The sequence below is a fragment of the Chiroxiphia lanceolata genome, chromosome 1 (assembly GCF_009829145.1).
Source record: "Chiroxiphia lanceolata isolate bChiLan1 chromosome 1, bChiLan1.pri, whole genome shotgun sequence".
Lineage (NCBI taxonomy): Eukaryota > Metazoa > Chordata > Aves > Passeriformes > Pipridae > Chiroxiphia > Chiroxiphia lanceolata.
In genome coordinates this window covers 56,160,401-56,304,579 of record NC_045637.1, presented here as the reverse complement: position 1 = coordinate 56,304,579, position 144,179 = coordinate 56,160,401, and the positions used below count along the sequence as shown (strand labels likewise).

Below are 144,179 nucleotides of genomic sequence, written 5' to 3'. Positions count from 1 at the left end.
TTTAATATGACTAAATATTTATATTTTTAAATAATATTTATTTGATAATTTTATATTTAGTTTCCAACATTCAATTTCAAAGTTTATTGAAAATAAAATACAGTCATTAATACAAATGGGAATAAAATTTTAAAAATCAACAATGTTGTAACCACAAAACTGAATTGCTGAGTTTAAATTGCAGTTACTTGAATTTGAATTTTTATTTTGATTATGGAACCACACAATAATACAAAATAATCACCAAAACTACAAACAAATTGTAGGGGTAGGAAAAAGAACTTTCCAAGAGCAACTGTGTATACTCCAACAAATTTACTATGCTACTCAAATTCTTCCTACACTTCCTTTCATTAAAAAATTGATGAATTGATTTTTAGCTTATGTTCAGCAACATATTTTGTCACAAAATATATGATCAGAAGTGAGGAGTCTCCATATTCAAACATAATAATCAACATCTCTATAGCAGCCATTAATTTTCGTTAATCTATAAGAAACAGTACAAGCCCTCTCACATGAGAAGTCACAAATAATTTTTACAGCATGCTGAATCCTCAAACACAGTAGCATGGGAGACAGAACTCACAAAAATATGTATCATGCTATAGAAATCACAAAATTTGTCAGGAATGCATTAAAGCCAATTTTTCCACGTTTGAAGTTATTGCCTAATACTATGTCAGTTCTTTCAAAACTAATAAATAATATAGATGGAGAAGAATACTTTCAACAGTACTTATTCCATCCAGAAAAAATTCTTACTGTTCCCAAGTAAAGCTCAGTTCTGGTTGTCTAAGCAAAATACAGAAATGAAAGGTCCCAAATATTTTTAATGTAATGTAACTTAGATCCTTGATGTTCCACTTTAGCTATGAAGAAGATATGATGTTCCTGGATAAATGAAAAAAAAAGAAGCAGAGAGAAGGAACAGCCTTGGGGGAAAAAGATTATTAAGTGTTGTCTTAAATGCAAACAGTTGTAGCCTTTAAGCAGCCTTAAGAAATTCCTTGCATACCATGTAACTGTTTTCCTGTTTTACGAGTAACTATAAAATTTATTAATTTTTAAAATGTGATATTGTAGTAGTTTGCAGTTCTTCTTAAAGAACAGGTTTAATATTCCACTTTGGTGGTGGTTTAACTTTGCTTAAATAGAAAATCACTTGTGTAAAAATCCATTCTTTCTTATTTCTTATAGAAAATGAATGTTGGTTGTCCTTTAATATGTACCTCAGGTGTTGAAAGCCATGGATGTATAGTTCATAACACACAAGTAACACTCTTAATGTAATTAAATGTATAAATAATTAATGGCTTTATACCAATTAGCTTGAGATTTCGTGACTGGAGATGACTTCATTATTTATGAATGCAATGGGTATTAAATATTTTTAGGACATAGTAATTTGTTTAAATATTTTTGTATGTTTTTGAAATCTGAGCATTTTAATGATACCTTTTTTTGTGGTGACACATCTGAAGTCATTTAGAAGACATTGAAGAGATTGGTGTGTCTGGGCAGAATTATTAAGTTGGAGTAGGATGGAACAGATTTCATCATGTAGATTTAGCCTGTCATGGGGAGAAATGTCACAGCCCACTCTCCCTTACAGAGCTAGTGCTTTGTGCATACATAACTAAAGTATCAAAACATTTCAACTGTTATAATTGCAGTTGTGAAATGCAGTCCTCTGATGCATGGCCACCTCTCTCAATGGTGGGAAGCAGGACATCTGTGGATATAGGTTCAGAGCAGAATAACAGACCTGAGGATCAGTGACATTAAAAAAACTGAGATGTTATTTTAATTTCAAAATATTTTGTTTAACTTAATCTACCTTGACTTTACACAGGTTTTAAAAATTTCACATTCACCTCCTACTTAATAATGTGACTCATAATATGTAATTATTGTTTTTCTTCAACATCCCACTTTAGGAAAGCCTCATAGCAATCACTGACTTTACATAACAGTCTGGTTTGATTTTGTAATCTCATTACAGGAGACATTCCTTCTTTATGTTCTCTTATCTTCTGTATTTCTTCATGCATAGCACAGTGCCACACTGTGCATTGAAAGGTATTAGGTAAGCTATAATTACATTTCAGAATTTCATTTTTGGCAACAAATGTTTTTGGAGCTACATTTTGTCATGCTTTTAAATATATCTGGATGAAATCCCTGGAAAACACTTGTGACTGAAGCTGATTAAGAACATAATTTTCCAAATGTTGGAATTAAAAGCAAAAAATGAAAAGTGGAAGATAGTCTGTTTCTTTTTATTGCATTCCTAAGTATAAAATCAGCATGTAATATGTAGCAGTTGTCATAATTTTGCCATATCTCTAAGCAGGAGAGATAACAAACAGCAAACAGGAAGTATAACATAGGTATTAGAAATGGTATCTGCATTTTATTGAAGGGCATGAAGACACTGCTGCTGGGCTTAAAAAAATGGTACTTTTTATGTCTATTACATTACAAATAAGGTAATTTGGTCACTAGAAAAAGTGAGTAATGTCAGCCACTAAATTTTATCCTATTTACTCAGTCTTGGAGTCAATCATCCTAACTACAATAATTGCCTTGCATATATCAGCAAATGTAGACTTTATTAATAGTAATTATTAAAAAAAACCAAACCAAAATCCTCATTCACTTTGTATAATAACTTCCTTAACTTTGTGTTATCAGTAGAAGGTGAGCCTAAAGCAAATGTAAAATGCTACTGAAACAAGAAGTTAAGTGTTTTATGTTCACTTCTCAATAATTTGCCATAGTGCAACACAAATGTCACAAGATAAAATATGAAGATGAAACAAAAGCAAACAGGAAAATTCTAATTCTTTATAAACTCATTGTGATCGACCCTTCCACTCTGTATGAACTCCATTCTAAAGCCTTCCCTCTAGCAAAAGCTGTAGTACCTTAAAATAAGGGAGTTTTAGAAATAGCTGGAAAATTAATGGCACATCCTTCTGTTCTCCTGCAACACTGAGAAGGAGCCTGCATTGGGCACACAACTGGAACTTCTGTGATCTCAACCATACCAGTTTCAGCAGCTCTTGCTAGCTGACTTCAACCCACAGCTGACGATTTGGGTTGTCCAAGTCACAGCTTTTGATTCAGATATTATTCCAGAAGGAGAGGTTGGAGGTGTCATTCCCTCCTCATTTTTTTACAACCTTTGCTACCCAGGAAGTGACAGAAAGTTGCTCTCATCAAGCTTTATATTTCATTTATTTTCTCTCTCTATCACTAATTCAAGTATTTTTTGTTGTTTCACTCCCCTTACTCCCCTGGATGTTACAAGTACAAATGAAAGAAAAGAAATCTTCTGATCTCATACTGCTGTGTAAAGTTAGTTGATTCAAACAGGAAGCAGAGAAAAATAACATTACCCAGTACAGTATGAAACATGCTACAAATTAATACAATTATTACAAATCATAGGTGTCTGAGAGTGTAGAACGCATTTAGTAAAATCACAGAACAATTCAGTCAGAAAGGGCTTCCAGAAGTCATCTACTCTGATTCTTTGCTTAAAGCAAATATATTCAGGTTTCTCAGACTTCTGTCCAGCTGAGCTCTGAACATCCCCAATGTTGGAGACAAAACTGTATAGGTCCCTGTTTCAAAATTTGACTTCCCTAAAACTAAAATAAACAAGCAAACTAATAAATAAATTCTTTCTAATACACACTTGGAATTTCCCACATTTCAATTTTTGTCCATGATCTTTTGTCCTATCATTTTGCACTTTGAGAAGAGTTTGCCCTGCTCCTGTCTGTGCCCATAGCTGAAGTAGTTGCTGTCTATAACCATCTCCCAAAACTCTCTGTTTTTCTGACTAAACAGGCACTTCTCTCAGAGTTTCCTTACATGCCACATTCTTCAGCTCTCTGACCAGCTTTGTGGCCCTCCACTGGGCTCATTCCAGTACATAAATGTCTTTTTCCTAGTGGAGAGCCCAAAACTGGAGAGAGTTTCTCCGATAACATTCCCAAATGAAACATTATGTACATTTAATAATTTAATAATTCAAATTCATGGAACTAAAAATAATCTTGAAATGCTTTCACTTTGGATTTGAAAAGTGTAATGTTTCCAGCATTGTAGATGTCAAAGCAATTTCACTGGCTGATTCAGCTTCAATTTTGGCACAATCAGCAGACTGGCATCTTGAGCACTTAGAACTCAACCAGCATATGAAGAAAGAACAGCTTGTTAAGCAAAGAGAGTTCAAGGGCAAACAAGGTCTGGTGAGGCAAGAAACATTTTAAGATTGATACTGAACCTTCATGGATAACACTAGAGTGAGCCGAAAAAGCTAGAAAATGTGCTGAACCATCTCAATTCTAGTCTTTATGTATGCGGAAAAATGTGGAAAATAATTTGTCCTTAGTGGCACTAGAAGACCAATAAGAAACTTATAATTAAAGATATTCCTGGTCTAGCAACACTACATTTTTGATTTAGACACATAAAAACATATATACAGAAAAACTCACATGGCTAAATGTGCAGCCACAATGATCAGAGGGCTGGAGCACTTCTTCCATGAAGACAGGCCAAAAATTGGAATTGTTCAGTCCAGAGAAGACAAGACCTTACTTCAGCCTTTCAATATATAAAGGGAGATTATAAGAAAGCTGAAGAAAGACTTTTTAACAGGGCCTGTACTGACAGGACAAGGGGTAATGGTTTTAAACTAAAAGAGGGTAAATTTAGATTGTACGTAAGGAAAAAATTTTTACGATAAAGGGTGATGAGACACTGAAACACGTGACCCAGAGAAGTTGTGGATGTCCCCTGACTGGAAGCGCATGAGTTCAGCCTGGATGGAGCTTTCAGCAATCTGGTCCAGTAGAAGAGGTCCCTGCCCATGGCAGGAGGGTTGGAACTCAGTGATGTTTAAGGTCCCTTTAAAACCGAACCATTCTATGATTTTATGAAATGTCAGTACGTTGTTTGAATTTAAATCATGGCAGATATAGCAGGGAACAAGTATACTAGGCAAGTATAATAATTAGTGCTAAATATTTATTATATATTACTGTTCATTGTCATAAAAATATCAGGTGTTCTTTGTCCTTGTCACCAGCAGGTTCCTAATCCTGGGTATTTTTAGTTCACCACTAATTAAAAACTTTTTGATAAAGTGCCAATGTCAGTGAAATAATTTGATTTCTTTCCGTGTTGTTTTTATTTAGCTAATCCCTCTAGTGCTACTGGACATAGAAAAGACAGTAGGACAATAATGAGTTTATTAGACATTTAAAAAGGCAAAGAAATCAGTTTTTGCTTGTTTTTTTCTTTTTTTTCTGGATAGCAATGAAAGCCTGGAGTACTCAGTCAAACCAGAGCAGCTAAAGGCAGCAGGCAGCCAAAAAAGAATGGAAGACTTATAACAAAACCCCTGGGATACCTGAATACATGTTGGACATTGCGCAGAAAGGCAAAATATAAACTCTTGTTGTATACCAAGATTTAAACCACTCTGAATCACTGAATCTGAGAAAAATCACCTCCAATGACAACCTCTAAAACTGGCCTGGAATCCTTTGGTTGAATAGCTAGAAAAGATGGGACTTGAAAATGTGCCTTGTTTTATCGGTGATTGTATTAGATAATTTCAATTCCTTTCAAATTATTATTTTCTTCAGTAGGATTGCCCACAAATAAAGTAGTATATACAAGTCAGATGATTAAATATGCTTAACAATCCTAACTATACAAGCAAAGTAAAATAAAGCACACCTTCAAAAGTCATACTGAATTAAAAAAAAAAAATTACACTTGTTTAAATTCCTTCCATAATACTGTTAGTGTGAAATATCTTAACCAAACATTTTGTTACCTATCAAATATGTCAGTGAAAATATATTTCGAAATAGTAATAACATGGCAGGGTAGGGTTTTTTTAATGTACCATTTTTCTTTTCAAGCATAAGAAAAGTGACAAACAAATAATTTTGAACTGTGGGAGCAAAGGGAAGAATAAACTGGATGCTAAACAAAAGGAAACATTATATTATAGTCTTTGTAAAGATTAGATCTGTAGAGTTAGAGATTATGAAATTTTTTGGGTTTGCGGTGAAATAAAAGTGAAATTGTTCAATAAAAAACTGTGTCAGCAAAAGGAGAATGCCTATCCACAAAAAACCCACAACTCAAGCCCAGTAAATTCTATTGTGTATCTACGGATGTACAGATGTAGGTATCCTTTGAGAAGAAAAACCTCATACCTCCTCTATTTCTGATTTTGTTCTACATTTAGGGTAAAATTATCAAGATTTCTTAGAATTAAAAGAGATGTTCCTGGTGGTACACAGGAATATCCAAATCATGAGAGCAGGTGGAACTTTATGGTTTGTCTCTTTTTAGTCTTAGACTTAACATGCAGGTAGCTCCAGACAGTTTTACCTTGTTCAGTGATTACAAAGTGATTTGAAAAAAAGGAAAATGACCCAACAGAAAGGCTATGTAGAAAGTAATCTTTTAAAACATAAAAAGGTTCTGCCTGACTCATAAAGGTCATTTAGATTCAAGTGCTTTAAATAAATGGATTAGCATAAATGGATTAGTTAGCCAAGTTTTGCACACTACTTTGAAGATATATAGGCTTCATACTGGTTCCTAAATAGCCTTCATAAGTCATGTAGAAAATATTGTTCTCTGAGTCTGTTGACTAATGAGATATGATTCCATTCCTGGGTACTGAATAATTTGATTTAGGTATTATGTGAATTGTGTGTCTGTATGTGCCTAACTGTATGTTTGTTTGTATGTTATGACCCTATATTTATATAAATCTTGTGATTTATTCTTAACATCTTTAGTTATTGTTTTCTTCATCTGCTTAAGCTTTCTTACATATAACACTACATAAATATTTAAATTAATAAACACATCTTTAGTAATTGTAAGATTCATTTTTATGATGCTTTCAATTAGCATGAATCAATTGGTTAGCTGGAAACGTCCAATTCCTTGCACATAGTGGAATTGTTTTATATTAGTCAAAGATACTGTACTAATGTAATAACGTAATGAAAAAGGATGAGACACTTCAATAAGATTATAGGTATACTTGTAGAATTCTGATTACCTCAACATCTTCTGCTTAAAAGGAGCAGAGTTCCCAAGTTCCTAAAACTGAGACCAAATGAGGAGTATTTACTACCTCATGTGTTGTGAATTTTCTTAGATGTTCTTGCAAAATTTTTTAGCTTATTTGATCCTCCTCTGTAGTAAAGCTTTTCAATAGCAAGAGCATATTTAGTAGACAATCTTTAAGCAATTCATTCTCTGTGTATCCAATTTTCATTTCATGCTTTGTATGCCATTTACTTTGACCTTGTAAACTAATGGTAATAAATGCCACAGTCCTCTTTGAAAGCATCATATTTCAGGACATACTCTCTCAGAGCATTTCTCAGAACATTACCAGTACATTATGAGACATATTCTTATGCCTCTATTAGCCATAACAGAGAAGGTAGTGAAATTGGACCCTGGGGAACAATTTAACCATTGTCTTGTGCCAAGAAAAACCAGAGTTATAACGGTGAGCTAACACCTCTGATGTCCGTAGAACTTCAGGGTTCATGCTGAAGGGACAAGGTATCTTGGAGACAATAATGTGACACTCTGCGAGAATGCAAATACTGTTACATCAGTGACAATGGCTGAAGATTTATAAGTTATACCTTCATTCTGGTGCCTGAATTGAATTCACTCCTGCATAATACCCCTGTAGATATTTTTTAATCATATATTATGAGTGTGCCTCATTCTGATGATATGCTACAGCGATCAATCATCAGTGTGCTGCTGCTCTGATGAACAGTTGCTTCAGCATGCCATTGAATCTGTCATGCAAATGATGTATTAATAAGGCATACTGATGGTGTGCTCTGCAAAAGATGGCACTGGCTGGAAAACAAAGGGTTCAGGAATATATTCAGTAAGATTGTAAGGTAAAAAGTCAGTCAGCACATAGCATGCTAGGAGCTGCTTTCCCAGTCACATTATAGAATCTTATTTTTCCAAACTATTTGTGGTGTTACTTTTTTGCAAGTCTAACTTGTAAGAAAGAGGCAGGAGAAATCACTTTTGAAAAGTACTATTTCAGTTGAGATAAGACAATCAGTATAGAAACAACTGCTTGCCTTTTATCAAGCATGAGGTTTTAATTTCACTTTACAAAGAACGGGGCACAAGAGAAAGTATAGAAACACATGAATTTTGTTCTGTGATATAGCTAAAGAAAAAGGAGCAGAAAGCTGCTTTGATAGATATGAATTTTACAAACATATTTAGCGTTTTACATGAGTAATAATCACAAGAGCAAATCTGTTACTGTGACACTAAAATTGTTCCCATGATATAAGTAATACCATAAGAAACCTTATAAAGAGTGATCACATCTCCATCCATATCCTTTATTTTAATCTAGATGGAATAGAAGAAAATAGTGCAACAATAAAAGAAATCTGTGATCTTTCTAAGCACTTTGCTAAGTATTAAATTGTGATGACAGTTTGAAGGCCATAGAATTTCTCCATTTTTATCTTCTCTCAGCTTTTTTACTTGAAAAAGTAAATCTTTGAAAAAGAGATATCTTTGAATTCTAAACATTTTGGAATATTTTCCAACAGACCATACTAGTAGAATCATACCTTTAAAGCAATAAACTAAATTTAAAGAAATCATAAATATTCCTCCAAATTTCCTGAAACTTAAATTAGAAGCATTTTATTTGATTTGGTTTAGAACTATGTAGGAATTTTAACTAACCAAAGATTATGTGAAAGAATATTTCATCAGTCTAGATTTTGCAATTCAGTTTTCCAGCAGACAATGAAACAAATGTTAACTTACAAAGGACACAAATCTGGTATTTTGTCAAAAAAGTATTTAGTATTATACAGGTGTAACATATTATGGGTAAAAAGCACTTATTTTGGATTACATATAATACAGGATTGAAAAATGGTGCTAAGATTTGTTCATAATTTTACATCTAATAGTACAAGAATTGTACTATACTATTTAGTTGCAAATACGATAATTTTTTTCCAAGTGCCAGCATTTGGAATGCATTTAGTAACTCATATGTAAAAATAATTGTCATTATTTTCTCTAATGAATATTGCCTGCTAGTGAAAGCTATATGTTTGTTCTAGTACTTACCTTCCTTTTTTCTTATATTTTTTATTGTGTTTCTTGATTAATTTTTCTGCCAATTTGACCATTTATAGAAAAGACAGATGGCTAACGGTCTAACATGAAAAACCTGTGTGTCCAGCTGTTGTTTATAGTTTCAAATTACATCTTTTCAGTGCAGCATCAGAACTAAATATAGACAAAATTAAAAAGATAAAAAAAGTAAACTAAAACAAATCCTTGACCCCAAACACTAACGTGCTAACGTAATGTTTGCAACATGTTTAGATTATTAAAATAATTGTTTTTTTCTGTTGTTGGAATACGCTTTCCTAAAAATATTAAACACACTCTGTCTGGATGCTGAACACATTTTTTTCGAAGTAACTAAGTTTGACTATTTTTAAGTTTCTCTGAAAGAAATCAATATCAAGTTACAACAAAGAAAAGCCTGAAGGAAAAGTTGGCTTTGCCTGACCATAGGCTAGGCAGGTCACTGGTGAATATTTAAAAACAAAAACTACCTTTGCAACGTATGATTCCATGGAAAACTTATTAATTCATAATACTGATCTACAGCCAACTCTTCTAAAGACCTCTCTGCCATTTTACCTTTTTTTTCTGACAAGTAACACTTAAAATATTTTGTTGGCACTATAGCACAAAAACAATACGAAGAAACTAGAATATGCATGACAATTTCTTCCCCATGCAAATATTTACTATTTCCATCAAATCTAATACAGTAAATCAAAAGGAATATTAATTATCAGAGGCAACAGAATACCAGCACTGAGAATAATTTAAAACCTAAAATACAGAGAGAATCTAAAACCAGCTTTATAAGGAAATGGTCTTATACAAATTAAAATGTGAATTTCTTACTTGAAGGATGTAAAAGAATGCTTTGTCAACTTTAAATTTTTGTTCAATTTTTTTTTACTGAGTTTTTAATCAAGGCAATAATTTTCTGGGAATAATTTCACTTTTGACAAATCATTTACTGTCAGAAACATTTCAGTGAAAAATTTCCAGTCAATCAATCAATCAATCAATCACTTCATAAGCTCTCTTCTAAATGCTAGCAACTAATTTTCCCATAATATGGTGTCCGTCAAAAAAGTTTCTGGTTTCTCTCTTTAGATAAAGAGTATTTTTTTTTAAGAAAATTTTCAAGATTAGATGAAGAATCTCTGAAAGAAGATCATTTGTTCATTTTTCACAACTTTCAGACTCCATCTAAGATTTGGATTGTTCTTGTCCCTGTGGCAAGATCCCCATGAAATTTCTGCGTAAAAAAATTCTGCTGTCTGTGATATTTGCCTCTTCACATAATTTCTGGATGGACGCCTATGAATTCCTTCTAATTCCTGAAGGTTTATGTGGTAGTTCTGACAGCACTCTGATTTCCCCATCCCTGAGACAGAATTCCCCAAACTCCCTCTTCAAAAAGATCTGATGTCTTAGTCCCATCTCTCCTTCCTGTACAAGAAAGTAGGAAGAGAGATCAAAAAGTACAAGTGGCAAACATTGCCTTAGTGATGTAATCATTAGCTGAGAATTGAGCTTTTTCTAAAACTGAATTCAGTGTGAATATTTCTATTTTCCTGTAAGCTAATGAAATGGGTACTTGAAGGATCAGAACTAGTGTGTAACCTTGTTCCAACTGCAACAAGAAGTACAAAAAAAATTTTGGAAAAGATCAACAGCTTCTCACCACCAAAAGCATACTCATGTAGGCATTAAATGCTTCTCCAGCTTTCCTACTCACTCTTGAAAGCATTCTGAGTAACTGTTAAGATTTTTTTTTAGGAGTTTTGTGCTCGAGAAAAAGTATAACTATGAAGGAAAAAAAAAGAAAATATTTTTCAATAATATTTTAGGAAGTAATTAAAATATTTGGAATTGTTCAGACCAGTACATAAAGAAAGCAGAGTGAGAACTACAAAATCACTGAATTCTTTGTCTTACAATATTCCAAAATATGGGGAGAAAAATGCCTATTTTCTTAGAGTCAAGATCAAAAATACTTTTAAAAAGGACATTGAAAAGTACGTCTGAAAAAAAAAATAGTGTCATTTTGAAAACTGTTGGCATAAAACTCTTCATATAGCTTAAACTCTGAGACTTGACTATATTTTTTCTTTATTGATATGTTTGGAGGCACAGTGGGTCTGGCTAATATTCTGTAAACAGCTTAGACATCAGGACTGTTTACCTATCAAGACTGTTTACCTGTTTACTTGTCAATGCAAACCACAGCTACCCAAATCAAAGGCATTGCCTAAGTGTTAGAATAGCAGAAACTGGTGGCTGTTACTGAAGTCTGAAGGCTAATTAAAAAATGGCAACAAATCAGGCAAACCCATGGAAACTTTCACTTATGATCAACTTATATTTTCTAACAGAAAATTTGACATTTGAATAATTTCAAAGATTCTCATATTTTGCCACTGATTTTATCCCTAAGATTTATGTTTTTTCATACAGTAGAAAGTATTTTGGGAAAACAAACAAACAAAAAGTAAAAGATAATAACTAAAGAGTTTGGTGCAGAGAATGATTAGAAAGTATAAATCATACACAAAGGTACTGCACAAAACTCCCAGAAATTAGTCAGAGGATACTTCCCATCTTCTCTTTGCAAAACTCAGGCCAACACAGAAAACATGTCATGCCTTCGTTATAAATACTAGTTCTTTAACAGTTAATGTCACACCGAATGGAACAGTTTGCTCCTCATCTTACCCCGTAAATTTAACTAGTATCTATTCAAACACAGTGAAGATAAACCGTTTCCTATACAGTGAAGAAAGATGTACTAATCTTAAGAAATTACATCTCTGAATTCCTTATTTGAAGGATTTGACCTAATCATCCTTTCCTGTGGAACCACCCTGTCTGATTTGTAATGCATATTTAAGACACTTTCTCCAAAGGTAATTGTTCCATTTGATATAAATTAAGATATATACAGCAGATGATGTACTTTCAAATGCAATGGAACGTGATGTCTGTATGTGAGGTGTAATGACACTGGGGTTATGTAGAAGATGCAAGCAATGTGGACACAAGCTGAAAGCTAAATTGAAAGAAAATATTTTGTTTCCAGCAAGTTTGTTGAAGAAGTCCTTGTGTTCAGATTGGCTAGTCTTTTTTATAGGACTTGAGTGGCTGCCATTCAATAGTCATTCTCAGCATATATATGAGTTAAGGATATGTGGAAAACAGATTTTTAAATAGTTTTTTTTTAATATAGATGAGAGCAAAACATATTTGATAGGAGAAACATTTCTTCTTTGAAGGGGAAATAAAGAGACTTTCTCTGCTCATTATTGTTTTAGTGAAATTTCTTATGCACATTAAAATTTTTAGAAGTTTTGATAAATGTAATAGCGACAATACTGAAGAAAGTTTTTAGAATGTCAGTTAACTGTAAAAGTCTCCAAAAAGTCAATCCAGGGTCAAGCAGACTAACCTAGATACTCAGAAAGATTTATTCTTTGAATGAAAGCTTCCAAAATTAGAAAAATATTTTGTTATATTTATGAAGCTAAACAATATTATATGAGTGATCACCATGATACCATTTCAAGAAATCTTCAATTATTTTTTTTCGTGTTCTGTAAACCAAAAAATGTAAATATATGTGGATGAACACTTTTTCTCTATAACTGACAAAACAAGGCAACAATAACTGTTTAAATATTTTTAAAGAACAACACAAATCAACCTCCAATGAGCAAGATTCATATTTATTGAATGACCCCTTTGCAGTATTAAATGAAACTAATCTTTGTATTATCTTAGAATGTGTGTCTTCTGCATTCCTAAGAATATTTTAGATGTTGCTTAAATATAAAGTGGTTTCCATTTTGAGTGCACAAAGGAAGAGAAAAGGTTGCTGGAGACTGCTGATCCTATGGCAAACAATTTGTTTATTAAAATGCTTGTATTTATCTTTTGAAAAATACTTTTCACAGAGAGAATATGAGAGGCATGGATTGCTTGTCTGCAGAAAGAACGTGTATAAATGTAAAGGAATATGTAGGAATTTATTTTAAAGTTGCATTACTCTTTCCTATACAATTATTCTCCTAATTTGAACCTAACTAAAACCAGAATCAGAACCTGATAACTCACACACAGTCTCTTTGTCTCTCTCTCTCTTCATCCCTTCTTCTGTCTGTGTGTTTCCCCCTCCTCACTCTATTTCTCATAATTGGAACATGTTTGGCAATATTATGCTAATTAGTAGGCAGTGAGACACTATAAGATGCCTCCATGATAATCTGTAGTTCACATTTTATACTAAGATTTCTATGAATATTCCCTGCAGTATAAACATATGATTCTATTTATCATACAATAAAATATTAATTAAAAAAAAAAACCCAAATCTCTTTAGCCTCAGTGAAAAATACATTTCCTTTGATTGATCGCTACTGCAAGGTTGGAATTCAGGTTTCATTCTCTCTGTCTGTGCTGATCTCCTTCCTTTTATATTCAGGTGAAGTTCAAACTATTAGCATGACACTGACAGAGATGCTGATACGAGGTGTTTGAAACAAAAGTTTTTGAATTATTAACGAACCTATAAGGACAAAATCAGATGATTCAATGGAAGTTGGGATCTTAAAAAGACCAATAATGGGTACTAAATTTTAATGAAGTTCCTAAGTAACACTGAAATGCACCATTTCATTTGCCGTTAACCTTTTTGATATGCTGCTCTTTGGGCTTTAACATCTTTTATACAGGGTGCCTCTTAATGACAAGGACAGGTGACTGTTCCATTCAAGTGAACATTCTTAACTGGAACATGGCAGAGGAGTTAAAATCAGTGTGGGTTAAATATGAAAGGTTACAGCAGCTTGAGAAGATATCACCATGACAGAAAGGGTGAGGAGCTGTGCAGAAATAGATGGCACTGGGCACCCTGGAAAAAAAAAATCAAAAAAAAAAAAAAAAATCACTGAAACAGAACAAATGCAACTTGAGAGATAATAAAAAGGTCTAAATGTCTTCTGGGAAGAAGTGCTGAGGAGGATCATTCTTAGAGCTTTTCATGCACAAATACACCTTATCCTGACGAGGAAGAGACCACACAATCTAACGTCTCTTGAAGCCTTGACACTGGGCACTAATCTCATGCTGTGATACAGGGCCTAGGATATAGTATTGGTGGACTGTTCTCCTATTGAATGAGTCCAACTTGGTTAAGTTTTTAAAGCAAAACTGTAGGTATTTTTATGAAATTTCATAAATGAAATTATAAAGGATATTTCAACAGTTGGCATAAAAATGAAGAGATTTCACTGACTGAAGTTTTTCTGAACAAAAAACACTTAAAGTTTTACCTGCTCTCAAAGAGATGTTTCATAGTCCTCTGAATCCTGGGAATTTTGTTGAGTCTGTGATCTGGGGAACTTTTGGGATGTTACTTTTCTTCATGGGAAAGGCAAGAAAAAATGATGACAGACTAGTTAGAAAGGTCTTACCTGATACTAACCTTTACTCTTCAAAAATGTATCCATTACAGGACACTTGCTTCTGTTCCTTTAAACTGTAGGCATATATATATATATATATGTGTATATCTACAATCAGTAGCCCCAGAAGCAGCTTATTTTCACTTCCTAATCACTAGATTCAAAAAATAGCATATCATCATGTTAGGTTATCTTGTCCTTCAAAGAAGAACATTTTGTATTCATTCATTTTATATTTGGGTCACCAGCTCCCAAACCTTTTTATCTGTGGTCTTCGGGGAAAACTTGTAATGCTTACACGATTTTTTTAATTCCCTCCAACTTGACAATTGTTATCATCATTCCTTTTTTATTGACCAAGGGGGGTTGTAAGGTTTTTTTCTTGTTTTGATTGTTTTTTGAGTGGTTTTGTGTGTGTGTGCAGGTGTGGGTATTCCCTTTTTCCGTTTTCTTAGATACAGATAAAGAAGAAAGATATATTGAAACGCTCTCTCACTAAACTGCTAAGAAATTATGTTCAATGTTTATTTTCTCTATTTCATTCAATAACTCCAGCTTTTCTGCCTTTGGAGAATAATAAACTTTTGACCTATACTGTTTATACACTTCATAGTCTTGTTGAGGGGTTTGAAAAACTGAGTAACTCGAAAGGAGCAAATAAAATTTTCTACAGTAGGATCTCAGTTTTGACATGGATATAGTTTCTTAATATGAATAAGGAGAAATAAGACTAGCTAGGAAGAGAATCTCTGCTGGAGCTGTGTGGGGTCATTGAAAGTTAAATGACTATGAGATTTGGAAAGAGAAGGAATGATCAAAGTGTGTATTCCCTGAGGTCTTCTCTCCTCTGTGATTCCTTTTTTAATAGTAGATCCCATAGTGCACGTGGAGATGAGAAGCTGTCTACTTTGTATTAGTGTATATATGAATTAGTTTAAAATGTATGGATAAAAATCAATTAAATAATCAACAATTAAAGGATTTTGAAAGTTTTTTTTGTCTTTCAGGAACACTGAATCAAAGGATTTACAATTTCTGACTAGAAAACTGTGTAAGTGATAAAGAAAGGGAATATGCTAAATGAGGAGAGGTTATGAGTACAGAGGTTGAATAGAGGAGGGATTCAATCACAAATATGGATTTATCTTGGCTTATAATTATTACCCACTCTGTTCAAGATATCTCTTGAAAATGATTTTAAAAAATTAATATCAACACTAGTTAAATAGGGGAAATTTGATAGAAAATGTGCAAAATTTTCTCCTGCAGACCAACCACTGTTAACACTTAAGGAAGGTGCTTTTAATCAATAGTCACTTATATAAATATCCGTTGCTGGAATTTACTACAGCACCTAGACACAGGAAATTTTATTACTATATTAAAAGCTGATGCTGTCTAATAACAACATTCGTCTACCTCACATCACTTTTACAAGACATCAATATTTAAATCTTTGCATAGTGTTCCTTCTAATGTATATCATATGATCCTTATCCCTTCAAGATCATAAGAAACCCTTCAATTTCGGTTCAGTGACTATGAGCATGAGAACTTCAAGGTGCTGTTAAGAAACAATGTAGCACTCACAGCTTCCACACATTTGGAAGGGAACTTTTTTGCAAGACTAGAAATCTAAGCAAATATAACAACAAATATAAAAAATCCCTCTCTTAAACATGCCTCTAGTCAAATACAAGCTTTTATATTTTATAAAAATATATTTAATGCTTTATAGATATATCAAATGAATAGTGATTTTCTAATGCTCTTAACAGGAGATCAGAATAGAAATAAATAAAATGTGATTTTTAAGAAGTCCAAGAGATGGTACTCTCTGCTCTCCACATGTACATGCTGCATCTTGAAATTGGAAAGTGAAAGTTATTGATAAAATTACTTACAACACTTCCATTCAGCTTTATCATATTATTATTTTTTATTGCTTGCACCTAGAAAAAACAATAACCTTTCTTGTAACCCTCAGTAATTTAAAATATTTGTTTATTTGTTGAACCAAAAATGTGTCATTGTCGATACAACTATTTCATGTGATCATGTAGGAGGATGGTTATTTGGTAAAAGGATGGACATCTGCAAAAATAATGAAGGAATAAGGCAGTGCAAAAAAATAAGAGCATTTACAGTTTTGGGCTCCTACCTGTATTTACTCTCCCAAACAAGCAGCCTTCTTTGCAAAATCTTTGAATTCCAAAGATTTTACTGGGAAATACAAGAAACCTATTAATCTTCATATTCACTGAAGATTAACATTAATCCCATGCCTCTTACTAAAAACTAAACATGACATTGATGTCTACTAATTCCATATTCAACAAGGGTTTCTCCATGCTCAGCTCATCTGTAAGAACTTCTTCAATATTTATCTCTAAAAAAGGAAATGTCTTTTTTTTCTTACACAGCTTTAGGAGTGCACCAAAACATTCAATAGTTACCTGCTTTGTGTGATAGAATATGAAAACATACAAAATGAGATTACCTAATACTCTTGTTTGAGGAAATTAATTAATGAGCTCTTTATGTCTTTATTTCCTCCTAACCTAATTCTGCCGTATATTTTCTCCAATTTTAATAGAAGTTCAGAAAATAATCCTAAACTGATTTATTGGTGTGTTCCAAGAGCAGAAGTCAGTATTACTAGGGCTTCTAAAGATTTTTGCATTCAAGAGAGACTTGATTGTTTGGCAAAGATAACCTGAAAAAGGACTTGAAAAGCTTGCAGATACATAATGCTGATGTGATGAAAGAGGAAATCTGGTGCAAAGCATACCTACTTTATTGCCTTCCTGGTTACAATATCTTCAAAAGTATGAAGTTTCTACATCTAATGTGAAGTGAAAAGCACAAGAAAATCGATAGTTTGTTAAGAAAATTGTCGGGATGTCAGTTAGTTTCCAGAAGGATAACTTTTTGTGAAAGATTTTGTAAATAACAGCTCTCACTAGTAACTGATGAAATGGAGGTGACTGCTTACAGAACAGTAATGGCAGTATGAGGGTCAAAGGAAGAAATGTGGCAAAATGTACAAATAATACAGTCACTGGCAATCAGAAGAAGAAAAAAGTGGTAAATATACTAATTGTTGCTCAACTTCTCATATTCTTATATTACTTTATAAGCAAATTAAACAATGTGTCAGATTAAATATCAAATATAGGATGTAATAGAATTTCAGTGAGTGATTTAAAACTTGAGATAAAAACAAATTAAAATCAGCAAAGGTTATGAAGTTTTGAGAATGAACAGTAAAGTCACTACTGAAGAGAGAGGTATGTCCTTACCAAGTTCATTATGATTCATAGAAGCATAGATAACTTTGGATTCAAAGGAAACTCTGAAGCAGACCTAGCCAAGCCTTCTGTTGAAAGTAGGGCTAAATTCAAATTGAGATCAAGTTGCTCAGAATCTTGTCCTGATGACTCTTGAAAAACTGTCAATAATGATAGCAGACAGACTGGGAAATTCCAAACCTATAAACATGAATTTTAAGCTAAAACCCCAATATTTTAGCGAGTCTTATGTACTTATATATATTTATATTTTTTGTGAATTGAGGAAGGTTGAGTGCTTAGCCCACATTCACCAATCTGCTATACCTGTAATTCATCTTTAAAAGGGATTAGGTTAGCTTCAGCCTATACTGTGAAATAAAAAGTCTTGTGCCGTACAACTAGGTCTTGTAATGCTCAGAGTTATGCTGACAAGAGCAACTTTAAATGTGTCTGTACCTGGCACAATATACAAAAGAAATAGAAGCCCAGCAGCATACCAGCTGATTGGAGGAAATGCTCTGACTCAGAATGAAATTTCAAAAATAAATTAAAGGAATCAAAGGACAGGAGAAAGTAGTTTACATTTTAAAAGCGAGGAAGACCTGATGAGACAGCAAATATCCACTAGAGAAAATTCATTGCTCAAACATCTCAAAAAAGTAAGACGTAGAGGATAATCTATTGCTAAGGAACACTCCATGTTCTGATTCCAACACAGGTAAAACATTAAAAATAGCAACTGGAGAAAGATACTGGCTATAGAAGAAAACAGAAAAAGAAAGAAATCTAAAAAAAAAAAAACAAAACCGAAATTAGTGAATCAGGTGGTGGGATGAGCCCTGGCTGCCAGACTGCTGTTTCATGGCCCCCAGCTCCCACAGAGCCCCGACACCCTCCTGCAAAGAATCAGGAATGAAAATACAGATAATTTTCAACATGTTTTCAGCCTGTGTATGAACTTACTATAGTAATGTTATCAAAATTAAATAAACACTGAAGAGGAATAAGAAGATTAGAGTTCCTTAATTGTTTTCAATTAATTTTAATTGCTGACATTTTAAGCAGCAATTCAGTTTCCCGAGTTCTCCCCTTCCCCCTCTCTGGATGACATTGTTATTTCTGCTAGTTTTTTATTGCTTTAGGTTCCCTTAGTGCTGTTTGAAAAAGAAGAGCTTTAATAGGTGAAAAGCTTAAAATCCATTTTAGTCAAGTGGCTACATGGAGACAGGATAGCATTTGAAAGCTTAGCAGTTTATTTCGAGGAGAGAAGAGGGATAAAGGGAGGCAGCTCATCAGCAATAGACTGAAATCCACCTTACCAGTGTTGTGTATTTCTGTTATATGCAGCCACTGACACCACATACACATCATGCGCTATACAAAAACAGCCTTTGGAACCATTTGGACTAATAAAAAAAAAGATGTTTTTCTGCCATAAAAAGGGGGTTAGTTGTTTTTCTTCTCTTTGGCTGCTGCTGTTGTTAAAATAGGACAAACATTTTAAGGTAAATCTTATTAGACAAGATGGAAGAAGACCAGCAGCCAGAACTGACAATAAAAGGCATGTGGAGTTTTAGATATCATAATCCATTTATAAATATAGTCGTTTTCAGATGAATATTTCTTAAGATGCCTCTTGCAAACATTTGCAAAACTCCCTGCAGTTGTCAGCTAGATTGGTCCCACATACGTTTCTAAGTAAATGCTGACACCTTGCTCTTTTCTTAAATCCACAAGCCATTAATTACCGACAACTTGCCTTCTGCCTCTGAGGTAGCTTGGTGACTATAAGATCTATTCCAAGTTCAAAGTTAACCATCTTATGCTATGTCAGGGGTTTGCTGCTGCTGCTGCAGTTGTTTGCAAATAAATAATTGAAATGTTCCACCTATCTCATCTGAATCAATGTCTCTGTTTCACTCTACCTGTGCAGCTCCACACCACTGACAGACTTGTTGGTGCCAGTGTTTCCAGCATTATAGTCTGCATAGTCATTTATTATGCACATTAGTCATCATGATCGAAAACTTTGATAATCGGCTTGTTTCCTGTCAAGATATACTGCTAAAAAAAAATCCCTCTGTAGCCCTCATGGTCAAAAATCACTAAATGATCAGTGATGGGTTCACTGAAAATGGCAATGAGTCATATTGATTTTCCTGAAAGGCAGAATTTTCCTGTATTATAAATAAATAATTAAACATTCCCATAACTTAATCCAGCATTTTAATAATTAAAAAATGTAATTCTTCTTCAACCAAATGTCCATATTTATAGAAAATGGTCACATATTGTACTTAGATAAAAGTGCAGCTGGATATTCATGAGGCACCAGTTTTCTATAAATATAGAAATTTGGTAATTATCACTGTTGTGCAGTAGTAATAAGCACAGCTGGAGAATGCTGCTGCAGTTGTTTCTTTGACTACAAAGCTAAATTTCAGACTTGCAGGTCCTCTCTAGTTTTCATCTGCTTCTTTATTCTACATGGAAAAAAACAGGTTAAGGACATCACACTAAATGTGTGCCTGGTTCATACATCTGGCTGTCAATGGTATATTCCAAGGCAGTGGAAACGGAATCAGTATGACTGCTTCTGTGCCTTTGGATCAAGCCATGGGCATTATTCAGAACTGAATCACAGAAGTGTCTAAGCAAAAGTTGAAACTGAAAACAACAGCACTTCTCACCCCTCCGCTGCCTCAAATTTCCTAGTTGTTACAATAAAAAACTGGAATTATCTGTTAAGTCTTGCATGCCTTCTTCCTACCTTTTTTATTGAGCAAATACCAGTGGTGTTTAAACTAATGGGCACTATGGAAGAATCCTAAGTATGCAGTGATAAACGGCTAACCTGAACTAATATTTAGGAGGCTTTAATTACTTTGAAATTATTTAGACCTGTGGGCACCAGGTGGCTAACATTCCTAACTAAATGTGAGACATTCATATACAAACTTCATTTATAACTTGTAGAGTTTGAACTACCTGACTCATTAGAAATTGCAAGGGGTTTTTTTGACCAAAAAAATGTATTTAATTATTTAATTTTTGCATCCTCTCACTTTATACTCCCAGAACTAACATGGAACTTTTGTCTTTGGTCTACTTCCTCCAGCATGTTGCAATGCTCAAGAGGATCAGATAGCCCTCTTTTGGAGTCAATCCTTCATGATCTGATACAGTTACCCCTAATATCAGAATTTACATTATCTATGCATCCCCCTTTAGAAACAAGATGTCCCCAAAAACTGATTGGAAGAGTGACCTTTGTTGCCCTTTGCACTGGCCTTCCAACCTGGTATACTGTGCAGAGGAGAGCTGGGTTTCACACTCTGAAAGCCACTGTACATGTATTTTATCTCACACATTTTTCTGTTTTTATAATAAAAGGGTAATATTTTTTCCTCAAATCTATGCATTTGATAATACACTTTCAGTTTTTCAGTTTTTCATTGATGGAGAAATCATGTAACCACCAAGTCAAACTAACCACTGAACCTCTACTTAATTCCACACAATTTTCAGGAGTTCTGCAAGATTTACAAAGTACCAAGAACCAGACAGAATTGTATACTCCTGACAGAAGGCATCTTGTTTAATTTGTGTTGAGACATTTTTGAAACTTGTTCATAATCTAGCTGTGCTTCAGTTTTTGGCATTCTTTCTTCTAAACTTTTATAGCTGCAAGGTCTATCTGTGAAACACATTTTAGGAACTACATCTTGATAAGTTTTTGGGGTTGCTTGGTTTTTTTTGTTGTTGTTGTTTTGTCTTATTTTGTTTTCAGTTCATGCAGAAGGAGAATATATGATGAAGTAGAAAATAAGAACAAAACAGAAATAGACAAAGTAGGAAATAATGTCAGAACATTAAAAGCCAAGCCAAATAAAAATAAATAAATAAATAAAAACTTTAAACAAAAAACCCCAACTATTTTAACTCACATTAATACTCAGACTCACATACTCACAGTCACCAAGATCTTTGTGCTTTAGCATCCTCTTCAGCATGACCAAGGTGTCTGTACAACAGTAGTTGGTCCCAGGATGACACAGATTCTAAGGAACATGAGAAACTCATCACTGCCTCAGTTTTTCTTAGGTTGATGACTACATGCCCATTTTGCATATGTCTGTTGGAGTCTTCAGAGATTAATCTCTCCATCCTGTTCAACCTCTATGAGCCTTCAGAATTTACTCAGTTATTTGCCTATTGATACGGATGTTCTGAAAATCAACACATAAGTGTGCGTGGCTCTTGATGTTCACCTGACAATCTATGTGCTGTCAGCACATACTATTCTTAGAGGTGTTCTGCTTTTTCTTCCATTGATTCTATAGCAGAAAAATCCTGTTCATTCTCCATTTACACCAATCTTAATGATTTTACTGCAGTTCCATACAAATGAAAGTAGCAGAACCAATTTCCTCTGTTTCTCTTGTGTCAACCAATACATTAAAATCTTTTCTCAACATGTAACATCATGGTTTTTGCAGTTTTTAAGCAAACTGTGCAAATCAGTAAGCACTACTGCCTGGTCAAATGTGGTAGCTGAGGAATAGGCATAAACTTGTAATGGTCCCTGGTTCTCTGATGGATAAACTAGTCATTAGCAAAGAATATGAAGTCTCTAAAGTGCAGTATCTTTATACAGCAATAGGCAGATTGTTTTGAGGAAAACAAAGTCTGTCTGGGATAAAAGGCAAGAACAACATATATGCCTAGAGATGTGAAAGCACTTTCCATTCTCAACTTTCATCTGGGTAGTACAGACAAGGACATATCAGCTGCTGTCCTGGAACAGCAATTCTCAACTCAAGGCTGGGAAAGTTTTTTGAGAACCTTTCAGCACATCCCATACTTGCTAGGTTTCTCATATATGAATTTTTCACTTTTTATTACAGGACCTTTTAGTACAGGGTCTGAACTATAGCCATTCTTAACACTCTTGTGAATATTAATTTCTTTATCTCATCTATGTCCTGACATCTCTCCAGATTTTTAAGGTTTCTTTGAATGACATCATCTTCTCACATAAAATGCTGATGTAGTATTAGAAATTCTTCACAAAAATATGTTGTCATTTCTCAAAATTATTAGCAGAACACGGATATTTTATATTCGCTGCAGTTTCATGTGAAATATGAGTAAAATGGGGGGGGGGGGGCAGGGATAGGAGAACATAAGTGATGGATGACTACTCTCCATTATAGTGCTGGAAAGCAGTTAGTAGTATCTTTCTTACCTGTAGACTTCTACTTTTAATCTATGAATGAAAAATATAAGGATGAATGAGAAACAAAGAGTTAATCACATCTTCTAAAAACTTTTGCGGGATCACATGCAATAACAAGCCCACAAACCCCATTAAAATTGCAAACCTGCATTCCTTCACTGTAAACCTCCCTTTGAGTAAGTGACAAATTGCCTAAGGTGCAGCAAGATGTACTCAAAGATTATAAAAGATTAACAGGTAGATATTTCATATTAATTCCATGCATTGTTAGATATTTTATTGCACTAGCACTCTGAGCAAAGTACTACTAATAGGTACATTACGGTACAAATTTATACAGAGGGAATCTAGTTTTCTAAAACTGTGTCTAGGTTTTAGATAGGTCTTCTGCAGAGATGGTCAAGTAGCAGTTTTTACAGGTATGCTACAAAAGTGTAATTTTAAATGGGTTTGAATGCACTGGTAATCCACTGGAAAATTTTATACAGTTTGAATATTTTAACACTTGTCGGAATTAATAATTAAAATTCATTAATGCTATTGCTAACACCAGGGGGAAAAGTGAAAACTCATATAAATGTTTGTGTTACTTATTTTTCTGTATTTTCTCGCTTATATATCGAACGTAAGAAAAGAATTCTGGTCACTGTCTTTCTTGGTCTGATCTCACATTGCCTTAAGTAATCACTATCTTGTGTGCAAAGAAGTGTGAATATGATCAGAATAGTAGCATTTTACATGCAAACTGAAAAGCTATAAGAAATTACACAGGCTTCAGGCAGTAAAGATTTGGATTCCCTGCCTACATTTCATTGTACACTACTGGCTAGTACAGGGGACCCCTGGTGGTCTAGTGGTTAGGATGCAGCACTCTCACCACTGCAGCCGAGGTTCGATTCCCAGTCAGGGAACTCCTTTGGGCTGTTGGAGCTCGTCAGCCCTGTAAGGCCATCCATCTAGGAGAAGGTCACCCTAAACAAACCTACATCCTGAGGACCTCACTACCACTGTCCAAGCTCGCTCGGCCCCGGCAGATGAACCTTAGGATTAAAGGGTGGATTCAGCTCAGCACACACTGTGTTTCACCTAAAAAATCCACTGCACAGGCTTGAAGGGCAAAGACCTTTCCCAAATCTTCATTTGCGAAGACTGGCCATACTATACTACTGGTTAGTACCCAGTTTTCCAAAGGTAAAAGATGCACAGAAGATTTATAGATGGTTGTTCTGTCAGGCAGTGAATCCCATTCTCCCTCTTGCTCCTCCTGACTTTCTTATCAACTTATTTTTGTTCTTGTTTTTGCTAACATACAGAAGTACAGATCAGCCTACAAGAAGCAGACATAGAGATTGCCAGAAGACATTTATTTTTTTTTCTGGTAAACTTTTGCTAGTAATTATTAAAAAAACCTGTGTCAATGCAAAAAATCACCTAAAATAACTAACTCTTAGTGGTAGAAATCTTGTGGTTCTGAATGTCTTTCTGCACTGACTCATCCCTTGAAAGTTACACCTGCTTTGGGGAATTATTGTTCGGAAAGGCACATTGTGTTACCTCGGAAACAGCTGCGACTGCATGTGTATATTTAGATAGAAGGTATTTCACTTCCTTCACATTTCTGTCTGATATACCATTTACTTTTTATTTAAGCTGTTAATGCAGTCAGTCCTTTGCTATCACATCTACTCTCTTTTACTCTGAAGTCTACCCAGCTGCAGAAGATGGTCCTGTAAGGATGCACCTTTGCTGACACTTGCACATTTCTGTTATATCCAAAATTTCTACAGGAGAAAGAGTAAAAGAATACTATTAACATATTTAGGACCAGAAAGATAAATTCTATACACCATCTTTAGAGGATTCAATATTTCATTAAGACAGGTCAGCTAATAAAATCACACAAGGTGACTTCATTTCCTTTCATTTCACTTCCCAATTGCGAGCAAGAGTATTTGTCTGTAAGACAGATGCTTGGCAGGAATGAGGTATAACTAGGTAAGAAGGAGACTTAAATTATGGAATCTTATTTTTGTTACTGGAATTGAATTGTTGCGTGGCCTTGGGTAAGTCACTTAAATTTTCTATGCCCTGATTCTTAACTTCCCCTGTGCCAATACAGCTCTAATAGTTGGTTAAATGCTACTGAGCTTCAAAAAATACTTTGAATTCTTCACACACACCACACAATATAAATGTGAAATTTTATCACTGTGATTATTATTTTTGTTTTACACTGACCTTTCCCTAATTAGGGGAAAAAATTGCATTACTGATTTAAAGGCAGTATGATTCTGCTGTCAGTGATCCTAATATTATAAGGCATTCTGTTTTCTGTATATGAATGATATGTATTTTGTCAAGCTCTTTTGTAAAAATTAGTGCTTTAAAACAGATAACAAAATAACTGAGAAGATATAACGTATAATTTTCTGCTACTTTTTTATCATGATAGAGCAGAGAAAGCAGTGAAGAAGTAAAAGATTAAGAACAAAAAATAAATATGGTCATACAAATCCGTTTCCATACTGGTCTACACTTGTTTATTTTTGCATATAAAAATAGTAAAACTGTTGATTGAAATTATATTTACTCCTTCAGTAGTAAAATATGAATTTCTCTTTCCTTAATCTCAATTTACCATTTTTTTTTCTATCTAACAAAACCTCTTTTTCTCTTTTCCCCATTTCTCTTCTGGAGTGCTGCACAGAAAAATACTGGAGGTGTCTTCTGAATTTCTTGCTCTTTTCTGTACAGTGATATATATAGAGTAGCATCATAGTCATGATAACCTAGTGATAAAGACTCCTGTGTGCAAATATCATGAGGCTATTCCTGCCAGGGTGAGCTGTCTTTTCCCAATTAACTACTGGAAAAATAGTCTTGAGTGGCATATAGTAGGGGAATGATAACAGGTAGTTTCAGACATTCAGTCAGAAATGAGAGAAACTGGAAAAAGCGAGATAGTGTCAGTAAAGGGAAAAAAAACCCAAAACAGTCAGAGTAACTTAACTAAAATCAGTGATTTTTTAGCTATATGCATTTGCAGTGTTTAAGACACTAACATCTAGAATTTTGTTCTTTACGATATCAAATTTATAAATTTCAGACTCAGAATTTCAGATCTCAAAGAACAAGAGTAAACAAAATGTGGTATTACTTCTGCTATGAGGTAGGAAAAAAGAGTCAATAATAAACCTTAAACTCATAAATAAATGCAATTAAATAAAAAAATAGAGCTTACAGGGGGAAAAAAATCTATAGTAATAGAAACCAGTGTTCACTAGTTGAAGATTGAAAAACATCTTCTTGGACAGGAAAACCTTAACTCAAAGTCACAACACTATGTTCTTTCAACCAACCAAAGACTTCATTATTTCAATATCAGACCAAAAGCTACTAAAATGTACAGAAATATAGTTGAGAATATCAAGGACATTGACACTGTCCTAGATTACAGGAAGAATGTGAGCACTTGTTAGATGAAACCATATAAGTAAGGACACTGAGAACACAAAAACAAATTTCAAATGCTTTCTGCAGGTCACTGTGATGACTTCTTGACATTTAACTTCTGTGTATTACAAAAACAGTGTTGCATTTTTGATCAATGAAACATTTAGGTTTATTTTAACAAACTTCAAAAATTTAAATGAGTTGAATAGATATAATCTTTTATCATGAGAAATAGGATTGATGTATTTTTGTCTTACACGATCTGTTTTTCTCTAATCTTTTCAATTTCAGTGTTAAAGCTAAAATATTAGAAAGGCTACTCCAGGACTTATTTAGAAACATCTAACGGATTGTGATGACAGCATTATTCATGACTATCTCATATCCATATGGTGATGCATAGCATTGTCTTCTAAAGTAGATAATTTTTGTCCTTCTTATATTTTCACACTTATAAAGTAATCTTTCCTCTACATCTGTTTTACTTTCTTTTTTAATGATTTTGTAGGGATTTGTCCATTTTCAGTCATCCATATTGTCTTCTTGTGTGTGTAATTCAGGTAAATTTCATCTTATCAGATAAGTAATACTATATAGAATATTTTGAGTAAGATCCTGACAATATGTTACAAAATGGGAGCAATATTTTCCTATCTGTACTGAGAATTCCTTGCTTGATGCATTCCAGGATACCATTAGCATTTTCACAGCCATGTCACAGTCATCCTATTACTCACCAATTGTATTGGGTCTGGCTGAGTTGGAGTTCATTTCCCCACAGTAGCCCTCACAGTCCTGTGCTTTGCACTGGTAGCTAGAAGGGTGTTGATAACACACCAGTGTTTTGGCTACTTCTGAGCACAGCATCAGCACTGTAACATTCCTTCCTCAACTGAGGGCAAGGTCCTGGGAGGGGACACAAGTAGGCCAGCTGACCCAAACTGACCAAAGGGATATTCCATATCATATGACATCAGCTCAGATACAAAAGCTAAGGCAGGGAGCAGGTAGGCAGGCATTCATTGTCTCCAGTGGCTACCTGCTGAGGAAACCATCACGTGTGCCGAAACCCTGCTTCTCGGGAGTGGCCGACCATCGCTGCTGCTGGGAAGTAGAGAATAAACCCTGCTATCTTTCGCTTCGCTTTTGCATGCTCAAGATTTCTTTTGCTTTTGCTTTAATAAACTGCCTCATCTATACCCACGAGTTGTTTTTCCCCTTACTCTCTCCCCTGTCCAGCTGGGAAGGAGAGTGATGAAGTGGTTGAGTGGGTACTTGACATCGAGCCAAGGTCAACCCACCACACCAATGTATTCAAATTTTCCTTTCTTTTGCTGCACACAATGGATATGGTTTACATTCTCATTAATCATGAAATATATATACTTAGAATTTTTATTATTTAATTTATTTTTTTTCCCATCTCTTCAGTTCACAAGTTCATCCAACTCTTCCACTTACTGATCAGGTCCTCCTGAGTACGGATAATACTTTCCACTTTTTAACACCTGCACATCTCAGGCTACCCATTTACTTCCTGTGTAAAAGTCTCTAATGAAAATATTAAGCATATCTACCCCAAGAAAAATGACTGAGGAAAATCACTGTCTAATCTTGTCCCAGTCTGATCTGTTGCCTAGCTATTAATAATTTCTAATAAATGTAAGTCCATTTGAAATATAACTGAAAGGGAACTGTATGAAGTGTTTTTGTAGGTCTAGATATATTGGAATTGACTTGACTATGATGATTTATTGGATTAAATGCCAGAAAATATCCATACACATGTATTTGCAAAAAGATATATATGGAGTGAATTTAGTGTGCTAGATAATCATTTTGTAACTTTCTTAAAGGTCTACAGAGTTCCATGGATTTGGTAATTTTTTTCTCTGAAATATGTTTCGAGGCCATTATGCAGCACAGAGGCCTATTATGTACATAGATCTGATGTACATACAGTGCTGTATTTTATTCTCTTCATTCAGAGAATATTGCCATCATTCATTCATAGTACTGAACTTTCAGTTTCAAATGATGATTCTTTTAAGGAATAGATTCTTCAGGACAGAGACTAATGGACTATCCTGATTTTTTTAGAATATGAATTCTAAGTTTTGTTTCCATTTTAGATATCCTGGTTTCCGTTACCTACTTCCTTTTTATTGTTGTTCTTTGGGGTATTTTATTATCATAGGTTACCTTTACTTTCTGTATAGCAGTCACAGTAAAAAAAAGAATCTGAGGTAAAAATATTCCTTTGGAAACTGGAATAGACTAACCTTGATCTTTTCTCCTTTCTGAGCATGTCTCACTTTTCTTCTGTTTCCTATCATTGCTGACCCTTTTCTATTTTTATCTCTGTCACTGACAGTTGCAATTTTCTTTAAAAGACTCAGCTTAACTGCATTTTGACTATTTTCACTTTGTTTCTACGCTTCCTTGCAATTTCGTGCTAGGCAAATTTATTATACAGTCTTTTTCCACTCTTTATGCTTGTTTTCCTAATAATCTTTTTGATATATTTGAGGTTGTTTTCTGTTGGTTTTCTTTTCATTCAATAAGTCTTTTACTTCTTCCATATGAGGTATTGTGCCCTCCTGCTTTAAATTAAAGATCATGCTCAAATTTACCCTTTTTACAGAAAATAATTCTTTGCCTGTTCCATTCAAATTCTTGTGTTTCCCATTCAAGCCAATCAACATCATGAGTTAGAAGTAAGAAACTAAAAAGTCAGAGGCTAATTTTTGTCTTATATTTCAATACATCAGATTACTTTCTGTGGCTGACTGTTATAAATATTTTTTCAGATCTAAAAGAAGGTATTTCACTGTTTCATTTCAGTACTTCATAGAGATATCTGCCCTCTCCATGTACAAAAATATCTTATCCCCAAGTTATTATGATAACTATTTCACAATACATGCCTAGAAAGTTGTAGTGTTTCAGAATTTTGTTACTTGTTACTTTCAGAATTTTACTGAGATTATTACACAGAGAACATCTACAATTTCTTACAGGTTAAAGGAAAAGAAAAATATGCAAGAAAAAAGGAAGACATTGGAACTTCGTCAAAAGCTGGATTTAAATTCTAAGTACATACCTGGTTTAATGACTCCTTATGACCTGATTTGAACATAACTGCTAGAGGTTTTGAAAGTTGAGCATGGTAGCATAAGAAATATAAGAAATTTTTCATGACTGACCTTAACTTGAATTATCTTTGCTTAGTCAACTATTTTCTTTTGTTTCTAATGCTATAATAAAAATGCTGAATTAACAGTCCATTAACATCTAAAGCTTTCTTGATCTTGGTCTGTGATGGCTAATACAGCTTTTCTTCACTGGTGTGACTCAAAAAAATGTCCTGAAGGGAACATTTTGAAATCAGATGGAAAGAGAGAAGGTATTTTTCCATGTGTGTTAATTCAGTACTTTTTGGCTTTATTGAGACTGCTGAAAAAGATGTTAAATTAATGGTCAGCAGTTATCTGAAGACTTATACTCTACGACCTAGTTTCAAAACACAATTCATTTGATACAGGCTCCCTGATGTAATGCAATGTCTTTCAAATATCATTGACCAGTAACTCCTTCCCACTCACAACTCAGTTTATATAGGCATGGGGTCTTACTAATTCACTATTAACTTCCTGAGACATGAAGTCCAACATTTTAGTCTACCCTTACCACAGTTTCTTGAAAACTTTTTCTTTTAGAATTCATAGAATACACAGGTAAAAGAAGAAAACATCAGGTAGTGTATTGCTTTTAAGTCTTTTGCCTGCCTTTTATAAAAATAGGAAAAATTCTGACCACATGTAAACACTGGTAGAGAATTTTGTTGTAGGTTGCATCTGGAAGGCAGCACTACCAGAAACACTGATTATAAAACCCATTCCTGCAATCTAATTTTGCAAACTAAGTACTGGGACTACCTGCTATATCTTAACCTTTTAGAGACTGAGAGTTTGTATAACAAAATACATTTATTTAAGGAAGGAAGACTTGAAGGGGAATGAGGAGAAAAAAAATAACAGAAATATGGAAGGAGTATGGTTGCAACTGAAGTCCATAAAATCATGTGACCAGTCATTTATTTTTCAAGCTACCATCATGGCTAACCTCCATAATACCAATGTACTACCACTACTAATTGACCTTTAAATTGTATGCTAATCTTATACTTTATGCATATTTTAGAAATAGGAGTAGCTTACATTTATTTTCTTGCAGACTATAATTTATATTTTTAGTCTTATACATTCAATTACATTTTCTGAAGTGCACTAAGTTTAATAATTCATACTTAAACAGCTCTCTGATGAATACGCTCAATTGTAAACATGATGTCTTGTTTCTTTGTATATGTATGGCCAGTCTTCGTGAACGAAGATTTGGGAAAGGTCTTTACCCTTCGAGCCTGCGCAGTGGATTTTTTAGGTGAGACACAGTGTGCGCTGAGCTGAGCCCACCCTTTAATCCTGAGGTTCATCTGCCGGGGCCGAGCAAGCTTGGACAGTGGCAGTGAGGTCCTCAGGACGTAGGTTTGTTTAGAGTGACCTTCTCTTAGATGGATAGCCTTACAGTGCTGACGAGCTCTAAACTGGTTAAAAGTTACATCCTTTAGTCCAACATCATGTCATCTTGCACACACTCACACTTCTGCCTGTTGGTTGTAAATAATACATCTCTATGTCCTTGGACAATATGTTTGAAAACCATTACATTTGCTCTCTGTCTTGTAATGTAAAGGTCAGTAGGCTCTTATTTATAGAAAAAAATAATAAAAAAAGTAAAAATAATAGAATGTGTCAGGAGCTATTAGAGTTTTGTCCTAAGCCCAGATAACTTGTTATTCTTCTAAACACAAGGTACTCTGATTTCATACTTCAACTCATATTGTCAAAAGATTAGATATTATAAAAGAATAAATAGTAAAAAAAGCAGCTTTATTGACGTATGTTTCTTCAGCCAGCAGGTGGAGTGTGGTGGTTTAACCCTGGCGGAATGCCCACCAAAGGCACTCTTATCACTCCTCTCTGTAACTGGACAGGGGAGAGAAAACACAGCAAAAGGTTCATGAGTTGAGATTAAGGACAGGGATTCACTCACCAATTACTGCTGTGGGCAAAACAGACTTGACTTGGGTATATTGAATTTATTACCAACAAAATCAGAGCAGGATAATGAGAAGTAAAACAAATCTTTAAAACACCTTCTCTGCACCCCTCCTTCCTTCCTGGGCTCTACCTCCTCCCTGCAGTGGTGCAGGGAGACAAGCAATGGGGATCCCTCTCACAGGAGAGATTTCACCATGAACTTCCCCACTGTGAGTCCATTCCACAGGTAACAGTTCTTCACAAACTGCTCCAACTTCAGTCCCTTTCCACAGGATGTAATCCTTCAAGAACACAATGTTTCAAACTGGGTCACTCAGAGGGTCGTAAGTCCTACCAGGAAACCTGCTCTAGTGTGGGCTCCTCTCTCTATGGGTCTGCAGGTCCCTGCCAGGAGTCTGCTCCAGAACAGGCCTCCCGTGGGTTCACAGACTTCTTCTGGGCATCTGCCTGTTCTAGTGTGAGTCTCCTCCATGGGCTGCACATAGATTTCTGCACCCATGTTGTCTTCAATGGGTTGCAAAGGAACAGCCTTCCTCACCATGGTCTTCACCACGGGCTGCAGGGGAATCTCTGTTCCAGCACCTAGAGCACCTTCTAACCTTTCATCTCCACTGTCCTTGGTGTCTGCACAGTTGTTCCTGTCATATATTCTCACTTGCTCTTCTCAGAGCTCAATTATATCTGTGCAATAACTTTTTTCCTTCTTAAATATGTTATCACAGAGGTGTTGCTGCCATCTCTAAATGGCTCAGCCTTGGCCGGCAGCAGGTCTGTCTTGGAGCCAGCTGGCATTGGTCTGCTGGCATTGGACATGGAGGAAGCTTCCGGCAGATTCTCACAAAAGCCACCCCTCAAACCACACCCCTGACCTAAAAACTTGGCCACATAAATCCAATACATGGGGAAAGAAGGCATGGATAATTAGAAACTTTAAAATACTTCATTTTGAACTACCAAAGATTCCCAAGAAAAATTAAGGAGGTTACCTAAAGAATTTAGCTTACACAGTTTTAATGGGAATTTTGCAGATAAAGTTTCATACAATGCTTTGGTTATTTGTAGATAAAAGACTCAATAAAATAAGAAAACATTAAAAGTTGAAAAAAAAGTTGAAACTTATGACCTTCAGTTCTGTTCCTAGGCCTTTAGAGTCCTTTAGCTGTCATTGGTCATGTACCTAAATACCTTTGAAGATCTGAACCTGGTCTCACTCACTGAAAATGATACTGTTCTCTGGGTCAATTCACTGCTGTACTAGGACAAAATAATTGCCATGATATTGCACGAATTCTGAGCTACTGCAAGACAAATAAAACAGCTATTGTAGTTACAAAAAGGTCCTCTTTGAACTCTTTGAACTCACGTCTTCTGTTTCTCTGTTGTTGTTTTTTTTTTTCTTAAATGTGGAAAGAAAACAATAGAACACATGTTCTGTGAGATCCCATTTACTTTAGAAAATAATTTTGCTGTCAGAGTATTGGCATCCTTTTTAATCCACTCAGTAAAAATATGAGCAGTCCAGATTTATTTACCTGAATTTTGATGAATCATCTCACACAGATTACTTTTGGACAGCATGGTCACCTTTACAATGAATAATGTATTAATTTTTTTCCTGTATCAACTGGTTTATATTATTTCCATCCACCATCAAATTAAAGAGATAAAGTGATAGAGCAAAACCTGATTTTCTACTGAGGTTGATGAGAGCTTACCAGAGCTGCCTTCACTTCAGTTTTCTAATAGAGCAGTGATTTTTGTTTTCTAACCTGATGATTCCTTAAACACATGGCAGATTAACTTTAGATATCATTAGGAGGTAGCCTGTTCAAGGCCATTAGCTTCTCCCATACTTTGCTTTGCCAATCAACTTGCTAGTGAGGGTCTTTAATTTCACGTTTCCAAAGAGAGGACAGATTTTTGAATTTACAAAGCCATTGTATTTTCTTATGATTGAATGGAAAACAGGATGAATTAATTATGCTTTCACACATGGATCTTCCATGTCAACAAAGTTTTTGTTTATTAACCTCAGTTAACCCATAAGGTTTTAAAGATACATGTTTTAGTTTAGGAGTAGATCTTAACCAGCTTTTGCTGTGGAAATAAGTTAGCTGAGGAGAAGGTACATTCTCAAAACCTCTCTGGTTACTTGGAAGTATGACTTCTTTCATATTAAAATATCAATCAAGTATTTGTCTTTATCTACTTGTATACTCAATGGAAGGATGTTAAGTTTTCTTTTACCCCAGAACAAAGTTTACTAGTCCTCCAATATATTTGTATGCCTCTGTTTCGCTGTGGATTTGCTAGAACACTTACTTCAGAGGCAGAATAACTAAGCTAATTAATTCAGTCTCTCTTTCTTTGAATCTATATAGAACATAAAATGTACAAAACTAAAGTATGGGAAGCCTTTTAGTGTGCTTTTTTTCCCCCTACAACATTCCATCCCACTGGTATGAATATCATATTGCATTTGTATACCTTTCTAATGCAAAATCATTTTCAGAATTTGTTGTTGTTTCCTGATACTTCCTTGCAATCTCATATGCAGCACTGAGATTACATTGTTGATGTCATTGCCTCTGGAATGGTTTACTCCAGACTTATGCCAGGACTGAAACAAACAAACAAAAACCAAACACCTACTACATAAATGTGGCCGTACTATTTTCATTTTCCAAAATATTGAAAGTTCTCTGTTCCTCTTCAGGCCTTTATACCAGCAGATGACAAAGAGAGATGGATCAACCAGTGTCACAGAGCATATCACCGACAAAGCTGGGCAGATAACTTGATAGTCTGATTCCAAGACCAACAGTGTCTCTTTGGTCTTGGAGTATCATTTTTTTTTTTTTTTTGTAGTAAGAGTAACACTAGTACTGCGGCTCTGTTTATAAGCTTAATCAACATCCGTGACCATAGGTATGAAGTACCACATAGAGAGAATTCACAAGGATAAAATGTTCCTCTAGGAAATACCAGCTAGAGAAAGAGATGAGCAGTGGATATATACAGGAAAGAACGAAGAATGAGACAGCAAGACATTGACATTCAGTGTAGGAAAAAGACTGGGTGTAAAATAAGAGAAAACTGGAAAGTTATAGACACAGTTATAAAAGTATAGGAATTATAGGAGGAAACACAGTTGCTGCTCCCTGGATGGAATGCAGTCAACATGCCCAGCTTCCCGCACACAATACATGATAAGGGGGGATGAAATGGAGAGTGGAGCAGAGTGGAGACACAGCAGCCAGGCTCTGTTGAAATCCCTGCAGAGGAGGGAACTCAGTGGTATTTTCTATCTAATAAGCCACATAGCAGCTTTTAACCTAGGGAGATAAAAGAAGATGTCTTGCTGTTGAACCAGAAACTGGTGAAATCACTCTCTTCAGAGGTAATACTGACACCCATCTCCATCCCATGGTTATCTCAGATGTAATCCTGATGTGCACCTCCAACCCAAAGTTACCTGCCTCCAAGGTACAATCACCCCTCATTGAGCATGATATACAGGTAGAGTCACTCAAGCTCTACCTAAGTAAAAAGAAATATTATAAAAGTAAGTTAAGAATGGGGAGAAGTTAGGGAAGACTCCGTTGTAACTTTTCGGATCAGTTGATCAGTCTGAACCAGTCTTCTCCCCCACGGGGATGCCTGTTGGGTAAGAACCATACTCTATGCATTCTGAATTATTATTTCCAGTTACCTTTTGTTAGGGATTAGAGCTAATCTGTATATTGCTTTGAATAAGTTTTTGCAGTCAGACAGTATCACTCACAATCTTTGAACCTTAACCTGTAACAGTTTTCTATTATATTAACAAACGGTGTTATTCTGTAAACTGTTGTTTGTGAGTCCTTCAAGGGCAGTAGCAGTCCCTGGCAGTGGGTAACATACCCACCTGTGGGGACCTGGAAGGGGGTCGCCCTTATACTATTGGTGTGTGAACAAGGTAGTTGAACTGCTCTCCAATCCAGCGGACTGGAGTGTCCCCGTAACGGGACGCTGACAGACTGATCAAGCACAAGGGTCACAGCCTTCCTGAGGTGCTGACAGACTGATCAAGAACAAAGAGTCTGAGAAAATATCCCTTTCTTGGGACATTCAGCATGGTCTACACATACCGTCAGTCTTATCTATATTGTAGGTGAGGCCAAACTGCCAGACAGACACAGCTTCGGTCTGTATTTGCTTCACCTCTTCATGAATGCAAAATTCACCAGAAGGCAACATGAATCTCGTGGGTTTTGTAGTTAACAAAGGCTAGACCAAAATAAGACAACTGTTAATACAGATTACAACAGATTACAACAACTGGCTAAATTAGACTGACTAGAATGAATGCCAATGAAAGATGCCTCCTGTGCTTCTATCTTGCTTTCAGTTGTAGTCAACTGGATTTTCATACATATTCACTAAAGGTGTTAAATTTTAAAAGCTTGCCCTTTCTGTCTTCTCTGTGTGTATCTACTTGTTCTCAGAAGGACAAGAAGTCTGGGTGTTGGTTACCTGCATTTATTTCCAAGGAACGGTGGCTTTTGAATATTGAAATAACCCTACATTTTACAGTAGCTATTTGAACTAAAAATCCCTTCATGAAAGTGCTTTGTCCATGAGCCAAGCTGTTCTACATCATTAATCTCTGAGTCCCAAAATACCATATTGACCTGTGCTAAACCACAGTTAAAAACATTTGACAAACATATTAATCTCCTTTTCATGATCAGCTGTTACTAAGTATCAATTTTTCCTGTTATTTTATTTTGTTATCATAGAATAACTTACACTGAAAGATAAATCATAGTTCTACCTCAAAGCTTGTTTGTCAAAAAAGAGTAGGAAATTATTAAATCTCTTTCCTAATTCTCAAGTTTTGGCTTTGACACTGGCTTGCTCTCCATTCATCTTCTATATGTAACTACTTCAAAAGATGCTGAATGTGTACCCAAACATTAGCAAAAGCTTTAGTGTCATATATTATCTTTCAGGGGACAGAAGATAGAAGGGGAGAGAAGAGAAAGGGGAAGACAAAAATGCTCCTGTTTTTACTAACCTGTTATAAAAAAAATATTTTTTTTTAATACTACCTGAATCTTCACAATATCCTTGGAGTTAAATACGCCACACTTACTCATGTCTGTAGTTGTGTTTGATATGTCACAAACCACCAGAAACTGAAGGGGAAAAGATACAAACAAGTATCCAGCCAGAAATAATAACTGCATCAACAGGTTGTACGTCTGTGAGAGCTCTCTTCATGTGTTCCTCACACAAAAACCCAGGAAAACTCAATGTTTTGAGGAATAGAAAATTTCTTATTAAGCTTATCACTTAGGTGTCTAATCTCTCCCCTTACTGCTTCTTTCTTTATACTTGAATAAGATGAGACCAGGTCAAGCACTGCAGACCGTCGGAAGACATTGTTCCACAGGATGGAAACATTATCAGCTCAGAGGAAATTGTATTCCAGCAGCATCTGGTAAAACATTATTTTTCACATGATTAGATCATGTATGAAACAATAAAAACACCAGAAAAAGCTTAATACTCTTAATCTCTCTGTCAGTTTGTTGCTACTGCCCCTTTCTATGTTAACAAAATCTCAAGCATCAGCATGACATTTTCCAAAACAAGACGATTATGGTTAATTTGGACAGTCACAGAAATCGGTAAAGCTACAGTTAGTCACACAGTCTGAGGAAAGGTATAATAATTTAATTTTCACATCTTGGAAATTCTGTATGTTAATTTTAAGGAGAAACAGTTGTTTGTGTTTTGTTTTGGTTTTGGTTTTTTTTTCTCCAGAGAGTATTTTACCATATGTACTTCATCAAATGTAAACCTTTTGTAACACTGTCTGTACTTAGTGTGTGCACAGAAATGACCTTTACGTGCAAGAATACTATTTGTTACAGCAAGGTTATGTGGACCATGCTGATACTAAGTAAGTAGCTTATGCCAATAAAAACATCTTATTAAGCTACTTGCATTACCATTAAAAGAAGCAGATTGTGACTTCCTAAAAGGGAAAGTCGGCAGAAGAGACTGTGCAAAAAGAAAGGGTATCCAGTTCAAAGCAACAATCTCTCATCTTGATGCTGTAAGTGATCATTTATTTGTCTCTCCCAACAATGTATAAATCTTGACACCTCTTGAAAACCAGAGGGAGATCTGCCAAGTACTACAATATGATCAAGATTTCACCAAGCATTTTGTAGGTGCATCAATAAACACTTCTTCCTCCATATAATTTCAAGAGTGTGATGATAATAATAAAGGCTGTTTTGATCATTAAGGAAATAGGGCATTGAAATTCAGACTGTCCATTATTGTCAGACTCAAATGGCCTAATGTGTTTTGAATATCTGGCTCAATATCACACTTATTTTAATTTACTAGCAGTCTCAAAGAGATGAAAAGCTATCAGTCTATTGGAAATAGTAAGGTAGAGTAATAATTAAAACACTGCATAGAGGCATTTTGTACTTTTTCTGTTTTACTTTTGTAATTTTTCCTTCTTTTTCTGTGCATCAAGACCATGATATAAATAATAATGATGAAACTGAGTTACAGGTAAAAACCTTGATAATCCTATCTAATGTGATTTCATTAAATGTGTAAAAATTGCTGTAGTAGTGCCAGAAAAGGACTATATATTTTAAAGATGTAAGATGCCATGATTTGAATGGTGTTAATGGCAGCTTAACTATGGTGTTTGTGAGCTTGTGTTGAGAGAAAATGACAGATTAGTTTCATTGCAGTATGATGATCCTATGTTTATCTTTTTCTCCATAGCTTCTTGACATCAAAGAGAGAGAGCACCTCAGGATTTTCTTTTGTGCTATTAACAGTAAAGAAAAAGGTGGGTGGCTGGTATGGTTTTGACCAAAGAAAAACAAACGCAAAAAAAAAAATCAATGAAAAAGGTCAACTCATTCAAACATAAGCATTTCAGCAAGAATGACAATTTTAAAAATAACCAAACCCACAAACAAACAATACCCTTTCTCCCTCCCGCGCCAAAAAAAACCTCCAAACCCCAACAACTTCACAGGTTTCAGGTCGCATGACCTAGGAGTCCAGACATAATCAGACAAGAATATTTGAATAGAATGACCTAGTAAATAGTCTTTTAGCCTTTGTGAAGAGGAGAAAAGATCTAATTCCCTGCTGTGGCCAACTTAGACTCAACATGATTTTGCTTTGCTGTACAATGAAAAGAAATTCTGACACTGGCCAAGATAGTGGTGAGTAGAAGGAGAAAATAAAATCCTTGACCTTTTTTGTACTACCGATTCAGCATTCGGCTTGCTGTTATGCTGAACAATAGGTTTATGACCTCAGTTAATCAATCAAATATTAAACTCTATTTAACTTTACACCATTTCTAGGAATAGGAATTTCAATCTGATACCATTTATTATGACATAACACATGGCTTTAAAAAATCATGGAACGCTTCTAACAGCTTTTAAACTATTTTGGGTCATAATTTGAAACCAATTTCCTTTCATTGTGGGGGCAATTTTAAAAGTTTTGCCTCAGTCTAAACTATATTCTTCTACATCAGACATGGATGAGGATGGAAAAAGTTTTTGAAAGTAGGATTACTTTTTGTAGATACTTTCTGATTAAAAAAAGGTATTTTAAAAGAAATACTGTGGGGGTGGTATATTTAAAAATACATATAATTTTAGGAAATATGTGTTAACATGAGATAAGATTTGTCTCTGTGAGGCACCACTGTGGCTTCAAATGAGATTTTTTTCTGATTTCCAGAAAATTCTTATGCTATTTTCTTCTTTCATTGTGTTTGATTAGATATATAAAGATTCACATAAAGATTTCAAGACAATCTTGTATCATGTAATGCTTAGGTAAATCAAGTTCTTTCAACCAATATATTTCTATATGCAATTCTCTATGGTCTAACATTCGCAGATTTTATGTACCATATGGGAACATTTTTTCTTTCTTTTGTGAGAAAAGATATATTATCATAACAAGGCAAAGTATATATATATCATATTCCCTTAATCTAGAAAATAGATTATACCTGTTGTGTATTGTGAATCTCCTAGTTCAAAGAACAAAAGTTCAGGTAGATACTCATAAAAAAACCTTCAGTAAACAACAAAATGCATTTTTACCTGCACTGAAAATGAGCAGAGGAAGAGTTCTTGGTTTGGAAGGAATGATCCTGGGGTGAAAATATATCTTAGGATGTATCTGGAAAACTTAGATATAGATCTGGCAAACTTAGCGATGTTATAGTAAAGATAGCAACTTGTACAGTTCTAGTTATTTTGTAGACTTTCCTGCTTCTGTTAAATAAATAAAGTGATATTCCTATCTTTCGCAATTAATTTTTAGAGCCACAGACCAATAAATATATACTTGACCCCATATATCACAAATGAGGTGAATACAAGGACGTCTCAAACAATTATTATTCTGCATAGATTTCAAAGTAGAGGGAAAAAATCTACATACAAAAAATTTAAATCAGCTACATGACAGACTGTGATCAAGAATTTAATACTAGATTTGATATAGGTAATTGTGTTTCTCTTTCAACTCTTTAATGATCTTTATAGTCAATGTGATTATATGCTTTATAGTACATTTATTTCCTTTTCAGAATTACAAACTACTACTTTTCTTTGTATCATACAAGAGTATTTGCCCATAAAAAATAAGATGCTGCTATTTTGTATTTCATAACATGTTTTCATCCAAAATCTCTAAAGAAAAAAAGGACAGGAAATATTTATTGATTACTGCCAGCACCTGAAAGGTAAACAGGAAAAAATAATTGAGAAAAGACCCCAACTTTAAAAGAAATTACGATGAATCCTCCTGCTCCCTTTCAAAATAACAAATAAAAGCAGCAGCAAAAAGGAAGGTTTATTTTATTCTCCCTTAATTTTTAGGGAGAAGAACTTTCAGTTTGTAGCATCAAATATCTTGAGTCCTACAGTGGTTTTATTAACCCAGTCATCAGAATTAGTAAGCTTAGAAAGTCTCGTGCTATGTCTTAGTAGGATATTACTTAAAGTAGAGTACACTAAGTTTATTCTTTTGAATCAAAAATGTAAACCAGAATGTCCAGTGTTGCATTCAGTGGATTTCACACTGGTCAAAGCAGAGTAAGGAGTCTTTACCATAAATCTTAATCAAATAGACTAATTTTATGTTGATTTTTTAAAATAAGACTCTTAAAACTGTGCACTTTTCAAAGTGCTTGGAAATATCAATTTAAAATAACCCTATTCAACTGGCATATGGTAGAAGGAAAGAGATGTTTCAATATATAAGATGGGAGTGACTGCAATGTTTGATATACTTTTTAATTAGGATTTATGGCCTCTAGTTAGATACTGAAACTCTTCAGAAAGTTAAATAAATAAATAAGATTGCAAATCTTTTTAAAGGGCCATTCTAATTAAATTGCACAAATAATTTCATTACCTTTCTAGGACAGAGAAAATATTTTTTACATTTTATACTATTTAGTTAGTAGAATATACTTTATGACTTCAGGCTGTGCAATATAAAGAAAGAATTTGGATCAGATTCTGAACAATGAAAGCCTGTAGTCATGGTAACTTATGGAGAGCATTATCTATTACGTGTACTATGCATACCTTATATATATACTGTAGTAACATCTGTCATCAAACATAATGGATTTCCACCTTTCTTTCTTACTGCAACAATACAATCAGTAGGTAAGAATACAGAATGTAACAGCAAGCTTATTCAATTATTTTAGAACTGTGTAACAGAAAACTTATATAGGCAATGAGTTTTCACGGTATCAGAATAAAGAGTATCTTTTCCATAGAAAGTACACCAAAAAGACACCCTAATATAGTTTCCTAGTAGTGGAGGTTTTTGGGCTTTTTAAAGATATAGAAGGTGGAAAAGCAAGGGAATTGGAATATTTACTCTAAACCACATTTAAATCTCCTTTGAGTATTATGTGCTAAAATCAGCATTTTTGACATCTTAATCCAGATGCATGAATTATCTTCTGAAAAACAACAAGGAGATTAATAAAAAACTGTTCCCTTATAAACTTGTTGATTTAATATCTACTTAAATTCTGCAGCATATCTCGTTCTCATTAAACTGTATACACGTTTTGGTTTTTTTTTTTTTAATCTTTTTATTGAAAATCTTACATGTGTGACTAAAAGTCATGGACGATATCTTTCAGTTTCATTACAAAATCTGTCATATATATATATATATATACCTATATATATATATTTAATACAACTAGAAGCAGATCTACTGAATTATGAAACAATGATTGTCTATTAAAATTTAACTCAAATTGAATGTGTTGCAGATGATTAAAATTATTTTTCTTTTTTTGATGGAGCTGAAGGCCACTTCCACATAGTTAATTGATAATGCTGGGCTGCAAAAATTACAAAGCCTTAATGATACTTTCCCATCCCCCAGCCTCATGTCACTCATACATTAGGATTTCAGTACAAGGATCCTTCTTTCAGAAAGAAAGACTTTTAGAGTGAGCATCATTCTCCATGGAGTACCTTCTATTCACAAAGATAGTTCTGCAAACAATTCTGTATACCTCTCAGTAATTGCAGGCAAGTCAAGTAATTTCAAGTTAGGTACAAGCAAAAAAGTTTGCAGGAGCAGACTCTAATTTAGGAACTCATCTACATTTTATCCAAAACAAAAAAATCTGAAGTAATATACCTAAAACCACTATTTAACTTGAATATATGCCTTATTATCTAGTAATAAATCATGAAAGATGAAGTATAAATATTGTCAGAATCATAAAAAAGCTGTCAGATTATTCTAAGAAATCCTACTTCAAAACCATACAGTATTTTAACCAACAGCAGTTGTCCTTCTGTTTTGGCACTCCTGAACCAGAGTAGAAATTATGTGTAGAGAGTTAACACCTTTGGGGAAAAAATACTTATGAGCAGCAGGATATAAAGACAACTTTTGAAATTAATAGTATTACATTGCTTGTCTTATGTTAAGCAATGCAATGTTTTCAAGAAATCGAAAACTCTTTTACTGTGATCCATCAGCAGCAAAAGAGAAGGGAAAGGAGAAAAGCAAGGTGTTTACAGTCTTTGAAGCGTACAGTATGTTTAACCTTGAAAATGAAATCTTGGATTAAAGACACTCCCAGTTACCTCTGTAGTCTTCTGTCAAAAAAATTCCATGTACAAATATTTTATTTAAATGTCCCAGACTTTGTAATGGCTCAGAAGAACAACTGTACATCTTTGTAGCTGCTCTCCTTTCTGAGGGATGAATGGTGGGTGGCATTGCTTTACTGTAATTTTTCCATTTCCATGCTTCATTTCCTACATTTATCTGAGACTGGAGAAAAATCAGCATGTTCTGACAAGTCTAATACCATGAGGCAGTAAAATGGACCTGAATTTAGAGGAGATTGGAGTTCCAAAATAAATATAACACTTTATGTCAAACAATAATAAAAAAGGATAAATTCTCCTGTACAAATCAGAAGAGAGAATAAAAAAATAGCAAATAGATAGCAACATCTTTTCTATACCTACATGGGCATCACAAAACTCTTCAACCATAAGACTACACCTAAATCATTCTCATTTTATGTGGTTTATAAACTACTTTGTAAATTGATGACAAATACTGTGGAATTTCTTAGTACAAACAATAATTTCTCAAAAGCTACCCAGAAAATTACAGAGACTTTTAATTAAATAGCTCTGAGAACAAACACAGAGAAACCCAAAAATAGTATCTCCTAGGCTTTTGTTTGTTTTCATGTCAGTCCTTCTGCTTTTGTTCTAGCAAGCTGCATGCCCACTGAAAAGAAAATCTGCTGAAAAAACTCTGCATATGTAAATACCATATATATGGTTATGTTGTTCTCAATTATATATTTGCAAATTTGTTTCTTCTTATACGGGAGACTCTGTATTCTAGATACAGCAATACTGTGAAGGCATCTACAGTGTGTCCCTAGCTCTTTGATGTGACAGTACGTAACATACTCCTGAAAGTGAGATGCCTCTGTAGGTATTTGAGTGTTGCTATCTATTTGAACGTGGCTGAGCATTTCACTTTATCAAAAATGCCACCAAATGCTCATATTCTGTGTGGTCAGTGCAGTCCCTAGGACAAGTCTAATGAAGATATGTTCCACCAAGGCCAAAAAAAAAAACCAACCGAAAAGTTTAAAAATGGAGAAATATTTACAACTTTCCTCAGTCTGAAAGGTTGAGTTTTCTATTTTAATATTCTTCAGTGCATTTTCAGAGAAAGGTTCCAAGGCTATGAATATAAGCAGTCTGGTCCAGTCCCATACATATCTGCAAGCCTTTTAAAACGAGGGCCCCAGTCACTGAGGTAATCGTAGTTCTGGTCAGAGTTTGAGCTGATGGAATCTAAAGAACTGAGCGACTCTGCCACTGAGCCATTCCCCTCGAACGCGTATGTCTGCAGGGAGTCATAGGGTGGTGCACAGGGATCCACATCAGCTTCTTTTAGTCTTTCCCAGATAAATTCCCTAAAAATTACATTATCTGGGATACTTTTAAAAGTTGGTCTGCTCAAGAACTGAATCTCAGGTGTCACATCCCTTCTGGTCTTGGTGTCTCGCATGATGTTGAGGTTCCTCAAGGCAGCCATGTCAAAAGCCTCTGTGTCCTCTTCTCCACCACCCTCATCATCATACCTGACAATGTTCTCTCTGATATCTCTCTCTTCATCAAAAATGAGGGGCTCTTTTTTCCGTCGCCTCATGGTGACAATCAGCAAGACAAGAACTGGAACAAAAAAGAAAAGTTTTAGCAGTGCTGAAGTTCCCTCATATTTTTACTAGGGGTGGAAGTACTCATTAATTTATATGGCAAAGACTGAAGGAAATAGCAGGCAATTTATGCAGCTAGATATGAAACCTAGCATGTTCTGAAATAGCTTTTAAACCATAAACTTTTTATACATTAAAGAATCTATTTCCCAAATCATTCCAGATTATCATCTTCATCTCTAACACTATATCCTATGCTGTCTGCTAAACATAAATTTTAAGACTGGTTCAGTCTGACTATGACAATCAACCATGAAATAATTACAAAAAAAAAAAAAAGACTTTTTCCTGAACTCTTAATTGTCCAAGTGATAAAAACACGTTCATAAACTAATGAATCAGAATTCGACAACCATAGTTTGGGAAGAGACTGAATTAAAGTATATGTAGCAATGTATAAAATGAGATTGTCTTAGCTCATGGATTAAAAGTACATCTATAATAGATCTCACTTTCCTGAAAAGTGCAAAGTTCAGCACTTGAGGGTTATGAATTACATCTAATGAGAACTGCTAGGGCTGGAGTTTATTGGATGAACCAGTGCTAGAAATGTAAATGGTTATTTAATTTTAATCCTTTAATCTGATGTTTAAAGAAACATCAGAAGTTCTTGGTAAAGAAACATGTGCTGACACACAAAACATGGAACCAATAATATGAATATTGCACCCATCTGTGGGACATGATGGAGCGTGAATCATCTTCCTAGAAAATAATTATACTATATTGTAGCATCTGGATAACATTTGCTGAGTTAATGACACTCCTAGAAAATAGCAGGCATCACTATGAATGTAAAAATAACAGTACATTGAAAAGTGTCATTCCACATTCAATTAATCTCTTCTGTTTTTATGTTTATTTTTAATATTAAGATTATGTTATTATATGCATTCATAAGGTTTTCAATCTTTACCTACAGCACTTTGACATGCCAATTAAATGCTGTAGAAACATCTGGAAAAGCAAAAACTAAAAGGTAATATAGACAAAATTGAGCCTGAGATTCCCTAGGTAGTCTCAAGAGTGGCCTCCATAAATTGCATGATCACACAGAATCACGTAATATGCCAAGGTGGAAGGGACCCACAAGGATCATCGAGTCCAACCCTTAACCCTGCATAGGACCATTCCCATGTGCCCAAGAGTATTGTCAAAGGGCTTCTTGAACTCTGTCAGGCTTGGTACTGTGACCACTTCCCTGGGGAGCCTGTTCCAGTGCCCAAACACCCTCTGCTTGAAGAACCTTTTATCTAATACTGAACTTAAACCTCCCCTGACACAACTTCAGGCCATTCCCCCAGGTCCTGTCACTGGTCACCACAGAGAAGAGATGAGTGTCTGCCCCTCCTCTTCCCCTCAAGAGGAAGTTGTAGACTGTGATGAGGTCTCCCCTCAGTCTTTTCTTTTCTCCAGGTTGAACAGACCAAGTGATCTCAGCTGCTCCTCATATAGCTTCCCCCCAAGGTCCTTCACTGTCTTTGTTGCCCTTCTTTGGACACTCTCTAAGAGTTTAATATCTTTCTTATATTGTGGTCCCCAAAACTGCACACAATATTTAAGGTGAGGTCGCATCAGTGCAGAGCAGAGCTGGACAATCCCCTCCCTCGACTTCGGCTGGTGATGCTTTGCCTGATGCCCCCCAGGACACAGCTGGCCCTCCAGGTTGCCAGAGCACTGCTGACTCACATTCAACTTGTCATTGACCAGGTCCCTTTGCCACAGGTCCCTTTCTGTGGCACTGTTTTCCAGCATCTCATTTCCCAGTCTGTATGAACATCCAGGGTTGCTCCATCCCAGGTGTAGAATGAGGCACTTTCCCCTATTGAACTTCATATGGTTGGTGAGTGCCCAGTCCTCTAATTTGTCGAGGTCTCTCTGCAGGGCCTCTCTGCCATTGAGGGAGTCAACAACTCCTCCCAATTTTGTATCATCTCCAAACTTGCTTAGTATCCCTTCCAGTCCTGTGTCCAAGTCATTTATGAAGATGTTGAACAGCACAGAGTCTAAGACAGAGCCCTGGGGAACCCCACTAGTGGCAGGTCACCAATCTGATGTTATTCCATTCACTACTGCCCTCTACGCTCAACCTGTGAGCCAACTGCTCTACCACCACATGATGTGTTTATCCAGCTGTGTGATGGACATTTTGTCCAGAAGGATCCTGTGAAAGACAGTATTGAAATCTTTACTGAAATCCAAAAAGATTACATCAACAGGCTTCCCTTGATCAACTAGGTGCGTTATCTTGTCATAAAAGAAAATCAGGTTCAATAAGCAGGACTTTCCTCTCATGAATCTGTGCTGTCTGTGACCAATGGCTGTGCTATCTTTTGGGTTTCTTTTAATGATGTAGGACTACCTTTCTTGAAAGCCTTTCTTTTCATGGAGGAATTTTTACAATCAGTACCAATCCAGTCATTTTGAGGAATGATTTAATATTAGGATCACTTAGCTAGAATGAACCAGTCATTTGTACACGTAAAATAGTTGTATCTTGTAAGTGTACAGATATCATGGTACTACTCGGAATTGGTTGAAGTTGGAAATGACTTTCTGTATTATTTTTATTTTCCTTTAGAGCAACACGCCTAAAAATAGAATTGAACAAGGTGGTTTTTTTCCCTAAACTTTTTGACAAATATATCGACAGCAATCTTTTGTTTTTTCAATAGCTACCAGGCGCACACCTAATGATCCATCTACTAAGAGATTTGTTGTGACTATATTACTGCATAATCAGCATCTTTCACTTTTTTTGCCACTGGCATCTACCTGACTCATGCTTTATGTATTTAATTCAGAAGTCAGTAGTTTGGGGTATTTTGCTTTGAACAATATTTACATAAGCAGTTTAATAATATAAGATATTGACCTTTAAAGTGGCATTTATGAAATTTCAAAACATTCTGATATTTGTATAATACAAATTAAACTGTAAATTATACAGCAGAGAACATAAAAGTGTCATCAGAGACAACTGCACTCCACTCTTAATGCTTTTCCTTATTGTAAAAGATATATTTTTAAAGTGCAAGATAAATTAGCTTCCTCACAATACAAATATATATTTAAACCAAGATTTCTATTGACATAACTTATTATTATTTTTAACATTTACTGGCAAAATTATACTACCATATAATTAAACAGCTAATAATTTATTTTACTCAAGTGTAAATACATTTTCACTTCACTGTCCCTCTTAACATACTTTATGCTGAAACTTAAAGACTTGCTAATAAGTGCAAAATACAAAACTTAGTAGGAAAGTCTGCCTAAAGGTACAATAAAAATCAAGATTCAATGAATGTTTTATATAGTATCTTTCTACCTCTCACACTTGCTTGAAGCCAAGAAAAATATGGAGTCTTTCTAAAGGTTAAATATTTTAGCATTTAGATGACTATACAAGATCATTAATTTCTAGCCTTTCCAACAGCTATGAACAGTAAAGTTTAACCTCTAAATGAACAAAGCTTTAGCTGCATTGCAGGAGCTGCAGAAATGAAAACAAGCCCTAAACAATTTTCACTAATATCTAAATCAAATGCAAATGATTTCTAAGTTTATTCATCTCTCATTAAGTCATAGTAGGGGGTTTTTCCAACATGTATGACAAAAGCAGAGATTAGGTCAGTAATTAGTGACTGGTTGAACTTCTAAAAATCTAATTTCATGATTTTTAGAGAAAAAATAATTCAGTGGAAAAGCTTTAGGCACATTGAGGGCACTAATTTGGCTCCATATTGGTACACCAAACTCATGCTAAAGAGATGAAATGACAATACTGATTTCATATGTGATATAACAAATAAACATCAATCGATATTAGAAACAACAAAAGACTTAACAACCAGAATTAGCAAAGATAGATCTCAACTAACCTTTTATTTCTTTTGATTTACCTGAATTGTTAGAAATATTGATTTTGTTTAACAGGTACAATAGCCAAGAAAAAAAAGTAATTTGTCTTTATATTAGCTGTGTCAGTATAAACTTAACTCTAATATTGGTAGTTTCAGTTCACCTAAATCAGTCTTTAACAAACACCTTTGTGTGGCAGTAAACCTACAGTATATGGGAAAACTGTTGTTTAAACATGTTTCAAAATGGCTTTTTGTAGTCTCTTTGCTAACTCATGCTTTCTTCTTCCCAAGACTCCCCACGACAAGTGTTATCCCATGCAGGAATGTCCTTAGAAGATATCCTGAGGTGTTCTCATTGGCCCCTTTTAACCCCTTCCTATTGGTTGTTAACCCCTTGAGACTTGTAATTGGTTACTCTGTGAATCCTCCTAACCCTATAAATGTAACCCCCCCAACAATAAACTCTCTCTTGCTTCCTCTCCACGTCCTGTGTGCTGTCTCTGTGGCTGCCATGGGACCATGTGGGTGGAAGGAGGGGAGAGCACCTCTCCCCTCCAGGCTCAGGACCTGAAGAAATCCCTGGTGCTGGAGTTCCCCCTCCCTATCCACGTTCAGCCATCGGAAACGGTTCCTCAGATGCAAATGGAACTAGAACTGGTGCGCCCCACACCATGTGTGGGGAAAGGGATCCAGACCTTTGAATATAAGAGTGGATTTTTGCTTTGCCATTTTGCAGTGTGCTTTATGGAATTATCATTGAATTTCCATTCTGGCATGATCTGATAAAAAGTCAGGTTTAGGTCACCTGAACATATTTCTCTATTTTAGTGTTAATCCTTCCTTTTGTACTCAAGGCAACTGCAACATAATTGTAAGGAAGCCATAAAAATCGTGAGACAACCTGAGGGAGAAGACGACATGCAGAGCTATACAGTAAGGAATAGAGCTAAATCACAAGTGTTACTATGCTTTGTATACACTACACCCCTAAGCCTGGCATTTACTATAGCAGTAAGCCACATCAGCTGCAAATAGATGTGCACATTAGTTTATGCCTTAGGTGTGCCACGATTCATAAAGTTCATGATTGGAGATCCTCAGCCATCTAAGCAGCACACTAATAAACTATTTAGTTATACCTTGCAGTTGCCACTACAGTCAGATGAGATTTGGGGATTACTGAGGCCAAGACTCAGGAAACCTAAATTTAATTCCCAGTTAACAAGCTTCGTCCGTAACTGTTGTTTAATCAGTTTGGACTGATATTTGCAAAGTGACTGCGACCTTTAAATGCCCACACTCAGTGACCCTAATCAGCTCAGCTCCATAACTTTCAGAAAACAGCTTCTGCATCGCATACTCAACCACATTCTGAATATGTTGCTTTGGGTACCCCCAATTATACATTTATCCTGAGTTATACATTTATCACTTTTACAACTGAAAGACCAAAACCCACACATACTACATAGTCACATTTTGTACAGATTTTACCTGTTTAGAGAATAAGATACTTATGACTAGTACTGTTTCTTCTTGTTTACAAATCACACAGTTACGTGTGCTGATTTAATTCAGCTCTTGTAGGTATTGTGATAATAATAAAAAATTTGTTGTCTTCAACTAAAAAAAATTATTTAAAGCTGTATTTTGAAGACAAATCAACATATAACTTAATTATAAACTCTAGTACCACACCAACAGGAGGCTTTCTTCAGTCTTTATAAGTAAATGGGTGGTAGCAATACATTATATTCAGAAGTATGACAGAAAAAATCATAACAAAGTATTATGCCAATTTAGCTTTCCACTGCTTCCATGCAAAACAAATATTTAACCTCTCAAATACAATTAGGTTATCTACAGGTGAGTATTCTTTTTTTGTATGTGTGATTTTATGTAAGCATTTTATTACAAACACTTGTTTCAAAAGCATTTATTGTGTCTGGAAGATGCTAACTGAAAAACAAATTATCTTGAATTAAATTATCATGTAATTTCCAAAGCAGTCAAAAAATTCCTACTTACTTCTCTAAAAATTGTGTACAGTCCAGAATTAATCAAATTATCTTCATATGCTTTTTACAGAACAAATTGCAAGCATATTTTTTTTAGGATTTCGGTTTAATTTTTTTTTTAATTAATTTTTTTCTGTAACACCAGCCTTATTGCATAATTGCAAAGCTGTTTTGAATAATTAAAAAAGTACTGAAACTTTCTTGTGGAATAAAATTTACAACTAAATGTCTATCAGTCAGCATGAGGATAGAAAAAGATTTTGGTAAAATGTTTGTAACTTTTCAAAATTATCCTAGTTTGAAAAAATAGTCTATACCATGTTATATGCAATTATAATGGTGGCTTAAGTAAAAAGAGTAACTCTAAGAAATCCCACTGAGAGAATCTGAGCCTTTGTTAAGACAAACAGTTATTTATTAGACGAACTCATGTATGGGGCAAGAAAACATCACTTATCAAAGTATATCATACTAACTTTAAGAAAATAAGAGCTAGCTGAGAATTCAAGATACTGGTGGCAGAATGCATGTACTCATTCATTTTATGCAAATATCATGCCTCCTCTGCTTTACAACTGGCACTCACATTAAGATGACACTGATGAATGTGACTGGATTTGCACTGCGTGTTAATCTTGAGTCAGAAAAAGATATCGATCCAGTAGCCTATATCCACTTCTCACTGATAAACTCCTACGAAATAAATGCATCCCTTGGTCCCAGTCCTGGAACTACCTGGCAACAGCTGAAGCCTGTTTTTTATGCTGTGCTAGTGGATCTTCAGGATTTTTCTCAGGAATGAATGCAAAGAGTAAAAGGGAAAAAGTAAATTCCTAGCAGTACTAACATGCAGCTGGTTCCAGAAAACATCTTCCAGGAACAAATGATAGAAGAAGAAAGGCTCTGGGACCAGACAAGCAGCAACACTTGACTGCCGTTTCACTGGGCAGCAGTGATGCTTAGGCACTGGCACGTGGCTGGGAACAAAACAGTATCAAAATGCAGGACTAAAAGGCAGGGTTATCATATAATGCAGCCTCAACTGTGCCTGCACCTTTGAACTGTACCCAAAAGGAAGACTTTAGGTCGGAAGGAGATGATAGCACAGCCCCATTATTCAAACACTGTGTTCAGAGAATTTACTCTCAGTTCTTCTTCAAACACATTGTTTGGTACACTCTAAAAATGACTGGAACAAAAGCTCCCATTTCTTGATTTATTGGTTGTATTTGAACCCATGGTGTACTGAGTAGAACAAGCAGTTATCCACTGGTAACATGCTGTGTCTCCATTCAATGGTCTTCTTTAAGTGAATATTCCTCTATTAAGGAAAGCTTACAACCAAGACAGGCTGTGTAGTATCTACAGTAGTTTCTTATGCAACCTCAGAAAGTCCCTTCTTACATATAAGATATGGTGACATTTTATTTGGGATCAAATGAATTGCCAACTTTTTTCCTTTCGAAAAAAGTTGGACTAAAGTTTAAAATAGGTGTTTTCCACTGATGCAATGTCAGCTGATAGGAGAGATATTTTCATATCTTTTTGAACTCTATCATTTAGCTTCAAGTCCAAATAAAGTTCACATGTGTATATAAATTGCCTAGAAAATCTAGCATTTAAAAATGTTCAGTAAACTTGTGGCAATCAATCCTTTCCATTTCTCCTTAAACCTAAGCCTAACCATGTGTTGAGTGAGATTTAAGTCTTATGGAGTTAGCGGGTTTTTTTCCACACAGATGGAAAACTTTAGAAATGCCACATCCTATATATAGCTACTGAGTAAGGTGGTTGGGTTCATTGCAGAGGTAGTGATTTTTCTACTCGTAAAAAATATGCAACAGGTTTTTATTTTGGAGTCCTATAGAAATATTTTTAGCAGAGGGAACATTTCCTTCTAGTGGTTTACAGTGATGTGAATCAGAGTGCGAAGGAAGAGATACTACACATGGTGGAAATACGGCCATGAACAGAAGTATGGAAAAAAGTTTCTTGATTTGACCTATCCCAATTACTTGGAATAACTGGATAACAGTGAAAAATAAAGCACCACTGGGATTATATCAATTAAGGAGGACCGTGGTCTCTGCCTTTCCTTAGGTTGATATGTACAGCCAGGGAATAGAAAAATCTCTTAATGATAACAACATTTAAAAAAAAAATCTTGTGTGTTGAATCAGTACCATTGTTAACACATGAATTTTCAGACAACAAGCAAAACTGCACTTTTGCTCACTTGATCCTTCATCTTTACTCCTTGATTTAACCCTTTACCTCTCCCATGTAGTCATTCTGTTTAATGAGCAGGCAGTAAATGAGTAATGCTAACTAACTAAACTAGGATGTGGACACTGTCCACTACTTTCCACTGCCTTTTATGTAGTTGCAGTCCACTGCTCAACATAAAATTCAACAGTGCTAGTATTATGGAAGTAATAAAAGACTCATTCTGTAGAAGTCAATTAATTATGTTTCTCATCAGTAAATTACATTTGTTGCATGTCTTTGTTTCCATGCAAATCAATAAATGTTTAAAAACAGTTATGCCTATGCAAAAGGGACACACACTGATACTGGCTATAGGGTGAATATGCTAAACCAAGTGCTTCCATACACTGCATTGAGTATCTCTTAAATACTGCTTTTGATACAAGTGCTGTCTTTTACTATTATTTCTTATATATGTCTGGAGGTTTGACATTGAAACAAAGTATCTGAAACTGAAAGTCCCAATATAAAGGGTTTTTGTGGGTCATGGTACAAAATGCTGTTCTTTCCTAGAACGTTATCTGTGCTTGTTTACCAGAAACCAAGGCGAAGGGACATGTTGAAGCTTATATGCACATATATTTTGCTACTATGGATTGAATGGAAAATAAGGGTAACAGAAAGAAGACGTACCTAGCAGTGTCAAGACACAAGCCAATATTGCTATCAGGGCTCCAGTGCTCAGTCCTGCAGGCAAGATATATGCTTCTGCATTGCATGTCTGGCAATACCATCTGCATCACAATCACAGACCCTGATGGTGAGGGTATTAGTGCTACTAAGTGAAGGTGATCCACTGTCCACTATGAATATTGGCAAGTAGAAAACAGACTGTTCCTGTCTTCGAAATCCATTTCTTTGGTTAATACTGTTGCAGTGTTATCTAGATAAAGGAATAAAAAGACAAAATTGTAAACTATGTGACTTTTCTAAAACACAAGCCTATACAATACTATAGTCTTCACTTAAAAACTTTAATTAACATATTTATATTATTTCAGCAGTTTGTCTTTCATGGTCATATATTTCTGAAGGTGTAGAGGTAGGATCAGCTGAGAAATGATACTTGACTAACCAAAAAAGATTTTCTATTTTCCATGAAAAACTGTTTCAAAATAACAGAGGTCAATTTGGTTTTAGTTAAGCTCACAGTTTCCCACTCTTGATAGACAGCTGAAGATGAAATCATCATAAAAAAGAAAAAAATTATCCTTCAGTGATCAGATTAAATATCTACATACATATTTCAGGTTAATTTACACACATCTGTATGCATATCATATTAATGAAAGCGATGAAAATACTAATAGAACAGGTTCTGAAGATCAGTGAAATATTTTCTGAATGCAAAAAAAAATCCAGTAAGATTGCAAATAGAGGTAATAGCACATGTAGCAAAGATATGCAGTTGTTTTCAGTCTCTTCTAAGAATCAAGATGACTAACACAATCAGCCTAAAATGTACAGTTTGATGCTGCTCTGAGCTGTGTGATTAAAAAGTCCATATATTTAGAAGATATGTACAAAATTCACTGTGTTCAATATGTATTGACAGCTCCTGCAAGGTAAGGAGTTACATCTCCTAGGATGTACCAAAAAGTTCGTTCGTTTGGCCTGTCTATCTATCTGCTTACCTATCTATTTATGGCAAAATACGCAATCACCTCTTCCTATAGCATCATATGAGATATGCATAGAATTAAGTATCATCATTTAATAATATCTAACCATACTAACTATATCTAACATCAAAAGAGGCAACTGCTGCTCTGTCTTGCAACTCCACTGATTTTACTCGCATTGCCGAAATCTATTATTACTTTTTCAAATTATAAATTCTCTGTAAGAGAACTTCCATTAAGTACTTTACAGTACTCGTAATGTCAAATTTCTGAATAGTCTTATTAGAATGCCATTTTATTATTTTAATCATTATTACTGTTAGAGTCTTCAGTTTCTAACTGCAAGCAGCTTATATGAAGAAAATTAAGCATTTCAGTAACTACATGTAAGGTGAGGCAATGAAGACCTGCATAAGAGAACTTTATTAGTTCACATGTTATACTTCGTGAATGTTATTCAGTCTGGCTCTACAAACAGTGTCCTTTACTCCACCACGTCTGTTTTTCTTGTTTTACTAATAGGATGACTTTGTAGCTCTGGTTTAGTACTGATCCATAAAAGAGCAGTGCAAGAGCAATATCGTGTCTATCTAGTTCTATTTGCTTCAGCTAATAGCTAAACTGACTGACACATGCCCAGCTGCTGTACTATGCAGTGCAACTAATGAGGACACTAATTAGAAATACATTCTCAGATATTTTAACTAATTGAAATGTGATGTCAATGGGAGTCTTTGAGGAAACAGTCATAAGAAGTCTGTGCAAATATTGCAGGCAGCACATTACCAAAAGTATTCTTCAAAAGGGGATATACTTACTGAAAAGATGTTTTTCTTAAAAAAAACACAAAACAAACCAAATCACAAAACCTCTCCATTGACTGTGCACTCCTGTTTTACGCCCTGAGTTATATTAATAAAACATGAACTCCTGGACATTTTTCAGTCACTGCCCCAAGGTAAAATCTAATTTAGATAAGGACCCATAAATACAGGGAAAAAAATGTGAAGAGTGACTGATGAAAAAAAAAAAAGGAAGAAAGATTTAAAGATTTGAAGCCACTCTGTTTGGCTCAAGGCTTTAAATGATTCAAAACACATCTTAATTCCCTTGACAAATAGTCTACAGATAAAATTATTTTCCAGGCTGACTGTAGTTTAATTTATGTCCTTACCAGAACAGAAGTTTATGTAGGTCATAATGAGCATGCTGCATTGAAAATGAAAGGTGTTCCTGTTGAATATTTACCGAAATGAAATTTTCTTACCTTTGTTGTCCTGCAGTGTAAAATTGTGGTTATTTGCTGCCTCTGCCGTTAAACTGAAGTAGAACTGATGGCCATTTGGTGGGTCATCTTTATCGATTGCACTAATTTTCTGGATCACCTGTTTTGAAATACATCAGGGTTTCACTGTACATATCCATTGGATAACCCCTCTATTACCTATCAAAGTATCAATACTCCCCTGAGTCCTAATCATCTTCCATTTTGGTTTTCTAATCTCCTAAGCATGTATAAACACTATTAAAATTAAAGTGTGACCTGACTCTATCTGTACCAAATTTATTGGCCAAAGTAATGATCCACAGGGCCTGGGGGAAAGTTAGGTCCTGTCATTCACCAGAGCTACATAGAAGTGAAAGAAGTGTATCTTCTGGATGGTTTTTAATGTAGTTATCTGTGGCTGCAATCAATGTTGTAGACTTTTGCAAGGAAACCATTACGCTTTTGAGCATTTAAATTATATATATATTTATAATATACTGAAAAACAAAAAGGCACATAAAGTATATTCATATTTTCTGGAATTTCATTTTTATCATATTATTTTTTCAATTTCATTTCTTAAAATTCTTACAAAATTTCTAAGACAAGTTTTACCACTGCTTAAAATCCATAAAAAATTAATACTCCAATCTAACAGTTCTGACCAGAGCACAGGGAAAACACATATAAGAGCACACATACTCTGTGTTTCTCATGAACACAATCTAGTAATTGTAGTGTTTTCCATTAAGAATTTAAATTATAATGTGGTTTTGAAATGTACAATAAACACCTGACACAGGAAGGCCAATACACTGGAAGAAGGCACAAAAGTGCAAAGTCTTCCAGGGAATATGTGGGATCTGTGCAGGCACAACATCTACTAGTTTTCTGGGAGAATGAGAGATAATGAGAAAATATATATATTTTGTGAGGTCTTACAAAGTAGAGAGGAAAGGCCAAATATGAGAGACACCAAAGATAAATAACAACATATAGCTTTAGTTGAGTTTAAGACTATTTGGAATATATTTGGGTAACTAAAAACACTAGGAATATATCCCCCTTGCGAAACTGCGTCCTTAAGGTCCCTACTTCCTAAGGGGAATAAAAGTGTATACTCATTTTTGAGGGTAGGCCTTTAGTCTCAAAATAATCTCTGTCCTTTTAATGTTATTCAAAATTAGGTGACTTCAGCAAAATCTGTCAGTTATACCTGTAAAAAAGACAGAGATTTTAAAAGTGCCTTCAACTACTAATTTTTACACCTGCATCTTTCTTGCTATTTGCTTGTACTGTGTACATCAGTCTCATTTTTACTGCCAAAAGCTGATTTTTCTTTATCTTAAAGCTGGCAGACTTTCATAACGATTGGCTGCCTATCTGTAAAAATAAACATTAAACCTATCAAGCCATACCTGACCAGGTTGAGCATTTTCACAGACAGTTGTCTCATAGTCCATGGCAAATTCGGGGGCATTGTCATTGATGTCAAGGATAGTAATGGCTACATAACCTCTCCCAATCTGTGCTGGATTCTCTATAGGAAAAACATCCAACAAAACAATCAAGAAGAGTTCCTTGCAAGTTATTCTTTGGGTAGGTATCCTTTTCATTTGCATTCTTCATTTGTATATACATGTCAAATCAATTATAATCCCTCCATCAAAGACAAAGGAAGCTCTTGGCTTGGTCTTCTGGACCTAGTGGAAATAATGTTTATGTGTTCCTACAACTGCAATTAAACTAAGGTTTTACTCTCAGGGATAAACTGAAAATCTAACTCACTAATCACAGCGTTGAATCACATTGTATGGACAGATAACAGCAAAATTATGTAAAACCATGGCCAAGGCATATAGCCAGCCAGAACATCACTATTTATACTGGGAATAGCATGATTATTATGGGTTAAATATTTTTATTTTGCTGCAATTCAGATGGATCAGGCTATTATGAAGTTTAAACAAGAATTTTATCAGCTATGTGTAACAGAAAAAAAGAGAAGGCTTCATTGCCAAGCAAATCCCAAAACATTTAAAGTGCACAAACAATAAAGTATTTCACTACTGTCATTAACAAGTTTAACACCTTAAATATGAATCATTCATAAACTGATGCACATCTCTAGCTAAAATATGAATACATTCAGGGTCTAATGTCAAAATTTAAACAGTATATGTGTTTTGAGCTAAGCATAAAGGGCATCAGGGAGTGCAATACTTATTTTGCTTCTCTTGTACCAGAAGTGGTGATGACAGCGTTAGAGCAGGGCAAATTAAAAACTGTACAAAACTTCTACTATGTATCTATCTTTTTATAGGGTATTGCAATCACATTTTAGTAAATATTTTAAGTATTTAAAGCAATGCATCCAAATGTAAATCACAAAGTGTTTTTGTCATTTGTTCTTTTTTATTTCACATATGAAATACAACAGAGTAAGCAATTTTGATATCAAGGTCTTCCTCTGCTGATCTAAGTTTATTGAAAACCAAGCAGGACATGAACATAAATTAAAGTAGTGTAAGGTTTTGCTTTTGCTCCTAGACTCTTGCTTGTGTCAGGTATGTCCCTTGTCTAACTTATCGGTTTTGTTACTAGTCAGAAATATTTTTGTTTTCCATTTTGGGCTCCTCGACCCAAATTCTACTGATACTACAAGAGAAATTCATTCAGACACTAAATGATAAATGTAAGCTTTCGGGTTAAGCTTAAATTAAGCTCACTGAAAGCAAGAAGAGAAGATTTTTAAAATAGCAGGCCAGAGAACTTATTATCACAGCCCAACAGAATACTAATAAGGATGAAATTTGAAGAAATAAATTCTTCGAATAAAAAGGGAAAAATATATCGTTCACCACTGAATGTATTCAAAGCTGAACAAGTTTAGATTTAAACTTGGATTAGCAGAATTCTTGTACGCATTTGAAGGGTTTATTCTCTAACACTTCATCTTACACCAGAAAAATACCAAGTCCAAAATAACCTCTGCAGTGCTACTTTAGAGTCAGGAAAATTAAACCACATAAGCATTCACATCCCCTTTCCTTCATACCTTCTAAGAAAGCTGTGGTTAACCAACAGCAATCAGCTCTGAGTGCCCTCACTAAGATTGGGTAACCGCTCCTCTATATTCCATATCACCTTTCCTGTAATGACACTTGGTCTGAGACTGCTGACTTAACATATTTCATCTTCCTTTGTACTTGTTTTTCAGAAGTCAAAAGAATACACAAGGTGTGAAGCAAAAGAAAGAGCAAATACCTAAAGTGTTGTATTTTTCAATTTTTACCATATAGGTTTCTTTTGCATTGAGTAATTGAGCTATTTTTATCTGCCATGGTTTGAAACTGTCAGAATTTCTCTCAATGCAGCTCATCACAACCAAGCATAAAGTTTTACACATAAACAGTCAGTAAAATCTTTCAATTGATACTTACGACTTTCCATGGCCAAAACTGTGATGTTATGAATAGCATTAGTTTCCCTGTCCAAAGATTTAGCAGTTGTAATGACTCCACTGTTGGCATCAATATTGAAATACCTCTCCAGGTCTGTGTTTCGATCTATCGAATACCTAGGTAAAGGATGAAAGAAAACCTTTTATTTATGTTCAATTAGAGCTTTTAAAAATATTTCACTGATTTTTTATTTGAGGGAAAAGTGTTTCTCCTGTGTCCCTAGTTTGACATTGTTCACTCCAGTTTCCCTGGGGCATTGAGGGAAGCAAAGCCATATGCAAAGGTGAGAGTTCCACAGTGACCTGTGCTGACAGTGGCAGGCCCCACTCCCACAGTGTCCTATTAAGTGAGGTGAGATGTATTCCCCTGTCTTTTCTTTCTTCCTCTACTGTAAGGCAAACTCAGGAATTAACGAAATAGCATCCTCCTGAAAGCCAGATAAGGAGAAAGTGAGGTGGAAGTTTGCTACAAGGCTGTACCAGCTGAACACTGATCCCGTGGGAACTGGTAGTCTGAGCACAGAGCTTTCTGTCACCAGCAGAAGAGCCCCTGAGTCACCCAGAGTTGAACGGGCAGAGGGAAAAAAGAAAGATGATGCAGAACAGGGTCAAGGGATTACATGTCATCACTGTCAGCTCCTGATGCTTTACTGTCATTAGACAAACACAGGCTCATGCCCTTAACTCTTTGGTTCAACATATCTTTACTTCCCAATTTGTTTTAGGAAGGGGAAATGAGATCCTTAGCAAACAGAAAATAGCATAAGAGAAAAGGTCAAAAAATGCCTGTGGGTGATGTGCTTACAAACTTTTTGAGAGAAAGGGACAGTTATTAGGCAGATTTAGATTTAAAACTGGAATACTCTCAACATTCGATTTAATATTTGGTCAGATTCTTGCACTCTCATTTAGGTTAAGTATGTACTCCAGAGCACTTCCCTACACTCGAGATGAGTTAAAATGTCTAAATCAGATAAAGTGTGATCATTACAATTACTGTCACACTGATGATATATTAAATTACTGATATAACAGTAACCAAATAATTTGAATGATGTGGCAAGGAAGAATTATGGACGACAGATAAAAAACAGGACTTCCTAGATATAATGATCTCATGAAACTATTTGTTTTGTTCTTTGTTGTAATATACCAGCTTTTTCTTTGTTGTGCTTCTGTCTTTTTAATCTATCCCTCTTGGCAGCATAATCTAAGAGCAGAGACTTGTTACACAATTAGAATTGTTTTACTGTATTTTGTCTCAGTAAAAGAGAGAATAGAGAGAGAAACCATAACAGCAGGTTTTGTGGATCACGGCTTTCCCTCTTTCACTTTTTTTTTTTCTTTCATTTTACATTAACTGCAGGTCGTTTTCACTTAATTTTGTGCCAGCACTGTTGTTTATTTGGTCAGCAGTGCTCTACAGCTGTTTTGTGGCTGGCAAGTTTCCCCGTGAGACTGTGCCTGTCATCTCTGCTATGTAGTCACTCTTGGCAGCCCCATAGCTGGGACTCAATCTCCTGCCAGCCCTTAGATTTTACAATTATTGACACTATCACTATGCAACTTGAAGAGTCAAAGACCTTTCTTAAAAAAATAGTAAAGAAAGGGAAGGAGAAGGAGGAGAATGAGGAGATGGAGAGGTGAGAAAGACAAAAATAGAAAATAAAGGAAGAAAGCAATAAAAAGGAAGGAGGGAGAAAAGGAGGAAGGGAGAGGGAAAGCAAACAAGTTACATAAATTGGATGACAGATTCTTATGAAACAAGAAGAAAAATAATTTTTATGCATCAGAAGCAAGTGGTTTTCCTTAACTTATTTACAAGCATTGTATCCATACTCAAATTCTAAAAAAAATATTTTAAATACTTTTAATCCTTTAATTCCTTGCAGCCATTAATACTTGAAAATCTTTGAGCTTCAGGAGTTTTAAATCCTTTATTTAAGCTAGTTCAAACATCAATAGTTCTCTGGTCCATATGAGATAACCTCTTATTTTTAAAACATTTATTATTTTTCCCAACCCCCAGTATTGTCAAGGTTTTGTATCTGATTTTGTAATTTCAACATTTTCTGAATTATAACAAATCTAATTTTTAATCAGTATGAATATAGTCAAACATTTGGAAGTTGGAATAGTTATTTATAGATTAATAATTTAAACTTCTTAAACAGATCCTGAAAAGTTTTATGCATTAATCCTCCTTAACACATTCCAATTTTAGGTGAATCTGGCTCTGATGTATCATAGCAGATGCAGAACAGCTTTAAATTATGTGGTCTTTCAGAACCTTCAACAATGTATGTAGCAGGTTCACAAGCATATAGAGATAAATCCTCACTACTTTTCTTTTCCCTCCTCTTCAAATGCCAAACAACCTTGAAGTAGAAGAAATCTTCAGGATGTTAGTTACACTGATGATGTAACAATTTTTTATGCTGGAATTGTAAAAATTAACCAGATCAAGGCAAATAAACTCATTTTTATGTTTACGCAGAAGTCAAAAGTATTCTGAGCAGCCTGCATTAATGGAACTATGTTCAATCCTATTCTAAATGACTCTGCTAAATCATACTATACACCAGATGATAACATCAGTGCCAGAAAACAGTGTCACAGCAAAGGAAGAGCTCAGCAAAGATAAATTTCACAAGTAAATACATGCCAAGCATCCATCTAGGAGTTGTTTATACATTATAGAATCACTATTTTCAATATGTTGCAAGTATATAATGAAATAGAGAGAACATTTGCATCATCTCTAGCAGTGAAACATATGCTTTATTTTTGCAACTTAAAATTGCTGCTGTAGAAATTAGAGAGCTATTCTAAAGTCCCAAGTTCATTTTCAATTCATGAAAGTAAAAACTTAACCAAAATAGGTGACACCCAAGCAAGTACTGTACCTGTGAAAGCCTTTCCTATGCATGCCCTAAGAGAACAACAATAACAAATGAAACTAAGTACTAACTTCTAATTGTGTATGCATTTCTCCTCCTCCTGCAGATGTTTAAATTAACAAAATTCCTGAGTCATAACCACTACTCTTGAGACCCTTTGCATGTTCCTTTGAGAATTAATATTATTACTCTGCATAAGAAAAATAACAAGTAGCTCATCAGTGGTTTAACTTAGGTGGTGAGTCTTTATCCTTGAGCTTTGACCTTAGATACAAGAATACATGATCCTGGACATTATATTGTGGAAAACTTGCAGGTTCTTCACACACTGAAGACAAAGAAAGAGGGCCTTGACAGTTCATGCATGTCTAATGATTGTATCTCTTCCCATTCAAATGGAAGGTATTTGACTCCAGCAAAATTAACAAACCCAAAATATTATTGCCTTTAGCCATCCTGACTAGCACAACATGTATCTTGTCCTATCCACTTCTCTAATGTAAAGAGCTTTTACTAATGTTTCCTTCTGTGGGACTTCAGCTCCACTTTACCACGTGGGAGTCTATGTCCTATTACGTTCTTATTTCTAGTGCATGCACAATCATTATTCACACACACGTACGCACACATATACACACATGGGTATCATAATTTTTGACCTTGGTTGATTTAAGAGAACATTACTCCTTAAAGATAATAATAGGTTCTTCCTAACTTTAGGGAAAAATAAATATGAGCAGTATTTTGAGGGTTTTTTCCCTTGGAATCCTGAAACTATATCTCTCTTCTTTGTTTCACAGAGATTTAAATACATATTTTTTTCAAAGGTTCTGTAGTTCAGAATATAAAAGTCCAAACCATGTAAACTCATAGAAAACCTCAATCTCCCTCTCCAAGGGAACAAAACTACTATTGATTCAGCGTAACCAAAGACCCTCCCACCACAAAATGAACAACTTCAACACAAAGGCTAAATAAATAAGACATCTTACCTGACAGGACTATTTGAGGCATCTGGATCATGGGCTGCTACAGTTCCAATGATAGTGCCAACCTTTGCTGCTTCAGACACCACCATGGAGTACAAACGTGAAGTAAACACAGGTGGCTCATCAACATCTTCTACAATTATCTTCACTGTTGTCATGTCACTGAAGGGTCCCAGACTCAGGAAACGAGGATCAATATGCATATTGGCTGCTTCTATCCTCAGGGTATAGCTTGTCTTAGCTTCAAAATCCAGCTCCTATGCAGGTAAAGTTGTTTGGAAATTTTATTATTCAGTGAAGTTGACACAAAACTGTTTCACTTACAACTTTTAGTAAGTACAAAATGAACTTTGCCATTTGTAGATAACCAGCAGTTTCAACTGACAGAGCACAGTTGCTGGCTCATCTTTTAGTTTTCTCAAAACACTATTTGCAGTGTCTCACTAATGAATATTCCCTAATGACTTTAACAGTAAAGATAGTTTACCTTGTGAATGAAATAATTCTCTGAAATAATGCCAAACTTTCTATGACTTCTTTGAGGACCAAATTCTCACCTTTATTTTACCAGTGTGAATGAATACTTTGTTTTGTCTTTTTAATATTTTATCTAAGATCACAGTAAATACTATGTGCCACAGTACTGAGACATAAGAACTCAATATAATATTCACAGGTTACTTACAGGTGAAAGCATCTTGTTCAGAAAACTGTAGGTAAGATTTTTTTGGTTTTGGTGTTTTGAGGGTTTTTTTGCATAGCATTGGGATTAACTAAATAATTGTTACTCCAAGCTCTGTATAAATTTTTGTAGAAAATATGGCAATTACTTAAATGACATTGCTTATATACTTTGTATATAAGCTGATAACACTTTGTACTGAGATGCAACCTGAAGATTGTTCTGTTTTGTTTTGCTTCTTAAGCAAAACGTACATTATTTTTTTACACCTTCCTTCTGCATTAATTTCCTTTAATGAAATTTGTCCTAGTTAGAACAGCTGGGACCAGTTCATCACTGTATGGGTGTAACCCAAAACTGTGCATTTTATATAGCCTTCCATGCCATTTCCCAGAAACTGTTATCAATAGACCATTTATATCATCTGCCCAGAGCAGCCTGACTCCTCAGGCTATAAATTGGGTGTTAAGAGGCCTGCGAGATAGAAGGGTGCCCCCAGTCCTCACACCCATTGTGGAACTCCCCACCCTGAGGGAGGTACTGGGCATTCCTGCCTGAACTGGAGGATATATAATCTTGGAGTCTTGGGACTTTTTTAACCACTCATGGGATCCAGAAGAAGACTGCAGACCACCGCTCTCAACCAGACTGCAGATCACCACTCTCGACTGGACTGCAACCACCACTTTTCAACCAGACTGCAACCACCACTCTTGACCAGACTGCAACAGCACTCTCACCAACAGGTTTTCCCCTCTCCTTTTACTTTGGACTCAGGGGGCCCAACGAACACCATTCTGTTCATGCTCCAGGGTGCTGGGTTATACATTTGGGTTTTGTGGGTTAAAACCAATTGTTTGTCTGTATAATCATACTTATTGCATTATTTTATTAAATTATTATTCTGACCTATAATCTCTCTTTTGAGTTGGGTTCATTTCCCCTGCCGGTTTACCTTTAAACCAGTAAAAAATTACAGTTTCTTTTCAAATAAATACTGCATTAGAATCAAAAATTACCCTAAAACTAGTGAGATATCTGCAATCAGGAGGACAGTCCCATAAAGAAAATAGTTTTAGAGGCAAAAAATCATCTTAGCTCACAAGCAATTACTGAAAGAAAGCATCAAGTTAATATTACAACCATTTACCCCATACCTATAGTCTTAGTTTGTCAGCTTGCACTGACTTGCAATATTCAGCTAACTATTCCTTTTCAATTCTAAGTTTAATCATTAAGAACAGCAGCAAAAGACCCAAACACTTCTAAAGCTGCAGTCTGGTTACTCAACTATAATTCCAAGTCTATAAAACAGATTAAAAATGGTTTTCTGCAGTTCTGCTACTGAATACATCAGAGGGATCTGAGATGTGCTTGTAAATTAATCTGCCAGCATCTGCAAAACATTCCAGTATTCACTCAAAGGAGCAGCAGAGGTGAAACGTACATCTGTTGACCTACAAGGACCTACATTCTCCATCAAGTTACAGTAGGATAAATCCCAAATGAGCATCCTAAAGTCAGAGATTATGCTGATGCTATAATACAGCTGTAAACAGTCTAGATTTAAATATGAAAAATGAACTGCAGCACATCACACTCAGAAAGGCACTGAACTTTTACAAACTCTGTGTGGCAGCAAAAGGCTTCTCTGAATGGGAATACATGTGATCCTCACATTATGCAAGTGCTTACTTCTTGCATTGAATCACATCTGTAGTAACCACAGCTCTCTAAAACAGATATGCGGTAAAAGAAATCTTGTCTGGATACTGGTCACTATACTGGATACAATTAGTATTTATTACTAAAGCATGTTTAATATTTTTTATTTTCACTCTGGTTTTGTATTTAAAGTACAATATTATGCTATGAAACAAACCCCATAGCCATAATGCAAATGTAATGAGATGTTAGGATGATGAAAAATGTCTCAGAAACTATATTCTATAGTGATAACAATTGATAACTGATATGACCAGACAAGCAGCAAGGTTAAAGAGAAGACAACCAAGCACACAAATATCTTAAGACTCCACATTTTCCCATAAAAGCAAACTATTAACTACAGAAATGATAACCTGAAAAATGTCAAAGACAAAAGGCCAATATTTGTTGAATTAAAAAAGAAACCACTCATCCCTCAAAAAACCCCAAACCACCACACCTTTAGCAAACAGTATATTTCAGTAAGAATGTAAAAAGTATGTAGTGGAGAAGGGAAAGCTAATTTATTCTCATTAATCAGTGATATCTGTTGAAATTGAGTGATTGAGATTACAGTGATACGTAATTAAATACATGGAAATACATCCTGAGACTGCAGACAAGATATCTCCTTCTGATATACTAACGTCAACAGCACAGTCATTCTAAGTAAACAAGAATAAGAAAATTCTGTTTTAATAGACAAAGTCATACAGCACAATATAGGTAGCTGGACAAATTATATAACTTCTAATTTTCATAGAATAGCAAAATAATGAAGAAATATTATTTTACTTAATTTTAAGATACTTCTGTGTTTCTATAATGATTAAAGAAGACTAAACTAGAACTTTATTAACTGAAATAATAAAGATGTGGGTTTTACGTGAATGTTTATCATGAGGGTTGACATGCACTTTTAAATCATCATATTTCATTCTTGTAATAAAAAAAGAAAACACTCTTCGTTTGACTGGATTACAGGAGTTTTAGACTAGTAGGGAATACATGAAAAATACAATTTGATTAGAAAAGTATTTCCTCATAGAGAAGGATGCAAAACTATCATGGTGTAGATTCATATTCTAAACAGCCTTCCTTAATAAGAGCAGGTTGAACTTCTCTAACTTAGCTGTATACATCTAAGAAATATGTCCTTAGTGTGATTGTACCAAAATTCTTCCAGGAAAAAAATCAACTGGTCTAGTTATGAATGCCTGTTTTTCACCATTCATTAGTAATGGAGTATCAATAATTGGAAGAAGTAAACATCTGCTCTCAGCAACATGTATCCTGCCCTAGGATTTACTCAGATATCTTCTGGTACAATGCTGCTGACAATATCCAAAAGCTATAAGGATCCTTGTTAACGAAACATGAATAAAGAAATTTAAAAAAATCTAACTTATGTACAAACACAGTGGAGAACAGTTAGTGTTTAGAAAAAGGTAAGTATGGATTGGCAAAGGGATTTTACAATATCTAGTGTTATTGTGTTATGCAGTGGCAGTGATGTTGTTTTACTTCAGCTCTTTGTAGCAGAGCCTGTCTCTTGTGGGGTGTGGCAATGTCTACAAAAGCTACAGTCATCATCCTCAATCTATTTCTACAATATACACAACCTCAGATCCTGTGGTGAATACAGAGGCATCAGGTTTTAAGGCAGAATATACTCTGGAAAACAAACAGAACCCCTAAGGTATGATTAATATGCAAGAGCTCTTGACCTGGTGGAAATGTTTCAACATTTTTACATAATACAATTAAGACATTACACTCTACAAACACTAATGAAAGACTGAGAAAGTGAACTGAAAAGATTTTAATTCTTCTTATCTAATTATCACTGACATCTGTTAACAGGCAGCATTATTTAACTGGCCTTCGGATCATGCCTCTATTATTTCCTGCTATAAAAAAAGGCACAGGATTCCAATAATGGAACACCAGCTTAACTGACTACAAATCACTACATCAGTGCTGAAGGTTAAATGGACGATGTATACTTCAGTCCTTCAGTACAGTGAATAGAGCTTGACAGCTTCATTAATATCTGTGCATTAATATTATCTGATTGGATCTTGTGCAGGATCCATTAATCTTTCCTTTTGTGAACTCTGTTAGTTTTATTAGTTTTTCCTTTTAAGGGGTAAGAATTTTATACTCTCTAAAGAAAATTAAAACAAGTCTTCTATATTACAGAGGTTGAATATGAAGTTATAACTCATGGAAAGCTCATTTTTGTAATTTTCATTTTTATTTAATGGTAACTTTGTAATAAGGTACTTTTTAGGGGTGAAAATCCCATTTTTAAGCTCAGTTGAGGTTTTATATTGAAAACTGCAGTACATCAAACAAATGCACACCATCTCTCAAAGGAACCATGGAAGCCTCATGTTCTTACATTGTAAACTCTGATACAGAATTGAAAGAAAAATTTCCAGCAGGAAAAATGTTAACAGCAATGGAAAGATAGCTTTTCACTCAAAAGCCTATGCACAAACCCTCTCCCCTCCCATTTTATAATTGCCAGTATTGCTTTTAGAATGAACTCAGGTTTTAAAATAATCTCTTAGCAGTCACTGTCTATCAGAAAGTACTTCGTAACACTATTTTCACATTTTTTCCTTTAACATTCAAATTGGTTGGTGATATTGGTGGTTGGGCTGTGCACTGGGGGGAGAAATGAAGGCAAAGTGAGCAAGAACTGTACCATGGGAAATCTTAATGCTTGTCACTTGCTGCAGCAAGACATTACATTCCTCTCTCTACAGAGTCTTCAGGGTTTTTTTTATCTTTTTTTCCTTTTAAGTCCACTGAAATCTCTCCATAGACTTCCAAATGACTTGAATCAGGTATCATAACATTTCAAAAAGTCACATATGATACATAAAATAAAAATATATCTTACAGCCTATTTTATTATTAAATTACCATTGCTACTTTAAGTACCAAGTATTTGATAAAGTTGTAGGTGGATAAAGAGCATCAGGTTTTTTATCTTAAGATGCTTTGCTACTAAGCTATTTCTATTACTGAAGTCTAACCACAGCCTGCAACTTTGCGAATAAAGGGAAATCTGTACTTATATGCCCTTTTTAGTATACTATTCTTAGAAACAGTGCTTTGGAAACCACAAAAATAAGGTTGTGTATGCAGTTTGCTTAGAAAGTGAAACCAAGACTCCATTCATGTGTATTACGATCAGAATTCTGTGAACAGTCAAATTCACTTCAAAATTGTACACACGTAGGTTTGCATGGATACTTCAGAATTTGTTGTATTAAATGACTGAATCATCATTCACTTCCATAAATGTTTCTTCAGTTCTAAGATTGCTACTGCAGAGACAAATCTGACACATTTTTTAAAACTCCAATATATGCAGAAAAATTACACATTTTCTCCAAACAGCCTCACCACTGTGAAATCGAGCTATGCAAATTATGTGAGTCCTTTACTAGCAGAGCACTGATAGCAGAGTGTAAATTACAAACGAAACCACAGGAAGGAATTGATCCTACTCTACAGATGGAGAACTGAGTCACAGTGTGAACCGAGAAAAAATTTTCAAACACTTCTAAGAAATACAAATGCCCGATTCCTTTTCAAAACCTGTACAATACTTCTTTTGGGATATTTTGTTTCTTGATCTTTTTCTGCGAAGGTCACTTAAGATGGATATTTTCCTTAATCAAGCTTGAAGGGAACTTACACATCTAGTTTAGTTTAACTTCTGAATTGGCAGCCCATGGCTTTGACAGGTGCACTGTTCGCTGGGTTCAAAACTGGCTGGCTCGTCAGGCCCAGACAGCGGCAGTGAATGGTGCTACATCCACTTGGTCTCCAGTCACTAGTGGGGGTTCCCCAGGGCTCAGTGTTGTGGCCAATCCTGTTTAATATCTTTATAAATAATTTGGATGAGGAGATCGAATGCACCCACAGTAAGTTCATGGATGACACTAAGTTGGGTGGCAGTGTTGATCGACTGGAGGGTAAGACGACTTTGCAGAGGGACCTGGACAGGGTGGATCAGTGGGCTGAGGTCAACTGTATGAGGTTCAACAAAGCTGTGTCTTGCACTTCGGTCACAACCGCCCCATGCAGCACTACAAGCTTGGGAAAGAATGGCCAGAAAGTGGTCTGGCTTTCCCAAAAATGACCTGGAGTGCTGGTTGACAGCCAGATGGACATGATCCAGCAGTGTCTCCAGGTGATCTAGAAGTGGAGTCACCTGGAGTGGCATCCTGGCTTGTATGAAAAACAGTGTGGCCAGCAGGACCAGGGAAGGGATTGCTGATTGCTCCCTTTTACTCACCACAGGGGTCTGCACCTCAAGTACTGTGTTCAATTTTGGGCATCTCACTATAAGAAAAACATTGAGGTGTTCTCTGGAGCATGTCCAGAGAATGGTAGCGGAGCTGGTGAAGTGTCTCGAAAGTAAGTCATATGAGTACTGGCTAAAGGAGTGGCTGGGGTTGTTCAGCCAGGAGAAAAAGAGCCTCAGAGGAACTTATCGTTCTCTACAACTACCACAAGCTTGTGCCAAGAGAGATTCAGGTTGGACGTCATGAAAAGGCTGAGGCTGGACATCATCATCACTGAAGGGTGGTTAAGCATTGAAACAGGCTGCCCAGGGAGGTTGTAGAGTCACGATCCCTGGAGATGTTCAAGAAACAACTGGATGTGGCACTAGCTGACATGGCTGTGTTTGGTCAAAGGTCGGACTTGATGATCTTTCCCAAGGTTAAGGTCTTTTCCAACCTTAATTATTCTAATGTATGATCTCTATTCCATTCTATTCTATTCTATTCTGTTCTATTCTGTGATTCATTACAGAGACTGCCTACAGTTTGGAGAATAGCCAAACTCTCACATTATTTCCAACATCAGAATTGTAGCACAAAGTTTGAGTAGATGGCATCTTTAGACTGCTCTGTAAAGGATAAAAATAGAATTTTCCTCTGTTTCATCTGACAAGTGAAAACTTTTCATTTATTTATTAGTATTTTTAACAAAAGAGAAAGTGGGTAAATAAAAAAATGGGAAGATTTCCACAGGAACTTGAAACTACTGGGCAACAAATTGTTTGAATACAGTAGGTTACAGGAAAAAAAAACCATTAGCTTTCCCACCACTTTCCCACTCTTCCTTTAAGCTGAAAATATCTCTTATGGGTCACATTCACTTGTTTATACCAAATTCTGAAGAGAAGAAGAAAGACAAGGAAGAAGAAACACAAAGTTTGTCTTCTAGCATTTTTGATATCCTATAGCACCTTGGAAATAGAGTATAGCATCCTAAAAACAACTTGAACCCTTTTATATATTGTCCTAGACACATGCTGGATACATTTTTTTGCATATGAATTCAGTTCATGTATTGCAGAAGAGGGTAGGTTTGGGTTTTTAGTGCAACTAACCAAGTAAATGGTTCAGTAGTGTTTCTGTCATTAGATGATGATCTCACAAAATAAAAATTCTACCCAGACATAACCTGCTGTTATATATGTCATAAATTCACGAAAAAATTAGCCCTTGTCCCAAATATTTTGAAAAAGTTGTATGGGTTTGTTTCTTTGGGAGTTTTATTGTTGTTTTGTTTAGTTTAGAGTGAACTTCAGCAACTTCCTGGAATGTGTGAATTTCACATTTCATTCATTTTATCCTGATTCAAAAATCATAACCAGGACAAAAGGAAGTAAGGTGTGATGACCATGTGAAAAACAATATAGCAGTAAACACTGTACAGTGATACAGCATGCATGCTTCTTCGTTGTGCTGCATAAAATAGTACAATCCTACTCTTTACTCCTTGGAAGGATAAAGATCAAGGGGAAAAACACACAGAGAAAGCATTCCTCCCTTGTCTGATTCCATGTGGTCAAGGGAGTTATTGCAGGAGTACCAGACTATAATCAAAAAGTTACTTTGAACTGAGGTTTAGATCAGTAGATAATATATACTGACACTAGGTAACAACAGTACTAGCATATTGAGGAACCTGGAATCCCCAGTCCTTCCATGGCTATAAAAACTATGAGCAGAACTACCAGTACTATCCAGAAAACAACACTGTAGAAAACAACACTTTTCTCAAAGTGTTGAGAAAAACCCATTCTCAATAGACTGTGCAAGCCAAAGAGATATCTGGATTTAGCAATGCAGAAGAGATATAAATAAGGAAAGAATACTCTCCATATTTCTATGAATATCACTGTTAGAGTAAAATCACTTTTTTTTTTCTGCTGACTTTCGATGTTTTGAAGTCTCTGTGTCATAGGGTGCAGAGAAGAAATGTGTTTATACGTGCATAGAAAACAATGCAAACCAACCCAAAAATTAAACCACCCAAATCTTATTCCAATTTTGTGACCTTTCAAAGTGGTGACCAATTTTGTCACCTTTCAAACCAATACATGTGTAAGTCCATCATACACAAGTAATCTTGAGATATACTTAATCATGTAACATTTTTATCTTTCTAATGTCATGAAGCCTGGTATCTCTCTGTTTAAAACCAAATAATTTTCCTACAATTTTTACTCGTTCTTGGGCATTTTCTTTCATATTCCATCCATTTGGAGCACAAAAAACCTGCTTTGCTCAGTGAATTCTTAAATATCACTTCTCACAATTTTTTTCTTTCTTACAAAAACTCTTTTCTTTTTATTTAATGCTACTTATGTGTTAAAAGAAGTGTTAGTTTTTAGTGAGGAAGTCAACTTTTCAAAAGCGGTTATCCTTCTAAAAGCAGAATGAAAAATCCTCAGTTCATGTGGAACTCGGATAATCAGGTGCCAAACTTTATCCACAACACCCAGCACAAAAATGAATGGAGCAGTGCTTTCAGCTGCTCAGAGTTACTGCTGGTGATTTTCATGCCCAGCCTGCTGAGCTTTATGTACAATTGCAGCAAAAGTATGCAAAGCTAGCGCATCCATTTGCATTTAGAACCAAAGCGTGCCTTTTCAGAAGTCTTTGCCTTGGCATTTTACTGCTTGATGTGTACACAGACATGTCATCTGAGCATATAAATACAAGTTGAAAAGGATGGGCATGCATTTTGAGGCTGAGCTGTTTCTCAATACCTCAGCTAATTTCAGGGCATGAAAAGGAGAGAGGTAATTGCACTCAGAGGAGTACAGAACATCATGTGCTGGACAGTAAAATGTTTAGGCAGATTTCAGGCTACAGACTTAATTTCTTCCCTGATTTCCTACCAACGAGCACACATTATCATCCAGGGATAACCCTTGCCTGACTCCGTAGTGATCTGGCAGGTAAGACTCAGTAGCTGAAGCCCATTTAACCTACATATACTGTTATTAATGGTCTATGTATTTGTTCTCCAGAGAAGAACAAGTTGCCCGGTAGCCACTGTGCTTGAGCTCTTCACTTCTCTCCTAGACAATATTTTCTGCAGGGTTGGCAGGGAGTGTCCTTCAGCCCTGGGCAAGACACTAAGTTGTCTGGAGTCAAAATGCAGAGCTAAGGACATCCAAAGGTTTGGGAGGTGCCTCTCAGCATGAGGACTTGCTTTTGGGTATGGCAGAGTGTACCGAGTCTGGATGCAGTGCAGTTAATTTTCCACACAGCAGCCCCCCACAGTGCTGCACTTTGTATTGGTAGCTGGGAAGGTGTTGACAACACACCAGTGTTTTGGCCACTGCCAAGCAGCGCTGGCACAGCATCAGCACTGTCTCTCCAACATTCTCCACACACACCAGTAGGCTGGGTGTGGGCAAAATCATGGGAGGAGAAACAGTCAGGACAGCTGATCCAAACTGACCAAAGGGATATTCCATGCCATACGCTGTCTGCTCAGATATAAAAGCTAAGGGAAAGAGGAGGGGGGGAGGGAAGGGGTATTCATTATTTACAGCGTTTGCCTTCTGAAGCAACTGATACACGAAGCCCTACTTCCCAGTAAGTGGCTGGACATCACCATAAGGAATAAGATCTTCTGTATTTTTTCCCTTGTTTGGTGTGCATGAGACCTTCACTTTTGCTTTTGTAAACTGCCCTTATCTCGACCCACAATGTTTTTTCCACCTTATTTCTACCCCCCATACCCAAGTGGGGTGTGATAGAGTGACTGGGTGGGCACCTAGCACCCAGCCAAGGTCAATCCACTGCACACAGTAAAGTGAATTAATAATAGCAGGAAAATTGGAGAAAAGTTCTAATGACGGACAGAAAAAAATCTCAATTCTTATGTCAAAATATAGCAGCATCTAGGTTTAAAGATTATTAACAAATTGGATCACTTCATCAGGTCAACAATTTTTAACCTTTTTAATGTAGTTCAATAGCTATTTCACAGAGCATTTCTTAGGACAAATGTTCAGTACTGAAAAGTCCAGTTCAGCTCCCCAGCTAAAGTTATTACAGAAATAATAAATGGCAATTATTTGGTCCACTGTACAGCACTGCAATCAGGATATGTCAGGAACAAACACCATGACTACAAAAGTATACTAAAAATTACAGTGAACTCACCAGTTCTCAAACTAGATCACTGACAACCCTGACTGATTCAGTGTTGGTCACTGTGGCACTGGTAAATGCTCTCCCTCTAGGATAGGCAAATTTCTCTCAAATCTTTGGTCAAAAATCTTAAATGAGCAACTGAAGATGTCATATTGAATTTGGCTGTTGAACAAAGAGACTACTAACTTTTCATCACTTGTATTTCAAACATACAAGTTTGAAATACAAAAGGTAGTATAGTTTGCAAGAAGCCTAAGATGGGTGCTTTCGCCTTAAAAAAGATAATTCACACTACACATATTAGAGCCTGATCTAATATGCATGTTCACAGTGCTGAACATACTCCATTTGTTGTGACGTGTGGATTCTTACTAGCTCTCAACAGCTATTAAGACAGAAAACTAGCCCATTGCTTTGCAACATCATGCAGTTTTAGCTTCTTTCAAAGGAGATATGTTACTGAAGTTTTATTTCTTTTTGGAAAAGAACTGATGCACCAGAGAAGGGGAAAAAAAACCCAATAAAACAAGAAAAAAAACCCCACAACTGATAGACGAAGGTTACAAAAATTAAAGAGTATATTGGGAAGAAAAATCCATTACAGAATTATATCAAGTACAAATGTAAGTCCTTGTTTAGGAACATAATCACATATATTCTAAAATGCCAAGTGATTCCCACATTTTAGGGGTATTAAATTGCTGAGGAATACATCCAGTACAGGTAGCTGGGTTGCAGAGGCAGTTGCAGATTTAGCTCTAGGTGGCTGGAGTCCCAGGCAAGAGGTCGTGAAATGCGGACCCTCTGCAGAACAAAGGTCACAGGGGCCTGTGGCCCAGCAGGGGACAGAACACTCAGAGACATGGCAGGGGCTGAGAACCTCGGACCTTACTGGGCTTAGACTGTGAGGGGATAAAAGCCCGGGGGGTGCCTTTGTTCCCAGTCCCTCCTCGGAGGCACCAGCTCGAGCTGCTATTTTGTTACTGTTATTGCACCAAAATGAAATTATTTTAAGGATCTGGACGCCTGACACACTGCTATAGGAAACATGGGGTCAAGCTAGTAAGGAAACCCAGTCTGACTGTGTGAGCATGGGGTGTATAGCTGTAAATGGGCTTTGGTCCCAACTCAGGTGGTGCAAGTGTGATGGCCTGAGTGGCTCCTGGATGGTGAGACAGGGAATTTTCCTTAAAATTGCTCTACCAGAGTTTGTCCATAGATTTGGTATTGTCATTGCCAAGCAGTCACACATTCAGAGTAGGAAATTATTTAAGAGATTCTTCTACGGTGTTGCATTTTTTTTCCTGTTTACAAAAATTAAATTTTCTTGAATATTTCAACGTTTTTATTTTTTTAGAGGGTAGTCTAAAATGAGTTGCAGGAAGGTAAGAAAGCTGGTTTAATATTTTTATATAAACACAATTTTTCAATTTTAAAAGGTTACTTTTCTAACTGTACATACAGAGAGCTATGAAGAAAAATATTTATTTAAATTTTTCAGTTTTTTAAAAATAATATTTTTAATAATATATGAAGCTGTAAAATAACTATTTTCACTGTTATATAATTTAAAAGTTAGTGGTTCTATTCAGAACCACATCAACCAAAGACAATTAGATAATTATTTTTAAAATTAATTTTGGGATCCTTTTCTTATTTGGAGCTTGCATTTTCACTGTGAAATATATTTCTGTATTTTCTCTTTAATACAAAGACAAATAAGACTAAAGCTTATACTCCCATCCAAATACAGGCGCTTTAAAAAAATCCTCATCAAAACAATACAGCTCTCACAAAACATAAAAAGCACAATATTTTTCAATGTAACTCATTAAACCCCTCCAAATCATACAGTGAAGCCAAGATGAAATATACCAATGGAAAAAACCTTTACAGCAGACAAGACTCTTAAAAAGAAAAACCCATATTCTCATTACCTGCCCTCATCTTGCAGAGATCCAAATAGAATTGGTAGATAGAATCAGACTCACCTTCTGAATTGTTATGATTCCCTCTTGAGTGTCTTTGTCGACAGAAATTTTGAATACTCCCAAACCATCACCATCCACAATCTTATACTCCATTTCAGCATTAGGTCCCACATCTGCATCTGCAGCTTTTATTCTGGCCACCACAGAAGCCACTGGCAAAGACTCTGGGACATTATATTGATATGATCCTGTGAAATTTAAAAATTTAGTGAATTCAGAGTCTTCTGGGGCTGAAGGCAAAACCCAAAAATCTAGCTTTCTTAAATTTACTTTCCTTTAAATCATGTGCCTGAATATTTACTCAGGCTACAAGAATATATGCTTCAGTTTTGAGACTGAATTGCCCTTTTTGCTAGGTTCTCTTTGTGACAGACTCTTCCTTAAGTACTATAGGTATAATTTCTTCATGTGACAAGGGAGGTATAACATAAAGATGCAAAAATGATAATGCAGAGAATGTTTTACTTTGTTTTCCAGAGAAGAGGAAAGTAAACTAATATCAATATAAAATCTTATTATTTTATACCTGTGTATCTTGATTAGGCAGTTTGCAATCTGAACATCACTAGAAACTGATACATATTCATTTCTTTAACAGCAAGTGCATCAACTTGAAAATTGCAGCTTCTTTATTCAAGTACCAAATGATATATATGCTGTCAAAAGGGTATCTGAGTGCAGTCTGTAGCCAATAACACCCTCACCTTCAAAAATAACTCCACTTATTCTCTTATTATTTCAAGCAGTTGGTGGCTTGAAATAGCAGGGAATCTATTACGTACAGATCTATTTTTTCATTTTGGAGGTGAGGTTCGAGTTCATGTGAATATATTCTTCACATTATTTTAATTCTACTTTAAGAATTATGTTTTTTTCATTTAAAAAAAGAACCCTAGACAGAATTCTATGAATAAACTGTGCTCTTCAGTTTTGAGTGTACAACTGTGTGCTCCTTTCTTTGGTTAGGAGGAGACACACCTTGGTCAAAGAAAGCAAATAGAGGGAAGGTGACTTTCCAGCTCTTTTGTGATTAACTCTTTAGGAAACATTGTAAGGATATGAGAAATCCTGCTAAAATGTCAAAGGAATATGAAGGATTAAGGGTCAAATTAAAGAATCCTGAAGTCTAACTGGCAAGAGCTCAATATCGATTAAGATATCTATTTTTTGCTCTTCTTTTTCATAGAGAGGAATGTCCCTGCTGTACACCACTTCTTTTCAACTCGTCCAATCCACATTAGGGAAAGAAAAATTATGTAATAATGATAATAATAATTACTATAACTAGTGGTCAGTGATTCTGAAAGTACTTAACATGGAAACTAAGCACTTTTTGTTTAGAAATAGCAAGGTGTGTAAAGAAAATAACAATGTTTAGGAATAATATTACAAGTTATGTATTTACAAAGCAACTTACTGCGTGGAAAGCGGGGTGGGTTGTCATTAACATCAGTCAGGGTGACAGTTACAGATGTGGTCCCTGATAAGCCACCATTCTGCCCAACCATGTCCTTTGCTTGAATAACTAACAGGTATTGGTCCTTGGCTTCTCTATCCATATTCGGAAGGGCAGTCTTGATAACACCTGCAGTAAGACAAGCTGTCAATGGCTGCACAAGCAAATATGCTACTGTGAAAGCTGAGTTTGCCTTTAGAAGGTAACAACAGATCAATGATAGCAACAAGAGTGGAATGAGCCAATTTTAACACTAATATCACAGCGTTTGACTAGGAGTCGAACTGACATACTACAAGCTTATTTTAAGTAGTCACCAAAACCCACCAGTTTTTATTTAGCACTAGATTCAGTGTGTAATGCTGTGCATAACTGTGTTTTCCAAATAACATCTCCCTCAACTAGACTTCACAATGTCTTGGGTAACACTCCCTTCCTTGGAAGATGTCCTTTTCTATATTTGATTTCCTACTCTTTTAGAGTTAGGAAGAACAGAACATTCTGCATTAATTTTTAACATCCCAAGGTAAAGATTGATTTAATGATGTTTTGAATAGTCATTCACCACATTAACTCTTACTAATACTGATATCATGCCACACTTTGCAGATATATGAAATTGTCTTATTTTTCCATGTATTTGATTTAACAATACCCACTTCTAAATCATTAGCATAATCAAGAGAATTTTTATTTATTAATGGAAATATTGTGATATCTGAAGTAGTTTTTGTTATATCCATTTGATGATCTGCACACGATTTGTAATTAATTGATTTGAAATGAAAACTGGAGGAAAATTCCATGTTTCATCCTTTCAGTTATGCTGATATAGAGCAAAAAATAAATATGCCCTCTCAAAATATGATGATTTTATGAATATTTCATGCTCAGTACACAGTACAGCTGCTAACTCTGATTTCCAGAGAGGCAGCCGTTTACTCCACCAGCACTTAGTGTCAGCAGTGAAGGAAACATAAACAAACTAAATAAAGAAGAGGCACATTGGGACACATATCTCTTCATCTGCTATTTGTTGAATGTTTAGTTAGAGTTTTATTTCTTCCCTTACGAATGCAGGACTTGCCATTAATCACCTCTGTGTTGAAACATTTATGTCACAAGCAGAACTGTCTGGCACTATTTCACCCATTTTACAAGACACGTTAAAATACAATTAATATACAATTTCATAGTGTTATTATTTCTACATTGCTTTTCCTGGCCTGCTTGTTTTTCTATCATAGTTAAATTACCAGGCAATATTAACCAATCATTTGGAAGATTACTGTCAAGAACAAAGGAAATTGGAGTATTACATCAAAGAGAAATGTATGCAAACATTTCAGACTGAATTCATCAAGATTTTGATTTAGCAGAAACTACCATAGTACTGTTCAAGGGCTGACTGCATTCACTGTGGCAACACACATTGTACATACATACATGGAGAGACAGAAACAGAGAGAAAACCACTATAAATCATACTCATTGGAGGGAGAAAGGCAGTGCTATGTATACCTGCTGAGCATGGACCTGTTGCAATACGAAGATAACTTATTTCTGCAAACTTAGATATTGCTAAATTGAGTGTGGCTTTTTGGTCATAGCATTGAGATTCAGGTCTGATTCACATCAAAGACTATTTATAATAAAAAGGGTAAATACTTTTTTTTCTCCTTTGTCTCAATTTGGCTATTTCCAAAATGAAGATTGTAATTCTTCTCCTTGTTGGTGTAAGTGAAGGCTCAGGCACTAAACTGAATTGAGCAGAGCGAGAACCTATTTTCCTGCTTTATGAAATGATACAGCAGAATGGGTAATGTTTACTAAAGCAACAAAGGATTAAAGATTGCATCTTGTCATGACTTAAAAATATTCACAAAATTTCATGAAAATTATAAAAGCAAAATTTCACCAGTAATATATTTTGAAAGTGGCAGCAAAATGTTGTATCAAATAAGGATAGGAAATGCAGTGTTTTCTTCTTCAAATTAATATATAGATTCATTTTCCACAACAAAACTTCAGTTCAAAAAGTAGAATGAAGAGGTAATCGTGCTGTAAATCTGTTATTATGGAAATCTGACTGTGTGACATTTAGATATTTCTAAGACAAACATCTGCAAAAAAATTGTTCACAGAATCACCAAATATGCTGACTCAGAAAAGACCCACAAGGATCATTAAGGCCATCTCTTAGCCCTACACAGGACTATCCCCAAGAGTCACACCATGTGCCTGAGAGTATTGTCCAAATGCTTCTTGAACTCTGTCAGGCTTGGTGCTGTGACCACTTCCCCAGGGAGCCTGTTCCAGTGCCTGACCACCCTCTGGGTGAAGAAAGTCTTTCTAATATCCAAGCCAAACCTCCCCTGAGAAAACTTCAGCCATTCCCTTTGGTCCTGTCACTGGTCATCACAGTTCACAGTATCTTGAAATTTTCATTGATCAGAGAGATGGCAACAGGCAGCAGACCAGGCAGTTGGTAGATTGACAAGATAAGAAATTCCATTCCAGCAAAGTCTGTTTATTACATAGCTCAGACGTATGGTTTTCATAATCTATTCTAAAGAATAAGAGATTAAAAGATCAACACAATCCAAATGTATTCAATTAACCAAGAGGTCATATTAGTAAGTTCCTAGCAAGTTTTAATGCACATTTTCTTTTTTCTAAGCATTTCTGCAAAGAGTTTATGGAAAGTTACCTGTTTTTGGCTCCACAGAGAAGTAAGGTTGTCCTTGCAATATACTGTATACCACTCGAGCACTGTTGCCGTAAGTAGGATCATCCGCATCAGTGGCTGTCACTTGAACCACAGAGGTCCCTGTAAAATGTTCAAAGGACCATTGTACGTGAAAGATCAAAAAATATGAACTTCAGTTACTCAATATGCTGTTCCAATATATATCTGGAACAGTGTGAGGTGGCTTTTTCACAACTGTTCATCATTTCCATGCTGACTCAGCTTGGTGTATAAAGTTCTGTTTGCAAACTAGTATTATCAGCTATTACAGAATTCCATCTTCCCAGATAGTCTCACCCTTTGATTCACAACAATAAAAAAAATCTCACCCAGTAGCTCCCCCTCTCTATCTCTGCCTTTGGTTGATGGAGGATATGTGAGCAATATTTCTGTAATGATGGTGATGCCTGAAATCTGTTTGAGTATGAAATATAGTAATAATTTCCCTTTTAAGAGAAGTCTGAATGCTGAAATTGTAATGAATCATTAGAAATTCAAACATACATACACATACATGTTTTATACATTTTGATAACTGTACACAAAATTAATGTTGGCCTACAAAATTATTTACTGCTTCATAAAGAGATGGATGAAGAGTTTCTGTTTCAGCTCAGAGAAAAACTGGTGAAAAGTCCTTTAAAAAGTACTAATTTCCTTCAATAATATGCAATACTTGAGTATCAGCTGTGGCAATAACCTAGTGCATAAAGATTCCTTAAGCAAGAAATGTCTCTATGTTGACAGGAATAAGAAAGCAAAATGTCTAACTGGCTAGCAAGTAGGGTATATTTTGTGAAAACCTCATTCTGCATCCAGCTTCTATTCATTATGTTCTCCACATCAGTTCCCATTTGTTTTGTTCCATACAACAGCTTCCATGATGTATGCTGAGAGCAGAATAAAACAACACCTAGGAGCCAGGGCCTTGGCCATGGTCACCACCCTTTGATAGCCAGAAAGGATTATTTTTTCTCACTGACAGATTGTTTGGAACATTCAGACCTTCCATTCAACAGCCCAGGGACCCATTTGGAGGTTAGATTGCAAATTAATATTGTAGCAATTTGGCAGATGCTCAGTAAAGGTCTTCAAGACAGGATCAGATTGCTTCACAGACTGGATTTAGACACAAGATTAGAGAGAAGCATTTGTTAAAGACAGTGTTCATTTTCTAAAAGAACACATTTCTGACATGTGAAAATGAGAGTAGCAAGTCTTGAAATCTCTTTTTAAAAACAAACTGCAATAGCAAGTGTCCAGGGTGAACTTAACCTAAGTTGTATTCTGGTCAGTTTTATTTGGATTTTTTCAGGAAATAGTGGGGGAAAGTCTGAAATTCTTCCTATCTGATATAGTATATCCCCCATCCATTTTCCTCAGCTTTTCAGTTCTCAGTTCAGTAGAGCATCATAAATGGATCCTGGGACTAGGCTGAAGGTTTGGAGAGAGGATTAAGTGTAGTTCTTCATAAAATGGAACAGGATGGGACCTACTTGAAAGAATTCTGACCAGAAATGGTCAGTCATAAGATAACTTTATTCACTTAGGTTATGGCCTAGCTAACCCGCATTCCTGATCTCTATTCCTGAAGTATCCATGACAAAGTAGCATGATTGCAATTCTATTTAAATGCAATTTTTCTCTCTTGTGACCTGTCTGATATTTTCGGGCAGTGAAAAGGTTATTCTGAACCTGAAATTTCACATGCAACTATTAAGTAGATGGAAAGTTTAAAAAGAAAATTGGTAGTTAATCCATCAAGTCATTTATCAGTTATGGGACTTAAAATACATCAATTTTCTGTTCACCAGTAACTAAGAGCTTTGATTCAGTGTGTCAAACTGATTTTACAGATTACTCTATAATGTAATTTCATACAGGGACCTATTTTAAACTTGCCAGAGTCTCTCCAGCTTTTGAGAACAAGGGTATCATAATGACTATTTGACATCCTGTGTTCTTTGTGAAAGCCAGGCTTAACCATTTATTTTTTTTTTTTTTTTTCTTTTTTTTCATTTTCACAGACCCCTAAGCCCTGCAATGAAGCTTACAAATCTGCAAATATTGGCAAAGTGCTTATAAACCTCACACAAGTTACATCTTTGCTCCCTGCTCTTGCCGCTTTCAAGGACTCCAGACCAATACAAGATCAAAGAAATTACAAGCTCTGCAATCTCAGCACAGACATTTTGGAAATGCTGCAAGCTTAGAAAGTGCTTGTTTGCTGTAAAAATATATTGATGTAGCAAACAAACCCTCTACATTCCATGAGATGAATAAAGCCATTATCTGAATCTAATTGTCTCTCTTCTAAAACACATGGATCCTTTAGAAAAGGGTGGGTTTTAAGTAGAAATTCTAATGTCAAGTCTTTCTGCTGTAATTCCACTTGAGTGTAATCAGTAACTAAAAACAATGACATTTTTCTAGTCCCTTTATGCTAATCAACTTCTCTTAAATCTCAATGGGTGAAAGATCTTAAAAAACCCAAAGAACAAAAAAACTGCTGTTGTCACTATTTCTTTACTAATTGCACACAAAAAAATTTGAGCTTCTGAGAGGCTGAGTGTCCCATGCTGAGAGGAAGATTTCTGCCCAATATATTTTTTAAAAAGGATATGAAAGATAACAGAAGGTATTCTTACTATGTGAAAAGTCCTATGTGTAGGAAATCAGTTCCAAGGAAACATAATGCACAGAAAGATCTGTATGTGAAGATTTCAAGAGATTTTTCCAGAGGAAGCAGACTGCTCTTGAAGAACAGGAATTCCTTCAGAGGATGATCATTGCAACACACAGTTGTCCTAATCTTTCTACAGTGGATTGATATCAAATTCTAATACTTACTTTCCTTTGAAAAAAAATGACCCAGAAAGCTGTAGGGATACTCATGGACAGTAATTAAACCTATAGTTTGAGGAAAAATGGGTAGTTGCATCATAGTTCCAACTACGTCATCTTAGAAGAGTTTGTGCTCCTGCACTGAAATTGTCTTCCTTTTATTCCTGAAAAATTTGCCGTACCTTTTAACACAGACAGTCAGCTGCCATTTATGCATCCAAGATTAGGACTCACAGGTAACGTGGGGCAGTCAACAAATGACAGCACTCCATCTAACAAAACTAGTGAGCCAGTAAATCTTATTTATGTCAGCATTGTTCAGAGCCCTAGAGTGCAAGTGTAGACAGGACACTAATGCCACCCCACACACTCATTAGTGACTTATTATAAATTGCAACTTCACAACTAGAACTTTAAATATTACTTACAGTTTGTGTATCTGACATGGGGTGAAAAAATAAATAGGGGTTATTTATTTAAAAACTGTCTTTTCCTCTTAGATGTGGATTCCTCTACAGCTATTTTTCTCTACAAGTATGTTTCTACTGAAGCTTGAATAAAAGTTCATTAAAAAGAATTCTACATGTAGCAACTTCAAAAATTTTTTCAGCAATTGTAGCAAATACTGAGGAAAAATCTGTGCTGCTTAAAAGTGTTTCCCGTATTTCTTCCTTTGATACTAGCTAGTAACACACTGAATTCCATGTGGGTGGCACAGATTTCTGATTTTGTTTTCCAGAATGTTTAAGACAATTTTTAACCTACACTTTAATATATATTGATAGATATTACAAAATCACAGTAATCTCAGAATGTGACTTATTATTCTGATATTAGGGTAAAAGGAAGGGAGGATATTTGCAGAGAGGATCTTGAATTTAGAATGTTATTTGTACTTTAATTTACCGAAGTCAAGACTAACAAATGTTCCTGACCTGGTGCAGAGATCAACCTTTCCAGGGATAGTATCAGATAAAGCTAGTTGCTGAAGTTCATTTTGAGTTGGCGATCCTTCAAAGGGATTTCTGAATCTCTGACTGTATTGTTTTAGAAACCTCTGCAGAGTTTTTCAAAAAGCTTGCTAGTACCTTGTGTGTATTTTATCAAACTTTAAAAAGATTTTTTTATAAGAAATGCTTGTATGACTTCTGTTTTAACATTGGTGAGATCATTTATGGGAAAAATGGTTCCTAAAACTAGATGATCTTAACAGATGCATAATTTTGAAACAGCCTAAACCCTTATCAATTGAATTTTAGCCACATTAACAAAGAAAAAATAGACCTTTAAAGGAAGTCAGTTATTAAAGTTAATAACTGATATCAATTAATGATGTGTAATATGTATAACACAAACCAAAGGCGTCACACTTCTACATGGCATCAACTGCTACCAGGAACATTAAACACCTTTACTATAAAGTTATCCATAATTCCTGCTTAATCCTTACATACAAGAATCCAGCTTGGTTCTGCTCAATACCATCTGGTATTTCTGTTCTTCTGCCACTGGCCCTAACCTACCGCTGATGCAGCAACACCTCCACAGCCTTTCCCCTCCAGGAGTGTGAAGGGGGACAGACAGAATCCTCTTCACCTCCTGTTTTCCCTCCCAGAGCCTCATTAGGTCGCCTTCACTCTGGGACAAAGATCAAGTCTGGTCTCAGACAAGCAGCAAGGTCTCCAAATGCACTACATACTTGTATCAAAAATTTAAGCATGACACAATGTTTTTGCTTTCTTTTCCTTTTCTTTGTTATAAAATTCAAATGTTTCTATCCATCTCAATCAGGGATAATAAATGCGGTATGTTTTGCTGGGTAACAAGCAAAGCTGCTGATATGGCTGGAGAGTAGAAAATATTAAACAACCAAAACTATGCTGGGTATTGGAATTTTCATCCCCACTTCTCTTGGCTATAAGTCAAAGACCAGTGTAGTGGTTTGGACTTTGTTTTCCCCCAGAGGATAAGAAAAGTGGTAGACCCCAAGGGGTGGAAACCCCTGGAAGTTTTGAAATTCTGTCCAATGAGTGCTCCTGCAAAAATGTAAACATACCACAACCAAACGGAAGAGAAGAGTTGTAGTTTTGGGGGTTAGAAGAAGTAGCCATGTTGTGAAAAGCCACGAGGAGAGGGCAGGAGCTCTCTGGGGTGGGCCTCTGCCCCCCCCAGCCGCAGCTGGGGGCTACAGAGACTTGGAACAGTGTTAAGCTGGACTATGTGTCTGTAGCTGTGAGCTGGAGGATGTTTTCCACCGTGAGTGAGCAGAGAGAGCAGAAGCGGCGGCAGCGTCCAGAGGTTATGGCTAAAAGCCAACTGATAAGGCCTGAACCAGGGAAGCAGCAGAAACAGCATGCAGCCAAGGAAGACTCAGAGCTGCTCAAGCTGAGGTAGAGAACCGGCAGCAGAGAACAGAACTAAGTTTCTACAGAGAGAAAGCTTGGGGGTAAGGACTGCAAAACTCCCCTAAACCTTGTTGGAGATCCCTCCAAAAACGGAGGGAGATGGACTCTTACTGATTAGAAGTCCTAAATGGGTAAAGGAGCTTAAGAAGCTCGGTCGTCCTGAGAGCTCAGCCAGGACGGAGTGTGGGAGGTTGGCCTTGAGGCCCTCCCTTGCTGCAAGCTACAAAGAAGCTCGCAGCCTGAGACAGGGCACAGAGGCCCTGCAAGGAGCTTGAATCTCCTGGAGATACCAGACCGTCACGAAGACCCCCTGTGCTTCATGATATGACGTGGTGAAACGACCTTGTCTGGGGTGATGAAGACCACAAAAGACCCCTCGGTTGGTTGACGACGGGGCTGCGAAGGGCTTGGATTCCCCCTCGTGTGTGCTGGCAGAGATCCAGTAAAAGCTGCTGCAAGAAACAGAAGAGAGAGAGCCTGTGCCTTAGAAGATGCTGCTGCTTAGTGACTGCTACTCTGAAGAAGTTGCTGCCCTGAGAGACTGAAAGGGATCTGTCCTTCTTTCCCTCCTGGACTTTTATTTGGAGGGGAGAAGAGATCTGATCCATTGTAAATACTTATGTCATAGTAGAGATAGCTAAGGTTGTATATAATGTATTGTAGTATTTATTTGTATAGTCATTGTAATATATTCCCTTTCCCCCATTCTGAGTCTGGTTGTGTTTTGTCTGGAAAAACCCATCTCACATTGGGTTGAGATGTGGGAGGGGATGGAGCTAGGGAATTGGATTTTGGGCTATCTCAAACCATGACAACCAGTATCTCACATTAGCTATTTTTCTGGTGAACATCACAGAAACATACTTTTAACTATAATTTGCAATCTTTTTGTTTAAAATACAATATTGCTGGATTTAAGTAAGAGATACAGTTCAAAAAAAAAACGTTTTATGATTTTCAGACAAGCCATATCTTTAGGGTTTTTGCTATGAATAGATTTACAAACCATCAAGATATTTACCCTATCCAGGATAATCAATATAATTGGGTCTGACCCAAATATAATTTGAACCCAACACAAAGTCATTTCAAATAACAGAACAGATTGACTTCAATTACCCTTAGATAATGTCCTAAAATATTTGTCAAGTAAAATACAGAATCATTATACTTGCATAACCAGCCTGTAGGTTAAAGGTTATAGTTTTCCTAGCTTTATAGTTAATTTGGGTTTATAATCCTGTGATCTCTTTCATTTCCTTTAATATCCAATTAAAAATCCTTGTCATGGATATAATTTTAAGCAAAATAGGAGAGAGATACTTTGTATCTCCTTAATATTTAATGAATGCTCTAGGTGATTAATTAAAAATTATGTTATATGAATAAACTATGAATTGCTATAACTATGTAAGACAAGTGCACCAAAGGCATTTCATGGTAATCCTTAATTCTGTAACAATGCAATATTCAGTAGTTGTGTGATACTAACCATGAAGATGTTTAAAATGTGCAGTTTCAGGAAGGTCATGAACATGAACAAGAAACTGCTCTTAGCTGACACAAATCTCACAGAGTGCACAATCAGAGTTCATAATTTTGCACAACATTTCACCTAATTTGGAAATATATTTGGTGTTGTATGGTCCATATGGGAGATAATTCTTTTCACTCATTTATAAGGCAAAGATCTGACAAAATATGCAAAAGCAGCTCATTTTGAAGAACAGTCCTTACGTTTTCCCGTGCACACAGTGCACTCCTCACAGATAGATTTCCAATATATTTTTGGAACAAATGGAGCATGAGTAGGGATAGAGGCATGGATTTGTATGTGTAGGTAAATCTCATATATCTGTAAGAGTTGTCCATACATCAGTATGCCAACATAAGAAAGGACAGAGGTAACTCATGCAAAAGAGAAATATGGAGATAATTGCTTTTCAGGGCATAAGACAAAAATGAAAAATAATCTAACAACTGCTGCATGCTACATCTTACTTAAATAATCTAATTCTAAAATAAAACGGCAATTTCATTTAAAAAAACAAAGATATATCTTAACACAACATATTTTTGAAGTGCTGACTATTTAGGTTTTACAGTCTTAGATTATCTGACTACCTCTGTTTTTTCAAAGTTCAGAAATAAAAAGTTCTCAGCAAAGTATGATGACTTCAGGTACTTCCTGTTACTCCACAGAAGCTGTGGTGTCTATATCTATCTTTCTTTCAAGGTTGCTATGCCTCTTCAGCCATCCACATAGCGTTTGAACGACAACGAATACCAAGCATCAATGAGAAACAGTGTCAACGCTCACTGCTTAGTAGAATAAATGTATAGGAAACTTATTAGCAATATTTTACTTATCTCCCATTGACTCCTAAGCTGAGTTTCGAATACAAAAACAGTGTTGACTACTAATTGCTGCAGGGCACTAAGGTAGGGAATATTCTTTTTCCCTCTCTAGCTCCAATTTAGATGCATTGTTTAACGTTCAAAAACACAGGAGATCATATTGAGGAAACTACAGAAAAATTTATATGCACAGACTTACTGTAAGACTATCAAATTTTAATACAGTTTAAAATCAGTCAAGCAAAGAAAATCTTTATTTCAATCACCATATAACTGTCTTAAGCTAAAGTGAGCCTTCACATGTACATATTTCCAGTGAATTTTCCAATTAAGTTCTTCCTTTTATTTTCTTCATGCTTGCATTTATAATTTCATGTTAAGGTACAATTTACCTTAACATCTCTAGGCCAAGCCTTAATATGGTTTGAAAGAGTCAGCTTTCAAAGGAACAGTGGCACCTGACAACCAATGAGCATTGGGTCTCTTTAAAGTGGATTTGATGTTGAAATTCTTCCCTAATTCAAACTCAGGAAAAATCAGCATTTCTTATTTTCCAACAGAGGGTCTGAAGTCTCTAAAATCCATTCTTCTCTCACTCCACCGGAACTTTGAAACTATCTCAACACCTGCTGCTTGCATATATTTCCCAGAAAATGGGATTTCAGTGTTAGAAAAAAAATATTCAGTAAGCTATTACTGATATATGCAACACTTTCCAAAAAATAATGCTAAGCACTAGCAGGAATTTGAAGAGTTTGTTAGGAACAGACATTATCTGAACAAAATTATATATTATCACCTCTGAGTACCATAACATAGGTGTGAAACTTATTACTGTTAATGGGAATTATAAAACAAAGCCTCTGGGCACTGGGATGGGAAAGACACCATAAAACGGTTATCTGAATCCTTACATAGCAATTTGAGTTTCACAACATTTTTGAAAGGCTAAATACTTAATCTAGCATGTTATTTCCAGTTAAGTCTTGAAATATCTAACTGTTGCAGGTGCCTCATAGATAATTAAGTAGCTGAGTGTGATACAGTAAAAAATAATGAAACTTTTAAAAAGGCAATAGGAACAAATTTCCCACAACACCAACAGTGTATTTTGCACTTACCCACAGGAGACATCTCAGGAACTCCAGCAGTGTAGGGACCATCCAGAAATTTTGGTTCATTGTCATTGATGTCCTGAATCTTAATGACGAACTCAGACTCTGGTTCCACAGGTTTATTAGTCAGCCTATCTAGTGCTTGTGCTCGGAGCGTATAGTAGGCCTGCTCTTCTCGATCCAGCCTCTTTGTAGCATGAATATCCCCCGTGTTCTCATCAATAATGAAAATGGAACTTGCCCCTTCGCCTGACAAGATGTATTTGATGGAACCATCTCCTTTATCAACATCAGAGTGAAGCTGGTGAAAAATTGATGAGAGATGAGATTAACTTACAAGAGGTTCAGTGGCAATGGAGATATGTAAAAATAATTCTTATGTTGAGCAGTAGTACATGAAACTTCCTTGTTCTTGGAAAGATAAGCTGAATGTTTATCATGCCCAGTCTGTGGAGGGACCATTAGAAACTGTCAATTTGATCTTTTAAGCAAGGAAAATTTCATTCTTTCCTGCAAACAGTCTCATTTCCTTACAACCTTCTCATGCCAGAGTATTATATAGCCACATGCATGCACAGATATGATCATAACTGGGACTTTATTCCTCTCTGAATTTAACTATGTTGTTTGTTTCAGCTTATTATCCTACTGAAGGGTGAGACTTCAAACAAATGTCACTATAAACCTAATGTCAGTGTGTGTTTGCTGCTGTGGTGTGTTTACAGTTTCTTCCTCAGTGTTACTGTGTTGAGCAGGAAATATATCAAATGTTCCTCATAAGGGAGCAGTAGGGAAAGTACTCTTCTTTTTGCTCTTGTGACCAGTGACAGGATTCAAGGAAATGGCATGAAGTGGAGTTGGACGATGTTTAGGTTGGATATCAGGAAAACACTTTCACCCAGAGGGTGGTTGAGCGCAGGAACAGACTCCCCAGGGAAGTGATCACAGCATCAAGCCAGTCTGAGATCAAGAAGCATTTGAACAATGCTCTCAGGCACATGGTGTGACTCTTGGGGATGGTCCTGCGCAGGACCAGGAGTTGGACTCAATGATCCTGATGGGTTCCTTCCAACTCAGCATATTCTATGAATCTACAAAATGAAGTTAAATGCATTGGTTGATAAATTGCTCACTGCTATCTGATGGGCCGGTAACTTCACTTCTTCACTTCCGTATCTTGCTTTTCACTATCTATTTTCAGAAAATGCAGAGTCTGAGAAAGACCAAGGTGTCCTGGTGCTGCCTGAATTACACAGCATTGAAAGCTAGGTGTAGTTTTCCTGGGACTACTTGTAGCAGGAACATAACAAATATACCTCAGTAGGTCAAAACATATCTTCCATTAGAATGGCAAGACCGATTAACAGAAAGAAAATTTCTTCCTCATCACTCAAGCTATTTTAACTTACAGAGCAATATTCCACAGGTTTTCCAGCTCTTTTATATCCACTGAGTTTCACCTTCCTTTTACACAACACAGACTCAAACACTTCTTACATACTTCTCAAACTTCTATCAGCAATGTAATTCATCTGGACACCACGTTAAAGTAGCACACACATATGATATATTTGATAAAATACAAGTGAAAAGAACATCAGTAAAATTTAAAGTACCTTCTTCCTTGTTAAAAGTAGATTAATACCTACACATAGCTGAAGACAATATTAAAAATGTTTGGATTCTTTGTATCTCGTATCTACTTTGTACCTGTCCTAACTCCAGGTCAGTGTTGAACTCCACTGTCATAATCATCACAATTTCTCCCACTAACATTTTTTTTTCTCTCAGTTAGGAGTATCACCAAGATAGTAATCACTTCCAGAATGCATGCAGAAAATTGCTATCTCAGGCATACCTCAGCACAGCTGCAAAACCTTTTCCTATTTCAACAGGGAAGTATTCATGATCAGTTCTGAATTTTTCAGTTGGATAAAAAACTGCTTATTTCTTACACATTATTTCACTTACACTGTTTGGATATCTCATACTATATGCAATTACAGTACTCTCCCTCTCTCTTTTAAGACAGAAATGGAATCTGGAGCTTTGGACTGGATTGGAAAAACAGAACTAGAGTGTCTAGATTAGCTACATTATTTAAAAATACGGCTTATCTTCATACTCCTACTACCTAACTCCAGAGATACCTAAACAAGCCTGAGATTTCTTTAGTGGAGTTCCCCAAGCATTTAAAACCCTATTTCTCTGCACACTCAGGAATAGTCAATACTGACACTGTGAGCAGGTCACGGTAAAATATATCTCACATTCAGGCTCTTTCAATTTCCACAGCACTACATATTCCTCAGCCCTAATGGCTGGGGGTTATTGAACAAACCATACCTCTGTTCATCTGACAAATCTGGCCACTAGGGCCTCAGTGCTTTTTCAAACTCGACTGGAGGAAGTATCCATCTTCCCTACAGAGAAGCAGTGGCTTGTGCAAGTTAAGAATCTGTCTGGTTTGTGTTTGATTTCTCTGAGACATACTTCAGGGTGCATAAGTCTCCGATGTGCTACAGAGGTACTGTGTGGGTTTCCCTACATAGCCATAATCCTACAGTCTAGACTGAAATGCTGAGCATCACATTACTCAAGAACTGAAGCTACCGGATACAAAGATTCCTGCCTTTGTGATCGCCTTAAGTGATTCAATTTTCTCCATATCTCACATACTGCAGGGCAACTGGTCTTTCTGTGCTGGCTGAGACTCTCACATTCTCCCCGTAAAAGTTATTCTACCTTTGTGGCATACTTGAAGATATGCTGGATGAGAGAAAAGCAGATGACACGAGCACACCCAGCAGTTTATCAGGCAGAGCAGTTTTCTGAAGGTTAGAGAAGTACAAAGTAGATCTCTTTAGGGCAGAGAAAGAAAGGCCTTCCATGTCTCAACTTGCTGAGATTAACATAGCACTGCTCATGGGGATGACGATGAGCACACTACAGTGGTCTCATGCTGAGAGTTGCACAGCTTACCTTTCACCTAGTATTAGATCCACCCCCTATCCTGAATAACTAACTAGCAGTGTTTGGAAAAGAAAGAGACCTTCAGGGGAGAGGCCAGAAGTGTAAATCCTTGAAGATGCACTGAGTAAGGCTTTCATATTCCAGGGGGAAAAAAAAATTTGTAGCTTCAGCATTTCCCATTGCTCCCTCAGTGGGCTTGCTGATTAACACCACATTATTCTTTAAGGAGTCTCACTCTGAGGTCCATAAATCTCCTCATGGATTACACTACAGTGGCTGGTGGACCTGGAGTGAAATGCTGACAGAGACCGATTTTTTTTGAATGATGCCTTGGTAAGAAAACTGCTACCGCATGGATTAGTAAAGTGATTAGCAAGGATCTTGTTATTCCCAAGGTTAAGGCTCTGGAAATGCAAAACTTCTTTGAATCTTTATTAAAACTTTGTTCTACTAAACTTTTTAAAACTCTGCTGGCCCATGCTCAAATTAGTAATGCGCCATTCTCTACCTACTTAACCCCAGGAAGGTAATATATCTTGAGATTTAGTTTATCTTTGGCACTATAGTACAGTCAATTCAGCGCAAAGCACTTCTGCATTCTGAAGAGCTTTTTTCAACATTTTTGTATGTATTTTAAGCAAATCTGATATAATTTAAAAGTACAATAAATAGAACAATGCAAAAAAATACTAGTTGAAAAAATTGTGAAGTTTGGTGCAGTTTTCAGATCACCTATATTCAGTTTCACATCATATAATTCTTCCAGTGATCTTCAAAGTCACTACTGTAGAGACATCAATGATTTGCAACTATGAAAAAAAATTCTGATGTACTGTACCATATTTACAGCTCTGCTACTACCAAATGTGATTTCAAACTACCTGTGGTTCCAGCTACTGAACTTAACATCCTAGGAATGAAAGTGCTATTTTCCTTATAAGGTTGGCTTTAAAAAACACTTTGTACATTTTGTTATTGTTGGATATTCTTGTTTTATTCTGTTGTTGTTACTTGGAGGGGGATGTGTCCCCTTTTTTATAGAAGAAATACATTAAAGAATAGGACGTGGGGTTATTTGTTCTTGTTATTGATTTGATGACAATTATAGGAATGATGATAGTCCCCAGGACAGTTGTACTTGACAGGAAGATTCTAGAAAGCATCTATGGTGGTGCCATCTGCTACCTTGTCTATCACTCCTCCCACTTTCTACAGCGACATTCTCGCAGGAGGTAGAACTGCAGTTCAGTCTGTAGCTGCACGTGGGGACTATGACTTTTGAAGTAGAGAGGATCAAGGCAAAAGCAGTTTCAAATTCTTATTTCAAGAAACAAGGAATTCACTTGGTAAATCTCATCTGACCCCATTCTGAATTCTTCCCGACAAATTTTCTTTCAGAGTCAGTTGCAATAGATACTGTAAATAAAACTCCCTTTTTCAGGAAAGAGGAATGATAGAGACAGTTGCATGTTCCAATTCATTTCATCCATTGCCACCTCCACACAATATCCATGATTGTAACTCTCCAGGTTACTTGGCTATCAGTAACCTTATTTACAGTATAAGATTCATGATCCAATTATTATACACTGATCCTGTTGCTTCTTTGTTATATTCCGCATACATTTAACATAAAGATTTTACAAGTTCTGGGGTTGGGTGTTCCCAGCATTACACCATGTACAAGAAGGAGTACATGAGAACAGGAAAAGGAAACAGCATTTTTCTACAAAGAGATGATGTATCTTTTAACAAGATAACTTTGATGTGCTGGGAAAGAGCAGAGAGTGAACAGATCTAACAAGAAGCCTTGTGGAGGCAGAGAGGGACAGTGAGTATAGAAGTGCATCTTTTTTTGTTGTTTTTAGAAGATAATTTATTGAATGCCCTATGTTGTCTCTGAGCTCAACCTAAAAAAGAGGGCACTTAATCTTAGGCCCAACTCCTAAAACTCCTCTCAGTTTTCAGAAATGCTTGTTTGGATATGTGTGAGAGAAGGAAGCAGTCAGCTTCACTCAACAGCAAAGACATTATTATCCTAACATTTTTAATAAACCCAATTTTATTCTCACATTTTTTTGGCACTGTAGCAATATAGCTTAGTATAGGGTCTACTGTAATGGATTTATGTATATGTTGACCTTTAGGGTGAGGATTATTTTAGGAAACCTAAATAAAACATTTCCTTCAAAATTCCTAATACTCAATAGTTTGTGGATATTGTTTATTTGTATGTTAAAATCTGTAGAACCAAAGACGACATCATTTTGTATCACTTGCCAATAAAGTATGCTAATGCAGTATTTCCAATAAAGGACATTAATTTTTATCAGTAAGTAGAGATACTGCACTGCATTATTAAAAGCATTTAAAGTATTAAAAGCAGTTTATCTGCCTACGATTGATCTTTTTTATGTCTGAATGAAAGGTTTGCTGTTTTTCAGATTTTCAGTTCAGACTTCTTTAAGGCAGGTGCAATGTTCATATGCCTCTCTTCTCTGTTTTTCCTTTCCCAAGATCTATCTTAAGTTTTTCCTCCCCCTGTCAGCATGTTAATTGCAAAGTTTATAGATTCTTGGCGAAGAAGAAATGAAATGGAAAACATGAGGAGCAGATGGTTTTTTGACACCAGCAGGATCACAAAGGTAATGGAGAGAAAGAGATGGACAGGGCAAACATTAGATGCTTCAATAAAACCTAACTTCATAGTTCCCTGAGATCATAGGAAATGTGCACTCCTTTGCAGAACTGAAGAGTTTTCTCAAGGAGGAGTTACCTTGCATGCACCTCTACCTTTCTCGCTATGAAAGTAACTAGAAAGGGAGGAGAGGAATGAAAAACGCCTCCTCACGCCTGTGCAGGCACCCATAGTTATTGGTGATATGCAGCTTTATTCCTGCCTTCTCACTAAAAGCAAGGCAGCACTAGGAAGCCAAAAAACCACCAAAAAGAACACCAAGACAGGAACAATATTCCTGTCCATTTTATAACCACCATTTACTATCACAAAACAACCAAGAATTGATTGTGGGAGGAAGACACTCTTGTATTCATGCCGCCTCCCCCCCTTCCTGCTTTCTGGGAAAACTTAAGAAGGTTGTATAGAGATTTAACATGTAATTTCCAGAAGATGAAAAAAACCTGGTGATTTGAAACAAAAATGTAGTTTGGTCATTTCTATTAAATGTTAGTCATTAAAACAGCCAGGTTCTTAAAATTTCTGTTCTTGTATTCATCATTTACTCTGTTCTTGGATTCAGTATTTACTGTGGTTGGACAAAGAAGTTTTGAAATTCTCTTTCCTCTCAGATTGCCACTCTTAGTATGTATTTTGACTTGTAATAACTCACAAAGTACTGGATATTTACAGGGTTGATGGGTTGGTTGTTTAAAATACACCATTATGTTTCTCAACCACCAGGATAAGTAAGGGTTCAATGTTGCTGATTTGGAACAATTGCAATGCAAATAATAACTAATATTAAAAATTCAGCATAGACAATGGAGTTAACATTTAAGTAAAATCCAGTGTGCACAAATACCACATTTCAGCAGTGTCTAAGGGCTTCACGAATACATTAGTTATTAATATGATTGTTGTTTTCAGAGGGAGCCATGAAACCTCCACTCTTGTAAACTGAAACCATATTTCAATATCAACAGCTTAAGACCTCGTTTTAGATTTCTTTTTCAGTCTCAGTACAAAAGTCATGTGGGACAGAAACAGATTTCACAATATTTTATTGATGGCAGTAAAGGTTTGTGATTCATATAATTGTCTTCATACTCAGGCACCAATGAAAGTATTATTCAGCAGGTAATGATTTCTTATAAAAGTCTATTTTCCAAAAACTGTTGAGAAAGTGATAAATGAGCTCCTGGAGGGTGTTTGTTTGCTTTTCATTTTATTAATTTATGTAAACTATAGTAACAGGCTCAGAAGAAATATGCTGGTCTACATTCTGTGCTTTCAGCGTAACAGATAATAGTGAGGACAAGAGATCCAGCCAATACAAATGGCCATACCCAAAACCCCAGCATATTTAATCAGAGTTTGAAAAGAAGGAATATGCTTACAATGCTGCCAGAGTTTCCTTGTCTCAGTAGTGTTGTCAGTATAGTAGGGAACCAGCACAGACATCTGTGTCACAGTGGCACAATTTGCCACACTGACGTACTAGCAATTTTCATGCACTGTTTGTTGCCTCCAGACTTTCTCTTTGTCAGCAAGTGCAGAGATAGTCATGTGGGATACAACAGGTCTCATGCTGTAGACCACAGTATAACCACGTTATATTTATCAAACACAAGCAGTGGCTGACAGGCTTACTAAAAACCCAGTCAGCCTAGACAAGACTTCTGTCTTGATTTAAAATATCCAAAATAGTATCTGGAGTGCTCAAAGATTACCAAAGGCCTAAGAGCTTTCTGAACTGAGGTCCAAGACACTCCTGAGATCTCTTCACATCCAGCACTGACCTCATAGCTGCCTGAACTCGAGACTGTCTCTGAATCACCTTTTGTCTTGCTACAGGTATACTAAAACCCCTACGAATGACCACAAGCCATATCTATCTACCTATTTATCTATATATCTATACATGTATGTATGTATGTATGTATGTATGTATGTATGTGTCTATATATATGTACCCAGGATCACCCAAAATGCAATGGCATAATAACAAGTTACCTATCAAATGACCACATTCACATTCAATGTAAAACCAAGGCATACCCCTTTGGGAGTATACCAGTTGTGTCATCTCACAACTTATCCTCATAGGCCTCCTGCAGGCAAAATATATGACACTGGTAAAATCTGACCTCCAAGACCTTCATATTCAACAGTATATAAAGCCAGTGAGAAACAAAGCTCCATCTACAATCAAGGTATTCATGCAGATGCATGATTAAGAAAGCACAGGATAAGAGATAAAATAATAATAATGATCATCAGGAAAACAAGTTTTAAAAAACCCAAAAGATAAAAATATCCACAAACCAAAATCAACGTGAATGGGAACACAGATAAGTCTGAAGGACCAGGAGAGAACTGGAATGAGAAGCTGACTGATAAAGAACCTCTAATTAATATGGAAATGGACAAAGGAGACAGGGAAAAGGAAGAATGACAAGTTGAGATGGGAGGAAACAGCAAGGAAAAAATAAAAAATAGAATGAAAGAAAATACTGTAGTTCTATGTGGAGCTGATCTCAAGTGATGGGTGTTAGGAGAGAACAGTATTTGACAGTAACTCTGTATAACTTTATCAGCATCTTCTTTCATACTCCACTAAATGCAACAGGAATTAAAAGAGCTGATAACCTGAATCTAGTCAGGTGTCATTTTACTGAGGATGTGTAATACTATTCCAAGTGTACAAAAAAACCCCAAAAAACTACTCTGGAGGGGGTGGGGGGGGGTTGGGGGAAGGGTACAATTTAAATTGTCATTGATTTAAAATCCTGGAACCAGAGGAGCAAACATAACAAACATGACTGATGGGCAGGAAGAGTAGCATAACTATCAGTTTTCTTCGAATAAGTAAGCATCTTACTTTAAAATAGAGAAAAATGCTTATTTACTCTGTTAATGTAGTTTCTGAACGTTTTTTTACGTTACAGAATGCATGTTTCAGTGCCTAAGAAATTGAAATAGTAAGAATTTGTATTAATTTACTCATACTTATTCTCTCCCGTCATCACTTGGAATAAGCAGTTAGGTTTTACTCTTCTCTCCTTCCTCCATGTTGTTTCCCCAGTAAAAGGCTCAGAAGTATTGGTGGAAGAGTTTAGTAAAAGCCCTTATACTTTATACCTTATACTTTAGTTATGCAGCCCTGACGGATCAGTGCTCCAGGAGGATAACAACCTTATCACCTCAGCCATGACATGAATATTAAATTTTGCCAACCTTTTGTAAAAGGGGGTTAAACAGGAAAGAGAACGGTGAAACTCTTTATTCCTTGATGGCTATTGTGCAAACAAAATTGAAAACAGAAGGACTAAAATTCTAAAACTTATGCTTCATAACATTTCAGTTAGTATCTAAGTCCTCAAAGCTTTTAAGTCAAAGACAAAGTTCAGATGAAAAGTTCCTCTAGGAATAAGAGATATTGTCATCTAAAGGCTAGTGAGTTGAATAATGAATAAGAAATACTGGAAACTTGATGTGATAAGAGTAGCTATGTCACATTTTAATGTTTTTTTTTTCCCTTAATAATACTCAATTGTGCCTATGGTGTTCTCTCTCCCTGTGCATACTTATATACTGTAGCTCTTTACATAGACAGTGCCTGTATATATGTATACATTTAAGTCCATGTACGTATACATACATATGCATGCAAAGACACACACACACACACACACATATTTTCTTCCTTAGTCTGTCCTCTTCTTTTCCGATCTCTGCAGATTCTGTACTCACAAATCTGTGCCTTCTCCCCCCTCCCCGGTTTTCATAAGAACATGAAATGCCCTGTGGCGACAGGGAATTGTGCAGCCAGCCCATTAAGTTTAGTGCAGCTACAGGAGGAACTCAGAAGCAGCTGCTGCTGTAGATGGAGCTGAGCGGGCATATGTAGAGGGCTGAGTATTCTTGAGGAGTTTTAATGGGCCATCATCATGACATGTCACTCTCCAAAATGACTATTTGTCATTCAGACTCTTAAAAAGACAGTTTGGCAGCTTTAGGAGGTAAAAACCATCTGTATACTGTGCATCATCATGTACTAATTGCATAGTATTTATTGGGGGGGGGACACAACAATACTGTATTGTAGCACCACCAAGAGCCTACAGGCAACATAACACATCCATTCTAGAAAAAAGAGACCTACTTTTCCCTCACATTCAGGCTTCAAGCTTTTCAGAAATCAACTTCTTAGAATGGGGAAACAGACCACAGTGTTTGTAAACAATATGCACATTGGAATCCTTACAGACCTGTTCAATATTCAGCTTTGGGCCTTTTTCTTTTTTTTTTTTTTTGGGGGGTGATGGTGGTGTGGTTTTGTTTTGTTTCTATTTTCCCCCATACCATTCTTAGTCTATAAGTATTTATTCCTTGGAGTACTCATTCTGAGTATCTCAGTAACAAAACTGCATCACTGACAAATCAAGCCATAGAGTACTGGATTTGCTACCTGACTTACAGAAGCAGAAAAACTGCTTCTGCTTTTACCTGGTAGATTTAATTTTTAAACCAATGACTCAAACCTCATTTATACAAGTGCCTAAACAATTAAATGATGTTAAAACACCACTGGAGTGAAATTCTATTTACAAATTCCTGAATGTTTATTCTTACCAGCTCTACTTGGGTCTTACTTATTCTCTAGGAAAGGGACTAAGTTCCCTTCCATATATACCAACAGTATTTTCACATGATCCATATCTATTCATAATTCACCATGCAACTTGCCATTATATACTAAACCAATGTATTTAGTGGTCCAGTGATTTGATTTATTTGTTGCCAAGAATCACTGAAGCTGTAAGACAAAATTCTCTTTAAGTCACTACACTCTATTTCAGCAGTGTAACAGAACTGTGTGAGGATGCTTTCTCCCTGCACTCCCCATGTATGCCTTCTATGAACGTGTTCAGACTTAAAGAATACAGCACAGCAAATAAATACCGAAGATCCTAGTGTACTTCATAGAAGAATATCTCTGGGCTAGCAGATGTCCACGGACTTGTAAAGTTTATGTATGTGTAGCAGCTTGCAGAAACAGAACCTCCAAGAAACTTCACTCATTCTTTTTCTCAAATTTCTTCCCCACTACACATGAAACAGTCTCTGTTTGCTCAGTATTGATACACATATAGTAAAGAACTGTTTCTTGAGCATACATTTTTCTTGAACGGAACACATATATAGATGCATGATTATATATATTTACAGTAATATATTTTCTCTTCTTATACCACTGTGCATATTTCTATTAATTATTTATTATTTCAGTACTATTCATTTGTTTATTTATTCATTTGTTTAGGACCATTCAATGTATGAATGTACCTTCCCTTATGGCACAGAAAGAAAGGAAAGGGTGGAGATGAAACAAGAAAGGCAGTAACAGTATTTATCTACCTGCAATAATGCAAATGAATGCTTTTACCTTTTTTACCTGATCTCAAAATAGAAATAATAATTTAGAATACAAATATGGTGATTGGAAAGTTATTTCTTCCTCGTTGCTTTTTCTACTTAGTCAAAATAATTTGGGCCTAGGATTTCAACCATGGAAAAAGAGAGCATTTAGAGGATCTATTTTTTCATCTGTAACTCTCTAATCTAATGAATTATCTGTAACAGCACTGAGCAGGAAAAATAATCATGCACACTTCTGGTTTGACTACCATATCAATAATACCAAATCTATAAACAAAATGACATGTACTTACACTGAATGTATTATTTTAGAGTGCAAATTATACCTCCAATATTGTCTCTTCTTTGCCAAACTACTGATCTATAGTTTAGAGTGATTATCCTCTTTCTGTTTCAACTATCCAAAATAGCTTGCAGCATTGCTTCGTTGATAATGATTTTTCTCATAGGAACCTGCTTCCAAAGAACATTAGTACCAAGGAATAGACACCCAGAGGGTGTAAAGCTTTTCTCTTTTCGTTCTGGTTTTATGTTGTATCAATTCCTCACATTTAATTTGCTTTTGAAAGTTTAATGCTACTAAAGATGCACTCATAATCTTACCTTCTGTGTTTGTAGTGCTGAAACCCTGACAGACTAGAAGACAATGGTAAAATACATAACTGTAAAGCAGTTTAAGTAATTACTAATTGTGCCTGTAGAAGCCTATAAAGTACTGCACTACAGAAGAGAGTATGATCTGATAATTTTAGTGATGACATCCTCACTAACCTATAATGTCCTGAAAACAGTTAATTAATATTTATGAACCTGGTGAAACAAAGCAAAATTCCCATGGTGGTCAAAATCTTAACCTTTAACAAAAATGATAATACAGATGTCAGTATAAGATGTTTAGTACTGTGTTTTGCTTCTTAAAAAATGAATTCCTACTGTTTTTGTTTATAAAGTTTTATATGTTTGGAATAATGCAATAGTTGGTGGTGACTTTCCTGAAAGATATACAGTCAACTTGAAATTGACAATTCTTCATATGAACAAACCAGTTATATGTTATAAAATATTTCATACCACCCAGGTATTTCCCAAAGCATTTCCACAAATTTAATCCCATAAGTCTTCCCACTAATATCAATGGAATTACTCTCAGACTTCAAGTGCAACATTAAGATTTTGATAAATGCCCACATCAGACATAGTCAGTACCTTAGAAGGCATGTTGGGAAGAAAGTCACAACTTCTCAGAGCTGACAGTGGGTCAAGGAAATAAGAATAGATAATTTGAACATGAAATTTTACTATAACATTTTAATATGAGTAAATTATTTCATATGAAAAGGGCAGCAATGAATATCTATAGTAAAGCATTACAGTTTCATTGCTAGTATGACAATATAACATGAAATACAGCACGATCAAGTAAAGTGAGGTATTAGATATCTTCCTGTGGAGACTTATCTTGTGCCTTAAAATGATTTCTCTTAAAAAAGAGCAGAAGAATCCCTTGGTTAACCTATTATCTTAAAGCACAAGTTACTGTTGTTACTGAGTTTACATTTCATTTAGAACCTCTTTTTTCAGTCTGGCTTAACTAAACACCCTAACATTTCTGTAGTGCTTTCTATTAACTACTATGAACAATTTCTAACACTGCAATTCAGCACAGGTAAAACACTGAATGACAAATAAGATGTTCTTTTTTCAGCAGGCTATAGGATGATTTCTTTTTTTTCCACTTTTTTCCCCTACTATTATGTATTTCTCTCAAGATAGTTTGCCACATTGATTTTTACCCAAAAGTGTTTCACAAATGCATCCATCCATACATACTAGCTTGTTAATTCACAGCCCATTTTTCAAAATTCACTTCAAAACCTAGGGAAATTTAACCCTGTGCTACATAAAATTACATCTTTGTTTCAGAATTTTCTAAGTTAGGAAGTCGTCCTTATCCATGTACATCACCTAACAGGCATGAAAGCTGGTACTAAACATATGCCTAAGTACCTTTCTAAAATAAAGCCTTAACTCCTGTTCAAAGAGGAAGGTTGCTTTAATGAACTTGTGCATCACACAGACTAATTGTAAGAAGCAACATTGAAATATTAAGTGATTTCACCATATACATTCACGCTGTAGCTGTTCAGTATTCAGAACAAGCTGAAGCAGAGTTAAGTATGGACACTTGAAAGTCTGCTTTAAACTGTTCGGATCATTTAAAATTATCCTTTTGAATAAATACTTTAAAAAGTTTGATTTTTCCTTAACTTTTTTTAAGCATTCAAACTTGCAGGTCTGCCAGGGCTTTCATACCAGGCTGATCTCAAGACAGTAATTCATATTTTTATAGGCATTTTAACTCCATAGGATTAAAGGCTGGGAAATAAATGCTTTTAATGTCCATGTTTTGTGCTGATTATCAGAAAATATTTGAAGGGGAGGATAATGTGTTAGTATTTCAAACCCATAAAAACCCCATGAACAATACTAGGTTAATTGTAAAGCCTTCTAGCCTAGAAGGATTTTAACAGCTTTATCAAAAGGGCAGTGCTCTCCTAGTGCCTTTTTCTACGTTGGTGTGTACAATGTGTGTTTAACAAAGACAATCTCATCAAATTCCTATGCAGTCATTATGCTTTGTTTCCTTAAATTTCAAATTATGTGAGAAGCTATTTATGAGTTAAGATTGAAATTCATTCATTTAAAAAAAAAAAAATAAAAATCCATGGATATGAGATTGCCACGTACAATGCTGATGCCAACCCGAGATGTTTTCATCTGTTCTTCATGTTTTCACCACTACATATTCTTTCTGTGTTTCTTACTCACTGTCATTAAATTTTTGTGCAATTGATAAAAAAATTATTAGAAAACAGTGAAATAGCAGGTGTTATTTTACATTGGTCATGTATACTTGCTAAATCTACATTAAAATTCAAATTGTGCAGACCTGTTTCTCATTCTGAAAGCTATCTGGATTCTATTGAAAATTTCAAAGTCTGCCTTCAGAAACTCATTTCTGAAGGTTCCATACCTCACATATATTGAAAATTTTCAATTTACTTAAAGACCTCCCTGATTATGTGAAACAACATGTCCTTTTGACACAAAAAAGACATTGAAAAGGGTACATAATTCAAACTCTTAGGTGGTTCCCAATGAAATCAGAGCACTCTTATCCAGTGATCATTTTTATGATCATTTGTTCCCCTTCTGAGTGAGCTCTGGTTCAGTAAAAACAGTGCACACAATGGGTTCCTTATGAGAACACGCCCTCCCTCTGAAGCACTGTGGTGAACATGAAGGTACAGGAGTTGTTAGTATTGTGCATTCCGTTAGTTGCAAACAAGATTAATCATCTGAATTTACTTTCATCTACTTCAAATATTTCAATTCAAACGACTGTTACTAATTTGTCTGTCCCACGTCTCGTGTATACACCATCAAATAACTCCTTAAGGGATCTTTTATTATAGTATCTGATTGTTATATTAGAGTATCTGATCCATTTTATAACTAAATCTCAAAATAATGAATTACTCTTGCAGATTAGAGTTTAAATCACTATAATGCTTGCCCCCAGCATTCAAGACTGATCTCTGCTAAGTTTCACTTGACACAGCATGTAAACTTCTCTACCAGATTGTCTGAGCACTCTCAAAGCCTAATTGATCCAATTTGCATGTCTCATCCTGGCAGAATTGTGCATCATTTCTATCCTCTTGGACTAAGTGATCACAATCTAATCACTTTGTATACAAAGCAGATGGAAAGTTTCCAGCTCCTTTACTATCCCCTTGCATACATCCATATTAAAGCAATTATAATTCGACAAGCAATCTGATCTTTCTGTATTTTTGTAGGATTACTGTCTCATTGATAGGCCTTCTGTCACCAGTTGTAACATTCAGAACTTTAAACTCAAGGCATTTTCACTTTTGTCTCACACCTTCTGTGTGGTCCATTAAAATGATCACTTAATTTAACAAACTTCCCTTAGGGAAATTCTATACAGCTTGGTGTAAATCAGTACAGCTCTGTGTACTACAAGGGTACAATTTCTATTAATTGAGGACACTGTATTTTTAAAGGAAGACAAATAATTAATTATATCTCCATTCATAAAGTTCTGAGCCTCTTACATTAACAGACAGTGCCAAAGTTTTTATGTATTATAAATTTCAAATATCACTAAAATCAAACTTTCTGAAGAGAACTGAAAGTTCTGCTCCCTAATCTCACTTAGTTCACAGGTGGAATTTATATCCCCCACCTGCCTCTAGCTTATATAAATCTTTAAAGGACATTGCATTTCTTCAACCATACTCCTTCCATGCATTCCTAACTGATGAATCCATTGTCCCACGGTACCTCTGCTCTTCTGGGAATCTGTAGTTGGCTAATATTGGTTTATTTTTTTTGCTACATACATCACTTTTATCACTTCTTCCACTTTTGTTCTCTCCATTAATCTCTATTCCTATTTGCTCAACAAAATTTATGAGAAAGCGAAAAGATTGTTTGAGGGTTTTTAAAATTTGTTTTCAGTGAAGAATACATGGGAAACTCTAAAGCATGATGTGCACAGAAGTGATCAGTCACTGGTGGTCACTGTTCATGACAGCAAAAGATAAGGAATACCCTTCAGTCTGCTCTGCTCTGCAGCTGCTTCCCAGCGGAAGACGGGAAGATAAAACCAGTGGTTATATAAGAGAATAAAGGAACCAGAATACACTATAAATTCTGTCATTTTCTTCAAAGGTAAAGCATGCCAATTCAGTAATATAACCATGCTTTTATGTCCATATGTACCCAAAAATAGTGGTGCTGGTTGTTCAATAGCAAATCTAGCGAATTCAATGTTAACTGGCAAAGAAAAAAATGAATTAACCAACTAAACAAATTTAATCATATGAAAGGCATTAGGACAGTAAACAGACTTTCTATTAATGTGCTGCACAATTAAAGTAGTAGCATAAAACAAGCAATGCCTTTCTTTAACTTGCATTTCAAGCAGACTCAGTGGACAAGTCATATGTTAAGCTGTTCATACTACAGTCTTGGCTGAGTCTTGTAAAGACAAGCTCTTTCCAGGACATGCCTCTAGTTACATAAGGAAGTAAAACTACTGCTATCTTCAGATTTTGTTCTCATTTTAAAAATGTATGGTCCAATAGCTTACAACCGGGTTTTGCAGGTGTAAGTCAGTGGAACATAAGAAACGCATCTGTGGATAACACTCAGTTTGCTCTCTCAGCTGTCTTCACTCAGCAGGACTAATAGCAATAATAAGTAGAAATAAATTATCACCAGAACAGGCAGGTGTGACTCACACACAGAACTAACTCATCTACTGAGTAACACAGTATAATTTTATGCAGTCACTTTTCAGAGCAAATTTTCTGCTAGTCTGTAAACAATCAGACACTTATTACACCATCGCATTGTTTTTAGTGAAGACACACAATTTCTAAGCCAATGTGAAGGCTCATGGCCCTGAGTGGCCTTTCCCATGAGACAACCTGCTGCTTCTTCTGACAGTTCCACACTTCACCCTGAAGGCATTTAAATAGTGAGACAAAAATTTAACAGCATTTAATGTTTGAGCCCAACCTTACACCAAAACATCAGGGAGGGTCTATTGATTACTGAGACACACAACTTCAGGAATACGAACAGAACAACTCTTACTTTGCCTTCCAAAACATCAATCATAAAGTAATATTATTCTCTGCCAAACATTATCAAACAGTGCCTTAATGTTTTAAAAAAATCTATCTTATTTTTTGCATTACTTCGGTTGCCACCAACAAAACCAAAAATGTGCTTTGAGTTTTAGACTGAATGTAATGTTCATCCTCAGTTGTATTTATATTTTCACCAAATGTAAGTTATTATATGGGGAAAAAAAAATCTGGTTTCACCCCATCGTTCTCAACAATGGCACTTGTATAGATTCTGTTGGAGTTCTATTATCAGTAAAGGTTATTTACAAGTACAAGAGTGTTTGACAGCAGGAAAATTTGCAATATTGTAGATCATTTTGTTCACTGTAATAAACTCAAACCTTCTAACCTTGATGGTTAAGTTGAAGCACCTTTCCCCTTTATCTTGCTAATTATTTTATGAAGTAATTTTCCAAAGAATTTAATCTGATCCACTGTTAGCACATCCAGCTACAGTTCAAAACAGTATTCTGAATTGGTATTTCCAGTTTAAATATAGTACAAAGCAGGCATCAAATGGTCAGAACTAAAAGGTGGGCCATTATCTAATACACAGATGATAACATAATTTCAGAAGCAAAGGTATATTTAATTTTTAGTGTAGTATGTAGACACAGACCCTTACATCTCTAAAGATATCAGAAGGATCTGTCATCAAAGTGGACATCTTAATCTCTCCATCTTCCTCACAGCCTCATTGCTTGCTTGGCATGTATTTTGGAAGCATGACAAAGCACCTGGGGCCCTCAGTCTGTATCATCCCACGTGAAAAGCAGTCATTGACTTCATTTTGTGCTATTAGAAGTAAAATTGGAAAAAAAAAATCTGGAAAGATGATTTTGCCACCAGACCAGCAGAATGGACCACCATCTTCTACCCATCTCTACTTACCAAAATAATAGATGAATGGAAATTGTTGAATGTGATACTGTGACTTACATAGTATGGAGCAATGTCTAATTTTGACAGGACATTGAAATTAATCTGCAGGAAAAAATTCTTGTGCACTCTTCAAACAGATGGCATGAAATATATTTACATGAAATGATGAATGTCAAAATACTGGTCTAAAAAGAAAGGTGTCTATTGAGGTTCTGAAAATCATGTGTCATCATTTCATCCTTTTAACTCCCAAGAAAAATTTGCTTTGTAAGGTGCAAGCTGCCTTCTTTAGTGGTAGACCAGAAAATTCATAATTTTCTTATTTTGAAACAGTCTGGACATGGTCCATTTGCTGCCCTGACAGCTGCACATATTTGCATCGTTCCATCCATCTGCTGAGAGCTCAGACTTGCTTGGACTCCCCCAGATCTGCATGTTGCTTTTTGCTATTGCACGCTTTACCTTGACACAACAATTCTTGGAACCTCTATGTATGGAATGCTATTCTGTCTCGTCCTATGCTGTTTGGCACTATGCTGCTTATGTTTTAGGCTTTTTTGGAACAAATTCCAAATTCTCTAGCCCTCTCAAGTAACATTTTGTAAGAAATATTTACATCTTTCATTTTCTATCCGTTGCTTCCCTGTTCCCATAAAAGAAACATAAACCTAGTTTGGGTTTGCTGCTGTCTTATGTCACAGATTACCTTGCTGCACACGGTATCTTCCTCTTTCGATTACAAATGAGCTTTATTTACCTTTTTGTCCCTTTAAAATGCATCTAGTTAACAAACCTAGTCCCCTGCACATTTCTCAAACTTGGGTGTTACTGGATGTCTGGCCAGCTGCCCTCCTCTTCCATCTGTGCTAACATAACCAAGTCAGTTAGCATTGGTACCTATAATGCCTTCTTTCTAGAACCCATGTGGTGGACTGATGCAACTTAAACCAATGTGTGAGCCATATAGGTGCATATAGTTTCCTTAGCAAAGAGCAAAGGGGTCAAGATGTACACATAAGGTAAGCCTCATCCCAATCCCTGGAAAGGTGATGCAGTGCCTCGTTCTGGACACCATCTCTACCCATGTGGATGACAAGAAGGTGATCAGGAGTAGTCAGCATGGGTTCACTAATGGTAAATTCACACCGGAAAAACTTGATTCCTTCTACAGTGAAACAACTATCTGGATGGATGAGGGGAAAGCAGTGCATATTGTCTACCTTGCTTGACTTCAGCAAGGCTTTTGACACTGTCTCTCACAGCATCCTCAGAGGCAAACTCAGGAAGCATGGACTGGATGAGTGGACAGTGAGGTGGATTGAGAACTGGCTGAACTGCGGATGCCAGAGGGTCATAATCAATGACACAGGGTCTAGTTGGAGGCCTGACACTAGTGGTATCCCACAACGTTCAATACTGAGCCCAGTATTGTTTAACTTATCCATCAATGGCTTGGACGAAAGGGCAGAGGCCTCCTCAGCGAGTTCACTGATGACACAAAGCTGCAGGAGTGGCCGACATGCTGGAGTGCTGTGCAGCCCTCCAGAAGGACCTCGACAGGTTGGAGAGGTGGGCAGATAAGAACAGTCTGAAATTCAACAAAGGCAAGTGCAGTGTCCTGCACCTGGGGAATAATAACCCCATGTACCAGGACAGGCTGGGGACTGACCTGCTGGAAAGCAGCTCTGTGGAGAAGAACCTGGGGGTCCTGGTGGAAAACAAGCTGTCCATGAGCCAGCAGTGTGCCCTTGGGGCCAAAAAGGCCAACGGGATCCTGGACTACATTATGAAAAGCATTGTCAGCAGGCTGAGGGAAGTGATCCTGCCTCTCCACTCAACCCTTGTGAGGCCACTTTTGGAGTCCTGTGTCCAGTTCTGGGCTCCTCAGTGAAGAGAGACATGGAGTTCCTGGAGCATGTCCAACAAAGAGCAACAATGATGATTAAGGGACTGGGGCATCCCTCTTACGAGGAAAAGCTGAGCAGGCTGGGCCTGTTTGCCTCAAGAAGAGTTGACTGAGAGGGGACCTCATAAATGTGTGTAAGTATCCGAAGGGAGGGTGCTAAGAGGATGGAGCCAGGCTCCTCTTTGCGGTGCCAAGCAATGGGACAAGAGGCACCAGGCAGAAACTGGTGCACAGGAAGTTCCACTTGAACACGAGGAACAACTTCTTTATTGTGAGCGTGACTGTGCACTGGAACAGACTGCCCAGAGAGGTTGTGGAGTCTCTTTCACAGGAGATATTACAGAACCATCTGGATGCAATTCTGTGCAATGTGCTCTGGGATGACCATGCTTGAGCAGGAAGGTTGGACCAGATGACCCACTGTGGTCCCTTCCAACCTTACCCATTCTGTGATTGGATTTTTATACCTTAATCTAACTTAATGTTTTCACTGATGGCTTTGGTATGATCTTTTCAGTTTTACATGAACCTCCAGAGTGAAAAAAACACAGTAAAATGCTTCATCCTTCCCTTCTTACACTTCCCTTCTCACACTTACTCTCTGAGATACTTTTTCTTCTCTTTAACTTTTTCAATGTCTATTTTCCTGTACTAAAAGCATTAAGACTAGAATTTTTACATTTTCTTTGAACCTTAAGATAAATCTGAATTGATTAAATGTGTCTGTACAAGCAGTAATTATTCCTCAATGTGAGGTCCTTCCATTGTTTCCTACACATATATACCTATGGTCACATTTATGTATATGCTTCATTACTGCTACTGTTCTAATTCCGGCATGTTTGTTCCTTAAAACCTCATTGGACATGGCTTCATTCAGTTTATCAGTCAGATAAACTGAAACAACTTTTCAAACAACTAATATTTCCTTTGCTTTGGGACTGATACTCACTCAGGATTCAGCATAAAGAGAAAAACAAAAAGCAATACACCTTTAAGATCCTCAGAGTGGTTGTGGACAAGAACTTGCAAAGAAAGAAACAAACATGAATAGTGGAATTGGAATCATACAATGAGAAAGGAAGTAATAGTTGGCTTATTTCCTGTTTAGAAGAAGGTATAATAGAGTGCTTTTGTTCACAGCTCTGTATTGTCAAGAACATACTCAAAAAAGAAAGGGAACAAATAAAATAGCAGTATGGATAAACACAACATTGCAGTGCTGACTGAAAAGGGAAACCTTTTAAAAGTCTCGCTTGGCTAAGCAACAGTTAAATGGTAAAGGGTAAAAGATGGGTGGGGAGGATAACAGTCTACATATGCATGAAATTATGAACATCCAGGAGCAAGTGGAATTATTTAACAGTTTTTAATATAAACACTAGGCAACATTATAGCCCTGCAAGCTAAAAAAGAAACATAAAAATATGCCAAGCACTTTTCCAAATGCCTACTTTGCCCATCTAATGTGTATAAATTGTATAAGAAAGACAAGTTAAGCATTTTGCTAGTTTATGGCATTCCATTTATATACCATGATTATGGAAACTTAAGAAATGACCATCTGCTTTTCCCAGCTGTGTCTGAAAACTTTTCATTGTTACAGGATAACAAGCTAAACTTTGCCTCATACAGCACCTGCCTACCTCGTAAGGAAAATGAATTGCTTCATTGCCTAGTCAGCAGGGTTACGATTTGGTACTTCAGTATGAAATGTTTAAGCAGCTTATCATCCTTACACACATATCCAAGTACCAGATTTTCCATATTTTGGAAACATCTCAAAAGGAAAATAACTTTGTGGGTTCAATTCTTCTCACACATACTCCACGGCAACAGAATTGCATGTCTCTGTAATCTTTAAGGTAATTACTCATGATTTACAGAAACAGGAAAAGTAAATGAGATAATATGACTATGACAGCATTTTGTAGAATTCATGCAGCAAAATCTCCTGATATCACCTGGAAAATAACATTAAATGTATTTCTTTCTGCTCAGAGAGGGACAAAGAATCACCTATGATGTAGGTAGAACATTATGTCAGACCACTCTTAGTTGTTCTTAGCATACACCCTATTCACCCATGTAAAACACCACAAAGCAGGCCTTCAGTGCTTTAAGAATACTATATGACTATTTGAAAGGAAGGCACTATTTTCTCACTGTCAAAATGTGGAATATGTTGATACTTGTTGCAAATCATTCCTCTTTCACTAACCTGTAGAATAAAACAGCCATTAAAATTCAATTTTAAAATGGCCAGATAATCGTATTCCAACATGAATATTCTCAAATGGTCTCCTAGGGTCAATAAAACTGATTTCAAAATTCTGGACTAAATCTTCAGTTACTTTATAAGTAGCACAACTTAATAATCAAAACATATTAAAAAACTTTTGCCTTCTTCTTGAATGTTTAAAATTACATTCTTCTCCCAGGGGAGCACTCTGAAAAAGACAGCTTAAGACTAAGCCAGTAAGGCATATTTTGTATTTTCTGGTACACGAGTAATTGCACATGAAATGCTGTATGCAAAAGAGCTATATTTGTCCTGGTATTCCTATTTATCTAAAAAAAGTAGTTTATTCTTTTCTATGTTTATGACTTGAAGAGCGCTTCTACCATACTATGTGACTTACACCCACATAAATAACAATCTTACTTTTGCAACAGCACAAGACTGTAACACCAGCAAATACTTGTACATGGACAGAACTATTAATGGTAGTAATTTTTTAGTGGAGTCAAAAACATCTGCAAGAATAAATAATAAATATATTCTACAATTTTATGAGCACATTTATCGATTTGGGTGATCAGTTTCATTTCATGATGCATTCTGTTGTCAATGGAGTTTCTTTATTGGCTAAGTTTACACAGCCTGGGAATGCGAAGGTGGTTCCCATTTATAGATTGAGGTAAAGTGATCTATAGTTAGGTGTTCACAGCATTTATTTATATTAACAACCCCTGTCCCTATTTTTAACTGGCTGATTCTCCTTTTCACAGCCTTGAAGTCAGGAGAGACTAAGCACTCTGACATCCCCAAACTTCTGCTCCTGGTATAGGCTGGTATTCATACCATGACCATAGTTTGGACAGCTGGGACAGAATTAGAGTTCTCTCAACAGCATGAACTTCACTTTCTCTTCTAAGAGCTACTTGTCTCTAATTTGCACGACAGTAAGTGTCTCTTCCAGTGCAAAAGTGACAGAGAAGATTCTTGTAGTATAAGGTAGCTAATAGTTATTTTGAAAGAACTGAGCAACCTAGTGTATTAACATCTTCTCTCAGCAGTTCCACCATTAGTACTTAGCTCAGCTACCTCTTCCAAGGAAATGCATAATGCTGAAAGAAAAAGATTATACTGCAGAGATTTTCCAGGACTTATTACCAGTATATTTATGTAAAAGCCAGGTAACTGCATGTGAAGGAACCATTCCCTGATTTTTTCAGAATCTCTAAATATGTTTTCCCGGGTACTTCCTTTAACTGGTTCAAGTTAGCACTGAGGCATTGACATCATGTACACAGGTACTAGTGATTACTTGAAGAAAAAAAAAAAGGAAAAGGAACTTAGGATGTGCAGTATAATATTTAAAAAACAATGTGGAGTAAAGAAGAAATTCAAGAAATTCAGCAGAAGAATTATAACAAGCCAGCAATAGTCCTGGCAGCACTTTTAGATTATGACACATGGAAAATACTTAATACATTGAATGAATGTCTAATGAGTCTGTAGACAGACACTTATGGCTAACATAAGGAGCATAAGAAAGGTAACATGAAAAAGGTAGTGTGACAGCAGGCTACAAGATATGAACCTTTAAAGCTCATGCAGTTCAATATTTTGAAAGCGATTGAAAAATACCCTTTATCTTCACTGGTCTGAAAGGAGATGCAGCCTTGTACTGACACAGATATTGAATAGGTCTGTACTTAGGAATTTCAACTGACTTGTCATCCATAAAGGTTGGCAAGTAAAGGCAGGAAATAACTCTCTATTATTTCTTCATAATGTTTTAAAATGTTGGATGAATCTCATTTTCAGAAAAAATAATATTCTATCTCCATGGTAAAGAACAAGAGTGACCTATTGTTCTCAAACTATTTTCAGATGTTGACTAAGATTAGATTTCTCTGAATTCTGTCATTGCTTTTTACCCTGCTATTGCTTCTTGCCTTACAAGACCACTGCCTCAGAGCAGGGGATGCATTTGCTTGAATTTTGCCTAGCACAATAATTCATGAATGGACTTCCTTAGCAAATACTCAGTTCTTGCAAGCTGTAGTTTTATAGCACTTTATCTCCAATGTTGTTAACACACAACTGTGAGACTAGACGATGGAGGTAAAACTGGATGTTGAATGACAGCCAACAGCAAGAACTAGAGGACCAAGAACAACCTCAGGAGACGAAAAGGAGAAGGAATGTCACAACATCACCAAAAAAATTCAGCTGAAGCAGCATCAGCTTGACTGACATCAAAACTGACATCAAAACGTCTCATGCTCTCATGAAAATAAGGCATTTTCTGATAACCAGCCAAGCATACAGGAGACTTGCATCTACATATTCTTGTAAAATTAGCTTTTACTCTTTCTTTTCTATTTTGTCAGAGACCCATAAAATATAGTTTTCAGTAATGCCCAAAAGATATTCAGAGCAGAGCACTGCAGGTAGAGCCCATTAGTCTACTGAAATACAGAACTGGTATTACAGGATTATATAAATCGCACGTCTGCGCCATTGAATGAAACACTGTGATGAGGGTTACTTCATCTATGGATGTTGTCATCACCTTCACTAACCTTCCTCTTCTGTAATAGCACATGTTAAGGATCAATGTTCTATATTAAGAGATCAAAAAGCTGCATGTTCTGGTTCAGTATGCTACTGTAAGGCTCTCAACTCTATTTTCACTTCTAATAATGAAATTACATACAAACTGTCTTTTAGTGCTTGAGTATGTGAAATTGTCATCATTTTAAATCCCCGGCATAAAACCCTTTTCTGTATCCATGCAGAAGAGGACTTCCTGTAAAGATGGAAAGAAGAAATTACACAATAGCTGGGCAGGCTAATGAAATCAACCAGGAAAAAGCAGTAGATTTTAAGTTATCCTTTTGGATAATTCTTCCTGTGAGCCTTAATCTCACCATTCTCCCCAGAGACACTTTAGCCCTGCATGCTAAGTAGGAAAAATTCAGATTGTCAGTCAGCTCTCAGTTATTCAGGGTAATCCACATAAAGTATAGTATGGAATAATGCAAAGCCCCCAGTAACTACCCAGTGAAGAAAAGTGTGTGCTACTAGTGACTGGATAGAACAAGTTGAGATGGTAAATTCATACCACTGCTGTAAAGCTGAAGCATCTCTTCACCAAGACCTATTCAATCCACAAAGCAAGTAAGCAGGACTTGACTATTTTGTCATTTGTTCATTTGTTTCATTTGCAGCACTTGTGGTATAAAAACATTTGCCAGAAATGGCATGTCCCATTTTACTTAAAAGGTCAACTGTTATCAATTTTCATAGCACAGAAAAGCAAAGAGTTCCTGAGATGGATAAATATCAGAAATACAGCAGATTTGCTTCTTCCCTTTCATAAGCGGCCTTTGGGGAGTATATAAAACAACAGTGCTTCAAAGATTATGATAAAAGTAAAGATAACACAAATAGAAAATGAGAAAAAAAATATAACAAAGAGGAACTTTCTTTCTGAGTTATTTTGTCGTCTTCGTTTTCCACAGAGAGGTCACAAAGACAGATAAAAAATAGTTGGCTTGAGTTCCATTTGTTTGGAATTTTTTTTCCAAAACTACTTGGGGGGGGGGGGGGAAAAAGGAAAAAAAAGTCTGTGCAAAGCTGTAGCTACTCTCAACCAGGACGTGACTTGCAGAGTAGACACGAACAGGATGTTTGTGCAGGATGTTTGGAGGGATAAGACCCCAGGGCTGAAATTGAGCAGAGTCCAGGTTCCTGTGGCTGCCTCCAGAAGCAGCAAGAGGGACAAATCCCTTCAGGGAATTGCACCCAACCCACCTTCTTCTTTGCTGTCTGCAAATGAGGCAGTCCAGCCTCTTTTTACCTACATTTAGCCTTTGTAATACCACCCTATCTCCTCTCCATTTCCCAAAGTGTCAGTAAAACTGCTGTAGAGATGAAAAGCTGCCTGGGCTAATTCTATGCAGAAATCCTCAGCTCTTTCATCACAGATGAAATTCCCTCAGTTTCTCAGCAGCTGATACTCTCGCAGATTGGTCCGAGTTTGACTGAGGGGCCAGCACTTCCACAGCACTCACTAACTTAAAGTGTTTTAGCAAAGGTACTCATTATCCAAGTCAGTCAAAATTCATCAGCAACATCTGAAATTGTCAGGCTACGATTCTGTGAAAAGAACTCTACTGCTGACTATATCGATATGGCTTGATATAAGGTCACAGCACAGACAAATATAGCATGAGAATAATTATGTCGCCCTATTGACACATTCGCCAACACCTTTGAAAAACAAAAAATAAATACAAAAACCCAGTATCCTCTCCTGTCTGTCCTCCTTTCTTCCAAAATGATGAGACTGAAAAAACCCCCACCCACTCTCTATGCCAACAATAACATACAATTCTTATTATTTTTTCTACTTTAAAAAACCTTTTCCCCATCCTGCCTTGAAGTTCTCTTAAAACTTGTAAAACCTGCAAATTCTCTTAAATGACCCAATTTTATAGGAAAAGTTTAAGTTCACTGCATTTTTTCCATGCTTCACTCATTCTGCACTATATATATTATACATATATAATAATACAAATATTAGCTTCTATGCACTTCCATCGACATTTGAAAATTGAATCCAACAAGCTTTTTTATCTTAAAACAATTAGAGTAAAAACAAAAAGGCAGGTAAAATTGTACTGGAAGGCAGTGACTGGAAGCTCTAGGAAACTATACACTCAGTTTACTCATTTAACCTTTTTTCTTGACTTTACAATCTAGAAAATGCAAATTAGAATTTATGTTTTCCTTTCCCATACATTATAAATAATACTACATGCAGGACATCTTACAAGTTCCAAGTGTTATTTTTGAGAATTATCAGTGAGCCTCTCAAAGTTACCTATCAGCTTAATGGGTTTGTGCTCAACCGAAAGTCTGTGTCTTTTATTTCCAGTCCTTCATATGTTAGTGAGATCTCAGGGGAAAAGAAGAGTTCAACTCAGCAAAAAGCTTGAAACTGCATTTTAACTATAACTAAATTTAGAGCCATTGGAAAAGGAGTGTTGGTTTGGATCCAAAAGAAAACAGAGAAGTCAGCCATCAATCAGCATCTCACATGGAGTTCACAGCCTCATTTTAATTTCCTCCGGTTTATTTGTGGCTTCTTTTGATTTTTTTTAACTTTTTAACAAGAAAAATGAAAGTATTGTTGGTTGAGACTTTGTGTCATAATGCTTTTGAGGAGACTTACACTCTTGCAGCAGAACACATTACAAGAAATGAACCCCCCTCAAATACAAAACAAAAACCCCAAACGAAAAACCCCACAACACAACCACTCCAAAACCAAATCAACCAACCAAATAAAAAAACAAACAAAAAACCAAACCAAACAAACAAAACCGGATGTCTGATCGTTATATAACAAAACCCAAAAAAGATATCAACAAAATTTTCAAGTTCTACTTTAACTGCATCCATTTTGCCAATGTGTACCCATAGAAACTTCAATTACAAGACGGCTTTTCAAATATTCAATGTAATAGAATACAATTTTTCCTAAATTTAAATGGAATCATTTAAAACTGCTCTATACTATTACTTTTTTGCCCAATAGATTCTATTAAAGCCATTTATATGGAAAATACAGAATGAGGCATTTCACGAAACATATTACCAAGCAGTAGTAAACATTTTCCAGAAATCAGAAGCCAACTATGCTTCTAGCTCAATTAGCACCACAGTTAACTGCCTCATTTCCTACAGAGAATGTCTGGAAGAGAACAGTGCTTATCCAAACAGGTAAATGGGCTAAACAGTTAAACGCTTTAACCCTTCAAGCAAACATAACATATGCTGTGCTGATGGACAGAAAGAAATTGTATATGGTTCAGTCCACAACGTGATTACATGCCAAGCACCTCCCAAGAGGTGCTCAGAATTACATCCAAGATGATTAAAATTTGTATCATGGAGAGGAAAGACCTACCTTAAAAAGAAAACAAAACAAAAAGCAAAGGTACAAAATTTCTGTCACCTCTGGCTCCTATTAGTGTAAAACTAAAGGAACTCCTCCAAAGGTTTCTGCAGAGTGACATGAGAAACAGGCCCTGCTGCCTTAAGAAAAGAAATACATATGCATATAGGAAAAAAAAATAAAAAATTCTACCAATACATGGATGTCCAGAAGGAAGGCTGCAATATACCTCAGGTATGGATCTGAACCTTGTTAAAAAAACATGAAATCACTGAAAAATTAAGTGAAAGACTTGTCTTACTGAGGTTAAGAGGAATCCTGCTACATTGTTTACAAGGAATAGGATTTTACCCTGCATGATCAGGTAATTAAAGGGTCAGAATGCAGACACCCACGACCACAGAGTTAATGCTGAACATGGAATTAACACTGGTATTTCACAAATCTTGAATGATTTGCTGTGTAACCCTAATATTCTCCAAATATTGCCTTCCAACCAGAATTGTCTAATGCTTTATAAAACTGAATAGTGGTGGGGAGATAATATTCCCTATTGCAGCTCCATTTGCTTGAGCATTTCTGAAGCCTTTTTATCTCACAGCCCTTAAAAGCTGAAAAAAGGTCCCTCCTTCCTGGATGTGCAGTTAGATTGGCACCCTGCAAAGCATTGTAAGGCAGTGCAGAACTGCCTTCCCTGGAAGTAGAGCACTCTGCAGAGCATGAGGCAGAGTCTGGTTGCTGCTTTCACTTCACTTGACAAGAGAAGTGAGTTATGCCAGCTTTTTGCTTCCTCTAGCTTCCTCACCAAGGGGGAAAAAAAACCAAAAAATAAACAAAAAAACCCCAACCTTCCTACCCAAATCTCAGTCTTCTCAGTCCCTACCTAGCTGCAAAGGATTTGAAACAAGAACATCAATATTTTTAAGGGGAGAAGAGGGGGAGGAAGGCAACTGCTGCTCACTTCAGAGTGGTGATACACATATTATGTTGACACAGAAAAGAAAATCACTTCTTCACCTTTTTGCTTCCATGTGTGGGAATGCAGCTTCGGTCATGATTGCACCTCAGGAGCCATACAGTGAAAAGCCTCTCCAGTGAGAGGGTTAGGAACTGGGCACGTCTTATCTTATAAGATGCTCAGCAAGGACTCTGTTTCCAGGAAGATGGGCTTCCTTTTGTAAGTGCAAATTTTTATCTGCTTTTCCTACAAAATGGATTGCTGGTACAAGTGTGAGTTCCTGAGCCAACAATTCATACTGCTGATACAAAAACAGGCTGGGCACAGACGGTTTCAGAAAAAAAAAAAAGGTTTGCATTTCAAAAGATATCTGCTTATGAATGCTAGGACTCTCGTAAAGGACAGGAAAGAGCAGACTGTGAAGCTAAAAATAACGACATACATGCAAATATCATGTACTGTAGCGCTACCACAGCATTTTTGGCCATAATACAGCATTTGACTGAATATGAGAATTACTACAGATCAAAACCAGCCTTCACTCGAATATTTGGAGACACTTCTCTTCTAGGGGAGGAATTCAAATTTGCAAGCCACATTTTCTATTTTATAAGTGGACAAGAATGCCAAAAAGGCCATTTTCAAAAGCAGAAGAGAAGTTCCAACCTGAGAACAAATTTGCCTAAAAGACAAACTCACACAGACAACCAGCAGCTGCATGGCATCAGAATGGAAACTGCTACATAACCTAAAACTTTACCAAAACTTTCAGGACTGCTGTAATTTCAGATCACATTTGTGATTCTAATACATCTTTCTTGAAGGCTCAGTTGTGCAAAGTATCAGTCCCAGTTCAGAAAAGCACCTATACGCAACCATAGCTGCAATCATGAAAGCAATTCACCATTTAACTTGATTATTCAGTTGGCATGATTAAATTCTAAATGCTTATTGTATTAACACAAACATCAAGGTTTTGTCTCAGTAGGATATATTAAGTAAGTTGAAATTCATTGCAGTTGCATATTTGAAGTGGTGAATTTCAGATTACTTCATTTCCTTTTCTGCAGGCATGCTGTTGTGCCAAAAGCTGTCACTCCCTAGTTTTCTATGCATTTGCTATATTTTAACAAGAAACTCTATTTATTGATTCTGATATTACAGAGAAAAATGGGTTTTCCTTTCAGTAAGATGATTACACATAAATGTTACACAGAAACACCAGAGGGGGTTTGTTTTTTGGTTTGTGGTTTTTTTCCCTTCATCATTGCTGAAGGAAGCATATTACCTAGTAGCACAAGGCAGTGAATGAGCTAAGTCCCAGATTCACAGCTGTGCTCATAGAGCTCCATGTGCAGCGACGGGCGCTCAGAATGAACCATTTGGGATGCCCTGATGTAAAGGCTTGCTCTGTACTGGAGCCGTGCCCATCAGAGGTAAAGCCACAAGGCTGTGCTATGTGCAGAGGACAGCAAGGCCTCCAAGGTGCCAATATGCCAGCCAGGCAAAGTCAAAGTAAAGCAGTAGTACAGACATGCCCTCCTTTTTACTCATCATACCCATAGATGCCTGATTCTTTCTCTCTTGCCTTCAGTCGTGCTGATTTTTAGGGAGCAAACAAATTAATATATAACTTCTGTTTTCTGGGACTAGCCGTTAGCTCTTAAAAAAGAATATTCATCATTATGTTCCTCTATTTCTATGTAAAAGAAATAAAATCTAATATAAGTAATAAATATTTTTTTTCCGTCAGTGGTGGTAAAACACTTTCATTACTGTATTCCATTAAAAAGTAGTGCTAATACGTAGAGCTCTTAAAGAAAAATGTGAGAGGAATCTTGCATTCTTATAGGAATGTAGCGTGTTGCTGTTTTGAAGTATTAAACCTTTTTTTTTTTTCAAACTACAAAACTTTGTCCCATCCTGGCTTAAGTCAACCATGCTGACAGAATTAAAATTTTCAGTTTACACCATATAAACACATGAAAAAGCAAGCATCTGGACCCTCCAAAGTTTGTTTAAATCCCCTACCTTTCCTACATAGAGTGGGTCTGTACCCATGTATTCTTCCAGCACAAAGAACTGATTCCACACCCAGCTGCGTTTGGTTCTCGTCCTCCCTGATTGAAAGTAGGGCTTTGACCTGGACCTTGTGAGCTCTGCTTGATTCATCCCAGAAAGACAAAGGAAAAGAGCTAGTATCTGCAGAAAATGGCAGAACTCCACTTTGCCCAACTTCATCTTTTTTTTCCTCCGTGAAAGAGAAAACCTTGACCAAAGTGGGCACAATTCCAGTTGTCTCAGTAGCTCTAGCGTCTGGCAGGGTGTCAGCTGGGAGTCCAAAGATGATAATTTGCAGAGTGGTCGATTGGACGATGTCACCACTGCTGAACAGCCTTCACCAAAGAAATGTTGTAACAGGTACCTATCCAGAAAAAAGATAAGAACCGTCGTCAGAATTTTTTTTTAAAGAATGTAAATAATTCTTCACAGCATTTACATCACCATGAAAAATGTTTATTTATTACTTTTCTCATCATCAATACCAATGAGTTTACGTAAGAAGTCTCAGAGTTTACAGTAAACTCTTTGGATGGCATTACTACTGCTGATACAGATGTATTTATATTCATAAAGTTTTTTCCTGACTGTTCTCTTAATACACCATTTTTTCCCCAAACAAATGCTAAATTTTTTTCTCTTTAAAATAATCAAAGCAAGTGTTGTTCTTTACAGTCATTTTATTTTATTTTTTTCTCCTCTGTCTGCTATGGTTTGCTTTGGTTGTCATTATTATAATATAATTACAAACTGGCTACAGGCAGGAAGTTGTATTAACAGCAGGGACACATCCTAGCTTAACTCTCTCCCATATAACTCAAAAGTAAAATAAAGGCGTATAAGATTAATCAGAAAAATTGACTGATTCTTAGTCACAGCACACCAGACGCTATGATTTGTTCTGATCTGAACCTGACCTGCTAAAAAGCCCTGAGTCTCCCCACTCATTTTTACTACATTCCTAAAACAAATGTCAGACATAGTAAGAAACATGTTACACTAGTTTGTATATTTATATAGAAATATGCTGAGAAAGATCAGAAGATAATGTGATTTTGTGTTTTCAATGAAACCTTGATATAATGATGAATGATTTTTCAGCACTAACAAATACAGTTTTTATCTTTTTGTGCATCTGTTTTTATTTTAAAATTTAATCATTTAATAACTGGTAGAACTAACTAAATATATAAACATATTTTTGAAAGAAACCCCTCAAACTTCTATACTTAAAGGACACTTTTTTCTGCCTTTTACAACTGTGAGCATTCTCTACTCAAGTAAAAATGTATACTTAGCATAATGTTTTTAAAAGTATGAATTCTGTCAGAGTCAAACATAGCTTTGCCTGTTGGGGAAATTGCCAGGTAAACAATGCTGCCTCTGAAACGGGCATCCTCCTTGTCTGAGTGAGCAATGAGGGAGACAAGAAGCATTTATGTAGTGCCAAACATGAGGTGAAAATAAGGGTGAAATTAAAACAGATAACAAGGCATTAATTTGGAGTGAACTGCTACTACTTAGGAAGCCATGGAAGAAAGAAGATTTCATCCTTTCTACATTTAATTAATCTAAAAAGGCTAGACATTAAATCACACACACATTAAACGTTCCAGATAGATTACCATTATATCCCTACCCACTACCATTAAAACTGAGTGAAATGTGATATCTGCTATCTGTTTTCAGCATGTCAGGCTCTTTTAGCTGCTGAACGCCTATGCATCGTGCTGCCAAAGGTACCTAGAGGGCAGAAACATGAAACAAATAAAAAGCTCTTCTGATTACAGACTGTATTTAAAGCCTTTTTATAGTAATCCCTTCTGTGGTACTGCCCTGCACCAGAAAGGCTTTGCTTAGAGGCTGGTGGGATAAACCACAAACCCACTGAGCGTGTTCGCTAAGCAGGAGCAATTTGAAAGCTTCCACATGTGAAAATCCAGTGTCTCCCTACAGGCAAACCAAAGAGAATAGGCAATGTCTTACCTAAAGACCCTAATTTTGAAAACAGGATGCTATAGTTATAAAAGACATCATTCCAACATGGACCAAGACACTTTTCACGGTGGGATTAACACACAGGTGTCATCCTCACTAGCAGAGCCTAGTTTGAAATGATTAATCCCAACTAGTCATAGCTCAGTTTTGATCTGGCCCTTTGGGTAAATCATGACCATATGACAGTAATTACTGAGAGAGTGTTAAGGAGAGTAGCTATGCTTCCTCTGTGATATGTTAACTTCCCACCATTCTGTTCAACTACTGTAAGTGTTGTTTGTAGTAGAGGCTGTTTACACACCCTTGATTTCCCCCCTCTGTGTCTAAGTTACATCATGTTAAAGACATCTGATATTGATAAACTGTCAGTTTATTTCAAAGAGGCAGCAGATTGTTATTTAATGGAGATAAAAATACAAAATGGATTTTCTTAAGAAATGTCAGTAAAACATTTACAATATGTTAGAGTCTTTTCACTAAGCAGTTTGAAATGTCTTGTTCTTGCTCTGAACAGACATTCCAAACCTAGAATTGCTCTAACCTTTATCTCAAACAGTGTTCTCTTATATCCTTTCTTTTACACCTGCAGGAAAGTATGAAAGCCACCATATGGAGTGCCATGGTCCCCAGCCACACGCCACAGCACAGAACTGAAAAACGCACCCAAAATACCAACTGAAAAACAGTCCATATGCTAGACAGCACAATCTGATGAAAAGCAGAATACTCACACCTCCTGGAAAAAAAAATTGTTGTGGTTTACTCATTCTCAAATACTTTCACCACACAGACTCCGAAATTCCAATTATTTTTATTCAGCTGTGTGGCAGCACTTTCTGCTCTGAAACGCTCTTCCCTCCCTTCTTCCTCTTCTTCAGGAAAAGTCTTCCTATTCCTCTTAGAGCCCTTTTTTTAGGTTTTTATTTATAGTTCTTTCAGTACATTGCCTTTTGAGTGTGATACCTCCAAAAGCAGAAGTCTCTGGTATTTAAAAACCTTTTCTGTTTTGGGAATAACTTTTCATTAAATTGCATTTCATTACCTTTCTTACTTATATATATATATATACACATACATGTGTGTATATGTATATATACACACATACATATTTTTACAGATTTTTTTAATTTAAAAAAAATTGAGGTTTTGTCCAAGTGTAACTAACACTTCGACATTACCTGTTCTATGAAGTCTGTAAGTATGAAGTCCACAAGTCTACATTAGCAATGTCACAGCCTTCATAAAACTGAAAACTAAGAGGTACTGTTGGTGATTTCTTCCTCATTAAGGCATAACTTCAGTGTTCAGGGATGCACTTGCAACAGTGGATATGACTAACACTGACAGTGATAGAGGGTGAATTCAGGGCTCTGATTCTAATGCCTTCACTGCCATCTGTGTTTACACATTTGAGTGTCAAGTGAAGGCAAAACTGACCTGCAACTATTTTGTACTTTTTGTTGAAAGATGCTTTTTTATGAAGTGGTATCACTTCTGCACAAGTAAGACTCAGATTACACAGAACTGAGAAATATTTGCACTTTTAATTGATGTCATTAATTACCCTAGGACAAAATTGCACCTTTACACCTTGTTTCTGATCTCCAAAATGCTACTCCCCTCCCCAAATAGGGGCAAAATTCAATCATGTCTCTTCATTCACATGTTCCTAACATTAAAAAGTAATTTAGGCTTTAAAAATAACATTAATTTGTCTACTGGTAGGTTTAAAGCATTAGGCTCTAGCTTTCACATCTGAGCTTGTATTCCCTACTTTCTTTACATATAGTCCTGGCAATCAAAAATATGAAAAATATAAAGGAAAAAAACTGGTGGGTAATTTGAAGACTATGTTATGTGATCTGTATAGTGTACATAGCACGTCTTTGCTGAGCAGTAAAATGCTGTCCATGTGAATCGCTGTAAGAATAAAAACTAAAAAATCCACTGGATATCTAAACTCTCATATTTATGTTCTCAAATAGCAGGCTGATACATAAAACATCAGATGGAAAATATACACATTTGAAAAAATAATAATTTCTTTATTCAATATATAGCATAAAACTTACATTTTCTTCCATCTGCTGTACAAAAAATTAAATTACATTTAAGCCACAGTCTAGTAGGAGAAGTGTTCTGGTGTACACTGCTAATCTGAAAAATGTTATTACTTTACTTCACCAAAACAATCTGCTAGTGTCAAAAAGACACTAAGACACTATTATGCACTGTCTCTGAGGGGCAATCTTGATTTGTTGAAAACATTCAGATCATGAATAAGATCCTCAGCTTTAAGGAATAGTCCCCCTCACTGCAAGCAATTAAGGGTAATTTACACCCACTGAAAATCTCTCTGAATATTTTGCTTCGCTCTATAATTCCTAAAACAACACATCATGACTAGTCTTCCCTGTTTGTGTGCAGCAATGAGCAGCAGTAGATAAGGACAAGTTTTCAGTCTCGGAGATATCCTCTTGGAAGCCCTCTTTCCCCACCGCTGAGATTTCCCCAGCACTGTAGGGCAGTTTGCTGAAGGCTTTTGAGATCATCTTTGCACCACCTAACCTTTGCAGCCAAAATGCAAATTCCTGCAGACTTCTGCTCACACATTGCTACCAGTGTCACAGTGCCAGCTTAATCTATGAACCATATCATTTCCTTGTCAATCTCTTCAACCCAATAGGGAATTTTGCCCTTCAGCGTATTTTGTCCTGATGTCTTTCCAATGCAAAATGCTGCAGGAAGAACTGGAAATCCAAAACCTTTTCCATTACTGAACTCCACCAGTCTGGATTGCATTTCTCTATTTTGAAGTCTTGCTGTCAGCCCAGGGCACTCACTGAAGATGTAACTCAAGAGTTTACCACTCCTACTCTTCCCTCTTCCTTCCCTCTGCCGCATTATCCTCCTCTCATCAAACTGCTTCAATTTTTGATACCATTGCAAAATTTACTGCATAAATCTGGACCTCACTGACTTTGAAAGTGCACCCCAGCCATCACCTGCTTGCTTAAATCTTGCTTTCCTTGGTCAACAATGCACAATTATCCCGCACTTGTTTGTTTTTTCTCTGCTTTAGTCATTCAGTAAAATCAGACCCTGGGTATTCAAATAATTCTGAGGGTGACTGCTGCCACTGGATCTTGAACCATGATGCCTTAAACACAGTGGAATCAGCAGGTGAGCCTCCTGACAGCTGAACTGCCTCGCTGAAATATTTATGTTTTGACATTCAATTTTACAATGTCCTTTGGACAGGGTGTTACATTCAGTGGTAGAGAAAATTCCCCTTTGTTACAAGCCTGTGGTTCCTCCATGTTACACATCCTAAGTATTACAGGAGACTCCTTCACGGGCACAGGAACTATGTGATCCTTGAGATAAAAAGGTTTAGAGAAGATAACGTGTCTAATTATGGTGTCAGTTGCATTGTTTGGTTATCACTTCTTTCAGGGAAAGCAAAAAAACCCAAACAATGATGGTGCCTTGGAGTAAGTGAAGTGGGGACCCTTCGATGAAATAAAGCTCTGCAAGTCAAGGCAGTACAACGAAACCCATTAATTCCCTGTGCCAGATGACATTACATCTACAGACCACAACCTCCTGCCGCTAACTGGCCTAAATATTCACATGGGAGATCTGTAAATGTAGTGCACATCCTGCAGTCTGCATCTGGTTATCAAGCAAAAAACTATCACTGCTCCAAACATATGGCGCTGTTACACTAAACCGGCTCCAATACCCTCTGACTCAGGTGAAAGGACCTGATGAGGCAACAGAAAAACACTAGGCACACTTCATTAATGATATGGCTTAAAAAAATGCACAAAAAAACCCCAGGCAACAGCTTTTGGTCTTTTTTACAGCTCTGCAGTTGATCACAAGATGGAATGTGGCTAGAGTGTTAAATTGTTTGCGTTGTTGGTAGGTGGTTTTTTTCCCCCAAGAAAAATTTACAAAAGAAAGATATTTTTCTAATATCATTTTCTCCCTGTGAAAGTGCTTTGTTGGTTTTTCACCTTGCAACAGTACATTTGAAACATCTAAGTTGCTGAGAAGGATTATGCTAATTTGATCAGTTATTGAAAAGAAACGCCAGCAGTATTTGCGGATCTGGGACCAATCAAGACAAATATTTAAATTTGCACAAGCTCAATTTCTGCAGCCACATTTCAACTGAGGAATTTTACATAATGCCTAGGGATGATTTTCTTGCAGAACCACTGAATTCCCAGAGGAGGCACTCCTGCATTACTGCTTAGAGTTAAACCTGGTTTGACAGGAAGAACCGAAGTAACCATCTATTTTATGCACCCTTCCTCAGCTAGAATTTAATGATTTTTATTGTCACAAGGAAACAATACCCAGCAGTAGCATGAAAAAATGTGTGTGATAAACTAAAGGAAACTGAATGCCTCAAGAAAGGCCTTCACTGAAGAACTGCTGAACACATCAGATACTGAAGGCAATAGCCAAAAAACACACACAGAAACTTACCAGCCAACCCATCACTAAAACTGACTCCCAAGCAGTAAACTCATCTGTAAACCATTTTAAGTTTAAAATATTTTCTATTTCCATCACACATCGGAGTCCATATATGAGTTGAATCCCTTTGAGAAAAGGCTTAGCCAGGTTTATAGCAAAGTAGGAACTTAAGTTGGACTAGAACAACGTAAGGTCTTGCACTAATAATGATCTCCTTCAGTCACTCTCTGATTGCTGAATAAACACAGAAAAATGTGGACACAGCGTGTACACGTACACAGTCATACACAAAAAGGATAGGTGAAAATCTACATGGATGCTATATCCATCCTTCACATCAGATATTTCACAGTTAATCTGCAGTTATACAAACGCTTTACAATTACCCTTTTATATGAAAAGATAAGAATTATTTGCTACTAAATCAATAGCAAATAATCAAGAGTGCTTTGCTATCAAATCAATGAAAGTAGACTTAAGAGAGTTGTGAGACTGTCATCTGACTCTTAGCACAATTCTAATGACCTACATCAGCTTTTAATTACAGTAAAGTCTCCCATTATAAGGCTGAAATGCCCCTTGATTAAAACTGCAATCTTTATTGGCTTTTTGCAAGAAAATAGTCTGTATTACTTAAGTTCGTAATTTCATTCACATCAACTGACATGCACTTATAACATGCAATGGTAGACCAGATTATTATTTTAAACATTTTCCTAGTATTCCAGGTAGTTTTACGTCTTTATTAAGTACTTAAACCCTATATATTGCACATACTTAATATTAAAAGTTGTCAGAGTCAGGTTTTAGCTCCTTTGCTTTTCTTGCCTTGCTGTGGATTTTATTGCAATTGTTTTTTAAATCTCACTTAGCCCTTCTTCACGATTCTAAAAAAAGTGTCTAGATGCCTAGGTAGATGCCCTGGTCGGTACAGACTGTAAAGCTATAACACTGTGTACAGGGACCTTAAACAGGATGACACGTTTGGTCCCTGGATAGTTCTTTGGGTTTGTTTTGTGGGTTTTTTGCTCTTTTTTTTTTCTCCAAAGATGATAATACACACATTGCCCTGAACTAGCTCTAATGAGGCACAATCATATAATGTCTAAACATCCTCACTTCACTTCTGCATCTTTAAAACTTTTATGATATTGCTGAGAGGAAATCAACATGACTTTACAGCTGATCTTTATCTATTGACCTGTTGTACCTTCAGAAGTTATATTCTAAGCAAACTTAATTTAGTTACGCAACTTGCATGCTACTGCCCATCTGAACAGCTCTGCACGTGGTATTATGTAGACCTATCTTTTTCACAAAGAGAGTAAGTACCTAGCTTTTACCAGTAACAATCCCCTGCAAACTTCAAATATAATAACACAGAAACTATCAGTATATGTAATAAGGATAGAAAAGTCAAGTCACACATCAATGCCAATGAGAGACTTTCAGAAACTGGCATGCTTAAGAGTTTGGTTCCTTTATGTATTTATTTATTTATTTGTCCTGCAAAAGCAATTTATTTTCTGCAAAGCTGCACAATCACCTATGTTTTAGCTGAAAAATGGCAAGGCAGTATGTCTTGTTAGAGAGACTATGAAGCATATTCTGCCCTTTCAAGTCTCTGACTTGAGAAGTTATCTATCAGAACACAAGATTTTTCCTTCCAGTCGGAAAAAAATTAAAGTATCAGCATTTCAGTTTCCAGAATCAGAGCACCTCACTAGTCTCCATCTCCCAGCCCTCCCTAAATCCCGGGGAAGACATCGTTTGCAGAATCCTGGCTTGCCCGAACTACCTCATCTTTTGAAAGTATGAGTATAAAAGCTAAATCATATCTCAAAAAGTGTTGTGTTTTTTTTTTTTTTTGCTCCATTAGCAAGCAGAAGTCTGAGGATCCAGATCACAAACCACTTGCTATCGGTGCACACAGCCTATTGTAGGAAAGCAGGACATCAGGACCTGCCCGTGTGTGTGGAGATGTGGATAGACGGGGGGGGACGGGGGGGGGGACGGGGGAGGAACGACGGGGCAGAGGGGGAAGGGTCAGTATCACCCAAGCACTGCAGAGCTAGCCTTACCGGCTGAATACTAATCAAAGAAATAGCTCCCGTAATTTCAACGTTTGCAAACTCTAGAACATCCTTGACATAAAAGGACGAAAGCTCTAGGAAATAACTCAGGAAATTTCCTTGCCTCAGTAATCTTTTGCACTGTAACATCACTGCCGGACTTCAAGGCCAAGCAAGACAGCCGCTTTGGCTTGGCAGAAAGGACTGAGACAGTCAGGACTTTGTGCTGCCTGTATTTTGCAGAAGTCCGTGGTCCTCCCTTCCCCCACCCCACTTCTCCTCTTGTCCGTGAGACTTCTTCAAAGAGTCAAGAGTGATGCTATTGTTCTCTAATTTCTCACACAAGGTGCGCACACGCCTATAGTCCCAGCGCTCTCACTTTCCACGGTCTCCCCGCCACCCCTGGTGCCGGTGGTCCCGCAGCCGGTCCCCGCCGCGCTGCCCGGGCCGCCACCAGCGCGGGAAATGCCAAACTTACCCGCGGCCGCGCCGGCCCCGCGGAGCCGCGGCCCCGCTCCGGGCAGGAGCCGCTCCGGGGCGAGCGGGTGCGGACGAACAGCGCACAGCCCTTTTCCGCAACTGCTCCGACCGCCCTCTGCCTACAGGGGAGGGGAAGGAAGGCAGGGAAAGGCACAGGTGCAGCCGGCACTTACCTGCTCCCTCTCTCCCTCGGCTTCCCGGCGCGGTGAGTATTTTAATCCCAAGGGCCACCGGTTCCTCCGCGGCGAAGTGCTGGCGGGATGCTCCCGGGCCGAAGGGGTCGGGCTGCGGGCGGCGGGGCGCCCGCCTGGCATGAGGGCTGCGCGCCCGCCCGCACACTCGCCCGCACCCGCGGAGGAAGGAGCGCTGCCGCCGCCGCTCCGGTCCTCCTCCTCCTCCACCACGGCACGGCGCGGCGCGGCACGGCCAGCCGCTGGGCACACGGCGGGAGAAGTGGGTGTCTGTGCCAAGCCCAGCTCCGACTGGGTGCGGATCGTGGCTGCGGGAGGAGGAGGAAGAGGAGGGAGGGAGGGAAGGAGCGGGAAGGGAGGGAGAAGGCAGAGGAGGTGGGGATGGTGCTCAGGGCAAGGGATATCACCGCTCGGCGGCCCGAGCCGGCTGCCAGCTCCGTTCGAGGGCGCCCGGAGACGGCACAGGGACTCTGTACCTCCCGAAGACCCAGCGGTGGCTATTGAAGAGGGATCCAGGGAGCAAGCAGCCTGCCCGGCTCCAATCTCCCCCCCCCTCCTCCCGCCTCTCCTCCTCCTCCTCCTTGACAGGATATACAGATGGAGTCCTTTGGATAAAAATCAGGAGCCGGGCTAGGGGGTGGGGCGGGAACCAATCTCTCTCCCGATTTGCATTTGAAACGCGGAGCTGAAGGGAGAGACTTTAAGATTTTTTTTATTATTATTATTTCTCCCCCCGCAACCCACCACGCAATTTGTCCTAGAAGCTGCAATCCACTGAGCTCCCAAGGCGTGAAGACAAAAGTCGCAAAACTAATCCGAACTTGCGGAGTCCCTGCTTTACAGCTTTGCCCTTTCAGCCTCCACAGCCTGACACTTGCGAACCCCACGCTCCCTGGCCCGGCCCGTCCGCCTGGCTGGCGGGGGGCAGCCGGGAGGCACCGGGCCGGACCGGGGTCCCCTCTCCTGGTCTCTTGGCCGCGGGGTGGCTCTCCCGGCGCAAGGGCACGGACCCACCACCGACCTGCTCGGGGGACATAAAACCTCGCACCCCTGCTGCCCTCTGTCTCCCTAGTGCTGTTGTCACGCCTACCAGGCCACTGTTTAAACCGCGGGGTGGTGGGGCGCTGGTGGAGAGCTAGAAGAGGAAGATGAAAAAAAAAAAAAAAGTGGAATAACTAAACCAGGTGCTTTCTTAGAATAAAGGGTGGAGAGAGGGGAGTCTGCGCACCGGCAGCAAGAGAAGGCGCAGTGTCACGCTGGGGCTGGTGGCCGGCAGCAGCCACGCACAGCCCCGCAACTCCGGCGCTGCCGGGGATGCCGCTCTGGGAAATGAGTACCTGCTTTGTTTGGACGTGGTCCGGCTGGGAAAGCGGCAGCACAAACTTTCTGCCTCATTTCAGCAGTGCTGAAGCCGTTTGGGTCTGCAGAACGAAACAGATCTACAACTGAAACGCGATCACCCAGGAGTCAGGACTTTTTTTTTTCCTGGGGGAAAAAAAAAAAAGACAGAGGTTCTAAATGTCGGCGGAGCTGCTGAATTGACATTTTCCACGGACAAAAATATTTTTAACACATACTGTTTTTAGAACAATGGATCGTACCAAGGACAGCTGTAAGAGATGAACCTTGGCCAATGTCTTTTGATTTATATTTACCAGAAAGGCATTCTCAACATGCTGTGAACAAACTAATAACGTGCATATATAATTAATTTTCATTCCTATTATACACTATACTACGAAGTGTGTTGTCAACACTAATAATGTTAGGATAAAGACACTTCATTAAAAAAAAAATTGGTTTGGCTCAAAAAGGATTTTTAAAAAATAATTTTAATTTCTGAATTTATTTGAATACACAAATGCAGCATGCATGACTATTTTAATAAATGTAATATGTAACTGCTCTATGTTACTTGGCCTTTAGGTTCACTTTCAGAGGTGATTTCCAATGTCACCCTTCTAATCAGAGAGAGGCAATCCCAACATCATGGCATTTGTGAACTGAAGAAGTGGTTTAAAGAGAGCAATTAGAAGCAATGTTCATTCTCCAAGTTATGGAGCATCTGAGTGCATGGGTACAACTTAATAAGATGTATTCAGGCAAGAAAATCTTGAAACATGATTGCACACAGTTGCTTAAGATTGTAATTAAGGATTCACCTTTCCTTTGTTCTCCTTTCCCCAATCCCTAATTCATCTTTTACAAGTTAATCTGTCCTTGAACCTTGTCCCCTAAGGATCACTGCAAAGAGTCTTCTTTTGATTATCTTTTTTCTTCATCATGAAATATCGCAAACACCTCTGCTTTGTCTTCTTTCAAATTCTCTTGGAGATGTAACCAGTACTTGGAAAACTTACCTTTTTCTACTTAATTCAGTAGCAATTACTTCAATGGTGAAAACAAAAGAGTTAAAAACAGAAGAAAAGATCTTTTTTGGGGAATAGGGTGATGTAAAAAAGTATCTACAAGGGGTCATGACCTTCATAAACTTTGCCTAACATCTTCAAACTTTTTTTTTTTTCTCTTCAGGTTCAAAATAGGGAATAAATAGTTTTGTGATCACTTTAAATCTTTATAAAGGAAGGACTCTTTCCTATTAATTTTGATTCTGATCCAGATATTAGTAATGGAGAACTGCAGCAGTCAATTATCACCCAATTAAAAAGCTTGTAGACCTTCACACAGTATTTCATGATGTTCTTCCTAACTGAACAAACCTCTCTCAAGGATGTGCTTTATGTTCCAAAAATCTAGTCTCAAGCAAAACCTTTCCTTAAACTGTATGCCAATGAAAACATTTGAACTTATTTTTACTATGGTGAAAATAGGATAGATATTTTTGTCTTTTTTTTTCCTAAATGCTTGTGTTGTCATATCAAAAGAAAATGTATTAAACCCTTTGACTTTCGTGGGAGCAAAACAGTGACTCCAAGCAAAATGTGTGACTAAGCAGACCAATTTAATTTCATTGCACAGGCAGAATGAAATGTAAAGAAGCAATTATTCTTAGTCACTTATGGCAATCTACCATTTTTAGTAACATAAGCAAATGTATATTTTTTTAATACAATTTGTTCTTGACTATCTTGATTGTGGGGTTTTGCCAATGAATCAATCCATTCCAGCGCATTGACTGGATCATTTTGGCAGTAATCCATACCTACAGTGATGTTGTATTTCTTTCTAATATGTTTTGTAGTGCATTTACTCGTCTTGAGAGGTACGGGTGTACTCTTTCCAGAGGAAAGCCTATGTTTTGTACAAACAAACCTCAGGCCATGCTAGGCTTTCTCTTAGCTAGGCTCTGTAAGGTCTGACTGCAGGCATCAAAGGGTGCATTGGTACCCTTTCCCATATTTTGACTTCTGAAAGCGTCAAGGATGCCTCTTCACAGTACAAGTTACGTTGCTGTTCTGTATAGCTGATCCATAGACAGATTTAGGACCATACATACTCTCTCGAAACATACTCTCAAATGCTTCTTAGACAGTGAGAGCTTTGGTAACCACTGCTTATGGAGGATTTTGAGCTGAAGCAGAAAACAAAAAAGTTTCATGGCTGTTTTCAGTCCACCGAGCCTCTGACTCTCTCTCGACATTACCATTTCTGTCTATACATTCATTATATACATTCTGTAAAAGAACAATATCTGGTAACTGCTACCTGGGTCCTGGTAACTCATTGTGTGGGAAGAAACAACTTCCATTATGCACTCAGAAAAAGCTTGCACAGTTCCTTCCATATGAAAATGTATTACTCTCAGAGGCAAAATGCTAACTTTTCTTTAATTTTCTTAAAAAGTTATATGTATGTTAGTCTTTCATGAGGCAAATAGGAGAGCTTACATTTTAGGATTTTTTTTTAAAGAAAACACATCTTAACACCATTAGCACATGATTTCCCAGTACAAGTGCTAATGTTTCTATAAGTTCTAACATAAGTTCCTTCTAACATAAGGACTTCAACCTTATATTATTTACAGGTGGCTACAATTCTGATTCCAATCTGGAACTGAGCATTGTTTTTTCTTTAATCTTCTTTTTTTCTCATTTCTACAAATAGAAGACAAAACAAAAGGCCTGTTGAAATTGAGGACACTCACTGCCTTTAACAAGATACTCAACACAGGAATGTCTCTGCCTTCTCTGTCCTTATGGTCATGGCTTGATTCCCTATTTAAACTGATTTTTGAGACAATTACATTTTTGTCTATATTCCAGGATTTTTTTCTGCCCCACGTGGAAACCTGCCTAATAGGGGACCTACCTAATAGTAACAAGATCAACAACCTGTTCTTTAGAATATATTTTGCAGAATATCCTCTGAAGGTATGGCAGCCAAAAAGACATAATATGAACTAAAGTATAATAAATAATAAATTCAGTTGGGCTATTTATGAGGTCTCTTTGTATATTCACAACCTCCTATTCTGCTTAGGAAGTGTTACCTTATCAATTCAACATTGCCATCATGGTTCCATCTGTTCCTCTTTGGTTCCTCTGTATGTTCCCTTGAGTTTCCACAATCTTTTGATGACATATTTGGTCCACATATACTGGCAAACCTGAGTAACTGATATATTTGTAAGAATGGTATTTTTCAAAAGTAAATCTAGTTAATCTAGGGCAAAGTAACTGTAAAAGTCATAAGAAGTTACTGTTGCCTAAGATAATAAATGTGAATACAGTTAAAAATGGGAGTTTACGTTGCCAGGAAGAACAGAGAAAAGCAACAGAGGGAGTTGTAGGAAAGGAACCTGTAATGTTAAGAAACTGTAAATAGAAAATAGGCTTGTTTAATCACAAGGAAGCTGCAAAATTAAAAGAAAAATATTTTACCGCTGAGTGTAATTTATTAGTCACACAACAGTAAGAACAGCACAAGAATAAATCAACTGAAAAACAACTGCATGGAAAGAATTTTGAAAATATCAAAAGACAATGGTGGCCAATGGCAGGTAGGCTGTCAGAAGACTGAGAAGAGAAATGCAGAATTTCATTAAGGCCACACAGGAATGGGCTATTTGTACAAGCAAGGATAGATAGCTTAAAAAAGCTCTAAGACCAGAATGGAGACTGTGTGGCCAGGCTCCAGATGCTATTCATCACATCGTAAGTGGATGTACCGAGCTGGCCAGCACTGAGATAGGATATAGCATCACAAAGCTAGCAGTATGGTGCAGTGAGCGCCCTGCAAGAAGTATGGATTACCAATAGGGGAATAATAAAAAAAAAAAATCAGCAGCAGCCAAAGAAAGGTGCTGAGAATAAAAGGCTAGGAATAAGAGAGATGATTAAAAGGTAAGCAGAATGATTAAAACCCTCTTTTTTCTGTTTCATTCAAGAATGTTGTTCAAACAAAAATGATTGAAAAGGCAGAGCTGGGGCAGGAGCAGAAGAAAATCCAGTTTCTGAGAAGTACAAGCAAAGTGCCAACTACCTGTAGGTCCTTGTACCTGCACTAACATTGCAATGGTACTAAGTTAAACAGTAGCTCTGTATCAGACCTCACATTTTTGAGCATCTCTTGATGAGCGCAATCATTCAAATTGTAAAAAAAACCACTTGGGTCTCAGATTGATGCTTCATGCCAACGAGATCCTGCTGGTGGAGAAGAAGTATCTTATGATCAGCACTTACTCTCTTTTTTGATGTATGCTGAAAAAATAGATTAGATACATTTCTGTCAGATATTCAGCTAAATTCTGCAGGGCATTCACACTGTGGCACAACTAAGGTCATTTTTTCAGAGGAATTACAACACAGAACGAAAACATTTCTTTCATCCTATGAAAAGCTATACATAGGAAGTCCAGTTGACTTCAGGGAGTTTTGCATGCTTCAGGGGCATTGCTACTGTGTAGCAGTCACCTAGAAATCTGCAGCTAAGTTACTTATGAAAAATGCTAATATATATGCAATTAAACCAGGAACTGCCCATACATATCAGGATGGATCTCTTCAAGTCAGACTCTATATGCTACACCAAGTATACAAAATTAATGTGAATAACTAACTCCTCCACTGACATCTAAACCCAAACCAGATTTCAGTGTGCCAGTGTGCTTTGTCAATACAAGCTTGAACACTTGCACAAACAAAATCAGAGATTACAGTTGTAATTTTAGAAGTCTTTTCTGAATAAATGGCCCAAATTATGTATACTTCTGCATCATGACTGGTATTCAAGATGTTCATAAGCTCCCCTGTGTGAAAACATTAGCTAAGTAAGGAATATTTTTTATTATTTTGTATGTTTTTCCCTTGACCACAGCAATAATTGGACAGGTGGTCTCTCTCTTTCAAAAAAACCCTTCCTAAAACTAAAGATAAAAACAAGACAAAAAATCCCCAACAAGTCCAAAACACTACACATTTTCAAAATAGGAAATCTGAGTATTATGAGCACAAGAAGCAGTACAAGCAAGGAGCATGCTGCTGACCCTTCTTTTTTCCCCTTCAGGCAATCAAATTTTCATGTCTGAATGTTATCCTAAATGCTAAACTCCTATACCTGAATGTTTATGGTGGCATGTAAGTAGTTGTATAGGAAGCAGATGGAAATGTCTTCAAAGCGAGCTAGACAGAAAAATGTTACTGTCTTCATCATCTTGAACTGCCCACTCTCAAAATTACTTGGTGTGAGTGCCGACAGAGACAAAATTTGATATGTCAATTTTCCACCCAGCTAATGTATCCATCAAATTTTTTGTTCTTTAGGAATGACAACCCAGGCATTACTTTTATACTTAAAATGTTAAAAACATTATAAATCCCTTGATCCTGTTCAGCTTCTACCTTTTCTTGGAATATATTCTATATTCATTAAAATCAGTAGGAAAACATTGTTCGAGTCAATAAAAGATAAATAAGTTTTATGAAATATCTAATCATTGTCAGTTTGAAAACCAGCTCAGGGTAGGGAGCACAGCAATCTGTCCCACTTCTACAGAAGGTGATGGAAATCTTTGCCCTTTGCTATGAAGATGCAGATCCCAAGATGTTGCACCAATGGTTGTGTTGCAAGAATAAAGAAAGAGCTGGATCAATCCTTATTTCCTCCTACTTCTACCCATGTCTGTCTATATAAGGGAAAAAAAATGGCTGAGGGCAGGTGAAAAAAAAAAAGCATTTCTCTTGAACTTACTTCCTCCCACACTTAACAGGGTTAATGGTATAATGCCCTAGCATCAGAAGTTAAAGACATTCAATCCCCTTCACTGTCAGCATATTTCCTCCAGTTTGGCCTTTGGAGACATCAGGCACTGATCATTAGGATGCTGTGTCTAATCATTCAGCAACACTGGCCTTAGTATTACCAGTTGTGCAAGCCTTGTTTTTTCAGCAGAAGTACTGCTTTTGTTTTCTCTGAGTCACTGAGGTTTGTCATACATATTTCTGTTGTAAACTTTCTGATACAAGGGGTTTTTTAGGTCAGTCATGGGACATAGAGCACAAGCACCGTGATCTCAGTGTGAGGAGCAGATAAATATTAAATGTACTACACACATGCATAGGCTGCACACATGAGTCAGCTAGTTTAAGACAACCCATGTCATGAAGCTTATGTTCTTCCATATGTGTTCATCTTGCTTTGAACTTGATGACCATGGCCTGATCAAAACAAAATTCAGTAAAACTGGAGGCTCCACAAGATGTCTCCTTGAGGATTCTGGAAGTATCTTCTGTGTCTACAAATGTGTACTTATATAAAGCTCTATTGCTAATATATGTAATTGAATATCTCTACTAGTCTTCCTTTAAGTAGTTTTTATTTAATTTACTGTGATTATCCTCAAAATAGGGAAGGGCTGTTAAGAATGACTTCACGTATGGGATGCAATATACATCCTCTGTCTCAAGGCCAATAGGTGCCTTTTGAGCAGCAGATGCCTGCAGGAGGATAATATACCCACCGGTTACTCAGCTGCTTCATCTGTCATTTTTATGAAGACATGTCATGGTTGGACAGAGCAAAATTGCCTGTGAAAAGCTATGTGAAGAAAAAAGGGAGAGAGAAACAGGTAACTGCCTCTTCCTAAGTGCTGGGTGAAATTAATGTTTATGGTGTAGGGGGGGAGAGCACACAGGAAAACAAACATAAAAAATAACTTTATAAAATATATCTTCATACAATATCAGTCATCTCAATAGTGCCAAGATGCTGCAGTTGCTCCACTGCTATTACTTTAAAAGATAAATTAATGTGAAAATTAGAAAGTGAGAGATGTGAAACAATCTTAAGCATAAATTCCTTCACACTTCTTATTAACTGTGGTTAAGATTTTGGTTGTCAAACACCCTTTAGTTCAGAGAATAAAAGCAAAGAAGTGAAAATTTATCTGTTCTTCAGTGTTGTAAGCTCACTGAGCTCTGTAACTTGCTGAAGATTTGTTTTCTGACACTTTCACCAGAAAAGGAGGGAGTGGGGGAGGGGATGGAAAAGTGTTTCTCCGAAAGCATTCTGACCCACAAAAAGACCCAACTGTGTGTGTTGGGAAACATGTCCAAACGCTTCTCTATTTAAGGCTTTTTTCTCTTTCAGTAAAGTGTCAGTAGCTCTTTGAATAGCTATTGGCCTTGGCCAAGACCCTAGTGAAAGGCAACAGATGTTGCTAAGATTGTACCCAGGCTATCCTCTATCCTGTTTCATTTCTGAAAGGGAAAAAGAGAGAAAGGGAGAAGAAAACTTGCTTTAAATCACTGGACCATTTTGTACTTCAGCAAATCTGTTTGCACATGCTTGACTGGCCTCGCAGAAAAGGCTGAGCCTTTTGCATTCAGCCTGAGGTCAGTCCTAATGCTCTGTTCAGTGGTCCACACTCCTTTCACATGGAGCAGCTGCCTCTGATTGCTAGAACAAATTGAGGTGATTCAGGCCACCAGCAGGGCCACGGTGCAAGTGCTTTTCACCAGAAAGGGAGGGAAAGCCTTAGAACAGGACCAACTGGGGCTGCCTACAATAAACCGTAGGATTAGATTTGATACACTCAATATTAAGACATGCTCTTGCTGAAAAGTAGGCCATAGTGACATAAACTACAAGACACTTTGACTGAAAGAAGGAAGGAGAAAATGGTGTTCAAACATTTATTAAGTTACACCTAATTATTTAATTGGGGGACATTTAAAATAGTAGCACTAACAGTTCAGGCTCAGGAACATCTTGCTGTTTAACCCTTGGCAGAATATTCTTGAAGTAAGTGGGATTCAAGATAAGTTGTGTCACCATCCCCTTCACAGTATTGTTTGAAACATTGAAGGCAAGTTCTCTAAACTATTTCTGTGATCAATTTAGAGAGGAATAATCAACAGCACCATTTCCAACCATATTATCAACCTGTTTCAGTGACTGGAAGATGCTATGTATCTGTTTTCCAAGAAAAAAAAACTAAAGAAAAAAAAAGGGAAAAAATAAAGGTTCGGTATTTACATCTTTATAAATTCTTTCTAATCTACAAAATGAGATAAAAGCACACAGCAAGCATTAGCAGGGAAAGATGAAGGCATAACCCTCCCCCTTTCCCTGGTGCAGCCAAGCTCATGCATTACTTGCTTCATTCCCAGATATCAAATTCCAATATTTTCTGCTGTATGAAGGATCAGACCAACAGCTCTCTGAGTCCGAGGCCAAGCAAAACAATACAGTACTGCATTAAGCCACGATACCAAAGCACTTACCACTTCAAAAGGAAACACACTTTGATGCCTCTGAAAGGAAAGCAAAATCTCTACAGATTTTATAGGTAATCTTATGAGACTGGTCAAAAAATGGATGTTAATGTTAATTCATAAAACTCTGGATTTAAGATCAGGGGAAATTAGAAATTACAGCATTTACTCTGGCTCTGCATTTAGATGGAATGACTGAGTATAACACATGGCCTTTGAAGTACAGTTATCCGAGAGGTAGCTTAGTAAGCTGAAGAAGAAAGGTAAAAGATCTTACTATTTACTCAAGTAGCCAGTATAGAAACAGAATCTAAGGGAAAATATATGCAAAAATCTGCCTGTTAACTCAGAAAAATTGAGATGTAGAAAAAAAAGTGTCAAAATGGTATGCTAGGATCTGTGATACACAGCTTCACAAAAACAAAAATAAAATTAAAAATATCTTTTAACTCCTAGAATTACAGACACAAAACTGAGGCACATTTCAGTGTTCCTTTGTTAGCATTTCATCTTATTACTTGCTCCTGTTGTCACATATGGAAAAAAAAAGCTACATGTTCAAAGAAAAATTTTAAACGAAGGCCAGGAAGAGCTTGTATCTTCAATAGAAAATTTAGGTAGGCAAGGGGTGGGATTGTGTGTTTTGGTGTTACTGGCAACAAAGCCAGCTGAGACACTCCTCCTTCCTTCTTATCCCCGGGGCTACTTGTCACTCTCCTGTGAGCAAGGGTGACATCATGTGTGAGAGTGTACATTGCAAAATTGATCAGTTCAATTATTGAAATTATATCAAGCAATAAAAAAAGGGAAGTTTTAAATTCATTTTATTTGGCATGGGTTGCTTTCCTGAACAACTTCACAGGATGAGCCCATATGTAACTCTGCAGAACAAAAAGTAGGAGTGAGAGGGCAGAAGAAAGCAAATTAAAACTTTCAATTTCCTTCAGTAATTTTATACATACTTCTTTGGGAAGCCTAATGTTAAAGGTATTTGAGCACATCTGCACTTATATTAGCTGGATTTTATTTAATTCTGCTAGTTGGATGCATGTTCTTGTTGCTCCTTTTCCAAACCTCTGCCAAGTCATAGTTTCCTGAGATATAGATATTGAATGAGAAAAGGGAAGGAATTGAACCTTACCAAGTTCTTCAGTGGCAAGTTCTGGAGATGGAAATGGAGCCTTCTGGGGTTAATCTGACAAAAAAGATCAGAGTCACTTCAGCATGCTTCTGCCTATACTTGCCAGAGTTATACAGCATGTAAGCAGGAATGTATGACTGACAGTGTCAAACACTGCCGAGGAGAACAGTAGAAGAGGTTTGGGCATTTGCCATTTGTCAGTCTGACATGATACAGGCTTTAATGAGCTAGGCACCAGGGTATGGACTGAATTCATGTTTGATAGAAGCAAGTGCTCTTTTGGAACTACACAGTTTCTTCTTGTGCATAAAAAAAAAATAGTGAGTGTGCAACAGCTTATGTCTGCTCTTTCTGTATAGCAAATCCTATTTTAAAAAATAATATCAGTTCCAACATATTCATTTTGAGGGTATAGGGCCTATAATTCAGGTGTGTAAAATTTTTGGTGATATTAAAAAAGTCATATATATATTGCATATATCTATATATATACCTCAGCAGAATGTAGCCTAAACTCAAATACTCAAGCCCTCAAAATTTAAGCAGATAGGCTACTAAAGAAAAGAAATTTAAAAGACCTCCCCATTAGAGTGAATTCATGGATGGTTATTGCTATGCCATGTTTTAATAAAGGTACTACCCATATCATATTGTTGTACTTCAGACACTTTCAATACTGAATGGAACAGGCAAGAACTGTACTGATCTGAGTTCCTGTATGTGTATGTCTCCTAACTGGTATCACTGACCAAAGGTCTATAAGAATCTCTGGTAAATAAAACATGAAAAGGAAAAAAACCCACAAAGCTTATTGTTACAGAGATTTTTACATTGTTAAAGGGTTAGTAATACTTGGGATAGTTAACAAAATACATTATAGAAGCAGGCAATATAACTGATTTAGAATTTCAAGAGCCTTTTGAAAGATTTCTTCTTTTGAGGATATTAAACAATGAGAGGGGATGATGCACAGTCATGTTATGGATTAAAAACTAATTAGGAGACAGAACACAGAGTAGGAATGTATTCCAACTCACAACCCAGAAGTGAGTGATCGTCTTTACACAGCAGTGCCAAAGCAACCCTTATTTGCACAAAACTGCACTCATTGTTCTCCAGTATCCTTACAAATTAAAGGAAAAACAAATCAAAACACTATTTAAAAACTTCCTTCTTTCCTTTTTCGCTATGACTGGTATACAGTGATCTTCTGGTCCAAAGGATACCATGAGTTATAGTTTTGTTCTTCACCATTTACCTGGCAGAAAGAAGTAATAGGGAAATTTCAAGATTAGTAGTCTTTCTACCTGAAGCATGCTGATGAAACTGTTGAGATGTGAAGTTGTGTCTTTCTCCACAGAGGCCTCAGTCTTCACTGGCAGTAGTTTGCAAGAAGGATGATCACCTGCCTAATTTCGTGTTTACATGAAGTGCCTACATTTGGTACATGGGCAATTCCAGGCAAATCAAGGACTGTCAAGAAGACTGGCCAACAATTCAGAGATTTAGCCCACCATGGATCCATGGGAACCCTTGAGAGCAAATTATGCTCATTTCATCCCTTTCTAGTCCTTTATGGGGCTCCCTTCAGTAATGATTATTTGCTAACCAGAACCTCTGGCAGTCATTAGCATATGGCAATGCTGAAGGGATGGGCAATCCTCCTAACACCATGCAGGCTTCAGAAGATACCCCAGTGAAAACTCATTATCTCAGTGTAGTTCACAAGCCTCACTCTTTTTGGCCCTTGAGGCCACAAACTGCAGGTGGTCTCCTAATGAAGATAGGAGCCTAAGGTAATGAAATTCTCCACAAAGTAAAAAGCCTTTTCCTGCACAGGAATCTGCTGTCCTCCTTCTTTTTGAAATTGAATAGAAACCAATAAGAGATACAGTGAATATAGACTGAAATGCCAACAAATTAGGAACATAATCAAGGGTTTAGTATCAACTTCATGCATATTTTCACGGAGAAGGGACTTCACTCATTTCTACTTGTGCAGTATCATTTTAGTCTTTGGACAGTATCTTTAAGATCTATCAAAAATTATCCAAATGAAAGACAAACCAAAAGATTATGAAGGTTTTTGATCTTGATTTAGTTTTAAGCCCAAAATAAAGAAGTGATTTATGAGTGAGAGGATTAGCATATACAGAAAGGTACACTGCTATATAATCCCTGGAGAGAGAAAAAACATCAGAGAAGTAAAATCAGAACATGGATGCAAAATAGCTGACTGAAAATGAGATCATGGATAGTGGAGGTAACGATGGTTTTAGGTAATGAAAAACAGCTAAGGGTTGGCATTTGCTTGCACACATCACTATTCTTTGAGCACCTCTTGCATAATTGTGAGGGTTAGGGCAGTCCCCTGGTTCACTTGATTGCTTCTGTGTACAACTGCCAAAAACTTTTCTTTATCTACAACCACTTGGAGAACTTAACTTTTTTTCCACACAATATACAAAGTATTAGATTTTTGTACATACTGACATATTTAAGTACTTCATGATTCAAAGTTAAATCTCTCCTTGCAGCCAAAAAAATGTCAAAAGTGGGGACAGAGTGCATAATATGGAGTGCCTAGGGAGAGGGCTCAAGGACTCCAAAGCATCTCACACTGGCCACTTTCTCAGACAGTGACTCTGCTCAGAATAGGCTTTGGATCTGAATCAATATCACAATTCCTGTGTAATTATAGCATAAGGCAATCACAGAACTAGTTGCAACTTTGCAGGAACTTTCCTAAGTGTATATAGGGTGAACATAGTGTCACATCTTTACCTTTCTAGAACAATTCAATGATATGCTCTTTCACGCAAGTTTTGCCTAAGAGGGAAGGCTGTATCAATTACTGAACTGTTTAAAATGATGTATTGTGAAAGTAGAAAATAGTTAAAGGAGTTGGATAATATTATGGTAAAAATGTCTCTTATGTGTAACGCCATGCTTCCTCAAAGCACTTTATAAGCATGAACTAATTACTACTTACTCAATAGAGTATACATTAACATTATTTTTCATTTGTAAATTACCCTTAACTATTTTACTTGAACAGACAAGACAAACCAATGCTAATAAGTCCTTATTTAATGTCTTCAGCTTCCTTTTTGATGGAACTATATTGCCAACATCATGAAATAAAAGGATTTCACTGTTTAGATATCGTTCTTACCTGGCAACAAAAAAATGGTCCTCTCACCAGTTCTGAAATCTGACACTCATGTTATTTTTTGGGGTTTTTTTCATTATCCTTCTTCTTCATTTAATTTACTTTGAGATTTGCCTATTCCTTATTTATATATGCATGTTTATTCATCTGTGTGTGCATGTGCATATATATATTTATATTTATGTGAATAGTTCCTTCACTACTTATTCAGACAAAACTCTCAGCGAAGTCAAGAAGAATTTTACTAACCATACAGTGAATGTGTCTCTTCAAGGTAAAGTATTCCATAAAGTAATGTTCCTAAACTCCTCTAGGCTACTTAGGCTTGAAGATGTGTCACTTGGTTGAGTATCACAAAAAAACCAAGAACAAGCTCCTTCCCAGTCCAGAAGCTTTCATTAATATACTAATTTACATTTGGTATATTTTGACTTCCCTCCATACCTTATGAAGTACCTTATGGTACTTCTTTTGGTGTTGTTCATGTTTAAGGAAAGAAGAAAAAAAGTGAGAAAAAAACCCAACACAACAAGCTGTAGGATAACTTGAAATTAAGCCATCCTGAGAGCACACACTTCTTAAAATACTTGAAATGCAATTTTGGACTACTTTTGCTATTTTCAGCTCAGAGCAAAACTCAGTTCTCAGTTTGACTAGACCTCAAGTACAGTTTTGATGTTTTTCTACTAAGAGACAGTTACAAAGGTGATATAATTACTTACCTGGCCTAGAAACCTCCAATCCATTTTATGCTCTTACCTAGGACATACAAACGTGTTTGAATGTTGTTTTAAATGATAGATTTATTCATAAATTCCACTTTAAAAGGCAGCTCCTGGCCAAAACCTACAGTAGAAGGTATATGAAATATGATATTTATTAATTAATTAGTATATCAACTGCTCTGATGTAGGAAAATAAATGCAATAAAATTTGTCACTTTGTAGAATAGCTGAGGGTTAACTGACCTTATCATCAGACACAGTGAGAACACTCAGAGTATAACTGCAGAAGAGCTCTGCTATAGATCCCCATCCAAACATATTTGGTCCTTAGCAGTCCAATTATTTGGTCCACCAGCAGTCCTTATATTTTGAAAAAAAAAAAAAAGAGTAGAGAAAACCTGATGTGATCATAATGTAGCAGGAGAAATCTATCAAAGAGGAACAGGAATAAGTCATAGTTTAATCATACTACGATCAGTTAAAAAGTAAAACATAAACTGTGAAAACTTGCATATCCAATTAAATACACGTAAAGCTTTGAGTTCCTTTTCCTGAAATTCTGAATTTAACTTTGGTCA

At 36.5% G+C, this 144,179-nt stretch overlaps 2 protein-coding genes across 2 annotated transcripts; one reads left to right on the top strand and one right to left on the bottom strand.

Annotated features, from left to right (window-relative positions):
- Positions 1-41,935: 41,935 nt before the first annotated feature.
- Positions 41,936-129,623, bottom strand: CDH7 (cadherin 7). The gene is given in 14 exon segments (XM_032702801.1): positions 41,936-44,592; positions 53,425-53,520; positions 53,523-53,645; positions 53,648-53,674; positions 55,681-55,798; positions 57,099-57,220; positions 59,124-59,260; positions 63,036-63,289; positions 75,905-76,092; positions 77,322-77,489; positions 80,071-80,190; positions 88,838-89,132; positions 119,628-120,021; positions 128,872-129,623. Coding segments are annotated over 13 exon segments (2,352 nt in total). The 5' UTR covers positions 119,838-120,021; positions 128,872-129,623; the 3' UTR covers positions 41,936-44,098.
- On the top strand, positions 119,972-130,079 carry LOC116783502. Its single transcript, XM_032681172.1, has 4 exons — positions 119,972-120,017; positions 121,347-121,396; positions 128,583-128,903; positions 129,651-130,079. The coding sequence occupies exons 1-4, from the start codon at positions 119,972-119,974 to the stop codon at positions 130,026-130,028; spliced, it is 795 nt and encodes a 264-aa protein (XP_032537063.1). The 3' UTR covers positions 130,029-130,079.
- Positions 130,080-144,179: the final 14,100 nt, after the last annotated feature.

Bases quoted from the DNA above. Each gene is read 5' to 3' on its own strand.
- LOC116783502 (XM_032681172.1), top strand. From the start codon at position 119,972: ATGTCACCACTGCTGAACAGCCTTCACCAAAGAAATGTTGTAACAG. The intron at 120,018-121,346 runs GTACCTATCCAG...ATCTGTTTTCAG, and splicing joins CCAAAGAAATGTTGTAACAG to CATGTCAGGCTCTTTTAGCT. The intron at 121,397-128,582 runs GTACCTAGAGGG...ACACGCCTATAG, and splicing joins TATGCATCGTGCTGCCAAAG to TCCCAGCGCTCTCACTTTCC.